The sequence below is a fragment of the Larus michahellis genome, chromosome 9, assembly GCF_964199755.1.
Source record: "Larus michahellis chromosome 9, bLarMic1.1, whole genome shotgun sequence".
Taxonomy (NCBI): domain Eukaryota; kingdom Metazoa; phylum Chordata; class Aves; order Charadriiformes; family Laridae; genus Larus; species Larus michahellis.
This window is the reverse complement of record NC_133904.1, coordinates 7667654-7789549: the sequence shown is the minus strand read 5'-3', so window position 1 is coordinate 7789549 and position 121896 is coordinate 7667654. Positions and strand designations below refer to the sequence as shown.

General features: G+C 46.3%; 1 protein-coding gene across 2 annotated transcripts; it reads left to right on the top strand.

Moving 5' to 3' along the window:
* The first annotated feature begins 21205 nt into the window (after positions 1-21205).
* SV2B (synaptic vesicle glycoprotein 2B) lies at positions 21206-89211 on the top strand. 2 transcript variants are annotated; one of them, XM_074600740.1, is made up of 13 exons: positions 21206-21706; positions 58655-59546; positions 71146-71326; positions 71964-72115; positions 76451-76584; positions 77350-77439; positions 79614-79724; positions 80855-80943; positions 81696-81860; positions 84458-84591; positions 85283-85483; positions 87783-87942; positions 88888-89211. In XM_074600740.1, the coding sequence occupies exons 2-13, from the start codon at positions 59030-59032 to the stop codon at positions 89069-89071; spliced, it is 2118 nt and encodes a 705-aa protein (XP_074456841.1). In that variant the 5' UTR covers positions 21206-21706; positions 58655-59029; the 3' UTR covers positions 89072-89211. The 2 variants fall into 2 exon arrangements, with proteins under 2 accessions (XP_074456841.1, XP_074456840.1); XM_074600739.1 differs by lacking the exon at positions 21206-21706 and adding an exon at positions 26947-27435.
* Positions 89212-121896: the final 32685 nt, after the last annotated feature.

Here is a 121896-nt window from a genome sequence, read left to right as displayed (position 1 = left end):
CCAGCTTATCCAAAGATATGAACACCATCTCCCCTTCATATCCTTGCATTCAATACTTGCCCAAACTTTTCCTATTGATGTTCATGACCCTGCTACTGCAGAATGAAGAAGAAGTACCGAAAGAAATGCCTTCCTCAAGAAGACCAACAGGGAGCATATGTATTTCACAGAGATCCAAGTGCAGCCTGGGAAGTCACATCTCGGACCGTCGACTTCAGGCATATTCACAAAACCTACGGGCTGAACACGAACTGCTTTAAAAACTGCTCTTTGAATTTCCATCATCAGCCACCCACCAACTGTTTTGCCAACATCTGTGTGTTACAACATGTACCTGTAGCAGACTGTGGTGGTTGGCTTCATATCTTGAGAAAAAACTGGACTCCCTTTATTGAAATTTCCAGTACTAGAAAGCCAGCAAGTTCCTCTCCCTGTGTCATGAAGCCCCATCTTCTCACAAACAAGTTCTGCACCCGTTGCCAGTCATCCCAGCTCTGCAAGATGACATACACCCACCAGATGGTCCTGGTACTTCTGCAGCAGAATTGCTGATGCGCACAAGGGTCAGCAAAAATGCACTGTGCTTTTCCTCAGCTTAACGCACTTCCAAATCACAGAAAAGTACAAAAGGGCCATTGAACATGTCTCTTCAGAGGCACGAAGAGTTGGCCTGTTATGAAGTACAGATCTCTCGTGGCAGTGAATTAAAATAACTTCAGTTCTCAGGAGGGGAAAAGAAAGCTGCTTCCCCAAGCACTGTAAACCAATGCCATGTGGGTCCTAGGAAATCAAAGGTACGTTGCCACAAATCCTAATGCCAGGAGGGACAAGAGGGACTTGGGCATTCACCAGGTGCTGTGCACGCACGCAGCGATGCAGTATGGTTCACCAGGGCAAGCGTAGTGTCATGATACATGAGGTGCCACCGGTCATCAACTTTTATTACCGCACTACCTCCCTCTGCCTTTCCTCTGAAGAGTTAATTCTGAATGTATATGAATAGCACGTGGCTTTGGTAGGGTGGTTGTCCCCACTGCCAAAGGAGGTTCTTGAGGAGGAACCAGTCTCACGGATGTTGTCTCTCCACATTGCCTAGACCTGGAGAGCCACCATAACAGCATCATTTCTCCGTTCCCTTCTCTGCCTTTTGTTGCAAGAACTCTGGCTACCCGGGTCAGCCTGGGCTTGGCTGGCTATTTGCAGTGGCTGGCGCGTGGGACGTGCTGCGAGGTGGATGCACAGCAGGGTTGGCATTCTGGCTTGTCAGGATCTCCCCTCGCTCCTGTAATGCTAAACCGCTTCTCAATCATCTCTTAGGAGCTTGGGCAAAGCAGCCCATTACATCGTCTGTGTCGAGAATGGGATACGGCATCTCTGGCATCCCAGGCTGGGCAAGTCGTGTTTTGCAACACACACTGATGTGCTTTTGTGTGGAAGGGATCTATTTCATATTAAGCAGCCGTCACACGGTATTTTTGATCACCACCTGTAAGCAAATCCAAGCAAAGCTCATTCCAAGGTCAGCTGGGTATTTCTGCAGACTTATCTCCAGCCTTTCAGGCTGCAGAGTGGGCCACCGTGCTGGCCATTTAAACTTCTGATAGATCAAACAGAGACAGAACTGATCCAGACTGGAAAGAAAGAGATTAGAATCAAATGGTCTCCTCTGTCCCTGCAGCTCTGTATTGACAGGTGTCCAGGATGTCATTACAGTCGGCAGACGGCTTCAACTAATGAGGTCTTTGTCTTCACAACTTTTTTTTTTTTTATTTTATTATTATTTTTTTGCCAGTTAAACCATGGTTAGACATATTTGAGCTTTGCTATCAGTGAGGCTGATTCAGCATCTTACTGCGTAGCTGCCCTGGGAAGCGAAGCAGGCAGGGGTCATGGAAATGGCTATCTGGGGTAACCTGCCAGCCCGGAGAATTTGTTTGTGGCTGATTAAATAGCCGTGCCATCTGAGAACTTCAGCAAAAGCGGTATTTCCCTTTTTGTTAACTTCTCCCTCCTCCCACCGTCTGCCTGGGTTAGTCAACAGCAGAAAGTAACTTATGTGCTTACAGTAACAGCTCAGAAAGTTGAGAGGCATCTCATCAAGAAAGATTGCTTGACAGAACAGCAGATTAAATGCCTCACATAATAAATACCTCAAATATATTAAAGAGGTTGATGCTGCACAGATAGACATAGGATTTGGTGGTGTTTCTCTTGCACAATTCTGCCCTTCAAAATCCTTTGCTTTGATTTTGATTCTCCCTCTCTCCTTTGTAGTATGTTTCCAAATGTTGGCATCCGTTTTCTCAGGTTTATCACAAGCCAAGAGCAGCGGTGCATGTATATGTTCAACTCCGAACCACATCTGAGGGTTTAGTGTTACACGGGTAGAGAATCAGGTTGATGTCCCTGAAACCATCTCCCATTTATTCCACCAAGATGGGAATAAAAATGCCCGTATTAAACTTTGTCCTGCAAAGCATTAGACATCTTGGGATGCTGTTAACATCACTGCTTTTCATTGAAAGTAGTGACATTACACTTTTTACAAATTGGGAACACTGTTTATTTGATTGGCTTATGAAGAGCTGTTGAAAGCCTGTACGTACGTAGACAAACAGGTCTCTCCCTCTATCATTAGTCTGATTTGCACACTAATCCAAATATCAATAAAACTATTTGTAATACCTTTTACATCTCTGTAACCACAGACACTCCTGCCACACTAAGTATCTGAATCTGAAAGTGAAACCAGGAGGCTCATCGCTCTGTGCCAACGTACGGCCACAGCAGGTTTCTCCTGTAATCCCATTCAGTTCCTTTTTCGAGCATCTTTAAAATTAAAAAAGGAACTGGGTTATTCTCTCAGTTGTTGTGGCAACCAGAAGAATAAAGCCGACATTGCAGCTTATGCAGAAACCCCTGGGCAAAGAAAAAAGTTTGGGGCCAGGAGTTTACAGCTGTGCATGTAAAGAATATGCAAAAAATGAAGGTGTCTTGCTGTGCCTATATAAGGCTATTTTGAAATAACCTGTACTTTAAAAATAATTTTATAAGTAAGAATTCACGGTCTGCTCATTTACTGTGGCTCTATACGCCATCAGATAATTACTTCTGCAGATGATTTTTTCGATATTGAGCTGTTTATTCTCACAGAGAATTTAGTTGTGCAAGATGTGACTGCTAATGACAGAAAAGCAATCCCTGCTAAATATCTGCACCTCAGCTAATATCCACAGTCTCTGCATGGGAGCAAATTTTCCTGTCTTTCATTACCTTCAGGTGAATCATGGCAGTCCCCTCTTCTCAGCTATGGCTGTAGCATCCTCTCAGCTATCACCTTTGGTCTGCACTGATGGGGTATCTGGAGAATAACCCATGGTGTTCCCTGCTCCTGTGTCCTGAGCATGCCACTTTCACCACCCACCTCTTCTAGCACAGGCAGCAGGCACCTGGAAATGCAATGCCCTACGAGCCTCTAAGAGGTTTTTCTACAAACAGCAAACATCCAACTACCCACCCGGATGTAATTTATCGTAAGTCTGAAGGAGAGGACAAGAGACGGCTCCAGAAACTTAATGAGCTATGGAGGGTTTAGATGTTTGTGCAACACTGCTTTGCTGTGCATTGGAACAAAGCGCCGTGATGATTATTATAAAAGTGAGAATGAAGATGTAGACTAATCACCATCCCTCATCTACAAAGGGTGTTGGTTGTTTTCAACGCTTCACTGTATGGATGGCTTGTGTAATACGGCCAACTGGAGTGTGTGCTGAAAGACTGAATGAAGAAGGGAGCTGGTTGTGTTTGGCAGGGAAGATGTGCATGATGTGTCTCGTTACTATGGCTTTGTAGGATCACAGAAGTTCACATCTATTAGATCATGTATCAGGCTTCCCCACACCCTCACACTACTTCAGCTCGTTCAGTTACTTCCCTGGAGTCCATTTGCAGTGTTTTATCAGTTGAACTTTAAGTACCTCTAGCAATGAAATAGCCGTCTTTCTTTTCCCTCTGAGGTTTCTGCTATCTAACACCTCCCAGAGCTGTGCCTGGCTCTCCTGCCTGAAACCCTTTCCTTTGAAAGCCACGTAGCCATTTGCGCATGAGCCACACTCACTGGATGGAGAGCTGCACTTTATTTTCTTTGCATCCGTTCTTCGGCTCTGGCTTGGCTCTGAGCCCCCCAGGGCCGGTCACGGTAAAGCCATTACCTCCGTGCACGTGCACACCACATGCCTTCCCGGGGCCATTTCCACCCTAACTCCGCATCAGCTGCTTACCTCAATGGCTGAAACAAGTACAATGAACTAGAAAACAAGGTAGCAGGAAGCATGATTAGTGCCCAGGGAATTCACTGCCTCCTAAAGCACTATTTCCTATAGCTTTTGGAGCAGGTCTTGCTGCTGTTGGTTTCTTCTGCTCCTGCTGTCATAAGGAGCCCAGTGTCTTCTGTATTTTTCCCATCAATTACTTATTGACCCCCGGACTCCTGTCCAACTGTCCACTGCCTGTCCTTGCCGCTTGCTCTAGGCAGAGTCTCTAAACCAGGCTTACACCCCACACTTGTGCTGTGCTTTCAGCAGTGCTTTCAGGGATGTCCTCAGGAAAAAAAACCTGTTATGAGAAGATATGCAGTCGGGCTGAGTCTTCCGAGCCAGGAATACTGTCACCTCTGGTGCTCTAATGCAATAGCAGCAACAGCCAGACCCATATAATGCTTGGTCTTACAGGTTAGAAGCAACACTTTAAAATATTGTAGAAGTTATTCAGGTGCCAGCACTGGCGGTGTAGCATCGATTGGTTAACATTAGTTCTTCAGCCACTACACCCATGCTGCTCCCTGGTTCAAACTGGAAAAGGAGTGACTGCAAATGTACAAATATCCTCAAGGAATAAAAGAGCTGATAGTCCCCTCCGGGCCTAATTTTCTGTGGTAGGGGACTGAAAGCTTGGACTTCTTGTTTGCAGCACATGCTGTGGATAAACGAGCTACTGATCTCTTCCAGAAATGAGCTGCTTACGCAAAACGACTGAGTAGATAATACTTGTGCTGCTGTACGTGTCCTTTCTATTTAGGGATGAAAAGGAAAGTGATAACTGAGGACGATTAGTTTCTGTGCTGGGCACCACCTTGCCAGCGGGTAGCAAAGTCACGCTTTCAGTTGTTGAACTGGGAATGGGATTATGCAAGGACATAGATGGGAAATGAACAGTGACCCACCTATGTATTAATAATAGCAATTAATTAACACATTCAGAAATGTTGGAATAGCTAATCAAAGAAGCCAGAATTACCAAGCAGATGGGTAAACTGAGGCAGAAAACAGCAAACCTTAGCTTCTTTAGGTTCTGGCCCTAAGTGTCCTACGAGGTGGATGGCAAAATTGAGAGTACTCCAGGCTGGAGTGAATCTGCATCCACATCCAGCAGCTTCTTCGTTAGGCAACACTGCTAATTCAGTGTCTGGATCCCAGAGGGCCCATTGGGAAGGCATCTCTCACACACGTACACGCCCTCTGATGACGGCATTTCCACTTGGAGAGCAGAAAGAGGTGTAACAGCAGCTGGAACGAGCTGACTGTGCTCAGCTATATTTCATCATGACCAAGACGGACTGGGGCACAACATCTCCATCCGAGTACACTGTGAGAGCGCTCTGTTCCCCCTGGTACTGGGAGTAATGAGATGATAAAACACAGGCACAAGGAGCAAGTTTGTCTTCATAAATCTAAAAGGCAGACATTGAAAAAATGCCAGATTTCTGAAAAAAATAACACCCTCTTTCATCATCTAATGAAAAAGGCCCTCTGTCTCTTAAAAAAATAAATTTTAAGCTATTCTAAAATATATTGAAAGCTATTTAAAGAAATTAAGCTATTTTAAAAAGAACTGTTGACTTTGCTGATAGTGCCCTACTTATTTCTCCACATTGGTGCCTTTTTCAAGAGTAGCAACTGGCATTTATAGTCACCTCTCTGTTTATTTCACTAAAGCAAAGGCACAGCTCGGCTTCGTTTTCACAGTTCCAAGCCATTTCAAACATCAAAGGCACCTCACATATTGCTCCATCGCTGGGTGCGTACAAACAGACCCGAGCTGTGAAACTGCAGCAGGGCAGCAATATTTTTATGGATTTCAGTGTTCAGTCCACTTTATATCTTTTTTTATATCATCTTAATGAACACAGAGAAAGTTAAAAGCTTTGACAAGGGTCAGCCCAAAGCAACATCGGCCCAGCTGGAAGGGCAGGTGCAACGGAGTGCAGAGGGGGCAAAGACAGAGTATTCAGGGCAGGAGAGCAGACCATGCCCCGACGAAAGGTGGCCACCACGTTTTTGAGGTTACCACGTCTGAGAGACTCCAAATTTTATTTTGCTTGCTTTCTTATAAAAAATCTTTATACTACACAGTCTTAAAGATATCTGGGTTGGAGTGCAGTAGTCCCTTGGGGGCCTGCATTTACCAGCACTGGTTACTGAGGGTTCGTCTGCTGACGATGGTGAGTTTGGAGGGGAGGAAGGGAGGTACGCAGCCACTGACATCAGTCACCCCTTTGCGGAGAGCAGAAAGCGTGGCTCTGACCCAACGATTTGCAACACGCCTGGGGATGCTCGAGCCAAGACATGACACCACGGAGGAGAGAGAAAAACACCCGCCGGAGCAAGGAGCATGCTCGGGAGTGAAGACTATGCCAGGGATCTCAGCCCTGGAGTTATTTTTAAAGCATACAGCAGTGGCCTCTACCGGCTCTGATCAGGACATCAGTTTTGTTTCTTTTTGCTGCTTTTCTCCCTGCCCTGATGGGGCTGCCTACGGCAATAAGCAGGCTTTGCAGGGCACAGGGCACTTTTCCCAAGGGAAAAATGGAGCCAGAGAGGAAGAAGTGAGTTTGTCGGACGCATGACAACACTCATTGGGACCCCTAAACTAACAGGGCTATTTTGGCACATCCAAAAAGTGACTGAGGAGCGGTTTGACGAAGCTTGGTCCAAGTTCCTGAATAGTTACCTGAAGTGAACCTGTGATGTGCTGCCTTTTGGGGCTGAGCGGGGAGACGTGATGCTGAGGGACGTGGTTTAGCGCTGGTTTTGGCAGTGTTGGGTTAATGGTTGGACTCGATTATCTTAAAGGTCCCTTCCAACCTTGATGATTCTATGATTCTGTGAGCAGCCTGGGCTTTTCCCTGTGCAGCTTTCCTAATGTCTGTGTCCAACCTGAGCTCTCCTCCGAGCCTGGCTGGTCAGGCACCGCACCACAAGGCAGGAGTATGGGTGCCAGCCCAGCTTCTTCCCTAACACATCTCCTGCCCGTCCTTGGTAGAGGGGAGACTCAAGTGGAGTGAAGTAAGAGGGATGCCCCCCTCCACCAGCACATCTCTGAGGGATGGGGCTTTCAGGAGCTGCCTTTTCCTCTGAAGGACCTCCCTGCCTCTCGCCACCTTTCTGCCAGTGCTGCCTGCAGGCAAGAGTGACAGGTCCGCCTGGCTTCACAGAGCGGGGGGATGCACAGGCAGCTGCTTTCGCGTGCACCTCTTTAGTTTCAAGGTCTATTTCTACCCAGGATTATTACTGCGAATCACGGATCCTTTGGCCACTGAACTTCAGATGGCTTTAAAAGCTGCCATTGCCGACCTTCCTGGCTTCTCTCCGGGACCCAGGGGGAACATCCCGCACTGCTCTGTGTTTGAGCAGGCGAGCGCCATGGCCAGTGTTGCCCAGCCTGGGTAGGAGCAGCGCCCAGAGCTCCCAGCTCCCTTTTAGTGCGTTGGCTGCTCCTCCCGCCACCCACCGTCGCTGCTGTGACCCTCTCAAGACCACAGACCAGGCACCTTCCAACAGAGCTACTCCTTTAAGACCACGTTATTGTTGTATTTATGTATTTATGATCAACAGCAGCTGATAAACCCTAAGTGCTAGGGCTATAGGCAGGCACGGGGTCACGTGTGGAAGGCTGCCTGCATCTGCTCCCCAGCTGCTCGCTCCTCCGGGCCATCCGAGAGGATATTGGGTAAGGCAGCTAAAGGCTGGTGGGAGAGCTGTAGCAAGCTTCCCCCCATATTAAGCAGCCTTTAATTTGGCCCTGGCTGGGAGGAAGTGACAAGGACAATGCAGAGATCAGACACTCAAAATTTTTGTGCTCAGTGTGAATATTTTACATGCTTGTCAAGCTGTGCAGTAAACGATGAAGGGCTGTAGCCAGCTGTAATTTAACACAGTGGGATCAATCCAATATGAAGAGCAACAGACTGTATCTTTCCTCCATATGGACATCTAAACAAACGTTTTATTGATTTAAACATTTCTCATCATTTATGGGAACAATTTATCACCATAGTCTTTTAAAGCATCCCATTTTCTACTTTAAAGCCGTACGTGGGTTCAAGGATCGTACAAGCTTTTTCAACTTAAAATGATTAAAATTTGCAGCAAAACGGGGGATGGCCCCACTCTGAGGGTGTCTGCACAATTATTGCTCTTAATTACTTGCTTTGCACTGAAATTGCTTTTAGGCCTGTATAGGACAAAAAATTGAAGCAGCTCCAGTTCTAAGTTAAGTTGCAACGGAAACAGGAGAGGCAGAGCAGTTAATGAGTATGGGTCTGGGGGCTGTGGGTGTTGGGGACATCTGTCCATCCCTTTGACTGCTTTGTAGGACTCCAACACAAAGCTTCTTACAGCAAGCATTGCAAAATGGAAGATGTTGTTTTACGTGCAGATCCCCCACCTCCTTCTTCTGCAGCACTGATGTATCAATACTGTCCACACAGTCCAACCTTGGGCCAGAGGAAGGGTTATCTACTGGGCTTAATTCTCTTTCCAGGGAGTCTCAGTCTTCACATTTTGAATTTTAATGTTTGCTCTTGACACAAAAAGTGCTTTACCTTAGCTACTGAACCCAGATGTTCTCCCTTTGCTGATCTTTCTGCCAGGATAAAGCAATGGAAACTCAGTCTACTCGGAAGCCTGTTTTTCCTCCTGCAGCATCTTCTCAGCTGAGACTGCTTTTTATCTATTTAAGGGTCTCCTTCAACTGATAACAAGTTCTGCTTTCCAAAATGTTCAAAACTTTGTCTTCAAGTAAAATTGACTTTACGATTACCAGATTTGAAGTAGATATGCTGGTTTATTTTCTCTGTAGGTTTTGAACCTGTCCCACTCTCAAGCCTTTCTTCTTAACATTGAGGGATAGAAACTGCTATTAAAATCAAAACCTGGTATTTCTGCTTAAGCCCATGACTCCAGGAGCTGGGGCTTTAAGAAAGGAAAACGAACGCTGTGAGGCTTGTGAAAACATTGCAGGAATTGGCAACAGCGCTGGTGCTTAACCGTGGGTGTTGCTGTGAATACTGGCTGCCATTCGGCTTCACGTCTCGGCAGGGGATGGAAAATCCGGCAAAGCTCTCTTTTTTTTTTTTTTCTGCCTCTGTCTGTTGTTGCAGGAACAAAAGCGTAAATCACAAGTCCTTGGCACCGGGTGGGATTTTGCGCTCCGCTGGGTCCTGATGCTAAATTAAATTCCCTCAGATCGTTTGTTCCCTTGTTCATCAGCCAGCAAGAAACTTGAGGGTGCGAAGGGTGTCTACGCATAGGGGTGTGTGTCTGTGCGTGACTGCATGTTTGTCTTTGGTCCCACACCCAACATCGTCGGGGCCAAAACGTATTAGTGAAGTGTTTAAAAACGGTATCGTAGCTTAGATCACTCCACCTCCGCTACAATAACAGCAACCTGAGGGGATGCGGTAACAACCTGCCAGCCCAACCAAGAGTTAAATCATGATGCTGTGTAGTGCTGAAAATTGGAGATAGGCAAGTCTGACTAGATGTGGGACCATCGGTGCTTTGTATCTGTGCTGAACTGCATCTGGGCTGAACTGCATCTGGGCACACACAGTGACTGTGCTGTCCGATTGGTCACTGGTCCTATCTTAAAAAACCACACAATCTTAAAAAATCATGCTGTGAAGGGTCTTAAGGCTTCCCTACTACAGCGTGCTGCCCCCAGAGAGGATGAGGTCCCCTTGCGCATCCCTGGCATCATCCGTGTGACATTTCTGTGGATGAGCATCCACCCTGCCAGGGGCTGGCAGCCCTGGACCTGCAGCTCAGCCCTGTCTGTGCGGTGACCAAGCTGCTGCTCTGACCCAGCCCCGCTTTAATCCTGTTAATCACCGAGCCCGTTTTGCCACAGTGGTGTTTGAGCTGCTCTCTGGTACCCAGTAACATCTCGCCATCAGCCAGAGCAGATAAAGTCTAAAAGATGCTCCAAGTGTTCTGCAAGAGCTAACCCCACACTGGGTGTCACAGGGGGTCCCTCCGGCCTGAACTAGCACTGTGAAAGGTTTTGAAATAGCCACGTTTCTAAGTCAAGTGCCACTAAAGACCCTGAAGGCTGAGGAAGGAGCTGAGCACATCTTCCCACCCTCTCAAGACCGTCCCCAAGCAGAGCAGCAGAGGCAGGGTGAGCGGGCGCGCAGCAGCGATGCAGCATCCCCAGCTGCAGACGCTGGCCGAGATGAGCCAGATGAGGCTGTGATTACCCAGCCATTGACGGCCATTGTCATTATTTTTCTCTTTTTTCAGCGCCGAGCGGCTGAGCTCACAGCCCAGCTGTGCCAGGCACGGCACCTACCGTGGAGGAGGAGGCATCGCCTGCCCGGGAGCACAGGCAGTGATGGCAGAGAGCGGAGCAGGAGCTTTCCCCTGGGCAGAGAGGGGCAGACACAGGGATACCAGCTGAGCAGTGAGCAGACCCCTGCACCCACATCCCTTCTACCCCAGCAGGAGGCAATTTTCAAATACGACAGACTTGCCTAGTGCCATCTGAGCGGAGTTAGGGATGATTCCCACATGCTCAACAACTCTGTCCCTGTACCCCTTCGGACACTGGTGGTAGCAAGTTTCAGCAGTTTTGGAGTTTAGGTAGCACAGACACAGCCTGACGGGAGCTCATTCCGAAGTGACATCATTTACCAACAATTCCAAAGAAATAGGTCCCAACTAGCAGCAAGGAGTTGTGCCTCCAGGCAAACAGATGCTGGTTCAAGGCTGTTATCAGGTAAAGCGTGTGGGTGAAAAACTTCTCCGCAGCTTGTCTGTTGCCATGAGAAGAAGCAAACAAAGCAGGGACAAGGCTGGACTCCAAACAAATGAGGCTGCTGACTGGCTGGCACCGCATCCCTGCTAGAGACAGTGATGAGATGCTTGCTTATGATGAAGGATGGGGCTATGCAGCATCAAAGTCTCTCAGCTCTTGGCAGGCAGCTGCTGCAGCGAGAGGAAGCATCTCCAGATCCAGGGATCCAGCAGGCCCGGGAAGGTAACCAGTGCTTAGATGCTTACAGAGGGAGAAAAAGGCAAAAAGAACTTGAGTTTACATTTGCTTCTCTTCCCCTCATAGTGCAGTTTCTCTCTGCTCTCCTGCTCTACGCATGCAGCAGCAGCGGGGCCCCTGGGCACTGCCCATGGTGGGAAGCATCAGCCACGTCTTCTTGTGTCCCCAGTCCCACTATGTGGCACGATTCCCACCTCTCTGACCATCCGTTCACTGAATTGCTGCTGGAGTGATCACACCAGAGACTGCAGGTCGCTCCGGAGGCGTGCGAGCCTCTGAGCAGGCAAATGGATCCTGCCACCTCAGCCGGTTGTTAAAAGGCACCAGAGACCTATTTGTGACCTGGTGTGTTGCTCCAGCCAAAGGTCATGTTTTCACAAGAGCATTTTGGAGTCATAACTCCTTTTTTTTTTCCTTAAACAGAAAAGAAAGCAATGAAAACATGTTCAACATTTGCTCAGGGTTGGCTTTTCCAACTCTTTTGCAGCACCTTCAGGCAGCCAAGACATGGGGAGAAAAAGAACCCGGGAAGATGTTGTACATGTGGATATGACATTCAGCAAGGACTGCCAGCAAACTGCAAGGCAGGGATTTCAAGCAGCGTGAGTGGAGACCCCCTCTTTCGCCTCTGCTCTCCTCTTTGCGTAAGGAAGCGCTGTGCCTACAGAGAAACATCGAGATTGATTGTTTGCAGCGCTGGGAAATTGAGTGTATTGGATGTAAAACTTCTAGGCAGCAAGTACACATCTGGGCAGATGCACACATGTGGTGGAGGGAGATGATTAAGGGAGTGGGGGTAAAAGGGGTGGGTTTGGCACATGATCTGCTTCCCGGCCTGTTAGAGAGATTGGGCAGAGAGGAGGTTGCAAGCGAGTGCTGGAAAGAAGGCCAGGAATTGAATCTGCAGTGCCCTGGCAATCCCACCACGCTCATTTGCCTCATTCAGTCTCCAAATCCTTAGGAAAATCAGGCTGCTTACATGTCTGGCAGGACAGGGAAGGCTCTGCTGGTGTCCGGAGCTCACATCCCTACCCAGCTCACTTGCACACGTCCATATGAAAAGTGTGTTGCTTTGAATGGCTTTTGGGTCTGTAATAAAGAAAACTCCCTTCATGGAAGGAAGGACTGGATGAGCTTACCTGCATGAGAAGACTGGAAGCCCTGTTTCACCAGGAGATGAGGAATCTGCAGAGTGGGCAGCATAATAGCATCATCAGGGAGGTTGTCAGGGACCCTGGTACTTCCGAATGAAATCTGTTTATGTCACATGTGCCAGGTCACGCCATGGGGAGCTTCAAGCTGAGTATGCTGGATTTATGCTGTGCTGTAGCTTCTGGGAGAGCATGCTCCTGGTCCATAGGCAGGAAAGGTGTGAGCTGGGGATCAGAGAAGGGCCCACCAAAAGAAGCTCAAAGTCTCTGATTCCTTGGGAGATCTTGTGTCTTACTTACTGGTAGACAGTGCTGAGTCCTTGTTCAGCTACTGCATTTCGGTTTCTGCATATTGCTTAACAGTTCAAACTCTCTGTTTTCCACTAAGCATGAACACTTGGTTGTTGTTCTATGGTGGTGCTACACAGCTGTGTTTACAGAAGCCATCTACATGATGTGGAGCATCTACCAGCTACCTGGTCTCCTTGAGTGCTCTCCCAGTGACGCTTGACAGTGGACTGTCCTCAGGGCTTGGGCCAGGAGCAGCAAACCAATGGATGCCCCAGGAGCTCAGAGCAGGCCTGGGCTCTATCTCTAATATCATTTCAGATTATGCGATATGAAAAACATGGTCTGGAGATCATATGAGAGCCAGCTTTCTCATGGGGTATTCAACCAGTCCTGCTTCCAGCTGGGCAAGACAAAAGCATCTTTATTACCATTGAGCAAGCCTGTGTGCCCATCCCTACTGAGAAGATCAAACCCCATACGTCTTGGCAGTGGTGTTTGTGGTCACATGCTGACCTGTCACACTGTCTGACGAGAGCTTCTGACACTGTTGGTTTTACATGGAGCTAGAGAGGATATAGGCATGAGTCATGCAACTCCCAAACTGTGTGTTTTCTTCATTAGCTTCAATAAAGAGCCATCACACACTTTGCAAAACCAAAATCTTGTGGGTTTCCTTTTTGTCTTACCCTGGGGGCTGGGTGAAAGGAGGAGTCTGGCTCATCCCTGCTAAAGAAATTCCTGTTGCAAGGCACACATGCGCGTGCGACTGGCATCCAGCTGGATCCCGAGGAGAGGGGGAACATGGTTTGGGGAACGGTCAGTTAATCGTGGGGCTTTGGAAAGCAGTGAATGCCGTGTTGCATCGGAGCGGCTCCCTGAAGGACTTCCAGGTAACAGGAACGGCAGTCATGAATATGGATGGCTCCTCGTTATGTTTGTTTATATGTAATGTTAATATTATATCACAAGAATTCAGGCTGAAAGACCGAATTCAGGCTGAAAGTAGGAAAGCAAATCTCCTCCCTTCTCTTCTTGAAACTAGCTCACGTGCTGGCTCAGGATTGCAGCCGAACACTCACATTCCCATCTGCACCGACCTGTCTGGTCCAAACGGAAACATTGCATTCGAAATATGAGCAAATCTGCGGCAGAGGCTGACCTTCTCAGCACTGCTCCCTACCTGCATCTTCCCAGAGCTCGGCTAGAAGCCTTCGTGAGGGAAAACACAGCTCCTCAGGGGTGAGCCCCAGGGACTGTGACACCTGGGCGCTAGGATAGAGCTGTTGAAATAACTATAAAATAAAAAATAAGTGCCAGTGCCTGCCTGCTGCCTTAATAATGTAAGGCTTACAGCACATCAGCCAGCTGCTATCTCAGTTTTTTTATGCTGAGTGATCTGTAGATTTTGTAGATTTATTTATTTATTTATTCCTTTTTTCGTTTTTGCTGGTTATTAGGAGGCTGATGAATTCCCTGAGGTCTGTGTCGTGTCCGAGATGCCCTGGCCTTTGCAGCGGCATGTCCTCCTTCCATCCCCAGCAGCAGCAGCATCTCCTCCACCCACCCACCCACCCACCCACCCATCCATCCATCCATCCATCCATCCATCCATCCATCCATCCCCAGCTCACTTGCTGCCACCTGCTGAAGCCGGGTCCCCACTGCAGCCACCCAGGCTGCTCCTCGCTCCCTGCTGTGGATTCATATCGATGCTTTTTGTGGCTTTCGCCTCCCCTTCACTCCTGCTTTTCCCCCTTTCTCTCCATTTTTATACCTAATCTCTGCCCAAGTGCAAACACAGCCAGTTCACGTCAAGCTTCGACGGTGATAGATAATTTCACAATGCTATAAGCTAATGGTTCGAATACCCGAAACACTTCCAGGATCATCAGCAATTCTTTCTTCATGCAATTTCCAGTTGCGTCCTGTGAAAATCGCTTCCCATCCCTCTCCCCCTCCCGCTGCATTACTGGAAAGCAGCCTGGCTGTGGTGCTTTCTGCTCAGCCAGCTCTCTGTCCGTCAGGATGCGCAGCACGCAGATGAAGCCCAGTGCACATTAAACTCATTAAAGTCCCTTCTGGTACGGCTTAGAGCAGCCTTGTGTATAGGATGTGAAGCAAAGACACGAGTAAACAGCTAACATGATTTTCATTTGAAAACTCCCAAAGTTCCTTTTTTTACCACCTTTTATTGAAGAGGGGGAAGCCCCTCCGCTTCCCTCAAGGAAATTCCCCAGAAAGCATAGCTTCAAGGAAAAAAGGCTTTTCCAGACAAGTAAGAAAAAAATGAAACCTGAACCCCACCTTCCTCTGTCTCTTTGCGTCTGTAATTACAGGTTCATGTGTAATTTCTCTGTAATGTAATACACCACATTTTCTTACACCCTTAGATGCCCACATCTAACAGAGCGTTCCTGGAAATTATTCAGATGCAACGAGTGCTGTACACCAGGCTTAGACGATTTACTATAGCTGCAGAGTAATCACGGAAATGTGGGAAGTTTTTTATGGGCAATTTAAACTGAAAACCAGCCATAGCTCTGATATCTGGAAAGCTACTGACAAGGCTGATACCTGCTCTGTAGGGGGGAGCAGGATGGAACCATCTATAACAATCAGGTGTGTCATGATGGGTACAGAGGAAGAGCAGATGGAAGATTCATATTTATTTAATCTAACATATAGAAAAAATATGGGTTTGTGTATACATACACATACTAATGATGCAGGATTCACATTCTTAATGTACTTAGTTGTCTAACTCATAGGAAAACTGGCTAAAAGATGTGAGAGAGAAGTGACTGTGCTATGAGTTATGCAGTGCCCACTCCTGAGGGCCTGCTCTTTCTCTGAGATTTCGATGTCCTACTGTTACACGAATAGTCACGAACTTGCAGGGGACATATGCTGGTTTTAGTCTGCTAGATTTTCGCCTCCCTTTCTCGTAAAATTAATACCTATGTATGCATACAGGGCGAGTAAGCAGGCGATAGCATTAAAGAAATCATGTGGTGAAAAAAGCCACAGGGTGCCATTGCAGTAATTTCTTGCATATATTATACACTATACATAAATGCACAGTTTCTCAACAATTGGGCTGCCACACGTAAAAACAATGTCTTTTCTACTTTTCAGTTTCCACTCAGAGAAATCCCACAAATAATGCTTATTCAATTCCCAGCAGCTTCTGATCTCCTGACTCAGCCCTCTTTGAATAACAGTCAGGCACGTACATAACAAAGGACGTTAAATATTAATGCTGAGGATTTTGTTGCTGATTGTGCTATTAACATGTAGGGAACCATTCGCCCTTTCCACATAAATAAACTCTGCCTGACGCATTAGAGGTCTGAGAAGTCAGAGTTAACCTGACGATGTATTCCTCCATTTCGGAAGATGAAAACAAGGGAAGAAAGCGATGTGTGAACCGCTCTTTAATGGTTCACTGCACTTGGGATTTTAAACCTAGACTGAGAGAACCATTAGAAAAAGAGAAAAACAAAAAAAAAAAAAAGAAGACAAAAAAGATAATGTTTAAGGTGATGCTGGAGGATGCAGCTCTTTGGTGGTGTGCTGCCTTTAGCAGAGATGGCGACAGCACTACATTTGAGTGGGTCCAACACTGTCAGCACAGGTCCTACCGCCCTCGTTGCCTCGGCCTTTGCACCAAGACCTGCCAAGGTACCCATTTTTTTTCCGCTCAGGTCTGTCTTATGGAATGGTTTCTGCTGGATTAGAGAAATTTAAGCACCCGTATCCCTTTACATTTGACCATTTACTGACAGCGATGCTGCTGATGGACGTCGCCTGACAGCGCGTCTCCCTGGCCTGTCACAGCACGCATCAGTGGCACCTTTTAAGACCGGTGGCTCTTCGGAAAACCAAAGCTTCTACGCCACAAATAGTTTTCAGCTAAGTGCTTACTATTATGCTCATCTTCTGTTTCCTTAGTGTGGTAGAGCCTCTCCAGCTCAGGTTTCTAGCTGAGGTGAATTGATATTGCCTCAGTGGCTGCACTTGTGCCCTGAAATCTCAGCATCAGTGATGTCGTGCGTGTTTTAGATAGTTCAGGAGCCCCTTTGGTTTGGAGGGCACAAATGCAGGTCGCGTTTTGCAGCCTGTGCTCTCGGAATCCTCTCTCGGAGGCGGTGACGGGGCTGACGTTCGGGAGCGCAGGTTGTGCCGGGATTCCCCGGTGCTCTGCGAGTTGCCGACTGTGCCGCCCTTTGGGTTGCTGCCATAATCAGGAGCTTGTGTCAGGAGGAAAGTGACAGGCTAATTTAAGGAAAAAAAGTATTATTACGCCTTGTGAAAACAGAGCCTTAGTCAGATGAGCTCAGAATTTCAGTGGAAAATATAAAGCGCATTGAGATTTTTTTTTTCCCCGTTTCTCCTAATTTCAGCCATTCATCTCTCCTTTTAACATTTCTAGGCAGCAGGTTAGTCATGTGGGCGGCAAAACTCATGCTGCAGGAGTTACAGCCTCCAGTAAAGGTCTTTCTCTGCTCCTGACCAGCACTGAACAACACGCCCCATCCGGTAGGTACATGTGTATGTATATATTCATATACCCCATCTGAACTACGGACCCGGGAGCCTTTCACAGACCCAAGACCTGACTTCAGCATGATTTCAGGCGGCAACGTGTTTGATGTAAAACCCTTTCTGACCATAGTTTCCCCAATCCAGGCAGCAGCTGTGTCCTTCTCCGTCAGGAGCCAACGTGGTTCAGCTCTCGCCCTTTGCTGGTTCCTGTGTCCTCCTCATTAGTTTGTGGGTCTTGGCAAGGTCGTCCCTTTGGAGCGAGACCCGCAGCGCGCAGGACTGACAGCTATTTTATTGATACCCAGATTTCTTCCACACGCGTTTTGCCTACGTCTGCAAGGAGGCAGAAATACCAATAATTAGACTTAACACTTATATAGCTTTTTGCATTGTATTCGTTATCCGTATTACTAATGCCACTTATCAGATACAATAGCAGATGCAATCGAACGTTACCTGGGACTCTCCCTTATATTTTGGCCGCATTCTGGCTTTCCTAAGCAGAGATTCATTAGCAGAAGTGGTGGAGGGAGGGGGAGGTAAGGGCTGTTTCTGGATGGATGGCTGCCACCAGCGGAGAGCAGCAGCCGCCAGCCTGCTGCCACTGCACACCTCGGAGAGGTGGCAATGTCCAGCTCCTGCTGCCACCACCCTGCAGCCCCCAGCCTCACGCCCTGTCGGCTCAAGGGTTTGCCATGACGTCCCTCAGACTTAGAATCATAGAATCGTACAGGTTGGAAGGCACCTTTCAGATCATCGAGTCCAACCATCAACCCAACGCTGCCAAAAACCACCACTAAACCATGTCCCTCAGCACCACGTCTACCCACCTTTTAAATACCTCCAGGGATGGTGATTCCACTGCTTCCCTGGGCAGCCTGTTCCAATGTTTGATAACCCTTTCGGTGAAGAAATTTTTCCTAATATCCAGTCTAAGCCTCCCCTGGCGCAACTTGAGGCCATTTCCTCTTGTTCTACTGAGAAGAGACTGACCCCCACCTCTCTGCAACCTCCTTTCAGGACTTGTTTAACCCCTGCTACATGTTACAGCTGGCTTCTCCTGGCTCCTGTTTGGACAAAGACATCCCCGGGGCCAGGGTGCAGGGGTGTGCACTGTCATAGCTCAGCACTTTTTGGAGGGGCCTTGTCTCTATTTTGCTGGGGCTCCCCGTGCAGAGCACGCAGGAGAGAGGGACGCGCGAGTGTGCGTGTCAGTGCGTGCACCCACCCACATGTGTGAGTGCGTGCATGTGGAGGAGAACCTGAAAACCAAGCCAAAAAGCCCTGCCCTGAACATCTACTGGTCTCTCAGCACCCTGTGGTATCGAGTGCTGCTCACAGCAAGCGCTCTGGCATGTAAGCGATGGCTCTGGCAGAGCTGTGAAATATGCATCGTTTGTGCGTTTTGAGAGTCATACTTTTCCTCTAATTATCTTCCTTTCACTTGACAACCATCAGAGAGGCTGCCCTATCACCACTTAACTTTTTGCCTTGCTCCGGTTCTCCTTGGACGCCTTCCCGACAGCATCTGAGCACTGCTGAAGAAGGGTGCCCCAGTTTGCCCAGCTCTGTGCCACAGCATGAGGGTCCCTGGTGTCTTGTTCGTGCAAGGGGCCAGAAGGGAAACCCCTGATGCTGTAAGTGGGACAAAAGAGGAGAATGGAATGGCTTGATTATGGCTGTGGGGCTCTGCTCCATTCCCACGGCTGGGCCAGACCTCCCATCCCACGCCCCTTCCCAGGAGGTCTGGGGCTGCTCGGTCAGCTATAGGGCCGGACTGAGCCCCCTTTGCCCATGGAACCATGCAGACATGTACCTGCCTGATCAACCTTCACGCAGACACCTATTTCCCCATGATAGAAGAGGTTATATCATTTTGTCCACCTCTACACCAATTCTTTATTAGTTGCAGCTCAGCTTTGTTTTCCATTTGCTTCTCTGTCAGCTCTGGAACAGTTGGATTGCTGCGGATTTCATCAATGTGCTCTTTTAAATAGAAAGATGTTAGGCCTCCCCATCCTGCTGCCTTCGATGTCAGGCAGCCTATGAGGCTCCGGTTCCCCGCTGGCACCATATGGCAGCATGGAAAATGGTTCTTCTCCATCTCAGATACCTGGATACGGCTAGCAGTGATTAACAGAGAGATTCACTGTTGTGCCCAGGGTGCAGAGGTAATTAGAAACACTGATAATCACAGTGCAATGGTAAAGAACGTCTCCCAGATTTATTGCCTCTCTCCCTGTTGATCCTGCAATGAGATTTAATACAATTTTACCCAAGCTAGGGCTATCCTGCATAAGAAACAGTAAGCAAAGTGGATGCAGGGACTTTTCTGGGAATTGAGAAAAGCTCAGCAGGGACATTGGGGTGCTCGTTTGGCCAGTCTGCCACATCCTCCCTGGCTTGCAATCCCACCTGCAAGGGGAAGGTGACACAGGGAAGAGCAGCCTTCTTCCCAGGGCAGCTGTGGTGGAGCTCGGAGAACATCTCCGGGACTGCCCCACAGCTCTCTCCGGGGAAACGCATTTATGGATGCTGCTGCGCTTTCTGAGCGCGACCCACGCAAGGTGCAGTGGGTCTGACCCACGCAAATAGCGTTACTGTGATTTGAAGAATGTGAAGTGTTAATGAGCTGGAGAGCTCAGAGGAACGGTGACAGACTAGCAAAGTGGTACTCGGTGGCACTGTGACAGACTGGATTGCTTTTCAGCTTTGCCAAGGCCTTGATACTTGGCCTGTAGCATACAGGAGTGGTGATAATAATTTGACTTCTGAAGTGCTCCCACATCAAAGCAATCAGTGCACTGTACCAAACACAAAATGCAATTAAACTAATGTATTGCGCTAGGGAGAATAAAGCTGAACTTCAGATTTGAGTTCCAATTTTTAAATGAGTGGGTGTGAAAAAAATCTAAATTAATCACCTACTGCATTTTCCGTACTGAAGTGATGCCACCAGTACAGTCACAAGAGCTATACTAGCAAGCAACCAGATGAAGAGAGACTTTTAAGGCCCAATTTGTAATGCTGTCAACAACTACAAACACATCTGAGCTGGAGATTCAAACCAGGTGAGCCGAGGGGGGAGCGGGCTGTAAAATACAGGACAGAGAAGAAAGGTGGAGTGTGTCTGGAGGGGCCCTGGAAACAGCCAAGGAATGATACCACCTCATGCTTATGCAGTCTGGAGAGGCAGTAGTGCCAGCACTGTCTTACAGGTGGGGAAACTGAGGCACAGAGTGGGACAGTGGCTTTCTAGATGTCACCTGCTGACAGAGCGAGGATGAGTGGCTGCACTTTCGGTTCTGCTTTGCTGTATCCCTTTGGCAAGCACGAGGGACTCATGCTGCCCTGTAAATCCATGCCTGTTTGCTTTCTGAGAAGCCTGTGGCTTCATGCTTCTCTTCGGTTTTAGGTTACCAGAAGCAGCAATGGAAACCTGCCATTGCTCCCGTTATCTGGACTAATTTGGGCATCTCTGCATGAGGAGATGTTGCAGGGTGTGGACGTCCCCCCACGTGCACTGACAATGCTGTTCCTGTAGTTAGGAGCTCCATTCTTTATTCCGCAGTAAGACGCCTCCTCGTGTTACCTGGTTATCTCTATTAATGATACAAAAGGATTATGGATGGATTTCCATGGCAGAATACGTTCCACACTGTCGTGCCCACACGGTCTCTCGTAAGCACAAAACTGCATGGACAGTGGGATTTTTACTGCTGCTGCTTTTCTGGCAGTGGACCCCCAAATTATAAACACAAGGGGTTTTTAAACACAACCGGCTTATCCCGCAGTAGGATTATCCCTGAAACATGGCACCTTGCCCTCTAGCCAGCCCAGGGAGAGGGGTCTCCAATGTAGCACTGGTCTAATATATGAAGCGGAGAGATGAAGGACGCCAGCATAATATCCAGTCATGCTGGGATTCCCTTCTACTTACAGCTAGAAACATTCCTGTATGCCAGCAATTAAAAATAAAAAAAATCCCCCATGTAATGTAGAACTCTGCTAGGGAGCTGCGACGTTCAGGCACCGGGTTGGATTTTATTACCGTGATGAAATTACACAAGCTTCCCCTCTCTCCCTCTTTGCCTGCTGTGCAGCTTCTCGCTCTCTCCCCATCTCTTTGGCTGCCCCCGCACGCCCCCTCCCCGCTCGCTCTGCAGCTGGGGTGGGAGAAGCAGGGATGCAGGTGGGAGAGGCGGCCCTGGGCATCCTCCCAGCCCTGGGCTCCCTCGGCTGGGATCCCCTGAGCTGCATCATTGGCATGCGGCGCCCGGCAGGACTGCATCACTGCTAGAGGAGATGCCAGCGCAGAGCCTCCCTGCGCCGCACGCCACGCTGCGCCGCGCCGCCGGCAGCACCGCCGACAACTTGGGGTGCCCAAGGTAAGAGCGAGTCGCTCCATCTGCTTCACCGGAGAGGGGGGAGAGGCAGCTGCCGGGAAGCTGGGAGCCCGTGGGGTCTCTGGGCAGGCGGCGAGGCAGCTCTAGGGGCAGGGAAAAGCTCTCTGCCAAAAAAACTAAACCAAAAGATGCCACTGAAAAACGAGGATGCTCAAAGGCGAGGAGTCAGTGTGTGAGTTGGAATGAGTCGGTGGGAACTGTCAGGGGCTCCGTTAGCTTAATGAGGTTGGAGAGGTTGGAGCAGTGGGGAGCGAAGCAGCGACTGGAACCAGCCCGGTTACGCTGCCGAGCTGCCCTTGCTCTCTGCGGGAGCCGAGGAGCTGCTGCGCGTTGGAGTTTTAACTCGGCTGAGGCAGTTTTTAAAGGAGTGCTCCCGGTGTGTGTCCAGGTCGCGGTGGGCTTGGGGGGAAGAAGCAGAAGGTGTTTGCATGGGGGAAGGCGCTGTCGTGTCCCCATGTGTGGCTGTGTGGGTGGTGGCACCCCAGGGCTGGGGGCGGACGTGCCAGGACCCGCACACACACCGGCCCTGGTTACCCCGCGGGTTACCGCACTGCCAGCACCCGTTTTAATTGTCCTGCCCTCATTATCCTCCCCAGTCTCTGGGGGAGCTTAAGCGCAGCTAAAGCTACAAACTGCAGTTAGTCACCCCTGTTAGGAAGGATTAAATGAAGCCACAGAGAGAAAAGCGATGATGCTGGGAGCTGGCGGGGCTGGCTCTCTGAACCATGGCTGTGGTGGGATGCGACTTGTTCTTCTGGCGAGAAGTTCCCATGCATGTGTGCATGAATATAGCACATCCTATAGCACATCCAGATGTACATCTCTGCAGGGACTATTTTTCTTTTAGAGGACAAGTGTTGTTCAAGGCAGATTTTCACTATGTGCGTCAAACTGCAGTGATATGATCCATAACACCAAGAGCCCATTAAAAATAATGAGTGGGAACTGGGTCCACGAGGACCTTACTCGTCAGGGATGACCTCGTCTCAGGAAAAAAGAGAGAACCAGTAACAACCTAATGATTATAATGTGTAGGTGAGGGGCAATGCGGTGCTCCGTGTGCGCTGAGGGGAACCCTCACTGTGTTTAGGTTGGGCACTTGTAAGCACATTCTGGAGCTTAAAGGGGTCTCCTGCCATGGGGGGTCATGGCAGAAACTTCAGGTAGAATGAGAGTAAGTCATGTGTCTAACATGGAATGAAAATTGCTGTTTCATGGCTCCTCTGGACCCCTGGCGTTACCGTTTGGGGGAAGAGAGAGGAAAAGGGTTAATTCTGTGCCTTACTTAGCCAGATACTGAATGCACAGTAGTGCTGCGCTGATCATCCCAGGGTGAAAGCACTGAGCCAGGTGTCTGCTGCTTGTTTGGAAACACACCTTAGTGCCTCTGCCCTAAATAACACTTCATGCAGTGGGATGCCCATGGTCAGACTGCTCTGCCCTGCAGGACAACCTGGAGGAAGGAGTGGGAGCAGAGGCAGCATCCAGGCCTTCCTCCAATTCTTATTCCTGATGGAGAAACCCTCTTCCATCCTCCGTCAGAAAGAGGAGGGGAACATTTCCCTCCCTGCAGGAGATCTGCCACAGGGAACAGCCACCTACATGGGGGCCTTAGGTCTCAGGAGCTCCATGAGGTCCTAGTTAGCTCCTGATCTCTCCCCTCTTCGGGGCCCTGCAGGGAGAGGCATGTCCATTGTTATTAGATGAGCTCAGCCGGAGATCAGATCTGCAATGACACCTTTGGGTTTCCTGACACGATTTTGCAAATGCGTAAGGGGAGTGCTGGGGAACCCTCCTGGACCATCAAAGCCAGACCCAGAAAGCAGCCGACAGGAGACAGCCTTCCTGTTCAGCTGGCCCAGTTAGGAGAGGTCTATCCCATGAAGTAACGAGGCCATTTACACCCATTTATGTTCTGGAACATCCCTGAATGAAAACTATCGATTGAGGCAGCTGAGCTGGCGGTGGAAGCCCAGCTTTTGTGCCTCCTTGTGCCAGGCTGGGATACAGCCCCTCAACCTGCGGGTGCTGAAGCAGGGTGCTCCCCAAAAAGTGGCCTTCCACATGCAGATGATCTTTGGAAATGCGGCTGCTTGTCTGCAGGTAGGGTGTGGGCACCAACTTCCGACAGTGCGGTCAAAATGAATGTGAGAAATCCCACCATAAAAGTAAGAGCACACGATCTGGTATTTGCTACAGGGGGTACGTGAGTTTAGTTTCAAAACAGGAGTTGGTCCAGCCTGTGTCTGCAGGGAAAAGGCAGGATGCTGAAGACGCATCCCATTCTTGCTCGTAATAACCTCTGGGCTGGGAGCATTGCTTTTGGTAAAATGAAGTAGGAGAGATGAAGAAAGCAAAAAAATCCCCTGTGATCGGTGGTCGTGCTGTCCCACCCGTACAACTCAATGCTGGACAAAACTTGGTGAGGCAGGGCTGGGTTTTGAAGCACAGCCTGCTCTTGATACAGCATGAGCCCGGCTCCTATCCTCTCCTGCGCTGAGTGCCAGCCTCCGCGTCCTCCCTCCTCTGCTCAGAGCTGTCGTGGGTGGCCTTTCCCTGGGCTGGCCGTGAAGTCCTGGGATTGCTAACAGTCCTGCTGGGGAAGCCAAAGCCGGCCTCGAAAATCCGCTTGCTGCTCTGTCAGGTTGGCAAATTGATTTTCCAGCTCATGAGCTGAACCTCCGAAATTGTTCTCTTCTGAAAAGATTATGGAATTACTCCCGTGCTAATGAATGCTTTAATGTTACGGTGACTAAAAGTCCCATAAGGACTTTAACAGCCAAAAAAAAGGACACTGTAGGAAAGGGGGGCCTGCGGTGGCTGTGTCAGACCTTACTTCACCATCTGGGGCAGAGGAGGAGGAAGATGACTGGAGATGGAAAACGAGAGAAGGGCGAGGAGGGACGTGTGGTCTGCTGGGAAGCTGCCGAGCTTTATCGCTCTTTCTGCGAGGGCAAGGAGGGAAGGTAACACGTTACCTACTGCTTTTCCTGTTCAGCATCTCCCTGGCAAACACCCGTCCCCTCCGGCAGTGGGGTCAGCTCAGCACCCGGTGACCTGCCGGGGGAGCCCCGAGGGCGGGCGGCAGAGCCAGGTCTCCATCCTCTGCTCCAACCTGCCACGGGATTATCCCAGTTCAGCACTTAACCCTTCTACCCTCCCAGCGCGTTGCTGTCAGGCTCTGTCGTTCAGGACCGTGACCCTGGTTTCCAAATTAAGAGTAGGACAGTGTATTCCCTGACCCCACCAAAGGAGTCTGGAGTTTATTGGGGAGAAAATGTGCTTCTGGGGATGAGCCTGCCATGATCCTCTTGGCTTTCACAGAGCTACAGTCTTATCTCTGCTTTACTAACCTCGGTTTTATTACACCATAACTCCACGGTTACAACCGGGTTGTCCCGGATTTGAGCAAGAGCAGAGTCACCCCCAGAGGACGGGACGGGGAACCAGTGCAGGGACAACATCTCCATGCCACACGGGCTGCAGTGCAAGGGGAAGGCTGGTCTATATTTAGGGAAGGGCTCTGCACAGAATGGGTAATCCTCTTTCCGTGAATTATCCAGCCTGGGGATTAGACTGCTTTAAACTCCCCCCCCAGCCTCCCCTGCTGCAGCCTGGCTCAGTGGGGACCAGGGGGGCAGTGGCTGGAGGGAGGGGGTGAGGGGGGAGCAGGCAGGTTGCTGATGACTCATTTGGCTGCTGCCAGCCTCGCCAAGCCCTCCGAGGGGTCACCGCGGGCCCAGACGCAGAGTGACACACGAGTGACGTGCAAGGCGAAAGGGAACACTATGGCATTCCGATTAGGAAAGAACACGGAGCTTTATAAATAATTGTGGAGACGAGGGAGTGCGGCAGCAGGTAGGAGGAGGGACAAGAGACCCAAAGCCACGGTTTTCCAAAGTGTAATATCCTCGCCAGACTTCTTCAAGCTGTTTCTCTAAGCAGAAAAAGGGATGGTTTTTGAACTGCAGCCGATACATCTGAGAAGATGCTCCAAACCCAGTGGCTTGGGCTGGCTCTGCAAATGCGATTCTGGGGATGTAAGTCAGGTTCATCTATTTGGAGTGCGAATGGATCACTGTCAATACTCCATTAAAATGTTGAAGGGAGGCCAATAACACAGCTCAGGGACAGTGAGGGTGCGGGGGAAATGGGATGTGAGGAGGGAGGCTAGCTGGATGGCACCAAAACCTGAGTATTTCACTCACAGTCATGGGGCCAGTGCCCTGTGCGTAGAGAAGACAGATTTCTGTCCTTTACCTAGTGGGCAGCTGCTAGAAAAAAGAAGTCCTGTCACTAATCTCACGCTGGGGACTTGTACATGCCATAGAGGAGACATTCTTGTCACCCTGCATGTGGGTCTTGGGACAAAGCTGTGGTGGGGAGAAGAATGAGGAAGGCTGAGCTGTGCCATGCCAGGCTGCAGCTGACCCCCAGCTCTGCAGGGATGCCATGGGAGCTCTTCCTTCTGGTGCCAAAGGCAGTAGGAAAAGGGAGGGATCTGCTTTTGAAGTAGGAGCAAAGTCCTTGTTCGGAAGACTGAGACAGCTGGCACCGCTGATTTTCTGTACCTGGGTTTGTGGTGGGGCCACTTTTTCCTCCCTTCATCTCTAGAAGCTGGGATCTGTCTCAAAACTAGTGTGGTTTGTCTTCCTTCGCTCTGCTTTCTGGGCTTTAACTAAGAGATCAGTGCAGGGTTTTGATTTCCCCAATTCCCTTTGCATTTTGCTGCTGCCTGGAGGTCTTGTCACTTTGTCCTGGAGTTATATCCCCCTGGATGCCAACCCTGTGGACCCTCACAGTGCAGCTGCCATCCCCAGACCCAACCTTGTCACTCTTGTCTGAACTGCTGAAAAGTCAGGTTTATTCATGGGGAAGCCAAGTGCACCAAGGCACTTCGTTTTCCCTGCATTTAAATCAATTTATTCTACTCTCTGCTGCTTACCCTACATAAACTAAATCAGGACTTCGACCCTATTGTATTTTCCCCTGCCCAGAACCCTGCCCAGAATTTAAAAGCCTCGTCCTGCTGTTCAGCATTCCCACTTTTACTCACATCATCTACAGGACGCTATTTAAATAACTTCAAGGGAATTTGAGTCGAAGCGGGAATAAACTCACTCCTAGGAAGGGAAAGAGCTTGGCTGGCCCTGCAGCTCCTGCCTTGCCCAGGCAACGCAGGCAGAGCTTGTTTCTGTGTGAGCTTAGAGCTAGAAATCACCGGAGAAAACCTGGATAGAAGAGGGAAAGCAAAGAAGGGAAAGACCGGGGAAAGTCTTTGCCGTTAACGTGAGCTAGCGTGTCTTTTCCTCCCTGCGTCGAACATCCTCAATTTCCTGTTTAACTTAAAGTCAACACATCTGTCACGTTAGTATCTCCCGCTGCCTGGTTCCCCCGAGCCACCCCCCTCCCATCTGCTCTCCCTCCTGCCTCCAGCCTCCCCCCCTCCTATCGCTGTGTGGCTGGGGGGGGAGATGTGTGTGCGTGCGCCTGTTGTTTTCTGCCGGCTGATGGACTTTTCCATTGCTCGTGCTTCAGTACCTGGATGCGGTCGCAGCGGGATGATCGGCTTGGCTTGCAGAGCATTTACTTCTAATCTCCGGCTTGTGACATCCTAGCGGAAAGGGGGGACCCTTTCAGGAGCAGCTCCGCGGGCTAGAAAGAGGGGAAATGGCTGGTGAACGGCTGTGATGAAATATTTCCTAGTTCTGGTAAGCGATGCTTTTCTCTTTGGTCCCTTTCTGGACAATCGGTCCGGATGCAAAAGTAATAAGGCTTAACGGGGTAAAAAGCAAAGGGAAGTGAGCTGAAAAAGAGACAGAAACAAAACCAATCGAGCCCGATCGGTTTGTACTGAAGCTTTTCCAGGGGTCAATGCTCATCAAAGCAATTTAATTACTATTAGCAAGGGGCTGGGAGCTGAGCAGGTCAGACAATGTGTGTGCCTAGGCAGTCGGAGCAGCTTTCACTCGCATGCGGTTTCATCGCCCGCTCTCTTTTTTCCTACGTGATTTCCAGCTTGGTCTGGGGCACATTCGGAGCTCACGGCCAAGCACCAGCGGTGCTCTCCATGGGTTCTAGGCTACCTGAATGCTGCCTTTCCTGCCTTGCGGTCTTCACTGCAGGAGCTTTGGAAGGTCATTCATGAATTCTTGCCCCTAAGTTGATGCATGAAGCCCCTCAACTTTTCTATCTGATCGACTGTCTCCGTCATGAAGTCTAACTGCATTTTTCCCTGAAACCGGTCCCCTAGGTGCTGTGAATAGCTGATATATAGGGAGTTGCAGATAAAGATGTTTGGAGGGAAGAGGGTCTAGCTGGACTACACACTCCTGGACAGTGAGCTTTCTGATGTCCTGGACATTAGCTTACTCTAAATGAGAGGTTTGCGAGTCGATTTATCCCACGGGACTGTCAAAATGGGTGTCCTGCTTCTAAGTCGAGAGACAGCAGAGCTCTTACACTAGGGATGAATATAGGGCCCTAGTTTAAAGAGGATCAGGGAATAATAAACCTGAGAGCAGCCTTTGCAATCTGGCTGTATTGAATCTGCAAAGGTCTGTACATAACGTATCTCTGTTGACTAAAAACAAAGGAAAAATACAGTGATGAAGCTTTGGCAATTTTGCTGACAGGTACAAAGCTGTGACCTTCTTGACAGACCTTGTGTTCCACCCAAAAACTGGTGCAAAATTTGTTTTGGGGATACCAAAACAAGTTCTTTCTGGATGTATTTATGGCAGGCAGAGTTAAAAACTACTCCTGGAGAACACTGCAGAGATGATTTGGTTATGAAAATATTCCTCTCATGATGTATTCATACAGAAACCTCCACTTGCTGAAAACTCACGCATTTCCTGCTCTTTGATGTTAGATACTGTGACACTTAGAGTGGGGCACTCTGGTTATTGTGCTAATTCTAGAGCAACCTTGAAGTTTCAAGCACCGGTTACATTAAATCTAAAGACAAAGATCCTCCTTTCCTAAGCAGCAAGTTTTGGCTGGGATTTTTGTTTCGCTTGTGTTTCAGAGTGACAACCTTTTGTACTAAACCTGTGTCTGGCGAGCAGTGGGTGAAATGAACACAGGGAAGTGCGCTGTGCAAGGAGGAGAGAGTGCAGGAATTGCCTAATTTGTTGTCTTTGGGGGGACTGATGGTTGTATGTGTGGGGAAATCTTCTTAGAGAGGAGAGCTTTTGCTTCCTCTCACTGAAACCCCACGGTTTGTTTCAAAAGTTGAAAATCCTTCATTCCCTGTTTCCTGGAAAAACTCTTCCGAGCACCAGGAATTTACATGAATTGCTTTTCTTGTTGAAATGTCTTCTAAAACCTGCAGGAACGTTGATGTCAGAGTATCTTTGCTGTCAGTTTAGTGTTTGTGTGCACGTGACTTTTCTCCCACGTTCAGTCCGAGACGTTGGGTGGTGGTGGCCGCGCTTTGCTGCTCCCTGCTGCAGTGCTGCCTGGAAGGGTTAATTTCTCCTGCTTAATTAATGGCTCTGTAATATTTATAAAGAGAAAATCCTCATACCCATCTGTGGCAATTTTGGTACATCTGCCAAGATGAAATTCTAGGGCCAAATGAATATTACAATAAGCTAGATGTACAGATTTTTATAGCATCCCAAAGATATTTCCTGAGAGTTGCTGATTTGATGTCGGGGAAGTAAAGGACAGATCCTAAAGTCTTTGCCTCTGGATGGAAACAGAATTGAATGTGCTACAGAATTAATGAGTGTTATGACTTCTAACTGAATTTTAGTCTTTTCTCACACACATTTGGGCTATAAAGGATGGATTTACCTTGTGAAAAAAAAACAAAAAACATTTGGTAGGGCAGGGAGTCATATGAGATCCTAAATGAAGAATACTCCAGATCATTCCTGTGAAGACACTTGGCATCACTGTCATTATTTCTTCAAGACAAGGTAATCAAGGAGATGGAAGATGAAACCTTTCCTTGCCAGGGAAACTTCCACATTATTTGATTGAAATTGGAATCCAGTCACCTCATGCTTGTCTATCCAGATTTTTCTTAACCACATCTGCTAAATTACCACCAGCTATTTGCGTTTTAAATGAGGGCTTCCTCCCGCACAACCCATCTGCTCAGCCTGTTTGTTCTTCCCATGCAGTCACGACTTTGTGATCACGTTTATGTCAGTAGAAACCCACTGGTGTTGTGGGGAGAAGGAAGAGGGGAACAAGGTGGCCTTGCAGATTTCCTTGGCTGTGTTGAATTCGAAAGAGCAGTTGGGTTAAAAGAGGGGGAAGAACCTCTTATGAAAGAGAATGAAGCCAGGGTGAGGGAGCCAGGAAGTTCAGGTCACTTTGAGGACGAATCTTCTCTTTTTCTAGTACTATCCTAGAGAATCTTTATGATTAGACACTATAGGTTCTCCCATGTCTAAGGTGACATAGCTTACCTGGGCATGTTCTTAACTGCCTTAATGCCAGGGATGAAGAAGAAATTAAGGCTTTTCTTGCTTGGAGGTGTCTGAAATGTGGGAGTACTTTATGGTGTTCTAATCTGCCTCATTGAAGTGGAGGGGCTACAGGTTTTCAGAGATGTTTTCTGCTCACCTTGGTGTGACAAAACTGGGGATATGATTATAGATATAGAGGGATGTGTTAGAGATCTACAAAGTTGTGAGTGACATGGAGACAGTGAGTAGTGCAGTTGACTATCTCTTCAAGTCCAAGATCCAGTCAACATCAGAACTAGCTAATAGAAGCCAGGTGCAGATCCAAGATGCCTGTACCTGACTGTTCAAATGTGAGGCAGTCCTGGTCCATAATCTAAATTACCAAATAATAAACGCTGATATGGCCAACGTGGCTTCCAGACCAGAACTGCCCTGTGTCCAACCAGCTTGAAGCTATCTGTTCCCTTATGTGGGTAAGATATAGATACTGACGGTGGTTTGTAAGATGCCCCAGAAAAACAGAAAAGATGGATGTGCTGAGATGTGCTCAGCTGTGTTTTCTTCTCCCAGTTCTTAAGGGAGGGCATGAGCAGAATAGCTCCCACACCCCACAGCCCTGAGGGTCGTGTAGACTATGTGCCAGAGATTTGGGGTGTCATGACCTGGCTTAGCTCAGCTTATACGGCAGTCATTCATGCCTGGAGTTCATTTTGTATAATGAGAAGGATCATTATAATGAGTGGGATCACCCACTCATAGCTGAAAGCAGCCGTCTGTCTCTTAGGTGGAACAGAGCAGCCAGGAGAGCAGAATATGTTATATTCACAGTGGAGATGCTGGGAAAGAACAGAAAGCAGTATTTTAGCAGCACTTTTGACTGAAGAAATTGCTTATGATGGCCCATGCATAGACACAGCCATCTGAGAGATGCCTTCACCCTTCTCCTGCTTCGTGGTCGCTGTTGTCCTGCCTAGGAGAGAGACTTTGCATGAGGACTGCATCAGGCCTGATGCTGGGCAGGCTCCTACAGGAGATGCTGCAGGACTGTGCAGCAGCTGGTTCTCGATGATTCAGTGTTTTCAGTTAAACTCGGTGTTTTGCTGTGATTCACGGCAGCTCCTGTGGGAGATGGGTTTGGCGGAACCTGGAATTCATCTGCTCCCGACTGGGTGATGGATGGATTTGTTCAAGCTCTGGTTCCCACCATGCTGCCAGCACAGCAGCTGCCTCCCTGGCATCCTGTCCTCCCAGGCCAACAGCAAGGGAGAAGAATGGTGTCTTCAGGACAAGGCAGCCCTGGTATTTCCACCCAGCAGACCCCTGGGTACCATTTCAACACAGAGTTTCCCAGTCCTGTCCTGAAGATGATCCCTGTGGGGTGTTTTGTAAAAATATGAGAATGAGTAAAATCCCTGCAGATTTTTTGACCGTGGGGAAAGTGCTCTGGGAGCCAGCCTGCTCCTTCACATGATATGTGTGGTTTACACCCCTCCTACTCTGAGGACTGAGCTCCAGTACTGCAGTGGTGGCTGAAGGCAGGTCCTCTGACACGACACAAGTGAGCACAGCCAGGTCTCAGGGACTGCGCCCACCACATCCCACCAGGCAGCAGGGAAAAACCTGCCTCCTCCGTGGAACATTTCTCTTGCCCTTTACAGCAGGCGGTCAGACTGCTGCAGATTTGCCAGCTTTAACTGCTCTAATTATTGCAGCTTACAGGTTCCTGACCTCCTGAGCTCATACCCGTGCCCTTCTTGGGCATGCGTGATGCTCCTGGTGTCTCCCCTCTGCCTTGGCACTCAGAAGAAACCCCTGTAGCCGTGGTGGTGGTTTCTTTGAAGAACCTCACTTATGTAGCAGTCTTACAAGTAGTGATGGCCCTCAAACAAGCCTGGTGACATCTGGTTTTGCAGCTACCATCCTCCTCTAAGGCACGTTCCCAGGGGATTAGCACAGCCAGAATATGAGGTTAGAGACAGATTGAATTGGATCCCTCCATGATGATGACTAAAGGAATTGGTGAGGTTTGGGGGACAGGGATGGGAGTACACAAAAATATTTTTCCGTCTGTACTTGGCACAGAGAATCTATTGCACTGGACACTTATAGTGATGGATAAAAGCTCTTTTAATTTACAATCTGTCCTGGATGGCTGTATCCTGATTGTAGTCTCAGGGCTGTAAATCCAGCAAAATATGCAAAATTCCTCCAGACATATCAGAATAAGAGATACGTGGGCTATTATGAAGGATGTGGCACCTCATAATGTAATAAACACAAAAAGTGATCATTCTGCTCTCTGTATATGGGCTCAGGGCTCTCTCTGCCCTGACAGATGGGAGGAAGGTGAAGAGGGGGTGATTTGGGTTCATGGCTGCTTGGGGCCACAAGAGGTGTGGGCTTTTTCCAAAGCCCTGCAACAACTGGGTCCGGTTCTCAAATGCTTTCAGCCCACTGCAAGGGAGGAAATCTGACCCAAATTCCTCTCACCTGCTTCCACTGAAGCTCAGAGTGGGCACCAGCGAGATCAGCCGCTTCTTGGGGAGCTACATTTGTCCTCCTGTGCCCCCACGCCACATGCACTTGGAGCCCAAATTCACAGATGTTTTAGCAGGGCTGTCTCCTTGCAGGGATCTAGTGTGCATTAATTATGAGCATGTGTAGATGAGGTGTTAAATGATTTATACGCAGACCCAGATTGAGAAATCCCGGTGGTTTCTTCTCCTGATGTGTAGGCGCTGTTGGCAATTAGTCAAGCTTTCCTGACATTTAGGAGGAGCTGAGGAGCCTTTTCGCTTGCGATACAGACCCAGCGTTGCTGGGCTTGGTGGAGGCTGAACCTTCCTGGTGAGTCAAGGCTGTTTGTGACCAGCATGGAAGGAGCATGGAGCCCATTTCCAGTGGGACGGGTGCTTCCACAGCGAATCCTGCCATCATCGCTGCCGTTCATTAGCTCTCTGGGGACTGCGGTGATGTTCTGACGTTGGGCCACCCTTGGGAATATGGGGAATGCCTTTTGCATTCTCAGAGCCAGAGGATGAGAATTCAGAGCAGAGTAATTTTAATTAATCTTGTATCTATTATTTATCACTAATTGAATATGCTTTTGGCACTTTTTTTTTTTCCTTCCTTTAGATAAGGGTGTTTAGGGTTGGTTATTAGTGTCTGTTTTATAATGCTAGCAGGATAGGATCCTTTGTTCTTAGGAGCACAGACACTGCAAATCATCGGAGATGCTGCCTCTGCCGCGGCCGTGCCTGGCGTAGTGCCCATGGGTGCCGGGAATCACAGGCATCTCCATCCCAGGCAGTCCATCAGCAGGGAAAAAAGCCAGAGCCTCGCTGGGGGTTGGGGGCTGCAAAGGGCTGGGGAGGGTGCAGAACTCAGGGGCTCTGGTAGGAAACACTCGTGGACTATTTCTGACCAGAAGGCGTTTGGTATTTTGACACTTTCGTTTTTGAAAAGCCAGCCGTGGCCACCGACTAAAGCAGGACAGTTCAGGGACTCCTTCTTACGGCTTTATTTTAACGCAACACTTTAGCACACGGGCTAAAAGCAGAGTCTGCGTTGAATGCTGCAGAGCCAACCCACTGAAGGATGGTGTCCTTTCAACCCCTCTAATCCCCCTAACGCACATGGGACGGGCACTAAGGGAATGGGGAAAGATTAGGAAAGGCCTAAATTTGCCCCCCCCAAAACACACACTGGAAGTTCTGCAAAGCCTTGTCTGTAGCTGAGATTTACACCCTGCCTGCTTTAAAACTGGATAGAAGTGGGAGAGAGCTCGTCCTGCATGTTTAGATGGAAGAAGAGGAGGCTGAGGGGACACCTCATTGCCCTCTACAACTCCCTGAAAGGAGGTTGTAGAGAGGTGGGTGTTGGCCTCTTCTCCCAGGTGAATAATGACAGGACCAGAGGAAATGGTCTGAAGTTGCGGCAGGGGAGGTTTAGATTAGATATTAGGAAGAATTACTTTACTGAAGGAGTGGTCAGGCACTGGAACAGCCTGCACAGGGAGGTGGTTGAGTCACCATCCCTAGAGGTATTTAAGAAACGTCTAGATGTGGCACTTCAGGGCATGCTCTGAAGGGCAGAGATTGTAGGTTGTTGGATATTTTTGGTTTGGTTTTTTTTTTTTGGTGTTTTTGTGTGTGTGTGTGTATGGTTGGACTCGATGATCTCAAAGGTCCTTTCCAACCATGAAGATGCAATGCTTCTATGATTCTATGACTTACAATCACAGGGCGCTGAGCACAGCAATTTCCCAGCCGTCAGCAGGAAGGAAAGTAAGATTTACACCTGGATGGCAGCTGAGAAGTTGGAAGGGAGGAGTGAAAAACCAGGCGCTTCAAAGCCGCGCTATTTGAAAGGAGCTACAGCGGCAGGCTGAAACGGGGCTCCCGGCTGGCTTCCTACCGCAGCGAGCGTGCGAAGGGGGCTCAGGCTCAGGGTGGAGAGGGGCTCGGCAAGGACAGGAGCGTTCCCCATCCCTCACCCACTCTGCGCCAGGCAGCTGCTGCCCGTCCCCACTGTTTCGGGCCACGCAGCTGATTAAATATTGAAAGGGTTTGGTTGCTGTTGCTTGAAAGCTTCTGTCTGGATGAAAACGAAGTTATGTGAGGACAAGCTTGTGCTGGTGCAGTTAGTCTCTGTTTCAATATGGCTGTCCATAAATAGACCGAAAATAGCTTTGTGGGTTGTAACGTAAAGGCAGCGTTAGGACGTGGGTTTGGGTCACTCCTTTTTGGAGGCAAGGTGTGGGGGAGCTCCGGGAGCGGGGTATTGCACATGGGGGTCAGGCTGAGCTGTCAGAGAGACCCTGTGGTGTTCGGAGGCCGTTGCGGGTCCTCAAAGGCTGGTTGTGGTGGGAGCTAACACCTGATGTTTGTGTGTTCACGCGGCAGCCTTGCTCCAGGCTCACCTCCCACACACCCCGGTCGCCCTGGGGGAGACAGTGATGGATGGAGATGCCGGCAGAGAGCGGGGAGGGAGAAGGGATTTGTCGTGGGTTATAGGATTAGGCAGAGGTGGGAGGAGAGCTGGGATTACGGGTAGGGGCCAAAAGTGGGTGGAGGGAGAAACGAAAAGGGTTGACCTTTCTGGGAGGCTGCTTGTAAACAACGGGAGAGCTCTATGGAGCATCAGGCACCTGAGACCTCGGGGTGACTAAGCAGTGGGAAAAGGAAGCTGAGTGTGGAGGAAGAAGGTCCTTTACTGACAAGTGGCACAGTCAAATCTCAGACATAGACACCCTGAATTGCTTTCAGGTGAAGGAAGAAAAACTGACCATTTTTCTGCTCCCCAGCCAGGCCCGCTGTTGCGCTCTCATCTTCTGAGAGGACGTGGAGTGCATTTTCCAGCTTATCAGCTGTGCACAGTCGGGAGCCTCCTAAACCTTATGGCTTGGTGCCTTCCTTACAGAGCACCGAAGGGGCAAGCCTTCGTGGTCCCCATCAGCGGGATTTCCAATTGCCTCTCTCAGCTTTCGGATAACCTGGGTACTGGATTCACCCATGGAGGTCCCAAAATCACTGGTAACATCCATTTGTGCTTTCATGTGTTTGTATAAAATTGCTTCTTTCCTGCATCCCAATGAGGATGCAGCCATTTCGGTCTCTGCGTGGGCTGTGTCCCACAGGGAATGTCACAGCAGAGCGGCTCAAGACATTCAGTCACTCTGAGCAGTCAGAGAAGACGTGGTTGAGCTGGAAAAGAAAGTTCCCTTCATTGTCCGAGTGTCCCAAATAGATGTTAAAATCTTCTGTCCTGTGACCAAGGGAAAACTTTGGAAAAATCTCTCCAATCTGGTTAAGTAGGAATATATCCAGATAATAGTTATCCACTTCATTTTGGGGTTGCTGTGATCTGCACAGATGCCAGATAGTCTGCCATCAAAGTACCAGGCCACCCAGCAGGCAGGCAGCTCTCCAGCCTGGGGGAGAAGGACAAGCTGGGTCAATGCTGGTCCCACTGGGTCACGCAGAGGTTCGGGCAGAGAAAGGAGAGGCAGCATTTCCATCCTTCCTGCAAGGGGAATTTAGTCCTTGCATTGGACTGCATTTGTTTTAATATATAATCACCACTGAAGACTGGTTTCTGGTTGTTTTCATCTATAAATTCAGTCAAATCTGCCATAATTTTACTTAATATTCCAGATGGTAGCATCCTATGGTAGAAGAGTCCTGTAGAAACACCTGTGAGCCAACGTACAAGCAAAACTGCCTACTTGCAGCCTAAGTGGACTGCACAGTATTTCCTAAACCCAACATGGAATTTAGCAGTTAATTTTTTCAATGGTTGGGAAAAAGGGATCGTATTTATCTTTCTTGTTCAGTCTAAGGTGGTATATCCACAGCAGAATTTGCTGTTCACATTTTCATTATTCTTTAGAGCTAATTGAGACTTGATTTCAAAAATTACATTAATCAGTTCAGCTTATAGTAGCCATCGATCAGTTCCTAAGTGTTTTTTAATGGTGTTACGTGACAATTGTTAATTGTACTTGATTAGAAGAACAGAATCACAAGAGGGCTGAGGGATGGATTCTCAGCTGAGCAAATCTGGATTAATCTGCAGCCCAGAGGTTCTGATCCATAACGTATTTGAAATCAAATTAAAACTCCAGACTGGTGTTATTGGAATGGGATGTGTGTTCATGGTGAAAGTCATTTGATATAATTTTGGCATCCTTTGTGTTCTTTCAGAGCCTCTACTGTAGCTGTTCAGTTTCAATTATTTTTTCCTAATTGTTATAAAAAAGTTGTCTTTGCGCTGGGAAGTATTCCATCTGGAAGACTTCCAAAACAAAATATTTCCCTTGACATTTAAAAATCAAATTCTGAAACAGATTTTTATTCCTACTGGATTTAGATAAGCTATCTGATTAAAAATCATCCGAAATTTCCATCTCCAAACAATTTACTGTAAAATGCAGGTCCTGATTGTAATTATTTAAATAACCATTGTTGTGGGTTTTTTCCTCATACCTGCTATGAAAGAATACTATGATTTTGGCAGGCTTGCAACGTCTGAGACCATGTGGCTCAGCAGAAGTGTGTGACGTGAGGAAGAAAAAGCAGCCTATTACATCGGTGCTATACGGCTTTTCCCTCAAGTGGGGAATGATGCAGGGTCTGCCAACCCCCAAAAGTTGCAATAAAGCTCCCCAGGTAAACCGTTCAGCTCGGAACAGACATTTCCCAGCGGTCTTGATCTCCTGTGCACCTTCCTTGCCCAGGACTAGCTTCCCCTTTTGATGCTGCGTGGAGGCCAGAAGCCGGGGGGCTGCGGGGTGGGGGCTCAGGGCAGAAGCTGAGCCCTGCTGTGCACAACCTACTGCTCTCACCAAAAGGAGCTCTTGAACTCCCATGGAGGAGGCTGTGGCACCTGAATTATGAGACAACCTTTGACTTTGTCCGATTAGTAAGTCTAGCGGTCGTTCAGCTTCTTCCTTGCTTTGGTTCCTCCTTTCTTTCAGTTTCAAGGGGGTGGAGGGATCTTTCCTGGGTGGGAAAGGTTATCGCGGAGGGACGGCTGCGGGAGTGATGGTACAGGGCTCGGGGCCACCCATGCACAGACATCCCCCTCCCCATCAGGGAGCCGGCGGGTGCTTCAGTGGCATTTCCATGCAGCAAAACGAGCAGCTCCTCACCTTGCCTTTACAGCAGGCTGGGTGGTGGCAGCTGGTGGCCGCCTGCCCCGTGGGGGTGCAGGGGATAATGGAGCTGCTTCCCTGATTAACTCTGGCAGCGGCTGCTGAGTTAATTAGTGGTCGAATCTAAGATGCTGGCAAAACAGTATTGCTAATTTGTCCGCAAATGCAGCTCATAGCTGGGAGGGTTTAGGGTAAATTTCATCCCCACTGTTAGCAAAAATATTTTTCAAAATCTGCTTCAAAATGAATGCTTAAGCAGGAGATGCCATGACTGTTTCCACTGTGAGATTCCATCATGAGATTCAGTCTGCATGAGATTTTGGTGCAGTGTCTTCTTACCTGGCTTTATTTTGCATCCATCCGTCCCTGTTTGCTCGTGTCTGGACGGCCTTGCCCTTGCCAGGGTGCTCATCCAGGTTTCTTCTTCCCACGGATGGGGAATCTTGCTTTCTCCAAGCAAAGGAGATCAGGTTAAGCGTGAGAGGCTCCTGAGAGGTGTCTAGAAATAATTCATGTAATGTGCCTGCAGAAGCAGAGGCTTTCTCTGCCCAGCCATGCATAGTTAAAGCGCATAAAGGGATCTCTCAGGATCCTGCTCAAGTGCAAAGGACGGACAGGATCCACAAAGCCTGATCTAGAGAAAGATGTCCCTGCCATGGCATAAGCATTGGACTAGATGACCTTTGAAGGCTCCTTCTGACTCCAAACATTCTATGATTTAGTAATTTCACATGGAGCAATGATACAGGTTTGCAGGCACTCAGAGCATCCCAGTGAGCATGCGTATCCTTGCAGCTGGAAAAACACCCTTAACAAATGTTCATTACAATAGTAACCGTTTAGCCATTGGCTTGTCTGCATGCTAAGATCTGTGCATCTGCAACTCTTTTTTTCCTGCCAGTTCCAGGTAGACAGATGTTTTCTTTGGGGGTGTTACGGAGACGGTAAATAGCTCAGATCAGGATATTGCACCCGTTCTGTGTCTGCTTTCATCAGCTGTTCTTTCTACAGGACATTGGACGTAAGAGTCTTTCGAGTGGGTGATGGAAAAAAGCTGGAGTGAAAAGGGAGAAAGGGTGTAAAATGGAGTTTCTTGTTCAGTTACTGCTGGGTTATCCAGCACAGAGAAGGGTTTTTATTTTTTTCCAGCAATTGCCAAGTCAAGTGCGCATATCAAAGTTTACGGAACAAGCCCTTTCTGCATCCTTATGCAAAACATTTCTTGCTTGAAGAGGGAGCCAATTACCGTGCATGTATTTACCCAGCTCGTGGAGCCTGCCTGGCTCCTATCTATATTTCATGAGTCTTGACACTCCCCGAGGCTTGCCGCACTCTGCTCTGCCTGCAGTCACGGGCTCCTCAACCGCAAAAGCAACAATGACTCAAGAAAAACGCACGAACAGGTGAAGCTCCCTGGAATTTCCTTCCCTGGCAGACTTGGCCTTATCCCCTGAACGCTGAGTGGCATTTGGATGCTCTTTCAGAGCCCATGCAATAGCCACCGGCTGGTGCTCGATCTACCTGCCTTTGGGCTGACGTAGAAAACAAGCCGCTCCTCACACCCTATGCACGTTGGTAGCCAAGAACAGTACCATCCCCCTCCTGCCGTGCTCAGGTGTCTTTCCCATGTTTAATTCACAGAAGGGTTAAAGCAAGGTCTCTTACATCTCCTGGCTCGGCTGTACAGCCAGCGCAGGGCTCGCTCTTACAGGATACTTCCCAGCAGTTTGTCTTTGATTTTCAGCAACCTCAGTGATGAGGTTTCTCTCTTTCCCCTTGAGATCCCGTCCTTCAGCCCCAGAAACGTTGCTGTCAGGAAGCTGTGGCTAAACTTTAGCATCAGTTTGAATTTCAGGCTTTCACATCTGCTGCAAATGCCCCAGCACCTGGCCAGCCTGATCTCTCCTTCGGTACGACTGGGAATAGATCGCTAGGAACGCAGCGCTCCGCTGGATACTTCCCATGCAAACGTAGCCAGCTCCGTTTGAGAAGTTTTTTGACTCACTGATTCCTCAGAAACTTTCTTTTTATTCCCGGCTGAAATACCTTTCTGGCCAACTCACACTCTCCTTGTTCTTGCATTCGTGTTAGATTAGGAGCATTATTTTCCTCCATTTTCTCTGCTACTGCTCTCAGCACAGCTGGGTCCAGCCGGACAGTACGGACACTCCATTTACACTCTCCAAAGAAGCCAACGGGTTAATGTAAGAGAGAACTCCCCATCACTCTTTGGAGAACGTGCTCCTTCCCTCTAGTCAAAGTATGTTCATCTAAATATCCTAATCTCAAAAGAAAAAAAAATCCATTTTGGACAAATTAGAAATGTTTGAGGAGCAAACGTTTCCTTTAGTCCATTTTCACTGAAAATGACCGAACCCACTGCAGAATTCTGAATCCTTGTGGAAAATCTGCCAAATTTTGAAGAGAAATATTGACTGATATGAAGAAAAAGTTTATTAGCATCTCTTTTTCCACGGAAAACTAGCCTATTTTTGACCCTTTCTCCCTGCTTTATCTGCCTGAATGAAACAAACAGGCAAGCAATGAGCAGCAAACACTTCAGACTGATTTGTTTAATATTCAAAGTTATTCCACTAGTTTCTAGCAGATTCCCCGTTTGCTGGGCTCTCTTAGTCAGAATCATGTGGAAGAAACAATGTGTGTTCCTATCAGCAGAGCTGTATTTTTAGAAGGGATGCAGAAAATAGAGGTAAGGTGGTGTTTCTTCAAGTAATGTATGGGCTTTCCAATGGTGCTCCCCTTGTTTTCTTATTTTGAATTTACTTTAGGATTGGAATACTGTGGGTCTTGACTTGTATTTGAACCCAACTGTGCCTGTGTGATCTCTTTATAGTGCTTTTATTGTGGAAAGAACAAATGACACAGCAGAGTTAAATCTTCTGTCGTTGATAGTGCAGCTTGCTATTCTTCCAGTTGGGATGAAGCCAAAGGAATAACCATGTTTATCTATGCAATGCATATCTCTGAAATCTGCAGTTCACATTGCTCTGGGATCCAAACCCAGGTGATTTTATGACAGCTAATAACCGCTGTAATTAGGAACCTAATTAAATATCCTCTGATCTTACCCTTCTCAGAGTCGGTCAGCTCAGGGGGCTGGTTTGGGTGCTCCATCTCACGCAGTCTCATACAGCAAGTAAAGCATGGATGATTTTTAGCATCCTTTGAAGTATGAGATACTGCTCATCAGTATCCCAGAGCTCGGAGATGAATAGACCAGCAGCATGAGCTGATGTGGCTAGTAAGTTCCTGCAAAGTATATTGGATGCGTTAAAAAAGTAAATCACCCAGAATGACTGAGCTAGAGAGAGAAGGGCAGGAAAGCTTCGCCACCTTCCAGCAGAGAAAGTCAGCGGTGCCTCAACCATCTGTAGCAGCGCAGCAGGCCATTTGTCAGGTTCGTGTTAAAATGACTCTGAGAAAGATCTAATCTGTGGCTGGGGGCGGGTGCTGAGGGTGCTGTACAGAAGGATCAGCGGTTTTGCCTTCACTTGGCAGCCAGGGTTACTCTAGCAGAAGAAATCAGTGCTGTCCGTGAGCCAAGGGAGCTCTCTGCATGACGCCATGCTGCAGGGGAACCCCTTGCTGCAGGGACCACGGGCAGCACTTCCCTCCTGCAAAGCACACAAGATGGGAGAAGCAGAAAGAAATTTAGGCAAAAATTCCCTGCCTGTACTGGGGGCTCTGCGACCTCGCACTGGCTCTCAGGGAGAGGTGGGTACCCGCAATGAGCTGGGCAGAAGTGGCTGTGGATCTGGAGGAACAGCACTGACACAGCCTTGGGATTATAGTGGGCAAATATCAAGGATGACTTTGGGTTCACGAAGCCCCGCTATGTTTTGCAACCCACGGTGCCGAGTAGCACACTTGTGCTGGCCACCCATGTCTGGCCACAGGGCAGTTGCCCCAGGCTTTGTAGCAGTCAGACACACAGCAACAGACCAGGGACCCTCAGAGAGAAACATTTTCTCCATTTCCAAGAAGCGAGGAGACTAATTTCTAAGAGATCAGGTGGAGTTATTTCCCAGAGAAAATCCTGCTCATCGCACAGTAAAATTTCAAGGTACATTGCTTGCGAACCAGAAACATCTGCAGTCTTCTCAACCCTGCATCAAACTCTGGTACCCCAAATTCAGGCACTGTGCAGCTGATGTTGAACGGAGACCTCCTGCAGAGCCTGGATCTCCACTAGCCTTGGAAGGAGAGTCCTGATGATAACAGCTGGTCAGGTGACACTTAGGAAGCAGGAAAAGCCGTCACCTGAATTCTGTAGAGGATGGACACTGCTTTTAGACACTGACTTTTATGAGAGGTATGGCCTTACTAAAAAACAAAAGACCACGATGGCCCAAATGCCTCACCTGGAGGATGTTCTATCTGGCTCGGGTTCGTTTGGAGGTGTGGTGTGGGTTGGCCTGTTTCTTGCTCTCTAGCCCTGCGAAAAAAATATTGTATCTGGATCCTACGTGGTGGTGAACGGACTTGGACAGCAGTGCACGGCGATGGAAAGCAGTGAGCTGGGAATATCTGTGTGTTGTCTTGGGACAGCTGTGGCATGTGGCCCACGGGTGCTTCCGTTGCCGGCCATGGGCCAGCCCCAGAGGAAAGTCTGGGCACCAGCACTGCAAAGCGTGGGGGTCTGGGCAGGACCCAGTCCCAGTCATGGTTTATTAGTAACCACGGAAGCCTCCACTATCCAAGGCATGTCCAGCCCTCCGCTTCTCTACAGGGAAGCGAGAAATGTGTTCTATTTGGAAAGAAAAGATCCTTCCACAGGCCAGTTTTAAAACCCACCTCATCCCAATCCCAGCAGCAAACCCATTTACTGTTGAATGGCGGTGAGCGGCGCTTGGCCCTCTTCCAGCACGGAGCTCAAAACACAACAGGCGTGTCAGTGCCTTTTGCTCACAGCTCTGTGCCCGTCACTAGGTCCATTTGTGGTTCTCATGCGCGCAGGAATGCAGTGACTCGGAGCTGTCCTCATTCCATGCTCATTACCTGGGTTCCTTATACCCGTACCTCGCAGGAGAAAGCCAACGAGTGAATTTAGTTTTCAGGCACAGCATCAACTTTAAAGACCTGAAAACCAGCCTCCTCTACAGCACAAGGATACCATTTTCCCCAAGCCGCAGCCTTTTGTCTGCCCTCATTCAGCTGAGATACAACATCATCTGCCTCTGTTCCCAAGCGTCTCATAGTATATTTGGGATGCAGAGAGCACTCAATGCTATTCCCAAAATGGGAAAGAGAGGCAGGGACAGCAGTCACACAGAGCCTTACAGAAATTCTGTTGCAGAGAAAGGACTTTCTACATAAAATGTCCAAAACTGGTGTGTTTATCATGGCTCCATATTCCTCTTCCTACCACCACTTCCCTCCAGGGATCTCAGGCAAGCGAAAGGGGAACTGGGCAGCTCTTGCCCCTTCTGCTTAGCTTGCAGTGGTGGGATCTGTTACCGCAGGCTTGGCACTGTGGGCTTGAGTGCTCTGGCTACTTATTCCTGGGTAACCAGAAAGATTTTGCAACCGTCAGCAGATTTTGCATTTGTCACTAGAGTGCCATCAGAAAGCAGTCTTTTTTCCTACCCAGTCTGGGTGAGATGAAAGGCTTCATATCCACCTGCCGTCTGCGGGCCCTTCCCTGGCTTCCCTTCAAGTCAGTCTGATGTTACACTTTGATAAATAACTTTTGATCGTCATCTCCCTCTTGCCACTTTCTTCACCTGGGATATTCTATCCTCTTTCCCCTGAAGAGGCACTCACATGATCTGCCTTGAAGTATTCGTTATCCCCTTGAAATTTGCCAGCTAATCCCCCCAGGCTCATCATCTGGAGGACACCTGCTCTCACACTCCATTTCTTGCCTGCCTTCTCCTGTATATCATGCAGAATTCCTGCTTCTAGCAAAAGTCTTGAATTTATTTTATGTTAGGTTTACTCAGGGTGTGATAGACTGTACTTCTCTCTTCCCCCTCAGGAGCAGAAGCCATTTGCTGTGATAGCTCTATCTTCTGGTGTCATTTCTGTGTGAATAGTCCCAGTGTAGCTCAAAAGCCACTTCACAGCCTCCCTGTTACTGCTACCCGGGATTGACCACCCAGGGAATCCTCTAGCCTGGGATCCCCTCTCTGACAGCGCACACCAGCAAATACATCCAAGAATCTTCTCGGTGGACAGTTACAGAGTAGCCTACAGCAGAGTGAAGTTCTCTTGATGTTTGCCTGATATCTTGAAGAAGAACTTATTTCTCCCAGAGAGGAAAAGAACATGAGACTCATGTTCTCCTTTCCCTTAAATACATCCAGTCCCCACTTTCAATGCTGCCAAGGCCTTGCCTTTTGTTCCCAGGAGTCCCACAGGTTAGTGTGAAGGTAGGGATTTCCTTGTGCAGGATTTCAATCTCTTGCCTTTCAAATTTCCTGAACGTCCCTTTGTCTCCTATTACGAGATCACAAGAAAGTCCATCTCATTTACGTTTTTAGGACAAAGAGACCAATTTTTTCCTATTGCAAAAAGTAGTTTTCATGTCCCAGAGCATGCTTGGAAACACAGCCCACACAATGGGTAAGGAAGGCAGATACTGCATGGAGACCCCTTACCAAGCCTGCTGCCTCGTCGTGCCCTCCCTTCCACCCAACATGGGGCTCAGGTGTGTGCTGATCTGGCAGCTGCCTGGCCACCAGTGCTGTCTGCCAGCAGGTGACTTCAGCCAGTCCCTAGAAGGCGTCTTGCAGAAGCGTTGCCAACTGACTTGGGGTTGAAGGGAGGAATGAAAATAGAGCTCTGCGCAGCGGTGCAGGACATGATCTCTAAAGCTAGGTGGGGATGAATAGTATCAAGAGTAGGAGTAGGTGTGATCAACACATTCCGGGCTCCCCTGGGCTGCAGACTCTGCCAAATTCAGGAGTTCCCCTACGAGTACTGGGGAAGGCAGGAGCTTGAGGAAAGCGTGCACTCTCTGGTGCCACTCATCTGCTCATCAGAAGCCAGGTGGAGGGACACTGCTGCAGCAAGGGTTGGCAATGGATGTACCCGAAGCCCCAGTTCTGGCAAGCAGTCCCTAGCATGCTTTCAAGAGTAGCTTTCCATGCTCTTTAAGGCCCATTGTGCCTGGCTCTGCAGCACACAGTGCATGGCCAGCTCTCCTACATCTCAGGGCTATGAAAATGATGGTCAAAAGGATGGGCAAGTCAAAACGACCCTGAGGAGCCTGGTGAGGTTTGATCTCGGTGCGTCAAGACGTGGACTGGAAGCTGGATAATAACACGCTGACAGATGAAATCCTCAGAAGGGGCCAAGTGCAGCTGCCCACCACAATATGCCTGCTGACAAGAAGAGCTGCACTCCAGCTGAGGTTTAGAGAAGCATGAAGGGGAGAGGGTGTCCTGCTGCCAAATAACATTTTTGCAAGCAGGCTAAGGAGAAATGGAAGCCAGCCAACTGTGTGGGAGCAGACAGCCGCCGGAGAGGCACAGCCTTGAGCTCTGTCTGTTGGTGACATGCACCAGGGCACATGGTGACGGCAGCGGTGGGATACATTATGTCCCTGACTCCTGTTGGGGAGGAAAATGCTGAGTTCCTCAATGCTTAAGTCTTGCTAAAAGCCATATTTCTCTATTAAAGTCACCTTCAGGGAGATTGCAGATGGAATTTCTGCTGTATAGCCCCTTGTCAGGCTTGAGCTGGTCAAAGACACTGGGCTTTGGGAGGGCATAGAGGGATTCCCCTCATTTCGGTATCTGCAGGAAGGAGTGTGCTTAGACCAGGGATGATAAGGACCCATCCCCAGGTCATGGAAGCCCTGCCCTCCTCAGCTGCCAGAGCAACTCCTTTGCATGGGGACTCCAGAGTTTTGGGATCTCCCTCCATTGCTTTTCCATTTTTAGGGAGTCTGATGAGTATTAGTGTCTTTAGCCTCTCTGGGTAGAGCTGAAACAAGAGGAACGGAAGGACAATCCGTAAGTATCATGGATTCTGGTTAGAAACAGCACACTGGAGGTCATTCTCAGGAGACTCTGTCCTTGTCAGGATAATTTCAAAATCACAATGGTTTTGGCAAGGAGAATGTGAAGTCCAGAAAGCTGAACTTTTGAGCCCTCCATCAGTGGCTACAAGATTCACTTTTCAGTTATGCATATATTTTCCCTACACAATCTCTGGCAGGTAGAGAGAGTAAGTTGTTATAGCTATTTTTTACAGACAAGGAACTAAGCCTAAGAGTAACTAAATGTCTTCTCTAAGGTTAATGGAGCCATTTGTGGCATTACAGAAAACTGTATGGAGTTCTTGATGCTGCCCAAGACATCAAGCCATCTTTCCTCTAACCAAACCTGAGTCCTGACAAATGGTTGCACAGGCATGTATTTTTCAACCTGTTTTCTTACCCTTTTCATATTTTACAGAAGAACTACAGGTAAAACATAAGCAGAAGTAGCCTGAATTCAACTCTCCTGGCATAAATTACACTGGCGGCAATTTGACTTTAACTCCCATCTGTACTCTCGTGCCCCTACCCACAGGCATGAGTCACACTAAGCAATAAATAATAGCTAAATCCTTCTTCTGCCTCGACAGGTGATATTGAGGATTTTCTCTCTGCGTACACCTGAGCTATGGTGTTATAGCCTGATGATGTATTGTAGCTATTAATTTTGTGAGATGAAGCTTTTTCATCATTAATGTCCAACCTGAACACAAGAATTTTTTAGGCTGTTTGGCAAAAATTTGAGGCAAATGCGCAGCCTTCTCCTTGCTATGAAGTGGTATGACTAATTGCTTCCCCTCGCCCCCCCCGCCGCCTTCCTTTTACTGGCTCAAGGCAACATTAGTTTCCAAGACTTGGGACTCCAGCTCCTGTCATGACTTCTCCTCTCCCTTCCTTTCTGACCTTCACCCTCCCACCCCCTGCCTTGCCCTTCCTCCTTTGCTATCTCATGCTCCGCTGTTGCTTTCTCTCTTTCTTTGGCTCCCGCAGTGTCTGCTCCTTGTTTCAGTGGTTTCCTCCTGTCCTGCTCTTCCTCTCTTATACAACACAGGCATGAACATCATTTCAGAAGACTGTGAGACAGTAGACGACCCGTGGCATAGCTGAGAACTGCATGACTTTGAGCTGTCAGGATACTGCCCAAGCTTAAGGCTCTGTGTAAATGAGCTGCTGTTGCATGGATCTATCCTAAAGGTTCCTGCAGAAATAAGAAAGGAATATGGGATGCTTGGGATAAACCACTGCAAAGAAATCCACCTTTCCATAATGTTAGGGGGCCCGCTGCATGTGCTCAAATTAGCCGAAATCCTCTTCTGCTGTATAGTGCACAAAAAAACTGCCAGGGGCTCTTTTGAGTTGAAAGTCTCCATATGGGTATAAAACACGAGTATAAATTTAGTGTTGCTATATGTGAGGTCTCATGTTACTGTTAAGTCAGTGCCAACATATTCCGGGCCCTAAGGCAATTTTAGTTTGTGCATCTAGTCCGTGAAAAAAAAATATATAATCTATTTTTGTGGTTTTCTGCAAAATGCTCGTTTCAAAAGCAGGTTCTTCAAAGACCTGGCAATCTGAGATATTCAAGGTGCAGTCTCCCAGCTAAGGCAGGCTTTGCAAATTGCCTTCTTACGGAAGAAAACATCACTTTGTGGGCATGTTTTGTTTGTGCTGCAGTGATATATGTGATGCACATAGTCAATTTGATAACCAGATAATGGAATCTGTTGAATGATCCTAGACGCTACAAAGTTCAGGTCTCCTCAGTAGTGTTTCATATCCAAAAAATGGTCAAACTAATCAAAGTGCTAGGAAAATGGATGGAGCAAAAGCAATTGCTCCAGTATTTTCCCTCCTAAATAACCTTGAAAGGAGTCTCAGAGTGAACATCTCTTGAAATCTGCTGCTGCTTGCACTTGTATTTCTCCACAGGCAAGGTGCATAATGAACAGTGAATTTGCAATTTTGAAAGCTCGTGTGGCCACAAAGCAATTGTATTGGAGGGCTCCTGCAAAAAAAAAAAAAAAAAAAGAAAGAGAATCGCCCCTCTTATTTGATCTCAGTCTTAGCATTGTAATAAACCTTCTCCTTGAACTTTATCCTTGAGCAGCCCTGAAGGGAAACGTAAGTAACAAACCTATTAAAGAGCATGATGGAAGCATAAGGTTGGCTGCAACTGCGACAGGCTGCGGCACGGGGGATTTCTTGGAATGAGCCTGAATTCCGGCGTGGCCGGTGCCTTGGTACACTTCCCAGGAGCTGGCAAGCAACCGCCTCTAGAGACTGATGCCTGAGCATCCTGGGCTGGGAAAGAGCTGCTCCCCACCGCAGGAACAGTTCCCTGCAGGGAGATCTCTCAGCCTGTGGAAACGTCTTTGCTAGAGCACTTTCTTAACACGCTCCCATTCCATGGTGGAAAGCAGGAGGCAACAGCCCTGCAAGGGCTGCTGTGGGGTGCATTAAATGATTTTCCCTTCTGCGTCCGGTCTGTGGGGAGGCTTGTTGGTCCCCCAGCAATGGGAAGGTGATCCCAGACAATAAGAGTATCTGAAACACCGCAGTCATTTCCCATTTGAGATAGGAGATGATGAGACATTGCACCCTGGCCACAGCAGTGTGATAACTCTGGGAAAAGAGTGATTTTGGGGCACAACACACTGAAGACACCTTGACTGCATGGAGCCAAAGGAGAAGGGGAGCTTCAGGCTTCGGCAAGGCAGAAAAGAGGGAAGGACAAGAGCAGGGAGTACCAGGGGGCATGGGGAACAGACAGAGCAGACCTTGACACTGCTCTATTAGCTAGAGACAGGAGAAAGAATGAGGTATTTAATAAAGATACTTGCTCAAATAAAATTCCTTCTGGAAGACAGCAGTATTTAGAAATCACTCAGGTTTGTGTCTGCTTTCATGACTCTGTCACTGGAGCAAATCTATTCATCACAGCCATGTATTAATGAATTAGTTAATTAAGTGGCTCGTTATTTAATAACACAGATTGCAAGTGTGATGAAATAAAAGTCCCCTTTGTAGCTAGAGGCACATCTTTGCCAATAAGCTAAGCGGTTCATAGTTAATCAGGCGCGTTTGCTGTCTGACAGGCAGAATTTGCTGAATTGCAGGCGGTTTATTTCCAAGGTTATTGCTTACACTCATCTCTGGGAGCATGTGAGGGCCTCCAAGCCCAGTAAGGTTAGACCTAATAAACTGTCCAAGGGCAAACACACATAGAAACGCTCAAACTCATTAGAGGGCACTAGGGCACCATTGTTTCTGAATCAACACTAAATTACCTATCGGTTTATGCTGCCAGGTGCAATGCTGATAGAGATGTTGCTTTATTAATAAGCAATAAAGCCGCAAAGACTCTAGCTCTCTGTGATATTTAAAAAGGCAAGGAGATAACAGAAACGTGGGCTGGATGTTTGGCACTGGTATGGCGTCCACAGGTGATCTGGGGAAAGCTCCTTGATTTGCATCTACATCGGGACATCTCGGAGTATTCCTTGGTATCTGGGCCAGGGTTTGTGTCTCAGCTCCACATTCGGAAAAGATTTGTGGGGCAGCAATGCTCACTTTTATCTTGGCCATCGTGTCAAGGATAGCTGGAGTGAAGGCTGGAAGGAGGCCTTATCTGGCTGGTCTACAAGGGCCACCAAAGTATGGGGGACGGTGCACAGAATTTCCATTTCAATGCTCAGATGAAGCTTTAGTCTCTCTCGGCCTCAGGTCATGATGCGCGAAACAAACCTAGGAACTTTTCCCAGCCTTGCATGTAGGCTGCTTAGGTACTACGGTAATGGGAGAGGAGAAGAGGGAATAGATATCTAGGAAAGGTTTAGAAACCATGAGTATTTTCTCAGCTAAAAGATTGTTAATCTCAGGAAGATGGCCAAATTCCAGTTCAGGCATATGCATTTCTAAGTTGTCTTTGGGTAAATTATCATCTCCACAACACTCTGGCACTTGAAACCAGACACTCTTTTCCCACCAGTCCTCCTGCTGTGATTCTCCCCCATTCCTCCATGGTTTTGTTCTTTTCCCCTTCACCACCTCCCTTCTGACTAAGCTCTCGGCTGTGATTTCTCCCTGCTTGTGCTCCTTGAAGCAAGTCTGTTCATTATTTATTAGCTACCATACTCTTATACCATCTGTCTCAACTCATTATCCATATTCATCTTGTCAAATTGACCTTTTGTGGCCTTTCTCTGGAATTCTAATGTGTCTGTAGTCTGTCCCTCCTTATACAGCTTTGTGCTGCTAAGCCATTGCTTTCCAACTCCTCCTGTTAAATATTCCTCTCTATCTCACAAACACCCAACTTGCTAGTCTGCGTCCTTAATTTCAGAAGAGCTGTTTATTCGGCTTGACTGGTGCTTGTTCCTCCTTTCATCTGCTACACGTTCTCGTTGTGCCAGCTTGCTGCAGCACATACTGTCTTAGATATGACCTTTAAAGCATCTGCGCCAACAGAATATCAGGCTTTAAGTTATAATCTCCCCTTAACAATCTGTGGGACTTTCTGTCCCTTAGTTCATAATGTAAAATGGTGGATTACAAGTTAAGTTCAGCCCACAGCCACTTTCCTGTGAAAGTCACCACCACAGTTAGGCACCTCAATACGAGGGAGATATGGAGGTGCTGGAGCGAGTGCAGAGGAGGGCAACAAAGCTGGTGAAGGGCCTGGAGAATAAATCTTATGAGGAGCGACTGAAGGAGCTGGGACTGTTTAGTTTGAGGAAGAGGAGGCTGAGGGGAGACCTCGTCACTCTCTACAACTACTTGAAAGGCCATTGTAGAGAGGTTGGTGCTGGTCTCTTCTCACAGGTAATTAGCGATAGAAGAAGAGGGAATGGCTTCAAGCTGCAACAGGGTCAGTTTAGACTGGACATTAGGAAAAAATTCTTCACAGAAAGAGTGGTCAGACACTGGAATAGGCTGCCCAGGGAGGTGGTGGAGTCACCATCCCTGAATGTGTTTAAGACTCGTTTAGATGTGGTGTTAAGGGATATGGTGTAGGGGAGAACTTTGTAGAGTGGCGTTGAGGGTTGGACTCGATGATCCCAAGGGTCTTTTCCAACCTAAATGATTCTATGATTCTATAAGGCATTTTAGTGCTCGAAGTGGTGGAAACCAGAAATCTCCCCCAGTGCACTTGGGATGGGATGGGACGAAAAGAAAAAGTGTAATGGCATCAGAGCAGTACAGCCAGATTCTTACTCAGCATCAGGATAGTTCAGGCGAGCACAACTGAACAATTTGTCTTCATACCACATCCAGCTCTGCCCCCGAATTCATATTGTAAATGCCTCATCTTCAAACATCATAGCTTCTCTTCACAGAAAAATTTATTGCTGTAGCAAAGTAATCCAGGACTCCAGGACCACATTACACTGGAGGTATTTTACCACGGTGGAACAAAACATACACAGTATGCACCTACACACAAATGCGTAAAAACCACCACAGATCAATAGAGATTATCCAGAAACTGTAAAATGACAAGTTCAATAGACTCCGTAGCAGAGAATTTTGAACTGAAATGCTTTCTCTGTTAAATAATTAATCTGATCTGCTGGTAATACACTAAATTGCCTGAGCTCCGTTTTCCCTGTATTTCTGAATATACCAGGGCTGCATCAGCACCGACCTTCCAATATCTACAGCGTGGGCAAAGTGAATAAATGAGTCCTGTCCCAGAGACCCCAGCAGCATCTTGGAGCAAATCAATGATTTTTGCACCGAACAGAGGACTTTAATCCTACGTGTCCTACCTGTGCTGTAGGGGAGCAATCATTAGGTGCCATCTGTGCTGCCGAAAGCCAGTTCTTTGAAACAGGTGAATTCAAGTCGATGACTTTCAAATATCTTGGCTCTTCTGTTCACTCACAGCCACTAACAGGGAATCTGTGGCACAGATAGCTTGCTTAATAAGCTCCATGGAGAGTTTTTGAACCTGTGTTACATAGCTATCAAATAACTTCTTAATAACAAAAACGAGTCTCAGGAGAAACTTGTTTTTATCCTTAGTTTTTCACATAATGCAGCACTCTCCTCTGAAGCCACAACAAAAGACACCTCTTTATCCAGAGTTCAAAGCAAACTCTTTTGAAGGTAAGCCCTGCTACAGACTTTGATTTCTAAATCTCTTGTTGTCCAGACCCAGTTAGTCTCCTAGTCTCCTGTAAGTATGTGCAGCCACAGTTGATTGTTGTAGCCATTAACAAGTAACTTTGCACTTGAAAACCATCTATTGACATGCCCACGCATATGGCCATGGTGGCTTAGGTAGTAAACTATCTCCTTTTTGCTTCTAGCTACCATATCACTGATTAAGAAAACTCATATACATGCCTTGATTTTTCTGACCAAGAGCATAAGAGAGACCTAAGGAATTACATCTGGCGCTGACATTCCTCCAGATGCAAGACGTTTCCAGCCTGGGACTGCAATATGTTCCTCTCTCAAGAATACTTGATGTTGCAAGGACAAATTGTATTTCCAATCTTGTGAGAATGAAGAAGGAAAGGGAGGAATCAGAAGGAATTTAATTCATAGTGGTGTATATAGTGCTCCCTTACCTGTCTACAATCATATATAAACTTGCAAACCAAGGGCTGACCTGTATTTCCACGATAGAGACCAGGTCTTCAGCTGATTAAATCACACCGATTCACTGGCCGGTGTTCAGATCTGAGAGCATCCTACTGAAAATTCCCCAGGGACTCATTTCTCATCAGCACCGTGTGATTAGGATATTCGATGGAAAGGCAAAGTAAGGAAAACGACTGCTGAAAACGTGCAAGAGGTCTGACCTATCTAGGTACAACACTCCCTTAAAAAGAAGTCAATAATTTTTTTGACCGAGTGATGTTCCCTACAGCCCTCTTCTTCCAAAACTGTTGCCGAGTCCTGTGCTCTGAGACATTTCTCCCCGTCTATTATTTTGGCAGTGAAATAGAGTTGCAAAAAGCCAAGCACGAATTAGCAAGGATTAAGGCTGAGCTCTAACAGAGGTGGCCTGAGATGGGTTTATAATCCTTAGATATGAAGACAAGAGCTGCTGTTGAAACTAAGCAGTAGGTGTCTTTTTTTTTTTTCCACAGTCTGTGGATCGATAATATGTCAGGGCTTCTGTGCTTTGCTGACCATTTCCCCCTTTATTCTCAGCACAATTTGGACCATTGATCTCCGTCCCTGCTCCTTGACCTCTGATTTCATTTGGTTTCCACCTCTCTGCATTAGAAGCCTCCTCATTTCCTTTTTCTAGCTTCACTCACATATACACATTCTCTCCAGATCTTGCCGCTTTTCCCTCTGCAGGATCCTTGCCAAGAACCCAGCCTCGCCATCTGTCCAGGAAAACGATGATACTGCTCAGCTCTCTTCTGGATGTTGAATCGTGTGGCTGCAGCAGCAACATTAATGTTAGCAAAAAAAAAAAAAAAAAAGAATAATCAGAGCCCTGTGGAAGAAAAGCCCTTTTTTGCCTCACAGCACAGAGGTCAGATGCTTTTAGTCACGTGCATATACTGGCAGGATTATTGTTCCTATGTTATATTTCTCTATATTGCCTTCTTAAAGGTGCACCTGAGAAAACATTATATCCATGAGAGTAAATTGGAGTGTTTCTGATGCAACTTTTGTTGACAAGAAAATGACAGTTTCTCAAAACCTGAATTTTTCAGGAGGAAAAAAAAAATAAATCAGTTTCAGCAAATGTTTCTAATAAAAAAATGGATCAAGCAGCTGACATGCTGGCATTTCTTAAATTAAATGTTTGTTTTTCAATTTTAAACAACTCTCCGTGCACTTTTTTTTTTTATGCCAATGAAAAGGGCAATCTTTTACAGTATAAGATGAAATCTTTTTAATGGATCTGATCTGAAAATAAGGATTTTATGAATTGTAGAGTTGCAGACAAATGTTTTAGATTTTTTTTTTTTTTTTTTAATTTATACTGCTTGGAAAGAGGGGAAAGTTTTAAAAGTCTCCTGAAAGAAAACAGCAGTTTTCTTGGTTAAAAAAAGGCTAGACTGCAAGACTTCAGTGAAAATCTGACAACGGCTCTGGGCAGACCATTTACTTTTCCTGGGCCTCAGCTGTGAAGCAGGGAGCACAGGGACTTTTCTCCAATTTCTGGTTTATTTAGGCTTTTGGGGGCACAAGTTGCCACCTATTCCCATAGCCACAGCTGCAAGGGGTTTGAGCAACTGATCTGCAATTCACACCAGGGGAAGGGTGGGCTGTTCCCATGGGCAGTTGGGAGGGACACAAAAATGCCGAAGCCGAGGGACAGACCCAGGGGTGCTCAGCCTGCACGTCGCCTCCGTCTAGCAACTTGGCGATCAGACTTTGCCGCAGCATCCAGCCAGTCTAGTAATATTTGTCCAGTTGTTGGCTGCCTGAAATCCAGGATACTGCTCCCCTCAGAGCTGTAAGTTGTTAAGCGTCTCAAAAATTTGGTCCTTCGCGTGTACAAATGGATCCATTAATTGCATCCTCATTAAGAGTCTGAGATTGGAACTTCACAAAAACCTATCATCTGCAGCATTTCTTGTCTCCTCTCAGTAAGGAGTTTCCTCTCAGGATTTTTTTTTTTTTTTTTTACAGTCAGCTTTGTGACTGCAGAGAGTCCTTATGGTCACTGTACGGTCTGTGCATCTTCCTATTGCTGCCAGCAGAAAGCAGCTCTGGGGGTGAAGGTGTTTTGCTAAAGGAGTTGTCCTTCAGGCAGAATATTGAACTGCTCTGCCATCTGTTTTACAGGGATTCTTCCGGTGAATGCTAAAGATCCCTTGAAAGCATTTTTATAGCATCCCTGTATGGCTCCTTACCCTTGGCTTTCGTATAACCTCCCCCTTCAGCTGCTGACTTTGAGAGCTTCCCCTTTCCGAGCACGCAAAGGCAATGAGAAGGATCTGGAAGCTGAAGCTCCTGGCCTTGGCTCTCCCCCGCTGCATACATACACCTGCCCACGGCTCCCTTCAGCTCCGGCTCCCACAAAGCAACAACCTTACTCTCTTTACTTTTCCAGAAACTCCCTCGTGCCCCCAGATTCACTATATTTCATAAGAAATCACCCCTCCCTGACTGCCCTGCTCACTAATTTGCTATAACGTCTGCTCTGTGATAGAGCTCAGCTCTAACAAGCCCTGGGGTCCTCGGCTCTCTTCATTTGGTGCCAGATACAAGGAACTCACCCTCACCTGCATCCCCTCCAAGCTCTGCTGCCTTTCGGCCCACAGTTTATCACCTGAGCGTGCCAGGCACCTCCCTTACATGCTCTTTCACAGGGGCAAACACATTTGTTAAGCTGCTCTTCTTAAAGGTCCCTTTTCCTAGAGCAGATACCGTTTCTGTTATGAGTATATCCAAGACTTTAGGTTACTATTTGAAGTTGCAGAGCTCAAATGACTGAATTCCTGGCTAAGTATGCAACATCTGAGCTGACTAAAGAGCTAAGGAGTGCAAGAAAACCGCAAGGTGAGTAGTGTGTATTAAAGAGTTGCTGTTAAATAAATCAGAGCATGCAAGATGCAGGACTAAGTGAAGGATGCTCGCTAGCATCAGGATAACTGATGAGATAGAGACTGTTTGGTGTGGAAATAAGATTACTGTAAATGTCAAGTAGAATATAGAGGAAAAGCTATAGTGCAAAAATTACTTAGAGGGGAAGAAAAATCAAGGTAATGTGCTGAGAAATAAGTACTGTGCTATGGAGAATTACAAAGAAACTGTATTCCCAGGTACTTTAGTGGTTTTTGTGCCCCAAGCTGAGTTAACTGGGCTACTTTGGGGAGACACAGAAGGAGACTTTCCTGCCTCTGCCCCTCCCTCCCTGGCAGACCCTGTCCGATGGAGCTTTACATTTGTTGTGTGTTTAAACCTCACTTGCGCGTCTCAGAAAGGTAGCTGTCAGTTTGAAAGGGCCCAAGGTTGTAATAGGCTGGATGTGATGTGTATATTTCTCTCGAGCTCTCATGCATCGCTCTGAAGTGTAATTATAGCAAGCCAAGCCTGCAATCTTTATGAGAAGTCATGATTTAGCATCTAAATGCTAAATGGGGCTGCTAATATGAGTAAGTGCCACTCAGCTTGAGTGAAAGGGTGTTAAAGAATCAGGTCTAGAGTGAATCAGCCTGTGCATATGTGGTAAAGAGAGGAAACAAGTAGTGTGAAGTACTAAAGAAAAGCATTCTAGAGTCCTAAGTTACAGCCTGCCTCTGGGTACTGCCTCTTCTGCTAGGGTGATCCCAGAAAATATCCATCCTACACACTGAATGGGAACCCAGTGACTCTCATTTGCCATGACCTTTTTTCTGAATTACACAGTGGCTGTCACTGGTCTATGGGACTCTTCAGCTCACGTCGTTATTCCCTATGCTGCCCAAGATGTAAGTGGTCTTGTATGGTAAATAACAAACTTTGTGTATCAGTGGAAGAGCATGGATGCTTCAATAGGTCTTTTCTAAGTCCGTGATCTTCTTTGGTCCTGTTATCGTAGGAGGCAGAGAGCCCAGCTTCCCACCTTAGTGGCTTTTTAATAGGGAACGAAAAGCTTTCCCGTGTTTGGTCTTCAAGAACATGCTTTCACATTTTGTAAAAGCTGGTTTAAGGCTAGGGGTAAGGTCTATGGAGACCTGGAATCTGATCAGTTCTGTTACTGATCATTAGTATTCCTTCATTTCCTAAGATGAGTTTTCAGTCCACTTTTGTAGCAACCAGAAAGGGACAAATACAGTGCGGTCACTGCGCTTCCCGCTCCGACGCTTGAGGTGCTTTGGAACATAACCTGCCAATGCATTGTGTTTAAAGACTTCCAAAGCAAGGTCTAATGTTCCTTAGCACATATTGTTCTTTTTCCTTTTTTTAAAAAAACCGGCTCCTTCCTCTACTTGTCAAAAGGAAATATGTCTCTGTGGAACTACATTTTTACTGCCTTGGAGAACATGATGTTCAGTGATGACACAAATCTTTGTGTAATCAAGAAAGTTACTTCAAGACTGGAAGGTTCTGAGACTCAAAAGCGCTCTTGGATTTTTTAACCATTAGTGGTGACAGTCCAGCATTGAAACAAGAGCTGTTAAACCCACTTAAGTGCTTCTGATGGCTGTCGAATGGTTTAACTCCCCTGCACACTAACACCTCCATTGTGGAAGCAAATGCTTCTCCTTGCTGCTACCTGCACTGTCGTCTCCTGATCTTTCTAACCTGATCAAAATGCATTTGGGATTTTTTAATTATTTTTTTTTTTTGCTTTATTGATTGCTCTTTTTCAGCCCTGGCAGAATGCCCTGCTGCTTTTTTAACTTCATGCAAAATGCATTGTGTGATTCAGCATAAAGAAAGGGAAGAGGAAACACGTTGGATGCAGGGACAAATGGCAGAGGGGTCAGGGAAAAGGAAGATGCTCTGGCAGGGCCTGCAGAGGCCATGTCGTAATTATATGCCATAAATATGTATAGGTAGCTAAACAGAAATGCAGGGGAAGCTTTTTATGAGTTTTCTTGGAGTAGCTCCCATGAGCAGCACAGGCAAGGCATAGCCATGACTCCGTGCAGAGAAGTCAAGTCTCTGCCCTTTCCGTACACTGAACATTTGGGCACCACAGAATCACAGAAAGTGAGGAAGGGACCTTAAAGATCATCTAGTTCCAACCCCCCGCCCTGGGCAGGGACACCTCCCACCAGACCAGGCTGCTCAAAGCCCCATCCAGCCTGGCCTTGAACACCTCCAGGGATGGGGCAGCCACGGCTTCTCTGGGCAACCTGTTCCAGTGTCTCACCACCCTCACAGTAAAGAATTTCTTCCTGATATGCAATCTAAATCTCCCCTCTTTCAGTTTGAAAACGTTACCCTGTGTCGGTACCAACATCCACATATATACAGACACGTGCCTGCCCATGTCATTTTGTAGCTCATTTACACTTTAGTTAGGCAAATAGCTCAAAGTTTAAAGCGAAGTCCACATTTTGTGCATGCCTACGCTGTGCTGGCTCCTCTGGCGTGACTCGACTCCGTTTCCCACACGAGTCTCCTTTCAAGCTCCTTGTCTACAGCTGTGTGCCGCAACAAATGCAGAACACTGGAGAGCCAGCTGGCTGAAAACTGCTTGAAAAATAATGGAAATCAGGTGTCCAAAATGAGAATGTGTTCAGATGTGACTTGGCTTCCCTTGGTTTTCCCTGCGGAGAGCAGTGATTCCATATTAGCTTTGTTTTTGCTCTCTGTGAAAATCATCCTCCGTTCATGGTTAGATATGGGAAGAACAGAGCTTGGTGTGACTTTTGGTGACTTTATCTTGGCAGACACTGCGTTTTAGTTGTACATCTGTCATACAGACGGAGAGACGCTAGGGAAAGAAAGAAGCCGTTAAATAAAATTAAGTTTGGGATCTGGATGAAAAAGCAAACCAAGCTCGTATTTTGTGCCATTATGGTGTTAGCCAGTTGTAGGTACCAGGGGTGAGTGCGCTCTGGGTAGATGGATAGAAACATATTTAGCAACCTGAGAGCTCTGTTCCAGCAACCCAGCCCGGTACTGTTCTGCTCCCTGTAGAAACCAGTACCGCGTGTGGGAGGCAGGACTTCTGGGAACGACAGAAATTAGGACCACACATTACTTTACATTCTGCTTTAGGTTCCCACTCAACTTGGTAATTTTTAATGCTTTTTTTTTTGTACTGAGGCTTTGGGTTTTGACCATGCAAAATAATTCCTCAAACACTCTGTAGCCTTTTTTTTTTTTTTTTTTTTTTTGCAATGGAAAAGCCTGTATGCAAAATGTTGGGCGTTAAACTCAATGCATGTGTGCTTGCTGTCTCATTGCTACTGTTTCCTCTTTCTCAGGACATGACCTTCACCACCACAATGAATGAGGAAAAACCTGTCAAATCCTCCTAGCTCCCTGGCTGTGCAGTTTGCTGTTCCTTTGCTGCTCACCAGACAGCAGCTCTTCCCACCCAAAGCACAGAAGAAGCCAGCAAGTCACAAATGACAGCTGAAAAGTGAAGCGTTATCAAAAGCTGTGTGAGACTCTGTCAGAGAGAAACTTTATATAGTAATTCTCCTCCTTCTGAGCCTGGGAAGCTGTGAATCCCATTGGTTCCAAAGAACAGAGAGTAGATATGTTCAAGTAACCAATACCAGATATTGCAGAAATCGATAAGTATATTAGAGTATTTACACACAGTCATCTACAGCATTTAGAAGTCTCCATTCAGAATGGATGATGGATATAGAAACACAAACCTCTATCAAGGGGGAAGGGCAGGAAACCAAGTCTCGGATGACTACAGGTACCAAGATGGTAACTACGAAGGGTACGCACCCAATGATGGCTACTACCATGGTGGGAATGAGCCTGCTCATGAAGAAGATGCCCAGAGTGATGTTACAGAAGGCCATGATGAAGATGATGAGGTCTATGAGGGGGAGTACCAAGGGATCCCGCACCCAGATGACATTAAAGAAAAGCAGAAGCAGCGAGCTCCTGCTGTGGCTGACGAGTACAGAGACCGTGCTGACCTTATGGCAGAGAGGATGGAGGACGAGGAGCAGCTTGCCCACCAGTACGAGAACATCATTGAGGAGTGTGGCCACGGACGCTTCCAGTGGACCCTGTTCTTTGTTTTAGGGTTGGCACTGATGGCAGATGGGGTGGAGGTGTTTGTGGTTGGATTTGTTCTCCCCAGTGCTGAGAAGGATATGTGCTTATCCAGTTCGAACAAAGGGATGCTAGGTAAGTGCCACTTGCAAACAGCTCTTCTAATGCAGTAAATAGTAGATAGAACACCTATTTCTAGTGACCAGCCCATTTCAGGACCTTCTGATGATTCTCCTCTTGTGTTGTATGTATGTCATGCATAGTCATGGTAGGTGGATCTGACTCAAAAGGTGTTCGCACGGTGCTGAGAAGGCAACTACTCAAAAGCAGCAGAATTGCACCACATCGGAGCCCACCTTATGAATGTGCCGTGGCCCCAGGACTGGTCACTGCAGGCTGGATCTGAACAAGGCAGCTCGCACTCAGCAGGTCCACAGGGCGAAACTCATAGCGATGTTCAAGGGCAATATACGTGAAAGATGAGCCTACTAGAGCACTTAGTGACTCGGGTTTCAGTCCTTTTAGAAACTAAATTGTAACGAGAAGTCCACAAAGCAGTACCACCCAAATATGATAGATATAAAAGACAGGGGTTGGTTTGCTGTGGACCACTTTGCTGTTACATTGTGGCTCCTGATGCTGCCCTGCTCTCCAAAGCTTTCCACTTTGCCCGTGTTCCCCTTTTCTTTAGCACCAAGACCCAGCTGGCAGCTCAGCTGCGCAGTCGGTTCCTTCTGCACACTAACTTCTCAGTCAGAGCAGTTTCTTCTTAGGTCTGTGGAATGCAGTTGTGATGTGCTGCGTGGGGATTAAAGGCTGAAGCTACTGGCAACATCCCTTTTGCATCACCATTGACACCTCCCTGCGGTCAAAATGCAAAGGCTTAGCTATTGTGAGGGAGACTGGGTGGAAAGGTTTGGATGAACAGTGTTTTCCCTTGGACGTTGTAAGCCACAGTCGGCAAAGTCTCGCAGATCTCTAAGAATCAGGAAAGCATCCAGCATGGCCTGTAGTGAGAGCCAGCTGCGCGATAGTACTGCGCATCTGGAAGGAAAATAAAGTAGCTCTTGGAAGAACTGCTTTAGGAGGGGGACAGTGTGTCCGGATGGACAGGTACTGGGGTGGTGGGGGAATCATCAGGGCTTGTAGTTCAAACATTCTGGCCCAGAAGCCCTGCCTGATACAAGGGAAATGCAGATTTTGGATTAGATCCCAGCCCTTGACTCCATTCTATTTGCATTATTTGCATGTGACAAAGGCAATAGATAATTATCCTTATATAGACCTCTCGTCTTGGTGTACAGATGTCCTAGACACTTTTCCCTTCTGTTTCTTCTTTTTTCTTCTCTGAACTTGAAGGTGTTTATTTCCACACACAAAAAAAAGAGTTAAGTTGCCTTAAACAGTTTGCTAACTTTTTTTTGCTTCACAAACCACTTTAAAATTCTAGCTCGGAATATCTCAGGTCAGATATATAAAAGCAAATCCCTCACAATTGGATCCTGATTTCAAAGGGACTTCTGAATTCACCAGCTCCCTATGGGACACCAGGCTGGGTGCCTTTCCAGTGATGAGACCTTTTATGAAAAGCAGGTCATTTATTTTGGTGACTATATGAAAGCTGAAATCTTCTGCAACTCTGACCCCATAAATATCTATCTCCACAGAGCTCAAGCTCTGGCAGGCACCCGAGTCAGGAAACTTCAAATGTCACAAGAAAATCTATCTTTGAAGTATTTCTGGCTCAACCACAGGTAAAAAATGAACAAGAAATCTCCCGAGAGAGATTGTTCTGCTTTTTGCAGCTCAGTATTTGCAAGGCTGAAAGTTCAGGGTGTTCTGATAAGCTCTGAATAAGCAAGGAGACATTTGGGTCTGTATCCAACCCCAGCTCCAGCCTCCCGTGCATTAACCAAGCTAATCTGGAATTGGTAATTAGGGGAAGAGCTCTTCTTGCTGCCTTTCCTGCCCGTTTTTAAAGACAACTTTTGAGAACCTGGTTTTGCGCAACAATTTCCTCTGCCCTTTGCTTGTTTTTTCGGGGCATCTGCTCTCAAAGCTTGTCTTCACATTATTTTGTGGCTTAAGTATGAAGGGTAAAAAAAGAATTTTCCTAAAAGCAAGGAAAATTGATATGTCTTAGTTCAAGGAAGAGAGAAAAGTGAATGTTTATGGTAGCACTCAGTTGCTACTGATTGGTGTTGTACATGAGGTCTCTGAGTCAGTCCATCTTATTTCTTAAACACGCTTTTGTGTCTGCTGGATATTTCTCTACTGTAGATTTCATGGAATCATAGAATGGTTCGGGTTGAAAGGGACCTTAAAGATCATCTATTTCCAACCCCCCCGCCATGGGTAGGGACACCTCCCACAAGACCAGGCTGCTCAAAGCCCCATCCAGCCTGGCCTTGAACACCTCCAGAGATGGGGCATTGACAACTTCCCTGGGCAACCTGTTCCATTGTCTCACCACCCTCACAGTAAAGAATTTCTTCCTGATATCCAATCTAAATTTCCCCTCTTTCAGTTTGAAACCATTACCCCTTGTCCTATCACTACACTTCCTGGTAGAGTTCCTCCCCATCCTTCCCGTAGCCCCCATTCAGGTACTGGAAGGCCGCTATAAAGTCTCCTTGGAGCTTTCTCTTCTCCAGCCTGAACAACCCCAACTCCCCAGCTCTCTCAGCCTGTCCTCATAGCAAAGGTGTTTCAGCCCTCTGATCATCTCCTCTTGGATTTGAGGTTTGTGAGATGATCCTTTGTGAAAAAGAATTAAGCTTGGCTTAGAAAGCTTTAGATTGCAGAGTGGTGCACTGATATGAGCAATGAAGACCCAAGGGCATCGAGAAGTGAGGGTGTGAGAAGGCTGGAGTGGGCATGGGACCGCTGGAAGGCTTAAGATGGGCAGAGTGCAGATCTCTGGGTCTGGGGAGGAGGAGGACAGCTTTCTGCCGAACTGAGGGCAGCAGCAGGGAGCAGAGGGTGTTTGAGGTTTGGCAGGCAGCAGGGCAGGGAGATGAGGTTTGGATGCAGACCTGCCTCCAGCACAGCTTGGTGTCCCAAGTACTGCCCCTGCAAGAGGGCTTCATCCCTCTTCTAAGCAGCCACGGGTACACGGCATGACAAGGACAGCCAGATACCAGCTCCTGAAGGGAAAGGCTGGGAAGATGCTGTTGATGGAAACAGGAACATAATCTTCCTCAGAACCCTTCCTGGATTAGCTTCAGCACCCATCCACCAGTAAGTAGAAAAAAATATCTCCTAACAAAGCTCAGAGGCTCCAACACGTGCTCATATCCCTCGGGGGTTCCATTCCCTCAATGGTCTATGGGTTGTGCAAATTGATCTCGTTAATGCTCAGGGTTCAATGATACTTGACTTGGCACAATAATGGGTGGCAATCAAAGAGCTCTTCACCTCAATTTCTGCCTCATGTGCTGTGGCGATCTTGTAAGAGTGTGCCCGCACAGAATGAACGGAGGGTTGATTGAGAAAGCACAGCTTTCCCTCAAATTATCATGAGGCTTCAGGGATGCAGGGTCATCATCCACACACGAGTTACTGCCCCTCACCTTGCTCCTGTGTACCAATAGATGTCCTCAGGCAAGGTCGTGTTTATTCCCAAGCGACACCGTTCGCCTCAACACGTTTTTGCTAAGGAAACATAACCAGGTTATCCCAGGTGGAGTTAAGGTTGCTCCCAGGCAGCTGCTAACATTTAAACACACAAGAAGGTCTCAGTCATAACAAGAGAGGCCGGGAGGGAAAAAAATGGGAAATGAATCAGGTAAGTAATCAAACTCTTGCAGAAATAGGAAGGGACAAATAAGAGAGCTAAAATAGATGCCCCCTAAAGACCAATTTAGTGAAATTCCCCTTTTGCTGAAAGGACATTTTGCATTAAATACTCTGTACATTGCATATTTTTCCTCCCTCGGAAAGCAAGCATGGGAAAATATCAAGCAAATTATGGCCAAATTATGCAAAAATTACAAATAAACAGATGCCCACAGTGTTTCATGAAATGTGTGAAATGACTATGACACATCTTAGAAAACGTTTACATTTTGTTCTGAAAATAAACATTTCGCCATCAGATGCAAATTAACAGCTATTCTAGCCCTAAATATCCCTAGTGGGACAAAACACATATTTGGAGTTTTCTGTTATGCGAAATGCTATTTTGAAGTTGATTGCAGGGGTATTAAAAAAAAAATAAATAAATCAACAGCTATATATTTCAGCAGTTTGATCGAATCAACTTTTAGCGCTAGTTGTTAAGAATAAGTTTGGTAACTTGTAATACCATTATTTTTACATATTTGTTTGATAAATCTGCTTTGCTGGGCTTTCTCCAGTAGCAGTCGTAATAAAAATTAATTTATTAAATTTTCTGAAACAGAATATTCCTTTTCAGTACAAGGCATCCTGTCAGAAACAGAATATTTTTTGATTTGCTAAGGATAATCTTATGAAGAGCCATAAATTTTCTATTTGCTTATTTGCTGAAAAGTACATGGTATCATTATTTGGAGAAATATCGTCTAAATTTCTATCTTCAAGTGCTTTTAATCACCTCTCAGAGGACTAAATCTATTTGCAAGCGTAGAGCAGTAAGTACGCTGCGAGTATAAAAGATGGTGTCATAGTCATGTTTCAAACTTTTTCACATCTTGTGTATCAAAAACTCAAGGCACAGCTAAAGCTTCCCAGATCTCCGGGGCTGCAGTTGCGTTATCCTCATTTCACGCTTCACCAAACTGAGACAAGAAAAATTTTAAAGGCTTTGCCCGCAACTGCGAAACAGCCACAACCAATGCTGGGAATGAAATCGGTCTTTCAGGCACACAGCTCCCTTTTTCCTTTTATGATTTAATAATAATATTTTAAGGAGGATATCATCTTACAGACTCTTAGCCTCATAGTGTTAGATAAAAAAAATATTTAAAAGATCCTATTAGGAATTATGCAGTTATGTAGCAATTCAATGCTTGGCTGTGTGAGTCAGGTTAAATAGGATGGGTAACAATATCCCTGCTTTTAGTTGTGTGAAGAGGATGTTTTATTATCAGCTGAGATAAAATCTGGCCTCAGCTTCTCATTGACCTGAATTCACCTGATATGACAGTAAATCCTAATCCCCTCGGCAGAGCTCTGTGGCTTTTCCCCACCTTTTTTTTTTTTCTGGATAAGCGCAGATGAGCCCAGATGTGGCTTCCTTGCTCTGCCGTGGCTCATGGCTGCCAGTTTTGCACCTCCACGGCCATGGACCCCCCATCACGTCATCCAGCTAAACCCTGGTGAGACCTGCCTCTGTCCACGTCCCCAGCATCGGACATGAATTCCTGGCTGCAAATTTGCTCTTGGGCAGAAACACTCCCGCAGCCCAAGAAGCATCATCACCCTGAGTGGTAGGGACATGTTAGGGGAAAAGAGGTGGTTTTGTGATTTGGGAACACCCCGCACCTTGCGCAGGTCTGCTGTGGGGATGGCCGTGTCGCCATTTATAGACCCTGCAGGAATTTCATCTGACGAGAGCCAGCACGAACAGGTTTTCGTTTAACAGCAGAGGATTTGTTTGGCTTCCTCTTGTTGAAAACTTTGCTTTAGCAGAGGGGTTGGGTGGGGGGAACCAGATGGTCCCATGAATATTGTGGTGATGGACAAGTCCCGTGGGGGAGCTGTGAAGCCGGCTGAGCGTAAACAGCCACCCACGCCATGCTGGCAGTGCTTGACGAAGGGCTCGCTGCGCGTTGCCTCCCCGCTGCTGCGTCAAAGCGCTCGTGGCTTCGCGCATCTACCTTTGGCTTTAATGTGCAGATTCCCCTGGATCTCAGCAGCCAGATTTGCCCTGTATCCACCCCCAGATCTCCGAAAATGGAAAGCCACCTTTCACGTGGGCGATCCGTTTCTCAGTGGCAGAGCCACTAGCTGTAGATGAAGTCTCTCTGCCGGTACTTAACCAACAAGGCAGGTGCAACGAGACTTCCCTTTCATTTGATTTCCATTTACAAGGTCAAGGAGATTAGTGGGGAAAGCACTAATAAGCCTACAAGGAAAATCAGATAAATTTCAGGAAGAAAGGGAAAAAAGGCCACTCAGCCCTCAGTTCATCCTCTGGTGAGACCATCCCCTGCTCTGGTACACGCCGGCCATCGCTAGAGCACAAGACAGTCAGGATGACCGCTGGCTCATTCCTCCCTTTAGCTTACATACACACAATTGGATCCTGTGCCTCGCCTTGTCCATCTCCCAAACTGTACAGACCCGACTCACAAAATTTTGTGTCCATAAAGTGCATCCCTGTAAAACAGATGCTACACTGGTAGGAGTGTTTGGATTTTGTTTTTATTACACTTTGAATAGCAGGATATATGAGGTTCTAATCCTTTTTTGGTGTCCAAATGCTTTCCCTCTTCAAAAGCCTTTCTTTTTTACCATAGGGCTATACAGGTAGTGGCTTGGGCTTTGAAGGCAGGTAGGAGCTTCCACGTTCCTGTGGTTACTGGCTCCGTGCAGACCAGTTACAGCTGAGACAACCCTGCACCTGGACCCGGGCGGCCTCCTCACCTTCCTGACAGCCCCAAGGGCTCTGGGACTAATTCGTCCCATTGAACTGTGGGGTTTTTCTGCTCAAATTTTCCATTTTTAACATGAGTCCTTGTCCTGCCTTGAAAGGGATTATTTTCAGATTTCCCTTATTTTTAAGAATTTTAATCCCATTAACTGTCAATGAAAGAAATTCATGCTTGTGATGGAGATTTAGTTAAACCTTGTTGGTTTTTTTTTTTTGTTTTCTTTCTGAAACCCTCACTTCAAAATATATTGAAATATTAAAAGGACAGTTTAGTGGACACCGAGCCATGTACTATATCCACCTTTCCTTATTCCTAGAACTTCAGCTTTTAAGTCCACAATTCCTGTCTAACATGGAGCACAAAACTTCGATAAAGGCTAATAAATTTTTTAGTGTGAAAATGCTGTATATGTTACCTCTTTTCTAGTGGGAATGAGCCCAGTCAGTGGTCACATATTTTCCTTATAACTTCAGCATTGAATGTGTCATAACCTGAAATTTATTCTTAGAATTTCTGCTCTTCGGTTTTCCACCGATTTTACGGGAGGCTATTGCAGACTTTCCCACAGGCATTCATTATACTGCATTACTTGTGGAATAGTCTGCAAATAATGGCTTATTCAGAGCTGCCCTTAACATTTCACCTAACCGCTGCATGTGTTAATTTGGAAGCCGAGTCCTCCCAGCACAGTCTAAGTCTGCGTGGTTTGAAGCAGAGGTCTGAAGTCCAGTTTCTCGTACAGACTGCTGTAGTGTTGTTCTGTAGAATATTTTGTGGGCAGAAGTAAAACAACAAAAGAAATACCATTTAGTGATCGCTTTTCTTGGTCTAATTCTCCTTAAAATTCAAGTTCCCTTGAGCTGGATCTCTTTCAGAGGTAACAACCATCACTATGTTCTCCAGAAGACTGTCTCTCCCGCATGGAGACTGTACAAGTAACTATTCCACTCCTCCCTAGGTCCCTGACACCTTATTGTTAATCCAGGAGACAGCAATCTCCAAAGCCTGATGTTTGTTATTGTGCACCTTGGGTCCCACAATCTGGCAGCTGTCAGAGTGTTTTATAGCAGCTGCCCCAAAAGGTTTAACGATACGGGCCATGCAGAACATGCAGTCTTCCCAAAAGAGACCTCTCTACCAGAATAAAGTGTCCTGCTGATTTTGTTTCAGCCCTGTAGTAAACATTTCTATAGCCGGGATCCTTCCCCTCAGAAGCTGGCCAAGTGGACAGTCTCTGGTCAACCCTGAGGTTTCCTTTACTACAGATTTTCGTTGTTTTAAATTTCTGAGGGACAACGCATCCGTTGGTTTGTCGCATATGATAACCAATGAAAGCCACATGGATGCTGTATTGCAGAGATATAATTTTCCCTTCCATCACAAGTTTGGGCTCCTCAGCCAGAATCTGCAGAGGTTTGCCCACAAAAGCAGCTCCACTTTGCTTCTCGATACCCAGTTTCACACGCTGCCATGTCCCATGCCAAGCCCACCATTCCCTGGGCCAGAGAGCTGGCTGCCCTGCTGCCGGCCAGGGTGCTTGGCAATAAATCCCCACTGCAATAAATCCCCAGCTAGAAGACAGAAACAACCTCCTCCACCTCCTCCGGAGCGGGGACGTTTTCTGTTATTAAGAGGATTTGGATGAACATCTGCCATCCAGGGATTTTCTCCAAGGGGGGAAAAAAAAAAAGAAAAAAATTAACTGAGGCAGATGATTTTTTTTCTTCCTCATGGGGTCTGGTGGGGTGGGCTGAGCTGTGTCGTGAGCCGCTCGCGCGGCGCTGGCAGCGCTCACTGTCAGAGGGGCGGCTGCGATGCACCAGTGAGCAGATACCAGGGTGCATCATCGCTTCCGTCTGCTGGCTGCGATCAGAGCTGCTCCATTAAACGTAGCTCAGGAGCCAGGGTAAGTGCCTGAAGCCTTACAGCGCTGCATTAAGATTCTTCCTTCAGCAAGATTTTGGACTGAAAGGGTTTTTTACCTCAGCTCTAGCCTTGTAATTTGCACTTCAGCGAACAAGCTGGAGACCAAAGTCAACAGAGAAAGAGATCCCAGCTTCCCATCTGTGTACATGTCTTCTCTGACTGCTGCAGATCAGTATCTGAAACCTTTACTCACCTTCAGATCACCTCACCAGGACAGCTCGGGTGAGGAGGGTATGGCAGGCAGTGTGGGTATTGATGGCACAGAGCCGTGTGGAGATGTACCGTGTGGAGGTACAACTGTGACGGCAAAACCCTGTGCCATGGTTGTGGTACAAAGAGGCAAGAATGGATTTTTTTTGCCTTTGACACACAAAATCCTAATTGCCCATTAGACATTTTGTGGCCACAAAAGAAAGCAGAACCATTCACAGAGAGGTGACCCCACTGCCCTGCTATGGAACAAGCAGATTTCAGAAGTCTGAACCTTTCCACTTCTGATCAACGTGAGACAAGCATCCTTCAAATGCTGCAGCAGCTCTCTGCTGCATAACTTTTAATTTAGTAATGCATTTCAAATCACGTGCAGGCGTTCACAATCAGAAGAAAGACAGAGTCAGCTGCCAAATAACTCTCTGCATTAGTCCTTAGCCGGCTTTGCTGGATGGCATAGAACAGCCTTCAGCCATCAAATTGATCGTCTCATTTAAATGTTAACGAGTTGCAAAAAAATTCGTCGTCACCTTGTTTCCCAAGTGATGTCTTTGACAGAACAGGTCCCTGGGAAGCTGTTGGCTCTCAAGAGAAGTCAACACTTGGTTCAAGGTGAGGATTGACCCTCCAAAGAGATGTTCTTCAACCATGCCTGAAAAATGTTTATTTTAGCTGCGTTTCTTCAGTCAGTGAATAGGAATGTTTCCTATTAAAACAATGTATTTACTTGCTCAGCACCTGTTGCCTTCACTAGGGGCCAGGGATACAGGGAACACTGCTGCTTTTCTTCAGTTATGGTGTTTTCTTCAACCCCTGCTCAGCTGGGTCTTGAACCTGACATGCCCCCAACCTCCAAGCATCTCCAAGCATAATTTTTTCCTTCAAGAACCCCCTGCACTGCAAGTTTTGCTTTTCATCCAGCAGATATTCCTCCATCCTGACATAGTTTAGCTCCTCTGGATCATATCCAGCCATGACCAGGCCCCATCAGGATCTCCACAGCAGGACTGTGCAGCCTATAGGCATAGGCTATAATCCAGCCCGTGGTGTTTGAGATGATGCAGGAGGTGTTCTGGGAACGGCCTCTTGCACCTCTGTGCTTCCCAGGAAACACGGCGGTTGCCACCACTTTCTTCTGAAATGTGGTGATGGTGGCACTGCTCCTGTTCTGTGGACCACTAGCTTGCAGTAGACAGCTCTGAGACATATGTGGGTTAGTAGGTGAGGAGCTGCCAATGCGGTAACAGTGAGCTTCGGAGCCCCGAACCCTTCCATGTCAGCAGCTGGCAGAGCCATCAGAGCATGCTGTAAAGTCACCGGGTCATCACCGAGTGTTTTGGCCCTGCAGTGCTAAGGCAGAGGCAGCCGCAGCCACACTCAGCGAGAGGACAAAGTACGAAGGGCCTTGTCCTTTACACCGTGAAACTCAGCATAGCTTCAGGAGCATAGTCTCTCTCCTTGCGTTCTTGCCTCATCTGGGCTTTTTCAGAGGAGCCTTGGAGACATATGCTCCTGCCTGATCCTTTCCATCCTTACATGTTTCCTGGCTCAAAGGAATGAGCAGAGATTTGTTCACAGCCAAGCCTAAAACAAAAAATTGAAGCCCAGGGGCCAATGAAGCCTTCAAAGACCTGGTCCATGTGGTACCAGCTGCTGGACTGATCAATTACCAGAGGTTATTCCTTAACAGCAGTGCAAATCATTTCCCTCTAGCTGATCAATGTTTCCAGCCCTCCAGCACTGATTGCTATTAGATTTTAAATGCTTAATATCTAATCCTGCTGTCCTTTCATATCATAACTCCTTCAGGCCTCAACAGGAATTTTGCCAGCAGAAGAATCATAGCTTGCGGTTATTCCTGGGAATATTCTTGCTCACTGAAGTATCTACAGCTTAAAAAAAATAATTCCTGGACCTGTGAGCATTATTAATTAGTGCTATTTACACTAGTACCCAGATAAAGGAAAAGGCCATATGATAGGTGGCCCTTCTGGGGGTGCTGTCAGTAGAAGAGCCAAGAACCACCGCTGTGTTTTCTAGGCCAGAGTTGCAAGCACATAGCGAGCTGGGTACAGGCAGCTTATTTAGGGAAGAAAACCATTCTCTCCTATTCAGCCCGGCAGCAAATGTAGTCACTGAAACTGTGTTTTGAGGACCCCATGGTAGAAGATCTATTGAAGTCAAGTTAAAAAACGGAACCCATTTTTCTTAACAATGTCAGAGTGTCAACTTCCTAGAGCAAACTGTGAAGACGAGCAGTAGGTTCTGCTTTCTCCTGAAATTTTGAGATGAAGACTGCACTCTTTTCTGTAAGCTATCCTTCAGTTGGGTGCCAGATCTTGGCTCAGTAACGAAGGAAGTAGATGCGCTACACAAGGTGAGCCTCAGTAACAGACTGATCCTTTCAGAAAAAGCTAGGAAAAGCAGAGAGTGAAAGAGATGATATACTGCAAAGGAAGCATGGGTAGGATAGGTAACCTGCAAAGGAATTTATCCACGCTTTAGCAGTCTCTCTGCTCTCACAGCTTTCTGAGTACAAACGGCAACCAGAGAGAGCCTCCTCCCTGCACATCCTCAGTCCCATTGCGCTCAGGAGGGTTAGCGGAGTTAAGACATCAGATTTCTGTTGTATCGTTGGTGGCACATAGCTGGGACACGTGTATTCTAAGCTGCTTATGCCTGGCCATTGCTTACGTGCAGGGGATATGTGAGCGGGGAGGCAGGGAGAGAAAGATGTGGGTCTGGTCAAATGAGGGTATGACTATATTGCAGGCAGCAATGCAGTAGGGAGCGATGCAAGGTCATGGGCAGAAGATGAGGAAATTAGGTTTCACCAATGGATGGAGTTTCTGGCATCTGAGATAGCTAATCTGGGGGGGGAGCATGAGGGTATCTCTACTTTATTGCATAGTATACTGGGTTGACACCAGCTGCCGTACGGGAGCATTAAAATCTGCTTCTACATTGCCTAATATTTGTACCCACTAACCAAACTCACTGTCTCTCTGTTTCTATTCTAGGCTTGATAGTCTACTTAGGAATGATGGTGGGGGCTGTCATGCTGGGTGGCCTCGCTGATAAACTGGGAAGAAAGCAATGCCTCATCATATCACTTGCAATCAATGCTGCCTTCGCGTTCCTCTCCTCCTTCGTCCAGGGATACGGATTCTTCCTCTTCTGCCGCCTTATCTCGGGCCTCGGGTGGGTAACTGGTGAATCCACCCCATGTCCTGGAGGAGTCCTGCCACAGCTTGGCAGTTTGAGTGTGTGGGGTGGGAGGAGGAAGGCTCCTCCGGAGATGCGTCTGGTACCAAGCTGGGATGGCACTGCTGTTTAGCACGTGTGGTTACATTACTTTACTCTTGACCTTTAAAGAGTTAGCATTAAGAAAGCTTGATCATTGACGTTCTTCTGGCACTGCCCAAATTGTGCAGAAAGGCGAGTGAGACTGATAAACGCCCACCTCATTTTACAAGCCTTACAGCCAGGGCCTCCAATGAGACCTTCAGCAGTCCCCATCGCCTGCCTGTATTTTAACACCCTAAAATGAGTGATCACGAAATAACAACAGAGAAGATGTCTAGGTGAAGAGCAGGGCATTACACTGGCTTTATATAAACTGTACAGGAAATTCGGCTTTCAGAGCATGAGAAGAATCTTCTTTATCTTTGGTGTCTAAGACGAGACCAGCCAAAGAGAGATTTGCATTTTTCCTACAAGCCTCGCCTTTGTGCAGTGGGTCTATGAGTATGACTTTCCCTCTTTATATATGCCATCCTAAATACAAAGACATTGAAGAAAACTCTTATTCTTCCCATGTGCTGTTTTTTCTCCTCAGTATTGGGGGATCCCTCCCCATCGTGTTTGCCTATTTCTCTGAATTCCTATCTCGTGAGAAGAGGGGGGAACACCTGAGCTGGCTTTGCATGTTCTGGATGATTGGTGGTATTTTTGCTTCAGCAATGGCTTGGAGCATCATCCCGCATTACGGTAATTGGTTTGTGCTTTTGACTTTCAACACCGCCACATTCCTGCATCACTACAATACCCCAACAGCCCGCACAGGTAGCGTTAGTCAGTCCTCACACATCCCACCATAAACAACACTGAAAATAATAGATACCTGAAGCGCACACAAAAGGTTGGATAAATCAACTGAGTGATTGATTGACTGATACTAGGGCTGTAAATAGGACTGATGAGGGCTGCTTTTCATCAAAAGCTTCAAATACACCCCTTGAATTATGCTGCCAGAGCCCGAGCGCTTAATCTAAATGTCAGGGCATTCAGGGAAAACTGCACTGAGATTATATTGCAAAAATTGATCCAGTTATCAAAAATAAGTAACTTTAATCAGAGAATTACTGGGTTCTATGAATAACAGCAGTGAGGACAGCACACGCTCTTTTCCTTAGCCAAGTGTCAACGCTCTCGGGGCTGTGTGTCTGGTGACACGTCTCCCCAGCATGCGATGGGCTGGAGTCACATCTGACTTCACCTAATTGGCTTGAGGAGTTCCCTGCCCAGAGCTGGGAGTGGGAGAGAAGCAGTAGATCAGAAGACTCTGAAACCTATCCATGCTCTGGGGAGCAAAAATCTGCATGTCACGTGGTGTTCCTTGTAACTCATGTGTATATCCTAGGGAAACATCAGAAGCAAATATCTACTGGAAAAGATTAATTCCCTCAGTATCCAGTGACACCAGCTGTTTGCAAAATCCTGTTTGAGGAAAGTAGGACAGGCCACAAAGACCATGAAGAAAAACACTAACATTTACCTATCTATCAATCCGTCTTCACCATCTTTAAAGTATGCTCAGTATAAAGACATTTTCATGCTTTTGATTGATATGACAGAGACTGTTGGAACAAATAGACAAATTTACTGCATAGTGTTGTCAGGTTAAGTAATTCTATTATCTGCAATTACATTTGCATTAGAAAACTCTTATGTATTTACATTACATTTATTTTTCAAATGACTTTTCGATGTGGCCCTGTATGTTAAGGAGTGTTACGAATGCTTTGAACTTAATGATGGTGATAATGGGGTTGAGTGTTTATGGGTAAGAATCAGGGGCAGGGCTAACAAGGCGGATATCGTAGTAGGAGTCTGTTATAGACCGCCCAATCAGGATGAGGAGGCAGATGAAATATTCTATAAACGGCTGGGAGAAGTCTCAAGATCGCGAGCTCTTGTCCTCGTGGGGGACTTCAATTTGCCGGACATCTGCTGGGAATACAATACAGCAGGGAGGGAACAGTCTAGAAGGTTCCTGGAATGTGCTGGGGATAACTTCCTGACACAGCTAGTGAGAGAGCCAACTAGGGAAGGTGCCCTGCTGGATCTGTTGTTTGTAAATAGGGAAGGTCTTGTGGGGGATGTGAAGGTTGGAGGCTGTCTTGGGAACAGTGACCATGAAATGATAGAGTTTTCAATTCTGCGAGAAGCAAGGAGAGGGGTCAGCAGAACTGCTACCTTGGACTTCCGGAGGGCGGACTTTGGGCTTTTCAGGAGCCTGGTTGACAAAGTCCCCTGGGAGGCAGTCCTCCAGGGCAAAGGAGCCCAGGAAGCCTGGATGATTTTCAAGAAGGAAGTCTTAAAGGCGCAGGAGCAGGCTGTCCCCATGTGCCAGAAGACAAGCCGTCGGGGAAAAAGACCGGCCTGGCTAAACAGGGAGCTAGTGTTACAACTTAAGGAAAAAAAGAGGATCTATGGCCTCTGGAAGGAAGGGCAGGCCACTCAAGACGACTACAAAGAGGTAGTTAAGCTATGTAGGGAAAAAATCAGGAGGGCTAAAGCCCAGCTGGAGCTAAACCTGGCTTCTGTTGTCAAGGACAACAAAAAAAGCTTCTATAAATATATTAGCAATAGGAAGAGGACTAAGGATTATCTCTGTCCTCTAGTAGATGGGGCCGGCAACATAGTGACCAAGGATGAGGAAAAGGCTGAGGTACTTAATGAAGTCTTTGCCTCAGTCTTCAGCAGTAGGACCAGTTGTTCCCTGAGCACCCAGACCCCTGAACTAGAAGACAGGGATGGGGAGCAGAATGAAGCCCCTCTAATCCAAAGGGAAATGGTGAGGGACCTGCTTCAGCACCTGGATGTGCACAAATCTATGGGGCCGGATGGGATCCACCCAAGGGTATTGAAAGAGCTGGCGGAGGTGCTCGCCAGGCCACTTGGTATCATTTATGAGCAGTCCTGGACAACCGGGGAGGTCCCAGCTGACTGGAGGTTAGCAAATGTGACACCCATCCACAAGAAGGGCCGGAAGGAGGATCCGGGGAACTACAGGCCAGTCAGTCTGACCTCGGTGCCTGGGAAGGTCATGGAACAGATCCTCCTCAGTGCCATTACACGGCACATGCAGGAGAACAGGGTGATCAGGCCCAGTCAGCATGGGTTTGTGAAGGGCAGGTCATGCCTATCAAACCTAATATCCTTCTATGATAAGGTGACCCACTTAGTGGATGAGGGAAAAGCTGTGGATGTTATCTACTTGGATTTTTGCAAAGCTTTTGACACCGTTTCCCACAGCATTCTCCTGGAGAAACTGGCTGCTCATGGCCTGGACAGGTGTACTCTTCGCTGGGTAAAAAACTGGCTGGATGGCCGTGCCCAGAGAGTGGTGGTAAACGGAGTTAAATCCAGTTGGTGTCCAGTCACAAGTGGTGTCCCCCAGGGTTCGGTGCTGGGGCCGGTTCTCTTTAATATCTTTATCAATGATCTGGATGAAGGGATGGAATGCACCCTCAGTAAGTTCGCGGATGACACTAAGCTGGGCGGGCGTGTTGATCTGCTTGAGGGTAGGTTGGCTCTGCAGAGGGATCTGGACAGGCTGGACCGATGGGCTGTGACCAATGGTATGAGGTTCAACAAGGCCAAGTGCCGGGTCCTGCACTTGGGTCACAACAACCCCATGCAGTGCTACAGGATTGGGGCAGAGTGGCTTGAAAGCAGCTCGACAGAAAAGGACTTGGGAGTGTTGGTTGACAGCCGGCTGAATATGAGCCAGCAGTGTGCCCAGGTGGCCAAGAAGGCCAATAGCATCCTAGCCTGTATCAGGAATAGTGTGGTGAGCCGGACTAGGGAAGTGATCATCCCCCTGTACTCGGCACTGGTGAGGCCCCACCTCGAGTACTGCGTTCAGTTTTGGGCCCCTCGCTACAAGAGGGACCTTGAGGTGTTGGAGCGTGTCCAGAGAAGGGCTACAAAGCTGGTGAGGCGTCTGGAGGACAAACCTTATGAGGAACGACTGAGGGAGCTGGGGTTGTTTAGCCTGGAGAAGAGGAGGCTGAGGGGAGACCTCATCACCCTCTACAACTACCTGAAAGGAGGTTGTAGAGAGATGGGGGCTGACCTCTTCTCCCTGGTGACAAGTGATAGGACGAGAGGAAACGGGTTCAAGTTACGTCAGGGGAGGTTTAGATTAGATATTAGGAGACATTTTTTCACTGAAAGGGTTATTAAACATTGGAATAGGCTGCCCAGGGAGGTGGTGGATTCACCATCCCTGGAGGTGTTTCAAAAAAGGGTAGATGGGGCACTGAGGAACATGGTTTAGAAGTGGCTTTTGTCAGGGTAGGCTAAAGGTTGGACTCGATGATCTTAAAGGTCCCTTCCAACCTCAACAATTCTATGATTCTATGATTCTAGGGAAAGTAACTGGAGCAATGCAAGAATGATGCTGTGCTTTCCAGTCCCTAGCAGGGGAATACCTGACCTGGTCAGGCATCAGGAAAAAAGCGGGAGAGGGGGAATCTCAAATGCAGGATTAGGATCTTGGTTCTTCTATGTTTGAATCCCAGCTGAGGTTTTGTAGGTCGGGAAAAAAATAAGCTTGCTTTCCTAGCTCGCTTCCGTAAAATATGAAATACATGTGTGATGTACAAGACGGAAAGGAGACACCTCTAATGCACCTCTCAGATCAGAGAGGATTTAACCTTTGTAGATTTTTTTGTAAAATCACCGAGCAGCAATAAATTAGAGCCCTGATTCCTCTATGCTCTCCCAGCCTTTCTTGCCTACAGCTGCATGGAGCTATTCTTATCACCAGGTGATTTCTGAACTCAAAGATAAAAGGAGGTTTTTAAAAGGCAGAGCCTGAGCAAGTGCGCTCCATTTTCTGTAATGAACATGAACTCACTTGCTGTTATCTACTGAGCATGCTGTTGAGCCTCTAAGAGCCGTCATTGCTAAGAATAGCAAACTTTCAACCTGTCCCTGTATCATTCAGCGCTGTAAAGTTCAGAGCTGCTTTAGGAGAGAAAAACTCAGAATGCCTGGTCAGTATTTTTACTTTTTGGCTCTTGCTGTTTCCAGGCTGGGGGTTCAGTATGGGAACCAAGTACCACTTCCACAGCTGGAGGGTCTTTGTACTTGTCTGCTCTCTGCCCTGTATCGCCTCCCTGGTGGCACTGAAATTCATGCCTGAAAGCCCGCGATTTTTGCTGGAGGTAAGACGATTCATCTGAACGTTGCAGTCTGATATTAGCAGAGGATAGCTGGTCCCTAATGTGTCACCGTCTGTCTGTCTCTGTCCCATCAAACACGCATAGCACAAGCTGAGAGGCAAAACCACTCCTACGTGTCTACACTAGCTCCACAGATTGCTTAAATCCCAAAGACTACAGACAACGAGGTCAATCAACCATGGTTAATGTTTCACTGCCAAACGTTGTAGAGAAAAAAGGTGGTGAATGCTGGGAATTTTGTAAGTGCAATAAAGGCATTTTGAAAACATCTCACAGAGTTTTGACATGTAACTACTGAATCCTGGTGGAAGAGCAAAGGACAGAGTATGTTTTACTGAGTAAAATACATAAACCTCAGAGCTCTTATGCAAGTATTCTTTATTCCAAATTCACAGATGAGAAATGCGGTGATATCTAGCCCAAGACAACCCTTCAAGTCTTTAGCAGAGGTGGGATTAGAGCCCAGGTCTCCTCATCTATCTCCTCTTCTTTCCTCTGGTTTTAAAGCTCTGTTCCTGACTGCTCTCCTGCCTCAGACACTTTTAGGGTGACTCCTTTCCTCAGCACAGCGATGCTGCACTCTGTGAATACAAACCATGCTTTCAGCTATTTGCGTTTAATACAGCCAGTGCCGTACGTGTGCTTCTCCACTATATTGGACCTCTAGAATTGTTTTCTCTTCATGCTTCGGTAAATTACAGAGCTGGGAACTTCAAAATTTATTTTCCTTTTCTTTGGTGTTTTCAGATAGGTAAACACGATGAAGCCTGGATGATCCTCAAGCAAGTTCATGACACCAACATGCGGGCCAAGGGCGAGCCAGAGAGGGTGTTTACGGTGAGTTTGAAAAAGCCATGAGTGTGTAAAAAGAAAGGTTGGACATATCTGCCTTGGTGCAGCACAGCACCAGTTTATTCCTTCTTGAGACTCTTTCAACACGACCTCCCCCAGCAATCAGAAAAAGGACTCTGAGATACATTTTGCGCATTAAAGTTAGACGCCAGTCTGTTTTTTCAAGTATTAGTCAGTTCTGTGAGTTGCAGTGAGTATTCTTCATTCCTGGTGTTACTCTGCAGCATATAGACCAGTGATTTGCCAATTACACACATGCTTAATTGGTCTGCTGTAAGAGAGTAAAACCAAAAAAGAGGGATATTAGTCATGTGGGAGATCTGAGTCACTCCTTTCTCCATTCTGGCTTCTAATCAAACTCTGATTAAACTTCACGTACCTCCTAATGAGCTTCCTAAACTCCACCTGCCTCATACCCAATCTTTAATCTCTCCAAGGGAAAGTGGGATGAGTGGCTATTACTCATTAGTCTGCTGCTTGTTGTGAAAAAGGTCACGCCAGTGGACTCTGTTAATAGTAAAATCAGGTAAAAGGTTTATGCTGGGGTTAGCTGCAAATTACTATAATTCAGTTGCAAACTCCCAGTGAGCCGGCCAGGGAATAGCTCTTGATTTATGCTTTTAAAGGTAAGAGGACATGTGCTTTTAAAGGACGGAGAAAAGGAGATATGGCTGTGTGTCAAACATGTCTTTTGGAACAAAAAGGAGAGCAAGGCTACGTGTTCAGAAGGGTTGTCAGGCAACAGGGCCCTTCAGGAGTGATCCTTCAAGAAAATTAGATTAATATCAGTTCATGATGATTGTGTGCATGTTCAGGTAGGAACTTAATGAGCATGTGTTATTTTTAGGCTACCAACCATTTGACTAATGTGGACCTTGGTAGCAGAGGTGCGAGAGACCATCTCTCTGAATCCCTACCTGGCTTTGCTGTAACGCCGAGCTGGGGTGGCCAGTCCTGTTGCGTGGTGGGAAGAGGACTGAAACTCAATTATATATATATAGATATACATATCGAAGTTGGGCATTATGAGAGTCTGAGTAGGAGAATGAAGGAGCAGCTGCACATCACCCATTCGTGCTCATTGCTCCATCCAACAGTGTCATGACTGCTGCAGCATGAGTGGATCTCAGTATCGCACCTCGAGGTATGGCGCGCCGGCTGAGTCAAGATTTGCTGACATCCGTTGGCACGGGCGGATGATCAATGCAGCTGGTGTAGCACAAACTGTCAGATTTTATGTTTTTCTGGTAGGCCAGAAGTTGCCGGTTTGTGGTGAGTCAGCCGGTGCCGGGACAGTTCCCAGATCTGACATTTAAACGGTGCCAGCAAGAGGAACACGGAGACTCCACAGCTGAGCCAAGGTGCTCATTCGTAGTCAGAAATTTATTCAGTAAATTTTCACCTCCTTCTCGTGTTTACAAACAGATCTGGTTTCCCTGAATAAGTCTTTTACTTAAAATTATTGAGCAAATATTTTTCGGGACCCATTTTTAAGGGTTTCTTGAGCAGTCCAGTTCAGGTGTTTGGTGTTGAAGGTTCGGATTAGTGGAGCAAATTGATTGCGTGGTGTGGGCTCATTTGATGACACAATGCATTTTCAGTTGCAAAGACTCCCATCTACATATTCGTTTGTCATAGAAGTTCTGCCAGTGGTGCTTAAAAGGTGCTGAATGAGAAATATTCGTGTCAGTTATCTTTGAAGAAACAGATCCTGAGGGCACATTTCGATGTGGATACAAATGGATGATCATGGAGATGTTTTTTTTTACTATAATTGCCTAGTCCTAATTTCCTGTGGGAATCTAAAGGATAGAGAAATAAGGTAGTGCACAGGCACATTAGCCAACAAATGAAAGATTGAAGTGGATGTGATGCACTTGAAATATTTCAGGGAAGGAGAGAGAGAGAAAGGATGGAGGAAAGGAAGGCAGGAAGGAGGGCAGGCTTCTTTCTATAATAAAATAGCTTGCTGTAATTAAATCGGTTAGCTCAATTGTTAGTGGTAACATTCAAGGAAAAGATAGTAAGGGATATCGGGTGGAAATATTGCCCAGAAGACAGTGGAATTTAAAATCCACCCTTGATCAATTCTAGAAACTTCAGTCCAATTTTTTATATATTTTTTTCTCCTTTTCTTCCCCCCCCCCCCCTTTTTCCAGGTTTCCTATATCAAAACTCCAAAGCAAATAGATGAATTTATTGAAATCCAGAGCTCAACAGGGACCTGGTACCAGCGGTGGCTGGTCAGAATCACAACCACTTTCAAACAGGTAAAGAGAACTAAAAAACATCCCACAGGGGCTTTTGAGCTTTGGGCTCTGGTGCCTCATTGCTTCAGGTCATGGTGTCTTGAAACCCCGACCCTCACTCAAAAAAGTCTGCTGGTGTTTGCAAAAGGCTGTACTCTGATTGCACTTGCTATGCAGATGTGAGCATCTCCAAACTGCCAGCCCCCAAAATGCCCCTGTGAGCATTGTGGTAGTCCAGATGGCAGGCCTTCCATGATGAGCCACAGCCCCAAGCACTTGACTCTCTTTCTGGGCAGATAAATATTGATTCCCTCTCCCCCAAGCCTAAGTGAATTTACCACCTGCAGTGGATTCAGAAGAGTGTTTGCTCCTTGCTCCTGCTGAGACTGATTTTCTAACAGTGTTGTATTGTCTCTCCATCTAATTTAACCTTTCACACATGCTATGCTGCTTACCTATGCCCATGCAGAACTTTGTGGAAAATCTTGCTAGATCTTCCAGTCTAGGAGGATGAGCCTAAAGTAAAGGAGAGTCTTCCATAATTGATAGCAACGCAGGTGCTATGCTATTATTATGTTTATATATCAAGTTAAGAGCATGAGGAATTACATCCCCTCATGTTCCAGGCGGTATTTTCTGTAACAGATCAAGAAGAGCAGGTCTTGGTCTGCCTCCTGCCCTGCTCGGCTTCATCCCTACCTGAGTTCATCTTACTCCTCCTAAAGTCCCAGCTGTGTTTGGCGTTTTGCTCTTCAGCGAGCTTTGGAGGTCATTTTGAAAGCACCCCTGAGACAATAAGTATATGTGAAAAGACAAAATTGTCGGCGGGTCTGAGAACAGGCTCATGTCCACATTTACTGATATAACCTGAGAGAGACACTGCATCACGCCAGCCCAGCCCTGGTCACGCACTCCAGCTCATTACAGAGGGTTCAGATCAAGTACCCTGGCACACAGCTGAGTAAGCGATCTTTTTGCCCATTTATCTCGATAAATATAATTTTGAACCGACACCGAATAGAAGCCGCGCATCTGACCTTCCCCCAACGAGCCCTTTTTACTGACAGTATATTTATGACGCTCTCGGAAATTAATCTGCCAAGTGTCTGTTTGGGTGTCCTTGCAGCTAATTCCTTCTTGTGGGTCTGTAGGTCTGGGACAATGTGCTATACTGCTTAACAGCCCAGTACAGGATGAACACACTGATGCTGGCTGTAGTTTGGTTTACAATGGCCTTAAGGTAAGGTACTTGTTTAACTTCTTCAGGAAATTAGAGGGCCCTCAGAGTTTGAATAATTATGTACACATTTAAGTAAACTATTAAAAAATTAACCCTGGTCTTATTTTAAAGAGTCTTTGTGTACTAAGCCCTGCTCTCCTAAGAACTGTTGATCAATCTGATTGCTGATATGAGAGTACAAGGTGCTTGGAACAAATCAGGACTTTAGAAGCGGTGAGTAGGGCAGTAGAATATTGACTTTCTCACCTCTAGATCTTCCATTTGATCTTGTCTACACAAAAAAAGACACAACCCCACTGGATTCTCGTCTGTTCCTTAGTCTAGATCAAAACTATTCAGGTGAGCCTAAATCTAAACTACAGGTAAATTTTGACTCTCACTTAAACCTCACGCTTGCAGAAATCTGCCTTCTGGGGGAGTTTACAAATTTCTTACTGCTCTGCTAGCCTCTTGGGCAGCAAGGATAGCACATGGCTGGATTTCCCAGCCAAGGAGTCCAACTTAAAGGAATTGTCCTGCTTTAAGTGAACGAAAATGGCTCGACGTGCTTCTGAGATCAGCTGAGTGTTTAGAGTAGGGAGGCATTTTGCTCTGTCCTGTGTCCGACCCGAGCAAGAATTTGTATCAGAAATGCATTGGCATTAGGAGTTTAACAGGTTTACAGGTTATGAAGTAGATCACTGGAAAAGCACTGCAATATTTGCAGTGCCAGTATCTCGTATCCCTAATGTATGTCTCCCATCCTGCTATAGTTACTATGGCCTTATTGTCTGGTTCCCTGATATGATCCGGTACTTCCAAGAAGAGGCATATGAATCCCGAGTGAAGATCTTTGATGAGGAAGAAGTGTCACACTTCACCTTTAATTTCACCCTCGAAAACCAGATCCATAGAAACGGGGAATACAGAAACGATAAGTAAGTGAACAGAACTTGGTCCGATGCATGCAAACTGAAATACGTTTCTAGAAAGCTCCTTTTTTTCTTTCTTTCTTTTTTTTTTTTCTTTTTCCACTGACTCGAAAATCTCTGTTGTTCTTTTGGACACACAGTCTATATCTCTCAAAATCCCCAAGGCAGTTTTCTGCAGACCAAATATCCTTTTTCTCCTGCTTTTCACGCACTCTGCCTCAGCCACTCGCATCTCCAGACCCAAGGGGATGCCTGCGAGGAGCCCTGCCTTCAGCAGGAGCAGGCCAGCGGGCACCCACCTGGCTGTGCTGGGCAGCTCTGGATGCAAAGGGGACTTTTCTTTCCTTAGCACACACTGACATCTACTGGTCTTGGCCAGGGAAGACCATCACTTGTAATGAAGCTGCCCCGCTGCCGCATTTCCAAAAGAAAGAGCTGGTTTTCCTTGAAGTCCCCTGTACGACTTAGCCCTGTCTCCATCCTGCAGCTCATTAGTGCGAGCTGTGTCGTGGCCAGTTGTACTGGTGTTCTTCTCCCACGCTGGCCGACATCTCCCCACAGCCGAGTATATCACCTTCTTTTTTAGTGCTTTGAAGTCAGTGAAGTTACTGTAGCAGAACACCATTGCTTTCCTCCCTTTCTTCTCCTATTTGGGCTGAGCTTGATGTTTTTTCTTCTGCATCCAGCCTGGACCCCAATCAGTCTGTGTTCCACAGCAATACAAATCCTAGTGATTTGTACCAGGCCATCACTACTTTTCTAAATCCCAATAAAATGGGTGGTAAAATATCCCTATGTAAATTCTGTGGAGGTCCCCTTGCCCCAGATAGGCTAGCCAGGCTGTTGCTCCAGCTGCCTTGCACTATGTGGGGAGGTCCCATGGGGTGTTCAATGTTACATAAAACACTCGCTGTTTTAATCTTCATGGGTGAAACCATACCTCATTGCCCAGACGGGTTATTCCTCTCCTCTCAGAAACTATTTGTCACCATTTCCTTGGTGTATATCTGATAGACGTTGGTGGGGGACCCCAGCATATGTCCCTATGTCCTTCCAGAGACCTTCCTTGCAGCAAGGAGCTGTGCTTGATGGTGCAAACCTAACCCCATAATTCCTATTCCCCTGCTGCTATCGAGCAGCCAAACAAAGCCCGGTGAGAAGTGGATGGTGGTCAAATTTGGGGACTGGGGACCCTTATCTTATACCTGGAGAAAATGTGCTGTTTTCACTAACTTCATTGAGAATTGAGGATGCTCAGCACCTTGCAGGAGGAAGACATAAAACGGTGATGTAGTTCACTGTTCACTTTCCTTGGTCTTCTCAAAAATTCAAAACCTGATCAATCTACGTTCCAGTAATGCCCACAGCATATCTCGATATGACTTATAGCTGTGAGTTAAAACTCCATTGAACACCAGTCCGTTGCTGTATGACTCTTTTAAAGACAGATGTTAAGAAAGCAAACTGCAGGAAAAGGGCTTCGAGCCGCCTTTGGGAGTAAATACATCACAGGCTATTACTGAGCAAATGCAGAACAGCTTCAGTTCTGCTCTAACCTATGAGACCTTCTACATGGAGTAAAAGACTCGAATAGTCTTCTCATGGTATTTCGAGCATTAATAATATCTCTTAGTAGCTTCAGTTAAGAAGCCCTGCAGTGCTCAGTTAATGGTGTAAACAGCCATCGTGCGCGACTGTGTTGTAAGTGCTCAATTCAATTAAGTTTCTGGGTATATGTTAGAAGGCTTTTTATTTGGTGACAGTCATGGCCTCTTTAACTAGAGCAATAATGCTTGCTCTTAATAGCTCCTTACATCTTCCAAACATGCCTGTGCATTAACTAATACATCTTCTCCGTGTCCCTGCAAAATTTCGTAGGTAAATCAATATCGTGTCATCCTTCAGGCAGGCAGGTCAGACGTGTCGAGCTTCCCATCAGAGGAGAAATCAATCACCTGACACAGTTGATTATTTTTAGTGTAATCTGTTTTCATTACATGATAAGCAATATTCCCCGAACAGAGATGGTTACAAGCAGAACTCAGATAATCTCCCCGCTCTCTCTAGAAACCCTGCTGCATTTTTGCTTTAAAAATCACTTTGAGTTTAAACAGCTGTCAGAAGCCTTTCACCAAATGGCTCAACGGGCTCCTGATAATCTCTGTTTGCATTTATGCTGGAGGAAGGGGCAGAATAAGGAAGACGGCAAGGCCAGTCCACAGAGAAAATGCCATGCACTCGGTGAAATTATTTCTTCTTCAGATGGACTAGTACTGAAAGTGAGAGGATTTGTGTCCATTCAGCCTTAGAGGCACATTTTCATAGGTGTGACTATTTTTGAAAGGGAAAAACTGCCAGAAATCCGAAAAGGTCCATCTCTCTTTAAAAAACCCCACAAATTCTTCAAACCCATCGCTTCTACTGAAATACAAAATGTGTAAGCATGGAGATGGAAGGACAGCTATGCATTCAAGCAACACCTTTTCTGTAAATGACCCTAGAAATTGCCGTTATTACTCTGTCTCTTGAAACAGCCGTTACATGCTATATAGTGTAGAAAATACCTGAAAGCACAGGGTGAAGTTCTGTTTCCTGCCCCGCAGATTTATTGGCATGAAATTCAAGGAAGTGAGATTTGAGGATTCACTGTTTGAGGAATGCTACTTTGAAGACGTGACATCCAGCGAGACCTTCTTCGAAAACTGCACCATCATCTCTACTGTCTTTTATAACACGGGTAATGGCATTCCTGCTGTGGTCCCATCTCTGTAATTAGGAACTATTTTGTCAGATTCTGGGAGAAAGGACGATAGGGGTCTGCGTGTTTGTGTGTGTGTGCTGGGTAATGAAAGTGATGATGGGAAAAGAAAGAGGGTGCTGCATTTGGACGGAGGCTTCAGTTTGCTCCATCGGTGTTTTTAACCAGATGGCTTCTGGTGTCGTTGGCTGCTGCACGGGAAACGCAAAAGTCTGCGCTCAGACCTTGGCAGGTTAAAGTAATGGCAAAATGCCTAGCAGTTTAACAGCTCAATTCAACAAATTTGGCTTAAAATATAATTTTAACCAACCTGCGGTTGGTGGTCATAAGCAGTAAGATATTCATTAATTTATCCTGAAAAAGCTTTTCACTTCTACTTTAATAGAGAACGAATCATAATGCATGAAAGCAAGAGCCTGCGTTTCCTGTCCATGTGGCGTGGGGATACCGATCCAGGTGACTCCAGAAATATAGGGAGCGCACGAGCTTACACCCACCATGTGCCAAGCATGCAGCTAGAGCTTGCCGCTAAAATAAAAACTCCCCGAATTTCCATTTGGTGAAGAGCACCTCTCAGATCTCTAGTTTGGTTTTGACCCTGAGTCCTGTTGCTGCTGTATGAAGGGAGATCAGCTGCGCAGGATCAAGATTTTTCCTCTTTCCCTCGCAGATCTCTACGAACATAAATTCATCAACTGCAGGCTCGTAAACAGCACATTCATGAAGGAAAAGGAAGGCTGCCACCTGGATTTCGAGGAGGACAACGATTTCCTGATCTACCTGGTCAGCTTCCTGGGCAGTCTGTCTGTGCTGCCGGGCAACATCATCTCTGCGTTACTCATGGACAAAATAGGGAGGATAAAGATGATCGGTGAGCGGGGACGACGGGTGGATGGCACAGGCCGTGGGTGGGAGCACGACTCTGCAAAGAGCCGAGGTCAGTGTGAAGGTCTCGCTGCATCTGCACTCACCAACGTGAGCCGAGATGGTTCAGGTGGGGATGAGTCACTCCCGGACCAAACAGAGCAGAAGGGTAAAGAGACTCGAGGGTGAGGGAAGTGACCTACTCTGTGGCAGTAGGCAAGTTACCTGCTCCTCGCCTCCTCACCCCGCTTTTCTGTGTAGCTGTGAAATCCTCATTTTTTTATTTTGGCTTTTACCTCAAAGCCTATTGTTTACCCAGTCCTCAGCACATCAGCGTCAGAGCTGAAGCAGGACCTCTTGGTGCTGTTGAGTGGATGCTGATGTCCACAGCATTCCATATAAGTAAATAAACACTTTGCTTGTAGCAGTGAATATTCACAAAGATTATTTGATGCAGCATCTCGATAGCCCAGGAGTTCCCTCTTTTGGTTTCCTGGTTTTCAAATGATCTTACAAACAGCTTCAGAGAGCATATGGTAGATTAACTGACCATGTCACAGCCAAACAAGATGCCACCCTTTAGCGTCATTGGAATAAGTTATCACTGTATCAGCTTTAGGATTACTCTGGGAATTTCTGGTGTTGCTTCCTCCAGGGTTCAGACCTTGCTCTCCAGGTACTGTGGGAATCGTACCTCCAGGGACAGCCAAGTGAGTTTAACAAAATCAGGGATGTGGCTCGGGGTAAGGGGTGACTCATTCACTGGAGCTCACCTACCTTTCTCTTCTGAGAACAGAGGGGAGTTTAGTCAGCTTAGCCTCACCGTCAGACAGGTTAAGGTAAGAAAGATGACCCCCGCCAGTGTGTCAGGAATGTATGTTGCAGGGGAAATGAGCGTTCGTGTAGTGAATTTGGAAAAGACCCAAGCAAATCAGAGGGTCTGTGGGAAATAAATTAAATAAAGCTGAATGAGAATCAGATTGTCCCCCCTGCAAACATGTCAGCGTTTCAGCATCTTCCTCTGGAATTGAGATGACAGCTGGGATCCTAAATGCTTATTTCTTCTGCAGAATGAAAAGTACAGGACAAAAATTAGTAACGACACGTTGAAACGTTTCACTCTGGAATTTTCAATTGAAACAGCCTTCTGGCATCCCACCCGTATCGCTCTGATGAACACATTATTTCTGGTCAGCTTAGCAGGAAAACTGAATTTTGCTTTTTGCGTTATGTGCCTCGCTGGGACTTCGGTTCAGTGTTATCGTGTTCTGCTAAACCCTCTCCTGTGCCAAATGTCAGGTCTGGGGCACAGACGCTGACCCTAATGCTGCACTGTACCTCTTCAGCAGGGGGAATATCCACCCCGCGCAGCGGGGGATGTATTTTGGCCAGGTACCACGGAGGAGAAGTGGATATGGAGTCCTGCACGGCAGCTTTTTATAGGCAGGGCGCCGCAGTGGCAAGATGGAACATAACGTCCAAAATGAAGCATTTTAGTTCTGGTTCAGCATTCAGATTATTTTGGATGGCATCAAATTGATTCGAAAAACCCCAAACAAACAATTTCACTTTCCTGGTAGTAAATGGAGATATTTCAGCAATGACAGAACTTTACAATGAAAGATACTTTGATTTTGCAAAAATTGCATCTTTCAAGTGAAAATTCCCAACAGGGTAGAAGGCAGTGCTGTAGCCATTAATATTTCTGAATCTGAACTGTGCCTAACTGAGCATGAACTCTCTCACTTTCTCCCTCGGTGGCATTCATGAAATTATGGCTCCTGTGCAAATGTGCCATGAAATCTAATGATGTTCTTATAATTAAAAGAGATCTCAAGTGCTTCATAAAATTGACTGTAAATTATCCTAATTGAGACTATAAACGTGTCAAGTGATTTCAATATGATATGAAATGCACCAGCTCTTCACTCAAAACTCAAGTTGGAAAACCTTCGCAATGATTCTTCCTCCTCATTGACTTTCATGTTTACTTGCCCCTGCTCTTTCTGGGTCCATCTGGAAGTCGGAGATGCTGGAAACATGCCTGGAAAAGCCTGTCTTTGGAGTCTCCGTAGAGCAGGACTATCAGCAAGATCAGATGGTCATTGAGAACATTTTCGGGCTGGTTTCCAGCATCAGAGAATGACAGATAGGCAGCATCAAGGTATTTTTGGGTTCTTGCAGATTTAATTTCTTCTGGGGTGAAACGCCGTCACTTGAAAGCCATCTTTATCAACAAACGTGTTTGCTCAACTGTGGACAGGGAAAACCGGTGCCAACATTTTTCTCTTGGTTTCCTCCCGTAGGTGGCTCAATGTTGATCTCAGCAGTGTGCTGCTTCTTTCTCTTCTTCGGCAACAGCGAGTCAGCAATGATCGGCTGGCAGTGCCTCTTCTGCGGGGCCAGCATTGCAGCCTGGAACGCTCTGGACGTCATCACTGTGGAGCTCTACCCCACTGACAAAAGGTGCTCAGAATATTTGTCCCTTTAATTTCCACCCTCTGACTTTGTCCTCTCGGTTCCTGATGGAAAAAGTCACTCTAGATAAGCGTAGTCGGGGGAGGTGTATTTTTTTTTTATTTTCACCAGTCCTTAAGGGCTTGGGTAGTCCTGCGGCTGTACTGGATCAGCACAGACATTTGCAAGCATAATTCTGCATGCATGGTGGCTTGTAGGCAGGGAGTCGCGTGGGCGTATGGAAATTACAGGCAGATAAAATATGGATTCTATCATTTTCGTGGATGTGCATGGAGGTCTGGCCTTTCAGGCTGTATCCCCCAGCATCTTGACATAGCTCATCACCATGACAGCCTTCCCCTCCACAACCTGGAGACAGCCATGTGCGCAGAATGGTTTGGGAGATGAGGTAGCACAGGAAGCTTTGGAAGAATGTGCTGCAGATTAAACCTTTCCTTGTGGCATCATTATAAGCCTTTTTTTGCCTTTTTCGCCTTTTTCGGGCTGTTGGGGGAAGCCAGAAGGGAAGGAGAAGGACTGTGCTTTGAAGGCAGTGTGCTTTAGCTGCTGGGTGAAGCAGAATTCGGAGGAGAGCCTGGGTTGTTTCTCTGGTGACAATCCACTCCAGCCAGCGCTTAGAAGGGCTTTGATAAGTTCTAGAGGAGGTTGTGTCCAGCTGTCATTGGGGATGGCAAAGGCTGTCATAGTGGGCTCCACAGGGCTAGGGAGAAGCTGAGATGGAAAGGAGAAATGACTACACACAGACGTTCTCATCATTCACACAGACATGCAAAACCCCAACATCTATTTATTTATTTATCCTGCCTGGCTTTACTTGCTAGAAGCGTAGCCTGGGCAACCTAAGAGCATTCACAAAATTACCTGTCCAGATCTTCTGTAGTTATGCCAAGAACCTCCCTCCTAACCATTGTTTTCTGCTTTTCTTCCCCGCAGGGCAACGGCCTTTGGCATCCTCAATGGGCTTTGTAAGTTTGGTGCCATCCTGGGGAACTCAATCTTTTCCTCCTTCGTAGGGATAACCAAGGTGGTTCCCATCCTTCTGGCTTCCTCTGCTCTGGTTGGAGGTGGCCTGCTTGCTTTGCGCCTGCCAGAGACTCGAGATCAGGTCCTGATGTGAGCAACAGAGGCCAGGGGGGTCGGGGGGGTGGACGCAGAAGAGGAACAAAAAAGAGCCATGCTTGGAAAAATCAAAATGTCCATTTCTATACCGTTGTGTCGATACCTCGAAGAGAGAGGGCAGAGGGAAAGAAGAGCCCAAAGGGATAAAAATGAAACCCCTAGTTTCTGGCCCCTTTCCAGCCATGACTGGTGCATGCAGCTACCACACACCCCTTGCAGAGCTTGGGTTTAACCTTGCCTACACTGGGAGTCTACCCTGTCCCTCTCCATCCCAGTGTAACGGCACAGGACGCGAGCAGCGGCTTCGTGCATGCGTGCGCCTGCCTGGGTGTGAGCGTGTCCGACGGGAGAACAGACCCTGACCCCCTCATGCCTTTGCCGAGCTGTGAGATGCTGCCTGCCTTGCCCGGCACTCCTTGGCAATTCCCATCAGCTGTGCTCAGACACAAAGGGCATCCGAAGGGGAGGCAGGTAACAAACCTACCATGGGTGAGCTCCAGCAACAGGGACAAGAGCTACCAATGTGACTAGTGACGCTGGCTGTCTTGATTTTGGGGTTACCACCTGAACCACCCGAAAGAGCAAGAGAGTCCTAATTTCTGGAGGATATGAGGGTGGGTGCTGGGCTCTCAGAAGAATCAGGGTTTCAAAGCCCTTTACTGTCTGCACTTGGCCATAGAGAATCACTAGGCACCTTCTTGGTCTGGGAGAGAAATATATACATAATTTTATATATATATATATATATATGTATTTACACATACTTGCAAACGTACATACACAGATTGAAGTGATCAGCTATTGAAATTTGTAATTTTTAATTTCTGCACCCTTAAGAAGATTTTAAGAGAGACACTAAAAACTAATCCCACCAATTCAAGATTATCTGGAGTCACGACCGGTTTAGTGGCACTTCATTCTTTATATCCAGACACCAAATATTTAAATGTGTTGATGGCTGGGAATATATATTTCTATGACGATTAAGGGTTTTCTTCCTACAACTTTCACAGAGGAGAAATCGGTATGATGTTGGAGCATTCCACAAACCAAATGTGTACATATTATCCAGTGTAAATAGGGGACTTTCTGTGAATTTACCAGCATTTTAGCCATATTATTTAAAGAATATGATGCTTGATTTTCTTATATACTTCGGTCTCATGGAAGCACTGTAAGCACAGTTACTTAAAGCCATTTAACTTGTTACACAGGGAATGCACGCAGCAAGCTTTCGCTGTACAGAACATTAAATTCTCCATTAAGCAGCACGGTTAAGTTTGGTATCCTGTAAAGATCATTTTTATAAATTCACATGCCCTTTTTATCGTAAGACTTAAGTCCTGTTGCACCTAGAAGCAAAGGGAGTTGTGTATTTTTGGATGTACATTCTTGGGAAGCAGGAATGAAAGGCATACTGTTAAATTACACACCGATGCCCACAATTGACTAGATAGCGCTAATTAGATCCTTTCAACAAGCTCAGCGATCGATCAGAATCGATCAGAAACTGTCACAGAACGCAGGGAATTTGTCTCACCAGGGTATTTTGTGACATAAAAAAATTATTTTGGACTTTTGCTAATGATCTTCCTATTTACCTTTCTTTGGATGCCTCTTTTTTTTTTTTCTTTTTAAGAAAATCACGCAGGGCTAGGCTGAAATCCAGCAGGACTGAAGTCTAACACAGTCACACTAACAGCTCACGCAGGGGCCAGCCCCGCAGATCCGTGGGGGTCAGTGTCAGTGCTGCTCCGGAGGGCAGACGAAGGACACAGAGCGTGGTTAGATCACAAGCAGCAACTCCTTGCCAATGAGGCAAAAACCCTCTAATAAGCATCATTTTTATCATTGTGTCAATCAGGGATAAACACTTACGGAGCAGCCGGGCTACAATGGGCTACTTGGCATTTTTGAGATTTATTCTGGGGTTTATGAAATTGGTAAAATCACAAGCTGCTGTAATAACCGAGCTTATTATGCCTCATTTCTTCATTTTATGGGTAGCTGGGGGCCTTTTTTTGATTCGTCTTCAAAACAGCAAGGTTCCTTCTCTAAGGTAGGAGTGAATGTAATTATGTCCTTTGGCAGCAGTTCACAGCTTCTGTTGAGAATCACAGCCCAGAATGTGGTTGGGTTTTTTTGCCTCTAAGAATGTCTGGTCCTTTTGCACGGTGAGAAGCAGCTAAATATGTATTTCAACACAAAAGTTCACCACAGTCTTTATGTTTCGTCCATTTTGTTGGATTGTGCACAGCAATTGCCACATCGGATTTGGGGGGAAAAAAAATTCATTTCATTTTCTGGGCTATTGTTGTGCTGCTCTGTGGAGCCAGAATTTATCTTTATTTATTTTATGAAGCACTCTTAGTCATTATCATCCAATGCTCTGACTATTTGTGTTCTCCATTGACATTGTACAGTGACACTAATGACATCATTTATTTTGCAAAACTTCTCTGTTAATTTTCAGAGAAGGAAGAAATTGAGGAGAAAGGAATGGCAAGGTAATATTAGGAAATATCCAATCTTAGAAACCTTTCGTCTTTACAGAATAACTCTCTCACAGGCTGCTAAACCTCACCTTTGAGACATTAGCTGGGACAAGGTAAAGAGCAATAGGATCTTGTTGTCAGTGTCACCCAGGCTAGCCACGTGGCTGTAGAAACTCTTTGCACCCCTAAAATGCATGGGTCACTCACCTGAGGGCCAGGGGATGATGCACATGTGTTGTGATGAGGCTCCTACCCCTGACTTGACCAGGGAATTCATGACCTAATAGGAAAGGGCAAACACACACTGCAGCTGGGACACAAGGAAAAGGACAACGATGAAGAGAGAAGGAAGAAAGGAAAAGCTAAGGAGAACCCATATCACCTAGCCTTAGACACCTCCGAGTTAGATGTCTGGATCTGAACTCATCACCCTGGGTTCCCATTATTTCCTTTTGAAAGGCACAGACAATATTTGTGACCACGCTCAGGCACGGTGCTGAGAAGAAGATGGGCTGCCCTGGATGGCCCTGCTCCTCTCTTTCCATAACAGAGAAATCCAGGGCAGCGGCTTCAGCTCAGGCGTTTGCCTTTGTGACACTTGGGCTGACATCTCCCATCCAACCTCAGTGAGAACAAGGCTTAGTCAACACTCCTGATGAGCTTGTTTATTGTCTTTGTCATGGTCTAAATCAGCGTAGGCTTCACACTACTGCTCTCCCAAGCAAAATGGTCGTTGGGTGCAGTTCCCTCAGCATTGGCTGTGTTTTGATTTGGGTCTCAGTTTCAAGCCATGGGCTACCTGTGAGGCTGAGCATGAGCCACAGAGCCCTGGAGGACCGTGCAGGGGGAGATTTCTCATCAGGCACCTCCTGCGATGGCTCAGCTTTATTTCTACTGTAAAATCAGCATTACACCTGCAGTTCAAGGGCCAGCATTCCTCCTCCAGTGGTTCTCCCGCCTACGTTTGCCACAGTGAACAGTCTCCTTGTCTTGGACACACTGGACCATCCACAGAGAAAACTGCTGACCACGGGTCCACTGATGATCTCTGCAGAGCACTGTTTCCTCGGATTCATGAACTTTACCGCGATAGGGGCACAGAGGACCAAGACAGGGGACTTGCCTTAAATCCCGAAGACCTCTACTAGAGGACAGCTCTTCATGCGTGTGTGGCACACCAGTGCAGCCACTTAGCCAGGGACTTTGTGGCATGGGAAAGGTGGGTCTAGGGAACCCAGACTGACCTGCTGTGAGTTGGTGTCTTTAGCTGAACTGCAGCATAATGGGGGTCACAGGAGGAGTTCATTACTGAGTTTCTGAGCATGCAGAAACAGGCATTTAGGGGAACACAAAGCACTACTATGAAAGACCAGTGGTATTACGATGAGTTCTGCCTCCTTATATTCTCTGTTAATTTAACTGGTTGTCGTGTACCTATTCCTTCACATCAGTTATGCAGGACAGGTCCTGCCACCGCCTTTGGCTTTGCTACATCTTACTGGTGGTGGCTGGAGCCTGGGCTGGGTGGGGTGATCGCCTCCTTGCCCATCTGATCCTCATCCCCTGGAAATGCTACGTGACTTATAAACAGCGGTGTATGTATCTTTTGGACTAAGAAAAGGGACTTGGAAAACCCATAACCAGAGCCAGATGTTCTGCACTCTGGAGAGAGGTCAGGCAGCCCAATGTCCTTCGGTGATGCCGGAGAGGTGCTCTAAGGGATATTCCCTGAGCCTGGGAGCACTCCAGCCCCAAGGCTGGCTCCACAAAGGGGCACAGAGCATGGGCCTGAGCTTTCTGCAGACGTGCAAGTCTCTTCCAGGTCCTGCTTTGAGACCTCCAACAACAGAGTATGCTCTGATACTGTTAAGGAGGCCCTAGGTCCATTTACATTCCTTGCTTGTGTCCTTTGACTTTCCAAAGGACATGCAAAACTGGAGAGTATATTTTTAGGTTTATGTAGATTTTATCCCCGTACATTATATTTCCATCAAGTTTCTCCCTCAGTTTCTCACCCTTGTATTAGCAAATGCTGCTTTTAGGAAGAATCAAGCCTGTGAACGGCAAAGGAAACAAAATGAAAGACATTTCTTTGCTCTATGTGATGCTAGTGCTGTATAAATGTACACACTGCAAGTTCCGCTGTAAATAACACCCAGTGTCGTGCATTTAATGAAATGTTTCATTTAGATGCTCTGTCGGGTCTGTGTGGGAAATAGCCAATTCCAGTCCCCTGGTTCCTTTTCTTCATTTGAAACCTTTCTTGTTTTATTTTTTTTTTATTTGATGTGTGTCTGGTTGTCACTGGAAATTGCAGCTGTTCCAATGGACTTTGTTTTTGTTCTCTCCGTCACATTAAAAACCTGGAAGAAAAAGAATGACTCTTGTAGTGTTTGTGTTTAATGTGCACTTTCAAGGGCTGTTGCGGGTGATTTTGTACCCTTACAATGTCGGGACTTCCTCTGGTGTTTGCTATGTGTATGTCCTTGCTCTCTCAAACCCACCTCAATTAAATCTCCCTTCTACCACCATTTTATCACACTTCCTAACACACTACACGAGAAACTCTGTATATCCTGAAAAGTTTTCTAGTGGAGAAAGCATGAAATGTTTTTAAGTAAGTGCCGCGTGAAACTGGAAAACTAAGCTCTGCTTTGTAACAAGAATATGTCCAAAGAAGAAAGCTGCTTCTTGTAGCTTGGCACACCGCTTGACCATAGCATACACTTGTCCATATTTCTAAGGCTGTGTTTCTAAAGACGTATTTCTAAGGCTGTGTGCTCTTTTTTTTGCACCTCCTTGTATAAGTCTAACTACCCACCCTGTGCTTTCAGAGCAGGATGATCGAGACCTACACAACATCAGCTGCGTGGGAAAAGAGCTCGTGGTGTAAGCAGTGGAGGCTGCTTGGCAGATTATGGGGTTTCTCCGTGAGTTTCGACTTCATGCATTCCATAAAATGCAGCGATGTCTCTTCCCCCAGATCCACTCAAGGTCGGGAGGGTTTTAATTCTGAGTCAATTCTGGCTTGTTGATAAGACTTTCAGGTGCTGAAAGGTTGTCAGGTCAATCAGCGTTTAGTCCTCTCTCCGTGTACACTGCATATGCAACAGGCTAAAGCTAATATTCAAGGGAGAGATAAGGAGCCAGAAGATATTGGAAATCTAATAAAGGAACCATGAAGGTACCTCCATCATCAGGAGACTTAAATCAGGCATTTTCCCTCAGCTCAGGTTCAGCTGGGTCCCATAGGACCCATCTGAGCTGGGGTCCCACTGGATGAACCAAAGCCGCCAGCAGACTGGGGGAGCTGGTGAGGACTGGTCTCAGGTGGGAGCTGGTGAGGACTGATCTTAGGTGGGAGCTGGTGAGGATTGGTCTCAGGGGGGAGCTGCCAGCTGTGAATTTTGCAATGCTCATGCCTGACTGCAGAGTACAGAGCTATGGAGTCAACAGACCTTTGCGTGTGTTCTGCCTTTATGTAGGAAACTGTGTATTAGCAAATACCATCAAAAAACATTTTCTAAGAAGAAGTGGGCTTTTAAATAAAGGTCAGAGAGTTGCACTGAAAGCCTTGGAGGTGCTTTTGAGTCGTTCTTACTCCAGGCTAGTTGACATTCTGCATAAGGCTGAAATCTCAGTAAGCAGGAAAAATCCCATATTTAAATGTGCAGACATGGTTGTTGATATATTTGCATAAAAAAAACCCTGACTAATTTTAAAGTAAGGTGCAGGGAATTTAAGAGCAGGATTGTGTGACATGGCTGAGATAGCATAGAATGGACTAGATGAAAAGAAAACCTTTGCAAACCTGTGTTCCTGTTTTTCTGTGTTGATGATTCTACCTTCACCATCTCATGTTTCTCACTATGCGGAGTTTCTGGCACAGATTCTCGTAGCTACCAATAAATGACCCAGATTCCGTGGATATGTAGGTTCACCCAAGCTGTCACAGAAGGTTACCCAGTGGGGGAAGAAGACTGGAAACGACGGCAATCCCAGCAGCCATTAAATCCAGCAGTAGTTCTGAGTGATGTGTCTGAATTGTGAAGTGACTCGGTATCGGGAATATGATTTGAGTTAGATTATGGTAAACTGGCCCGTCGTTTTATCAGTGCTCCAATGTCTCAGACGCTGGTGCTGGGACATGGTGCTCTGTTTTTCCAGCTTGGATGGAAAAATGGCAGAAAATGCTGGAGACTGAGCACCCTACCAAGGTAAAAACACTGGTAGGACTTTGTGGCTGATATCAAGTGCGTCTGTGTTTCTCAGACTGCTTTCTTGTGAGCAGATGCATGTAACACAAAAAGAACTAGCCAAAGAGGTTACCACGGATCTTTTTTTTTTTTTACGGTTCTCAGTGTGTGAGGAGAATTAAGTGAAGAACTTGCATTCATCTTGCCCCATGATAATTAAAAGTTACGGCTTATATATCACTTTTATGCATATACGCTTATTACTGCACTAACCCACAAAGTACTATTTGAAGAAATTACAAGTGATACATAAATTTATTTTTCAGTCCTTGTTTTGCCTATAAAAACATGTGTGTGTCTCTAGCTACGTATAAATAAGTATGCACGCACATGCATCCATGTGTAAAACTAAATTGCTACGGCTGACCTTACTGATTTTGCCTCAGCTTTTTTCGGGCCTGAAATTAGTCTCAAAAAGACCAGAAGATGGCAGCAGTTGCCCGCAACACGGGCTGCTGGTCCCTGCTCCCCGGTAGCTGCAGTGCTGCCTGCAGGAGGCTGCACCCAGGACCAGGAGTCCCGGCCAGGACCCGCATCGTGCGGAGACAGGGTGCTGCGGCAGTGCCATCAGGTACAGGTCAGTCGGCTCCCCGGGAAAGTCAGGGAAAAGGGGTTAAAAAAAGCACTGATTAGAAAGTTTGGAGAAGAGCGAGCGCTGCCTAGTGCCAAAGCTTTTGAAACAGGAGCTGTGCAAACCTGAAGAATGTAATTCTAGGGGATAAAATATGAGAGTTTCTGCTTCAGTAGACTAGTGCAATGGTTTTCAAGCTGTCTTGGCCTGCAGCTACTAAGCATTTTCCATTGGAGATGCAAATCCCTTATAAAAATGTGGTGAGACTCCAGGTAGAGGAGAAGAGCTCTGTGCTGGCCGATGCTGTGCCCACAGACCTAGGAACAGGTCAGCACCAGCCGTGACTCCTGGGGCAGCTCGCTGAGGTGCTGCAGTGAACGGGGTTTGTAGACAAGTTCTCCAGCCCAGCTAACCATTGTAAGATGTCACCAGCACTGCCCCATGTGTTCCTCCTTCCCCAGCCTCAGGCACAGGTAGAAGTTTCTGCAGTTAAAATCTGAGCTCTTAAAATGAGAAGTCTTTCCCCAGAGTGGCTTCATGAACCCCTCCTGCATCCCTGTATCATGAATGTAAGACAAGGGACAACACACACATTTCTAAGTGCTTTGCTTATCGCCTCAAAACAACCTCCGGCCACAAATCCTCAATGCCTTCCCTATATGGTGGTAGGAGATTCAGCTCAGAGGACAGAGCCTGCTGAAAATTAATGAAATAACAATGACAAATGTTGTGGTTGCCCTTCTTACAGCTTGTGGAAACCATGGAACTCATCCTAAGACTCATGGTCTAGTTAAGCGGGGCTCTACCCTAGTCCTGTGAGCTTGCTGCCACCACAGCTGGATGCAGCTGTTGTCCACTGCGGATTTTACACTGATGGTTTCTCTCTGGGAACCAAGAGGTTGGGTTTCCCTGAAAAGCTTTTTATTCACCATAGAACACAAACAAAAGAACTATCTAGTAAATATAAACAGACCTAATTGCAAGGAGACCAAAGCCAGATCTCAAGTGGCTTCGTTCCTCTCTTTTGTAACCCTAGCAAAGTAAAGCGACTCACCCCAGGGATGACCTATCTCCCCAGGGTTGCAGCCGGTCTCCTTGGTGGAGTGCCTCAGGCAGGACAGCAGCTGGAGCAGGCTCTGCCGGCTGTGGGGTTCCAGAAGTTGGTAATATTTCTCCAGAGGGAGCCCTTTCTTAGCCCTGAAATCTTCTGCTTCAGACTGGGAAGACAATACTGTACTCAGCCTCTCAAAACACATTGTTGAATAATAAAGTCAGTGCTTTTGTCCTTTCCTTTTTGGGGGTAAGGGTAACAGCTTTGAAAACTTCCCAGCAGCCTTGTTCCTTCCCTTAGACCCTTAAACAACACACTGCTCTGCAGAAACCAGCCACGTACGGAGCCCTTAGGCCTATAAATATTACAGAACAACCTTTTTACAGCTCTCGTTTGACCTTGTTATCCAAAGAGACCATAAGAAACTCGCAGCTCTGGCTTGGCCCAGCTGTAGGACCCTGCTAAGTCACTTGGTTCCCATTCACATCCCACCTCGAAGAGGACAGGTATAGTGTCACCTTTGTGTTGGTCTCTGGGGCAGATCTGTTCCTCTGTGTGTGGTTACCCCTGTGTCAGGGCCCTAAGAGACCTTCTTTGGCAGATTTGCAGAGGTTTTGGGGTGTCCTGAAGCTCTGTTATTTGCTGACATTTGTCTCTGGTAATGCAGCATGTCCCTCCTCCAGGTCAGTGGAAGCAGCTTTCTCTTTTATGTGGTGCAAATTTAACTCCAAGTAACCAGTTTCCCTATATCCATAGGTCAAGGTTCACTATAGAGCTTGCATGGGAGAAATGCTGGTTAAGGAGAAAAAAGATGTAATTTGGGGTGAACGTTGCACCCACCACAGAGGAGTTCAAGGCTGAAGTTAAGCATATCTCCAAATCATGACCATGGTTATTGCAACCTTCCGATGTCCACTGGGGGTGAATAAATTGCCTTAAATAGGCTTTAGAGATGGGATTTCAGAAAGAAGAGGAAATCCAAATGGGAAAATAATGCAAGGAAACGTTAAAAACTACCAAACAAAAAAAACAAGTTCAAGCCCAACCCCTTTTTCTGATCATTATCTGGGCTTAAAAACAGAGTTTTATCAATTGCAGCTTTTCCCAGTCGCTCCACTTTTAGCCCTGGGAGAAATTCTTGTCTGGAGATTTTGACATCCCAGTCAGCTCCTTGGCAATGTGCAGATAGCCTAAACAGCCTAATGATAACTTGTCTTAGGCTGCTCAATCAACAGCAGTGAGAAGATAAAGCTCTTATACCCTCGGAGAGAGACAAGCCTAAAGTTTATACCCACTGCTGCAGGAGTAAATGGCGCCACAGACAAGTTGAAAGACTCTCCCAGCTCACGCCCTCTGCTCGTAGGGGAGAATTCATGGCCTTTTGCTGGAAATCTTGTTCACACTGGGGTGGCGTTTTGAAGAAATTCATTGAGAAGAGGGGTAGCTTTGAGACTGGCTCCACTCAAGCCCAAGCTGAGGGAAAACTCAGAGGGTGAGCTACTCGGGATGTGTCAACAACCTTCAGGCTACTCCTTTTCCTTTCTTAGGGCTGGCTTGAGACTTGGAGGCAGGTTTGGATAGGAATTTTAACGTGATATTGTCTGGATTTTATCAGACGACTAGAACATTTTATTCTCCAGGGTTGTCTTTCTGGTGGCATTTGCCAGCCCAGAATGCCGAGTCCTTGCAAAGAAACAGAACAACCTCAAATAATTTCCAAGAACCACAAGCAATGTAGACAAAATGCTTGTACGCATGAGAGAGTTGCTTCAAATTAGGTGGGCATATGATCTTAAACAAGGTAGCTATTCTTGAAAAGCCTTCACCCCAATGCTCTTATGCTGAAAGATGCACTAAAATACGAGCAGTTACCAAGCTAATCAGAAGACAATAATCCTCTTCTGATCGCTGGCATCCGTTTGATGTGAGACGTTGTAATAGGCCTTTCCAATGGCTTCCCCCAGCATAACACTGGTCAAGGTGCAAAGCAAAGGCAGAGGCCTCAGCCTGAATCTCTGTCGTGCGTACAAGCCCCAGACTAGCTGAGATGTGGGTGGGAGCTTCTCCGAACAAAAATTAGGGTGGTGGTGTGGCTCACTGGAAAGCTAGCAGTTCTTTCTCACTTCAGAAGAAAGACTTTCTGAACTAGATCTCCAAGGTGATAAATCACCTTCTGTCTCCTTTTCTTTGTATCTGTTTTATCTCTTCATCTTCAGGTATGACTTGCCCAAGTATCCACCCTCCTTTGACGCAGTTGGAATCTGGTGACATGATGAAAATGCAATGTTGATTTTTAAGCAAGATTATGCAAATCCAATATGTTCGGTCACTGTAGTTCTGGGAATTCCCTTATCAGCAACATAATCATTGAGAATGAGTTCATCCAGTGTGTGAGATAGTGGCAGGGAAGGAATAAGGGCTGAGCTAATCACCAGGCGTATCTCAGCCAGGATTTAACTGTGCATGAAAAGGAGCCAGCACAAGGTGAAATGCTTGTACAGCAGAGATTTCCACTGCAATGGCCCTGCTTCTCAAAGAGCAGGCATTCTCATATAACTGCACAAAGCATTAAAGCCAATGTGGAGGAAAATCGAGATCTTTGTGTTTGCCATACAGGGATCCTAATCTAGTTGGGTGTCTGCCCTTGAGCTGGTTTAGGGATAAAGCATTATGATTTTCTGTCCTGAGCTGTTCTGTAGTTGTAATCCTGAACTATTACTTCTCGTGTTCCTCTTTCCCTCTGTAACAAGAACCTGTTGCCTGACATTAAACCTATGAGTGAAGTCCTTGGATGGGGGCTTGATTGAATTGGTTTCAAAATGACACACGGGGGATGATGTTGTCAGTACCTATATTATGTCCTTGCATCTCCTTGCATGTTTCTTACTACCTACCTTTGTAATCACAACTCGCAAATGACTACTTTGTTTACCTTTGGACGTAATTTAGCTTTATTTATTGTCATTGTTGTTATTATTATTCATAAAATAAATTATCAAGGTAACCTGGCTGATGGACTTTCAAGCATTTGGTAATGACTTCTGCAAATCACAAAGGAAAATGTAGCTTCCAAACTGAGGCATAAGCAAAAGCAGGCAAGGTGATGATGAGCTTTAACTAATAGGTGTCATTTCAAGTCAAAGATTCCTTCCAGATTGAGATTATCATGCGGTAAATAATGCACCTGTCTTTGACAATAGGAAGCAAATTTACCCTGTTGCAAATATACTAATCACTAGCCTAGCAATTCACGTTATTAGCTGAGAATAATTATTTTCTCCAAGGAAAGTACAGACCTTCAAAGGAGATAACATCTTAAATCACGGCAAATTTTAATTTAAATTCAAAGTGTAGGAATGCACATAACACCCCATCTCTCTGTTATCTGGCTGGGATGGTGTCATTATAGTGCATTAAAGACAGTCCCAATCATTGAACTAAATACCTGCAGCCTAACACTTTGCAATTTCATTTTCTCCTTGTCAGACTGTGTAATTGGTATTTGTACTGGAGGTAACAAAACAGAAAATGTGAAGGTGTTGATAACTTTGCCATTACTGCCTCTTAAACTGCCTGAGAGACGATGACAACCGGATGACAGTGAGGAACTGGTACCTTTATAATAGGGTATAAAAGCATTCACGTAGCCTAAGCCTGTAGTCAGTGCCTGCTTGGACTGGGATAGGTATGTGATCTGATACTGGCTTGTCCCAACGTCTCATGTGATCACTTCTGCAAGCAAAAAAGCCCAGTCCTGCAAAGAGCCGTGTCCATTGACTTCAGCAAGATCTGCGCTTGCTGCAGAATGTGACTGGGGATTTGGAGATTCGGCCAGTGGCAGGTGGCATGAAACTGGGCTCTCTGCAAACATCCCAGTTTAAGATGCATCTGCAGGGACAGAGGGAGGAAGCTGAAATGTTTGCAGTTGACTTTGCTTTCTGTCTTCCATGATTCTTGGTGTCTCAAGGACTGACAGCTCCCATCTACAGGCATGTCTGGAGAAGTGACTGATTCTGTTCCTCTTGTCTCTGCCTCATGGATGGGGTAACGGGATCTGTTTCATGGGCTTTTTGCTGAGCATCCACCAGGTGAATTAGAGTGATTTTTCTGCCTCTGTGGGAGTTTGTTTCCTCCACCGAATGCCTTGGGTTCAGTAAGAGCACTTCTCCTATGGAAAATTGCTTAAAAGTGTCAAACTACAGTGAGGGTCAGGTAATTGCAAAACTTTTCTCTGAAGAAGACTCCCAGAGCCAGCTCCAGAAGATTTTCACAAACACGCATCTGAAATTACACAAGCTACACACCGCACTCAGGATGCTCAATTACACACACATTTTATTCCCAAAACTAAGCACAAATATAAATAAGCTAATCAGCACATTCAAATGATTCCTGAATCTTCAGTCATTGCACTAAGTGCCCTACCTCAAGATCCAAAGTTTATTGCCTATTAACGTGTCCTAAAGTCAGCGCTCTAGACTAGTCAGACCCCACAAATTTCCTGTCTAGCATTTGTGTGTCTTGAGCAATTCAGAAAGCTGTCAGAAAGGCAGGGGAGGAAAGCCATGGGTTTAGAAGTGGTTCCCAACAGATGTGTTAGAGGTACTTGGTTCACTGAAGATCTGGTTGCCATGGGCCGGAGGCAAAAGGACAAGACAATGGCTGTAAAATGTAGATGACAGGTGTCAGGATTAAAAAGGTGACATTCTGGCACCACAGAGTTAAAGTTCCTCAAGTTTTCATATGACGGAGCTGCATCTAATTTTCTTGAGCTCATCTGTGTTTCTGCAGCTTGCAGAAACAAGCTGCAGACACCACATTGAAACAACTCCAGAAAATTTCAGGGAATTCAGCGGAACGCATTGCAAGTTCTGTGTTGATTATATTTATACTGGTATTCCTCTTTTACCACCCTGGTGCTGTCTATGCCCATGCCTGGAGACAGCTGAACGGGTGTCTAAGCAGGTCTTTTCTGAGGATTCAGCTGTAGCATGGGCCATTCTCCCAGCCCAGAGCTAATGTCAAGCCAAAAGCCAGTACCCATCTGCAGACCAATGCCTTTCCAGGTGCCACAGCAAGCTTTTCTTCAGCCGTCATAGCTCTGAAGCTATTTAAATGCCCAAAGACTTAATCTTCTCCATTCCTTTCTGATCTTTTTCACATTTTGCTTTCAAGTTTGTGCAACACAGAGTGCAATAGGGCTGATGGATTGGGGAGATGCAAATGGCCGGCAGAGGTGACCCTAAGTCTGAAGCCTTTGAAACTCAGGGCTTTCGTGTTGAAATCACTAGTTAGGAAAACAAAACAACAGAAAACACCACCCCATCCCCCCTCAAACGTGAATCATTTGTTGAGAGCATCTTCCGGGGTGATAGATAATTGCTATCCGTTCTGCCTCCAAAGCAGCTCAAATCAGGCTGGTGACATTTGTCACAAATGGAGGCAGTTATTAATAGACTGCATACTTATAAGACTTCTTTACAATGCAAATTGCTTCTTACTGAGCCGCCTTCATCCCAGCTTTTGGGCCATTTTATCCATATATTCCTGACATCTCACTCAGCAACGGTGCCTGAATATCCTCAGAGGAAAGAGGAGTGGAAACCCAGTGGACTCCATAGCTTGGGGCAGCACCAGGAGCTCTAGACGTGTTCAGGCAGGCATGGAGGACACTACTCCAACGAGGATTCAAAGGCCCTGGTGGCTCCCTAATTGGTAAAACAATTAACAGAGTAAGTCCGAAAATATGGCCAATATACTTGTCATCCGACGCTCACTACTGGAGGGGAACAAGAGGCTTGTACCCATCCACTTGGCAACGCTGAGTGAATAAGAAGTTTAATTTATTTGGATTTCAGAGACGCTTTGGCAAACGCAGAGTGGGGATCACTTTGTCTTCTTTTCAGCATTATGCAGAATGTATGCTTTCAGCACTTGCGTTCACAACTAATTTTTCAGGAATTTCCTGGCTTTAAGCCTCTCAGTTTGAAAAATAATCAGTAAAACATGAAGAAAGGCTGAGAGAACGTAACAGGGATGGGGAGAGCTGTAAGCTGTTGCTGATGCCCCATGTTGATCGCTGTTTTCCCCCTCAGTGTCAGAAAGAATTCAGATAGGAGAAAGCAAATACAATGCAGCCTCCAAACAAAATATGTAACTGCAAATCAGCATATAATAGTAGCAGTGACCCAGGGGCAAGCACTTGCTAGAGACTAGAGGCTTTCAGAATCTCAGACGAGATTTAAAATCGATGTTCTGAGCTCTTCTTGTCAATAACGGATTAATGAAATGAATAGACGTACCATGTATATTATGGGAAGATGTCAGAAAAGTAAGTACTGAAATCCCGGCTGTATTTTTGTGTGCAGGACAGTATACTGAGTTACTGTAAGAACTGAGCTTTTGTTTCTTTGAAAACATGCCCGCACACTGAAAAATGCCCCTATATTTATACACAGATGAAATTAGGCTTAGTGCAATATATATATATTATATAAACAGACTCTGGTAGCTCTCGCGGTCAGAAGTGATTTAGAAATGTAGATTACTGTTATTATTAATAACTACGATCATGACCAGCTGGGGTTTGTAACCCAGGACACGCTAGCCCTGGCGGTCTATTACTAATGTATGTGTCCTGATCATTATCTTATAAAACAGCCAACCAAAGTGCTATACTGCGCGTAGGAAATCATCCCCTCTGCGCTGCTAAGTGAACTAAACGCATAGGTACCATTAGTCCTCCATTATGTACTCTTCCAAGTACAATTAAGTGCAGACAGGGTCTAAAACTGGGGCCTGTTGTTTTTCCCAAGTGCGCGATGTAGGTGGCGTTGGCTTATTATGCCCATTTCGGTTCTTGGGTTTTAAAAAAAAAAAATGCTAAATGGTCTCATTAAAACCTCATAGAGGAAATTTATTCATCGTACTGAAATATTTTTCGGCTCTTCCAAAACCAGTAATCAGAGTCTGAAGACAGTCATCTGCTTTGCTAATGGACCACAGTTACATGTGTAATTGATTAATTAAGGAAAGAAAATCACTGCTGAGACCAAGGGAGGAATCCACAACTTCAGCAGGCATTGAAGTGAAATAGCAGCTTCTCCTGGGCAAAGCAGCCGAGTTTGTTTCAGGTATTTTTGTCCTCTTTATACTGCTCCAACCTTTCTGTACAGGTTCTTATTTGGTATCCCAGTGTTTGCTGTGTGGGTAATAAATAGGGAAAACAAGAAACACTCCAACCCTCCTTTTCCAGCTGGCAGGAGGAGCAGAGTTTGGTTGGGTTTTAGCATGTGTGTGTTTATTTCCATATAGTCGCTCATTGGCTTTCTGTGCGTGAGCAATTGTGTACGTGTACAAAAGTGATGGAGGGAACTCAAACAAATGAGCTCTTTGGCAAGCTTTGGGTGAGCGTGGTGACATCTGCTGTTCTTTGCAAGCTGTGTTGTCGTGATTTACCTCCTGTGAAGGTCGTGCCTCCTGCCTCACCGCTTGCTTTACCAGTTTGGAGCTTCACCGGTGCCTTGTAGCAAAGCTGCTTCACAGGGCCCTGGCTGAGGAGAGATTTCACATGTAGGAAGTGCAAAATGTAAGTATCTCAACAGATATTTTGAATAGGGGATATGGTGGCAAAGTAGAGTCGTCTCTGTTGAGCCCACGATGGGTGTATTGCTAGGCAGATGAATTGTTCTCCATGGGAGCTCTTTCAAGGCATAAGACTTCTTCTGGAGCAGAAAGAAGTGGGACACTGAGGGATGCTGCCCGCAGATGGCACGGCGAGTGCTGGGCTCTTGCTGCCTCCACCTAATACCTGACCTTGTGCTTTGAAAGGACTTCCCGGTGTTTTCAGTGACACGGGTACTAGTAACTGCATCTAACAGAAGAGACAATATATTCTTAAATATTTCCTGTCACCAAACCTATTGCTTTTCTGCGTCTCTCGCCTACCTCCCATTCTGGGTGCATTAGCTGGATCTTGCACAAAGCTCCAGGCAGATCTTACACAAAGATCAAGCAGAGTTTATAGCGGGTTAGAAAGTGATGAAGAGCCCTAAACCTGTCTACAGATAAACATCTGAGCCCTCTAATAGCAGAGCCATTGGCAGTTCAGCCAGGAAGCCCAACCAAAACCAATTTTAATAGTTAGAGACCGAGCTGTTCAGCTTGCTCTCTTCATCTGCCCATTAGACACCTCCCATTAGGCACTGCCACTCCATTTGTGCAATGGTCAATGAACTTCTGGAGAACAGATGGCTCTTACAAATACCACAGAAAAATTTCTTCAGGCCAGAAACAGGCAGTTCTAGTTATTTTGTGTTCTTGAGGGTACATAGTCTGCAGGTACAGTTTTGGAGTCCTCACTCCCTGTACTCTGGCGTAGGGCCTTTCATAGCCAGCCCACTATACATGCTCCAGGCGGTTATTTCTACCATTGAAATAAAGTGTTTGTTCATTTCATAACCGTTAGTGATGAGTTATCTCAGTTGGTCATGGCAAGTCAAGAGGGTAACTGAGACACTGAATGGCTTCCTCTCAAATAGTCTCATTTGATGACGACTTTCGAGTGTTTGCAAATTGTAGGCAGCCAGCTACAAAACAGCACCCCTAGGTTACCTTCAGATTTTGTAACATGTAAATTTAGCTTTTAGGCAGATAAAATTAAATATATGGAAGTCATCTGGGTTTTATGGCAGCCGTGAGCAATTGTTATCCTGAAAACTTTAAAAGCAGCATTTTTGTGCGTTTATTCCTCAGAGCTTTTGTGATTTTTTTTTTTTGAGAGCCAATTGAGCCTTCTCCTCTCAGCCTCCTTGAACTTTTGCTTGTGAGTGGCAAAGATCTGAAGTCAGGTACATTTCCTTAACTGCACCTGAAGGTATTTGCCCCTAACTACTATGAACAACTGTAATAAGCAGCTTTCTGGAGGTTGTTCAGGTCTGCATTGCTATCCAGTGCCATATAAAGATTCGACAAAGCACTACTCATCTGGGCTGAATTTTAAGCATGGCTCCAACTGTGTTTAACTCCGCTTGGTATCAGTGGGGCTTACAATGAGTTTCAAATGTTTCACTGAATAAGGATGGATTCAAGCAGGTGCTTATTGTTAAGCATGCACATAAGCACCTGGCTGATTCAGGACCTAAGAGAGATAAATGGAGAGAGTTTCAGAGCAGCTGGTATCTCTGCCTTCCTATCAGTGCAATTTCCATTTGGTGAGCAGGTAAAAAGGGGAAGGAATCAGAAAAAAGAAAAAAAAAATTAAATTAAGGAAGGAAGGGAGACAAATAGGTGTTGGTTGGGTCATGGGTACGCTCAGAGTGACGCATTGAGATCTTTTGACAGATCTCCTTGCACGGATGTGTCCTTTCTTTCTGAGGGGCAGTCTATCTTACGGTTATGAATGATGGCCTAATAGAGGGCTCATCAGGATAAGTGCAATCCTATTCATAGTCCATAAACTAGCAGAGGAGAAGCTCCTGGTCTTCTGATTTATGTCAGCTTTGAGACCAAGCCAGAAAACCTGTTATTATGGAGCAACTTTGTATGCATGTGCACGCACGTGTGTGTCTGTGTATGTAAACCCCGTCATTGTCAGACACAATAATGGCATTTTGTTGGAAAGAAATTAAACTTCCCTTGTCTTTTTAGGTTTTAATTCTTCTTGGAGAGGCAAAACTGTGGGACGTGCTGCCACCTCAGCTTCACTGACTTATGATTCAAGCTAATTTTATTGTAGATTTTGTTTTGCTACACTTTCAGATGATAAGATGGTTGAGAAGGGAGAAAGAAAGAGCGACATCCAGAATTCATGGGTTTTCTTGAGGATTATGTGTTTGTGTATTGTTTCATGTCTCTCAAACAATTTGACTCAATCCTGGATTCCCATTTAACCTATAAAACAAGATTAGTGATACTTCTCTATCTACCTAAGAGGCCCCATAGAATGGTTTGGATTGGAAGGCAACATCAAAGATCACCTAGGGCAAACCCCCCGCCACAGGCAGAGACATCTTTCACTAGATCACATTGCTCAAAGTCCCGTCCGACCTGACTTTGAACATTTCCAGTGATGGGACATCCACAGCTTCTCTCAGCAACCTGGTCCCACGTTGCACAGATGTGCGATTTTGTGGTTTTCCTGTCACTCCAGGATTGTAGTGGTGGCTCTGTATTGAATTGTCACTTCTCCCGTCTCTGGATGGGAATTTATTTCACACACACATACACCATTCAGTTCATGCTCTTATCTCTTGGAAAAACTTAGCCCTCTCATGATACCCAACCCAATTCAAAGAAATCAATTCATTCAGGCTTATGAAGACTATGATACTGCAGAAAGAAAACAAATGAGTCGGTGGATGTTTATTCTAATGGATGATGAAAAGCTAGTGTGTTTTAAACACTGATTTATTACCACTGAGCCTAGCAGTGGGATTTGGGGCAGGAAGGACTGAAGCTCCTGAGTTAGTTCATTTTCTTGCTGACACCTCCGTTTTTCTGGTTGAAAGCCCAAGGTTTGTATCAGTGAGGTAAAGCGGACAGTGTCTGTAAGGCACAGCAGATAGGCTGTAGGGTGGCTGTTTAAAAACAGCAGCTTGTAGAGACCCACATTCTGCCACTATCCAAAGACAGAATAAAGGTGGCATGAAAATGCTTAGGACTGAAGACTAAATCAAAAGAAAGAAGAATGGAGGATAAGAAAACAATGATCTGATATCAGTGAGTACGACAGGCAGGGACATCTGCAGAGCAGCCTCTGCAGTCCCGATTTGCAGAGGGTAATCACAGCAAACTTTTAGTTCATCCTCATGCAAGTAAGATCTGCTACAACAGACGTAACCTATGGTTTCCTTGGAGCTGTTCCAGCCTTCAGAGACCAGCCTGGTAGCATCTCACGTGCATTTGACACAGCGTGGGGATGTCTGAGTCTCAGGGAAAAGAGAGCATGAATCCTAGGCTAAATTTGAAAGAGAAGCACTTTGCTAGCGCAGATATAGCTGCTGTATCTTCCCTCGGTGAACTGCACTTTCAGGAGCATGTCTCCTCTCGGATCCTCTGCGGAGGTAAATGCAGAGGCTTTCTGGCATTACTCTGTCTCCTGTGGAAGGTTTCAAAAGTGCAGGCGAGCGCTGAACCATTTTACAGCCCTGACTGTCCCAGCTAGATTGACAAAGATTAGTGATGCTTCTCCGGCCTTTGTTTACCTCCAGAACAGAGAACAGTCTCCTGTGTGGCCCTGACACTGTTCAGTAGATCCAGGGGAGACAGCCACCCGCGCTTGAGCTCCACACAGGGATTTGACAAAAGAAGCAGGGACACAGATGCCTGAAAGCTGAAGACTCCCATTGTTGTCTGACTCTTTATCTGCTGCCTAAGAAATGATGTGGTTACAAAATATTTGTATGTTGACGGCAACCTTTGAAAGCAGAGAGTATATGAAATACTCATATTTGTAATTACTTACTGTAGTAAAATGCAGTTAAAGTGCCCGATTCCTCTCTAAACACCTCCTCCCTTCATTGTGCCTTCCTCACCATCCCGTGAAGCACAACAAATTAACAGCTGAAATGGTTAGATCATAATAATGTCCCAGTGGAGAAAATCCTAAAGCAGGCGGTCACATTAATGTAGATACCTGGGCTCAAGCATGGGATGCTGCCTACTGCAAATACAATTTTCTTGTACTTGCTTGACGCATGCAAAACAAAGTGTTAGAAGACACGCTTAGCTTCACTAAATGGATTTAATTGAACAATATCAACTTTTGCCCCCCTTTTCTTTCATTATGTTCCTCCCAAAGTCATTATATATAGGGATGGATTATTATTTTATGAGTAGGAACCAGAGAAAAATCTTTTTCAAGATGTTGTCTCTCTCCAATTTATTGACCTGAGTTTTGCTTTTGTGTAGAGGGCTTTGGGCTAGGAGTTCTCAGTGAGCACACCCAGAGGAGCATTTTTGTGTGTTCCTCTCTCCCGTGTAACCTACAGGAGTCATGGCCCAGAGGCACACAAGGAGAGCTGGTCCCACTGTGGTACCACGGGGCTGCTTCCCGCCGGGCTCACTGCTGCTCCTTCGAGGTTCTTATGCCAAGAAACAGTTCTCAGTGATGGCTCAGAAGAAAAATGCTCATATATCAGGAAATGCATTATTCAGTTTCACTTGTCAGCTCTAAGTCTGATGCTGGCGTTGCTGCCTTAAAACATGCTCCTTCTCCTTGCCATTTCTTTAATTGTTCTACAGTTGACTGATCTGTGAGGGTGGTGAGACACTGGAACAGGTTGCCCAGGGAAGTTGTCAATGCCCCATCCCTGGAGGTGATGGATGGGGCAGGCTGGATGGGGCTTTGGACAGCCTGGTCTGGTGGGAGGTGTCCCTGCCCAGGGCAGGGGGGGTGGAACTAGACGATCTTTAAGGTCCCTTCCAACCCGAACCATTCTATGATCCTATGATCTCAAACAGCAGTCAAGATATCAGGGACCGTAATCACTGCTGCTAGATGGAAATCAAGGAAACTTTGCTGGCTTACCCCACTGGAGATTTGGGTCATCTCTTCCTTTTGTCCCAAACCAGCCAAGTCCCTGGGTTTCTATATCCACCCTGAACTGGCAGCGTGTGGCGGACGTCTGATGTCTGAAGTGTGGTGCATCCAGTGCCTCACAAACCAAGTCCCTGAAGAGGTACGTTCGTCTGACAAACATAATATTTGGTGTCTGCTAACAACGAGACTCACTAGAACCGACTGGCCACTTAGGCAGAGAAAATATAAGATTGTGTTCAATGTACTGTATACAGGAGTGCCTTTTTCAGCATATATCCTATTAAATTAACTGGAAATGAGTGTTCATCAGTCTCTAAGGGAAGGAGCCTGGAGCCTTTTCTTTTCTCTTCACATCAGACATTCATCAGGCCTTTGATCTTACTGCTCGTGACTACATTGGCTTACAGAAAAGGTCAGAAAACAGCTCTGCAAATACAGGTTGGATTTCCAAGGGCCAAATCCTTTAGTCCTTAGGTGGGAATTTTTCAATAAAATAATGGTCAAATTCAGCAGGTCAATCCTATCCTTTTTATTCAGTCAGTGCTGTCGGGGTCATGTGGAGACTTCGAATTCCACATTGCTTCTCTCTAAAAGCAGGATGAATTCAGGATTTGGTGGCAGAGCCCTTCTGCAGAAAGCAGCCCAGCCCTCCTACTTTCCTTCTCCAATTTGTGCTTCTAACTTAGATTAAAAGTAAACTCCTGAACCCAGGCTCTGGAGAGAAGTTTAACGCCCCACTTGCAATCTGCATGTCCCCAGTTTGGGGAGGGAGCGCCATCGCGCAGGCTCCCTGGCAGATGACACCTCCTGCAGTTATGCCACCATAAAGGGGCTTCTCTTGTGCCTTGTGAAGCTTTTCCAAGTGATAAATGGTGCTTTTCTGTCTCTCCATATCCATCAAAACCTCTTAATGAATTTGATTGCACTCTGAAAGTGTACCCTTGCCATAGGAGTGAATTAATACCAAGGGGAAAAGTCGGTTTTCCGCTAATTCACATCATTTTTTTTTTCAGTTGTCGCATTATCTCCTCCGCTTTAAAATCCCTAATGCTCTGGGTGTAAGCTACTGATTAATGACATAAACTTTCACCATTCATCTATGCACTTGAATAAAGCACGAAAAACGCAAGGCAAAATCAGACCGTCTAGAGAGCTTCTCTACCCTACCCTCGAGTCTCTGCGGTGACCTGCACGAGCAGATGCACTTTGTGGGATGTCACGGGTAAGTTAACAAGTCCGAGAGATCTCAGGTGAAAGTTTGTCACAAAGCTGAAGGAAGAACACAGTACTGTCAACTCCTTCATTCAGAGTGAGGACGATCTAGCCCAGTTTCCTTGAGCAAATGCGATCCCGGTGATACAGCCCAAGGAAGGTTGGCTGAAGGTTTGCTCTGAAGACACACAGAGCCTTCAGGGCAACCTTACATACCTCCAGCGCAAATCTTCTGGCAAATGCGTATTTGCATTAGCTTTTGCAATGGCTTTTTTCTTCTCACTAACTTCTTGCATGCAGAAATCTGTCTAAATGTTTGCAGAAAGCAAGTCTAAGGGAGTGCAAGCACCGAAACAAAGGCTGCGTCTTGCAAGGGAAGGGAGCAGCGTTTCCCAGGCTGAAGCCAGGAGCAATGTGTAAAGGCATAAAGTCCAGGTTTTCACCTGCCTCCCTCCAGAGTTAATACTCAGAACAACACCCAGACTCTGGGCCACTGCAGGCCACCCTATTGCTGGGCTACAGTGGTTTTATGGGAAAAGAAAACTGGAAGGCAGTGATACTCGGTCCCCTTATCAGATGCCTCATCGTTAAACAGCCCTGTCTGGCTGAACTGCTCTAAATTATACTTCTGTTCTGTCACACTGACTAATGGGCACCGCGGCCATTATTTTCATTTTAAACTAGATCCAAACTCAAGTCTCCATGGATGAATAAATGAATTAATTTATTTTATCGCAGTACTCGGTCCTCAATAAAATGTCAGAGGTAAAGTGGGATTATTATTTTTTTTTATGGTCTCGGATAGGAATATTCTGGGCACGTGCTGTACACATGCTTCCTGGGGAAATTAATTATTGTTATTTTATTATTATTATCATTTAACACTTGTATGGTGTTTTACATCTTCAAAGCACTTTGCAAACATTTAGCTAATTAATTAAAGTGCATTTCATGCAAACTGTTCCATTTCCATCTGGATTTACAATCAGCCCTCCTTTATGGTGAAATTATGTTACATATAAACTAAAACAAAATAAAAAGCTGGTTGTAACTGGGAGCAGCAGCGTGCGTGGAGCAGTGGGAGGTAGGATGTAATGACGCCTCTACAGCTGTCGTCCTCGGCTGGGGTCCTGGCGGCTGCTGTACCGCTCGCTGCTCCGGACAGCCCTTAGCACCGAGAGACCCATCGCTCCCAGCGAGATGCACACCCAGCGCAAGATTTAGAGACAACCCGGCGGCCTTATTTCAGAGGAGAGTTTTGGAAGCGTTGACGGCCGCCTGTTGTTACCAGCGTTCCTCCATCCTGTTCTCATCATGGCATTGACAGCAGTTATTTCGGCCATACCTCAAGTCAGAGTGATGGCAATGACATTCTCTAAACGTTTCTGTCCTGGAGATGAAGATAACATTTGTTGCAAAGACTTTTTTACCCTCGTTGGAGTTCAATGAGGCTTGAAAGACACTGAGTGCGAGTGACTAAATGGGAACATTGCTTTTGACAATGTGGCATTGGGGAACCTGTGGCTTGTTGGTCGGCCTTCTCCAGCGCCACGTGACAGGTCTGGCTCTGCCCGCCAGCCCGTCTGTCTCCCACATCAAGCCGCTAAAAGCAGAAATGTGCTCAGCCATTTGGGTGAGTGGAGGAGACCCAGTCCTCTCTGCTCTCAGAAAGGCCTTTGCTGGCTCACAGAGGATCAGTCCTGGCTACCTCCAGAAGAAGCTTTGCCAATGACTTTGAAATTCTCTACAGCGTTTACTAAACAACCAGCGTAATCCTCTGAAGTACCAGATACAATTCAGTAGATGCAAATACCATCCTAAAATTGAGCAGCTCCCTCTATCTCAAATAAATGGAGCCAGAGCCACCACACCACAGCCCAGGCTAAGGACTTCTTGGTTTAACTGGTATCTTGCTTCAGCGCCAGCTGCTAGAAACTAAACATACACGTTAGATATATCTATTATATTTCTATATATACCTATCTGTATCTACATATACACACAATGTGTTACACGTGGAAAATAAGAGGTCTGGACAACCATCATCCCATCAAGAACTGTGGAGAATTGATGTGAGAACGAAAAGACAGCAGGAGAAAATCTACAGCTGGCCGAACTCAGGAATTTTGAAATATATTCGGACCAAAAAGAAAGTTTAACACTGCAGATGACTACTGGATTTGTGTGTGTGCGGTTCTGGAGAAAATACGAGAAAGAACAAATGTCAAAATGCCACAAAAGTTCACTTTGAACACAGGATGCAAAATTTAAACAGGAAGAATAATCAAGCAGCAGAAAAATTTAGTGTCACAGATGTTCCACCTTCCGTGGTCTTTAAAACAAGGCTGGATGCTCTATCACAAGTTTTGCATTAGCCAAACAGCAGTTTGCACGTTCAGTTCAGCTTACCTGGATGAAGTTTAGGGATGTCTGATGCCATCAGACGTTTGACAGGAATATACGATTTCTTTTTTCCTTGAACTCCGCGAATAGCACAGCATAGGACATCTTTCACATAGAAACTGATGTAAAAACTGCCTTAGAGAGCGTCCAGCGCTGGTGAGACGCTTGCTCAGGTGACAAAATGACAGGCCACTGCTCCAGATCAGCAGCGTCTGGGGCTTTGCCAGGCTCGTGCTGCATCGAGGGGCTCCAGCGTCTGGGTGCAGGAGTTAAACTTGCCGGGGGGAGCTTTTCTAGGGAAACAGCTGCTTTGGGAAGGGATGCTCTGGAGCAGTTGAGGAAGAGGAGAAATGGAACATAGCTTGAACCAGTGGCTTTGTAAAGACAACCCAGAGGAAGGGGAAAAGACTTCACCAAAGAGGAAAACAAAACGTTTTTTGTCTTTTTCGTCAGAAAGATTTTTTTTAATAGTGAGATGCTGATTGTCCTGCAAAGACATTTTAATTGCTTTTTCCTATTCTGTATTAAGCTGCGATTTTGGCAGTCAATGGCCAGTATTTTCCAGTTGAAAATTAAAATATTCTCTTTTGGGACTCCAATTATATTTTTTTTAGGAACATGCCCAGATTTTGAAGGAAAACATAGATGTGTCTTAACATTTTTCCCTCTAGTGAAAAAAAAATGTTCTCTTAAAAAAAAATAGGTTTTAATGAAAAACCTCGATTGCTGTAAGAACCTGTACAGTCACAGTCACCTAAGCAGCGTGTCTATATTGTGTCTATAATACTTTAAAGCTACCCTGCTTCTCTCCTTGTGTCACTGCTATTGGGCTATGTGGTCATACCCAGTAAAACTGTGGCTGGTAGCAATTTCACTATAGCCCCAAGTCCATGAAAATCCTGATCTTTCACTCAAGCGAGAGCACAAACCATTTTTGACCCCTGGCGCAGTTGAAGTAGCTGTGCTTTCCTTTACAACCTGTTAAACATGTATGAGATCTAAGAGGAGAGGACTAGGGCGAACAAGATCTCAAAGCAACCAGAAGCTCATGGCTGTGTTTGCTTTTTGAATTCTAACACAGAAATAGTAATCTTAAATTCTAACGCACATTTTCCTTGAAGGGAAGAGGAATCAGGTGAAAGTTAGCTATGAATAGGCATTTTCTGCATCATGGCTGCATTCTGAAGGGAAGCCTCCCCCTCCTTCTAATGATGCCCTTTGGCTCTTTAGTTTTTATCTGTGTTGGTTTTCCACTTTGATGATCATTCCTAAATTGTTGCTTATTATTGTAATATCCGTTCTTTGCAGGACGCTTCAGGCAAGATGTTTAAAAATACAACGCATAGATACTAGTGTAACTACTACTGATAATCTCCACCACGCCTGCAAGAACTTTCCCAGGTTGGGAGTGAGGTAATGCCAATGCTCCCGCAAAAGGAGGAATTCAGGGTTTCTCCTGTCTGAATATTTTTGAGAGCAGGAAAGTCTATGACTGTACTTTTACGTCTGCATAGGACAAAGCAGAACTCCTCACACTGACACCTGAACTGGCTTCAAGGACCGCACAAAGCCATGGTCTTGGGTCGTGGAGAACCACAGCAGCTCCAAGGTAGGTGGCAGCCCTGAAAATTAAAGGCCCTCTGTAGACCTCTACAATTTGGCTGGGTTTTCCATGCAACACATGGGGTGCGAGAGCAATTTATCTTCTGTCGACTCCCTCTTCAACCCGACTGACAACTGAGCATCTAATCCTGGTAGGCAGACATTTCAGTGGCACCAAACCACCACGTTCTGACTGTTGCCCTCAAGATCATTCATATGTGCAACCCATAGCCGAGACTGAGTTTCCTTTCCCTCAAGGAGGGAAGGGCTCCCCCTCCTACCAGAACAGCCGGCAGGATTAGTCATGAAAGAAATTGTTCGGCAATATAGTTCACACTTGGCTGCTGGGTGCTGGGGTTTCAAAACCTGGCCCCCAGTGGATTACTTTCCTAAGCACAGGAGGGAAAGCTATGCATGGATTATCTCTTGGCAAACACTGGCTTTAGCAAGAGAAATCAAAGGGAAGATATTTTAGAAATTATTTTCTTTTCCCCTCTGTGCCTGGCTGCTTTCTTGCTTTCCTGAGACTCAATTTCTATAGCTGAGCTTCAATTTTCAGCTCTGTGCCACCTCTCTGAACTAAAGATTGAATTTAGTGCGATAGAATCACTGAAGAGAGATTGACCCATCAAGTTCAGATGTTGCTCTATGTTCATGCTTCATCCTGCTTGTGTGTTTTGGGGTAGCTTGATAGTCGAAATGCCTGGCAAATTTTCAGATTGTCAAAGTGCAGTCCGAGAGGTTTCTTGCTCCTTCCCCCTCCTTTTCCTGCTTCTGAAGTCAGAGTCCAGCTAAGGTATTTCTTGTGGAGGCTGTCCCATTGGGCAAATGACCCTAACAAAGAGGCCTTTTTTCCCCACCAGCGTCATATCTTCCCAAACTGTTGGCATCAGCCTGCCTGCCTGGGAGAGGCAATTCTGCAGGCTTGAGGTCGCAGCAGGTTTGGAGGGATGGCTCTAGGTAGAGACAGAAGCACCCACATGATCTTCTACTTCGTCCCTGTCCCCATCCCCTTGCTTGACCTGCTTTTTGTCTTTTTTCCTGAATGCCAGATTGAACAGTGCACATATCTTGTTCACGTTTGACCGCTCTCTAAACTGATGGGGGAGGCAGTAAATGAAGATTTCAGTGTCCCACACTCTGCTTTTCTGAGTGAACAGAGGTCACATGGGAAGAGTCTTCAGTGAGTGATGCCATGGCTGGCTGGGATCAGCTTTACAGATGTACCTATCAAGGCATCCTTTCAAAAAGCGACTTTCTAAATCATCCCGTCATCACCACCTTGACAGCGCTCACACATCCTGACCCCAGGGCAGGAGCACGGCAGCTCAGGCTATGCAGAATGTCTTTATTCAAGGGGTTATTTTCATTTCTCTAGGCTGCCAATATCCTGTAATATTTCAACAGCCAAAGAACTATTTGTTCTTGGGCACCATTTTCTGTCATGTACATTTGCATGGTTTAATTTCGGTGACTCTTTGTTTGTTTCTTTAAGCCCTGATCCTCTCCAGGTTTTGAAAAGTCACTTTTTCCCCCGCATTTGGTGAAGGCCAATTTTTTTTATTTTTTTTTTTCCATCCCTCAAAAAATCCTGATGGAGCTTAAAAGGAACCTTCCTTTTCAGGCCAAAACAAACAAATAAAGTTCGTGTCCTTCCGTGCTCAGCTGCCTACCGCATTCCTGGAAGCGGGTCTGTTGGTTAGCTCGCGCGCTCGGACCGGCTGCCTTTCCTCCTCCAGCACACGGCGAGTGCAGGCGCAATATTTTTCAGGGCTGGCACGATCAGGCGTCCTGGCAGGACTTCTTGGGGATAGATGAGGGAAAAAAAAGCAAAAACCAACCACATGAATTTATGAAACCTCTTTCCTGCCATTTTGTGTCTGGTGTTTGGATTATCCCGGGTTTAAGGGTCTGGATTCAGCTTTTCCCGTTGCTGGGATGCTAAGAATAGCTCTGTCTTTTGTTGATTCTCTGGTGTCTAATAAGGAACGTGGGTTCAGTCCTAGTATCTGCCTGAACATAAATACAGATGATTTTCTACTTGCTGGCCTGTTTCCTTCTGGGAACTTAATATTTTCACATATCTGGTTCAAATCAGCCAGCAGACATCACGATTTTTAGGGAGCCATAGGCAAAGAGGCAGACAGTCGCATACGTAGTGTGGATCTCATAAACCTGCTTTTTCTCAGGTACGCTGGCTCAAAGCCATCCTCCTTTGTCTGGCTGCAGATTCATCCAGGCCTGCAAGAGATCTGTTTATCAAACCTTTGCCATCTCCGTTACGTCTGGTGACATCTTCTGCTCTCTTACCCGTAAACCCACCAGTCGCTGCCCTTTTCCACCACAGCCGTGGCGAGGAAGGGCTGTGATGAAACCAACTCGCTTCTGCCCGTCTGAAACCAGGTCTTCCAACTCATTGTCTTCTTAAAAAGAAAAGAGCAAGAATCTCCGAGTCTCTTTTTCTTTGGTCTATGTTTCTAATTCATTCTTAAAACAGCAGCAAATCCCACCCTCCTCAGCCCCCTGGGCCCCAGAGGAGCAGAATGCTGTTAATTAATTCTAATGAACATCAGACAGCCAGCTCCTCTCTCTCTGCATTGGAACAGGGGTTACTTTTATCTCCATCATTTTCCTTCCTTGATCTGATTTCCCCCCAGCTAAATTAAATCTCTGTCCTCTGTTTCAATTGATTTTTCCTTTCTTGTTCTCTTTTTAACTGAAATAAGTTTACATAAATGTAAAAGTAACAAGACAAGGTCTCAGAACAGACACCATCGGCTGTCTAATGTGGCCCAGGCTGTTGTAAATCAATAGTAGTGTAGTTTAATTTGTATTTTCATAACTCATTCTGTTCCCCTTCCCCTCTTTCCCCCCAACCCTGAAAGCTAAGTTTTATTTAAATGTCACCAGGTCCTGGGAGACTTGGATGGAGCTGCCTGGCCCATTGGACCATTCATTTCATGCAAGAGCCATGAAAGACTCAGATTTATGTCACGGAAGCAATATTTCTTGCGTTAGCTATTTATGGGTATACACATCTTTGCATTTCTCAACAGTAAATAAAATAAATAACAGGCACCGAAAGCCTGGCAGCTTGACAGGGACCTTTATAGGATGCAGAACAAGGGAAAAATTAAAAGCGGGGAGAGTAAATAAATCTGTGGACAGGGCTTCTGACACTTGCATGGGTAATTGCTTCACTCCGTGCTTTACAGTCGCCATTATATCTGCGTGGGGTCAGAGGGAGTAGATGTCCTCCAGAGAGAATGAGGTTCACGCTGTAGCACGAGACCAGCCTCGCAGGGGAATGCAGCACAGGCAACAACCTGGGGACGAGATGGGAAATAGATGGAGGACTAATGGCCCCTTTGGTTACGAAAGCTATTTCTTATGTTCACCTAATCAACTTGGAGAGACTTGGCCTTGTGTAGGCAAATGTGATGGCTGCCAACAGCAAGCTGGCTTAATTATTGGAAAAAAGCTTTGGGGTTTATGGGTGGTGAAGGGCAATATATGTATCTATTTGGACAAAAACCTAATTCGACCGGCTTTTTGGATCGTGGGCAAAATTCAACAGTATTTACACCATCCGTGGTGTAGAATTCAGAGGTGGCCAAGGAAAACCCATTGACTTGTGAGACTCCTTGAAGAAGGGCGCAGCAAAACTACTCAGGTCTAAGAGTGCAGGATTTGGTGCTATGTGCCTACAGCACCAGCGGTGCGTGGGAAGCTGTGATGAAAGGCAACAATTTGCATTAGTTTGCCCTAGATGATCTGACTGCTCCTGGCTTTCTGATTGTCCTTGGGCTCCCAGATTTATGAGCATAATAAGGTTCCCATCACAGAGCAAGTTTAAGCACGCGCTTAACTTTCATCTCCTTCAGCTTAGCTCCACGGTCTTAAGTTCCTGCAACTTCAGTATGCGTTCTATTACCTTGTTGAATTTAGGCCTAAAGCCAGAACAGACGTGTCCACACAAACAAATATTTATGTGTGCATATATACATCTATACCCACATAGAAAAAGCATATAACATTTGCTGTCACCATAGCAACAGAATGTCTGTGTGCTGCTGATGCCTTGGTAACGGCGCCTGCGTGCGCCTGCACATATGTGTGTACCGAGTTGCCATGGGATTGGGTGTGGCATTTACTTAAATAGAATAAGTTAAAAAAATCTTAGGCATAAGAAAACCTAACAAGACATCCATCTGCCAAATCATTATCCCTTCTACACTTCTCCTTACAACCTCTGCGTGCAGATCTGCTCTTTGTTATAACTAGGGAAGACTGAAAAGTCTTTGGAAAATCCTTTTTTTTTTTTTTTTTTTTTCCTGTGCTTGTTCCCAAAACCCCACATGTACTGGACAAAGGATGGATAAAATTTCAAGAAAAATAACAGCATTACAACACAATGACATGTGGACAGGAATGAAAACTGTTTTCTTCAATGAATCCTTTTCCCCTGAAGAATGAGTGCAACAGGGCACCAGTAACAATGCCCCAGGGAGAAGGAAAGCACTGTGAAGTCAAATATATCTGCCTTGGTGAAATCCTGGTCTGGTCAAAATGGTAAGAAATACCTGTTACTCCACAGCAACAATTAACAATTACAGAGAGTTCTGAATCCCTGATTTTCTAACGCGATAGTTAACACAAAACACTGACGCAAGCATTGGTACCTAAACTTTTGCAGTAAGGTTAATAAGTTTGTTGGGTGCCTTCTGAACAGAAATAAGTCAGGCTGCTCACATTCATTCAAGGGAGTTATTGTTATATTGGCCCTTTTCTGAAAGCCATCTTAAATCATTCGATTTAGATGTAGCCATAAGCTAGCTTGAAATTAAGTAGTTCTCCAGATTTCAGGATAAACACCCCAAATCCTAGACAACAAGCATTAAACATCTGATTACTGTCACAGTTTTTAGTTGCCAGTCACAAGAATCTATCGTGGTCCTTAAAGTTTTGCAAAAGAAAAGCAAGAAGGAGACGGGTTGAAGACTTACTGTGCCTTTTTTTCCCCCAGCCCTGATGATCCTGAACTTATATCTTGTACGTGATCATTTTAAGTTGTACTGTACACAATTGCCCATTGACCTGAATATCTATAAAAGCCTCCTTTGAATCAACCCCAAATTTTCGAAGAAAACACCTTGACAAAGAAAAAGGGTATTGAAATGTACTGAGCAGAAAAAGCAACGAAGGAAGGACGTTCCTGATATGAGGTCATCCTAATGGGAGTAAAAGGCAGTGATGTTAAAAAGGACACTATAAAGCAGCACTACAGGACCACCGTCACTCTGTGAGGATCATGAGAACACTGTTCATATCAAAAGAAATCAAAGCTATTACTTCCGTCCTATGCAATCACGCCCATGGACTCAGGGATCCTTGAAATTCCCCTCCTGCGTTTTTCTTGCATTGATTTAACAAATCATTCTCACTGGTTTTATTAAACTGGAAGTGTAAATCCTGGCCTGACTGCCATTGCATCTCAGTCAGTAGGAAATTATATTTAGCAGTGATGAACTTAATGCCTGAAAGGACACAATAAACAACAAAGGAAGAGTGAGAAAAAGAAAATATGGGTGAAGAAAAAAAAAAGAGAAGGAAAAAACCCAGCCCCGAGGAGCAGAGTTGCATTATGCTGCATTTGATTGCAAATTGCAAACACAACTCTGATGGCAGCGCTCTGCATATTGTTCTTCTAAGTATTCATGCAATCAAAATGTGGGAAGCCTCCCTTCGGAACAAGGACAATCTCCTCCGCGGGGCTGTGTTCATCCCTTGCCACACATGAATTGGATTTTTTTTCAGTTTTCAGAAACTTGGATCAATAGTGCCCATCTCCACATCCCTGCTCGTACCAGCAGCAGTGTTTTACAGGCGGACTCCTTCGATGGAGAACTTGGCTGAGAAGTGCTGCAGACTTACTCCACATGGGCTGGTGACTACCCAGTCCCCAACTCACCATTTCATTTACCATTCCAGTTCTTGTTAAACGTCAACTTTCCATAGAGAACCACAAGTGATAACAGCTCCAGAAATACCTTTTCTAGAAGATTACACCAGTAACGCAGGGGGCTGGAGTGTAACCAAAGCCTGGTAACGAAGGGCTCTGCCAGGTCATCCACGGAGCCTCACAAAACCTCATCTCTAACATGATGTTTAAAAGGAATCTAATTTTAAAAGCCATGAACAGCTATATGAGTATTGGGAAATTCTTATCAGAATGGCTGATTTCTGCAAACTTCTTCAGCTTTTATGGAAAAATTCTGTAGAAATCCACAGGAAAAAAAAAATAAATGTCTCTGAAAAAGTTTGGTGTGAGAAGGTTAATAGAAAAATCATATCTCTGGTGTGGAATTTATTTATTATTTTTTTTCAGTGAATCTCAGTACAGCATTCTGTAGGACAGCTAAAAGGGGAAAAAGAAAAAAAATAAATCCATCAGAAAGTAACATTTTCTGATCTAGTCGACTACAGTTCTGCCCCGCAAAGAAATAAAGACTCTTTCATCCCATGAATCTAGCAACTGTGAGAAGCAGATAGGAAATAATTTGTCAATAGATTTGCAGATATCAAACGGATGCGAGAGGTTAGGGCAGGCACACACCTCTGCACAGAGCCACAGTTTGGCTAACATTTTCTTTAGCAGCTCAAGGAAAGCAAATAGTTTTCCATGAACCTTT

What these genes read in the sequence shown, in the direction of transcription:
- SV2B (XM_074600740.1), top strand. Translation starts at nt 59,030, where the DNA reads ATGGATGATGGATATAGAAACACAAACCTCTATCAAGGGGGAAGGGCA. An exon ending in TCACAACCACTTTCAAACAG is followed by an intron (nt 79,725 to 80,854) that starts GTAAAGAGAACT and finishes GTGGGTCTGTAG; the next exon opens with GTCTGGGACAATGTGCTATA. An exon ending in GGGGAATACAGAAACGATAA is followed by an intron (nt 81,861 to 84,457) that starts GTAAGTGAACAG and finishes CCTGCCCCGCAG; the next exon opens with ATTTATTGGCATGAAATTCA.